Consider the following 144179-nt stretch of genomic DNA (forward strand, 5'->3'; position numbering starts at 1 on the left):
CAGTGTTGACAGAACCGGGCTAATATGATCATACTTCCTGGTTCTAGTAAGAACTCTAGCTGCTGCATTTGGACTAGCTGGAGTTTGTTTATTAAGTGTGCAGAAAAACCACCTAGTAAAGCATTACAATAATCTAACCTTGAGTTCATAAACGCATGGATTAACGTTTCTACATTTGACATTGTCGTAATTTAAATATATATTTTTGAGATGGAAAAATGCAGTTTTACAAATGCTATAGAAACGTGGCTTTCTAAGGAAAGATTGCTATCAAATAGCAATGTCAAAAAGGAAGTAAGGATGTTTTTTTTTGACATTGCCGGAACACATCGAAATGAAATGTATATGATCTTAGAAACATGCTGCGAGTACAATAAAAGTTTAAATCTTTTTAATAATTGCCGTAAACTGCTGTGATGTTTGTGATTGTCCTGAGACAACCTCTACAGCCCTGAATGTCAGCTGAGACCATGTCAACTAATTTATATATTGTGAATGTTACATTGATATGATGTTGTAATTTTGATGATCATTTGCAGTAGACCACGGGAACCAGCCTGGAATTCAACCATGCCATGCTGATTTTATCTGGCCAGAGGAGAACTGGAGAACTTTTTTGTGTGTTTGTTTTGTCTCCATTAGTATATGGAGTACAGTTTTTGTGAGATTCAAATATTGTGCTTGTCGAATCCATCTAGCACACATTTAACACGTTATGACACCACAACACCTATGACAAATCAACGATTAATATGTCACAGTATCGATAAAACATGCCAAGCAGTGACAGAATTGTCATTATCACATACAGATCACCTATCATAGATTTCAACATTAACATCACTGTGATTGTGTAAAGTATAACAGTTGAAAATGTACACGTCATTTAGTTTTGTACTGACACCACTGGACCACAACTATGACAAACTCATGATTAATGCAATATAAAATGTCAATACAGGATTTGACAGTTCTGGCATAAATTAATTTGGTATTTAAGATATATTTAAGACATTGTCAAATACTTTTTTTTTTTTTTTTTTTTTTTTTTTTGACAGACAGTTAATTTTTTCACAATTTGTCACATACATAGGTTTCAGGTCACCAGCAGGTTTTTTCTGATAATGAGTTGAGTTTCACCCACTGTATGAGTTCAGAGGATGACAACAGACTAGACACTTTTCTCAACACACAGCATTACACAATGCTTTTTTTAAAAATAGCTATTGGCAACATTGCTATACGATTACAAGCCATTGTTGCTTGCTTGAGGCCATAAAGGTTCATATTTTAAATTGTTCATACACTCCAGTTCAGTGAGTTTCAAACTGACAATCATGGATTCGAGATTTTATTTAAACCTTGAAATAAAAAGGATTTTGAAAAATAGTTACATCATTTATTATTTTTTTTTTTTTTTATACTCAAATTGTATTAAATAAGAAAAAACTAAATAGAAGCACCTCTATATTTAAGGATGGGGTCATTTGAGAGTTAAGAGTTTAAGAACATCAAAATATGATTTAATTAAACTATTTATTAGAGTAGCTGTTTTGGTGTTGATTTCATAAAAAAAAAAAAAAAGTTGTAATATGAGCCTTGGAAGTGACCTATGACATCTGAATTAACAAAACAGGAACAGGAAACAGGAAATTTACAGTAGTATCACCACCACAAGAAACACTGTTTATAAGGCAAATATACAGAGTTACGCAAAACAAAATGAAGTTGTTTAAAGACCTCTACACCTGTGTAAACTTCTTATATCTGTTTATATACATCCTCTTAATAAACTGAAATCAGTCACAATGTCTTACGTAATACAGTCACCAGAATTAGATGGTGAACATCTCTTTTTCTGCATTTCAGATACTTTTCAGTTGCATTTCAGTCTCTATTCTCAGTTCAATATGGGCATTTCTGGTTTGATTCATAAAAAAATGTATCTAACTAAACGTTTTAAATATCCGAGATCATCTGAAGTAAAGCAGACACAGTTGATGAGTGAGTGGGAGTGTCTTGACTGGATATGTTTGACTTTTAAGAGTAAAAGTTAACTAGATTATCAGTTCTCTTCAGCTCAGAACCGGAATATTTTTGAATTGCTTACGCAAGGCCTGTTGCTAAGGACACAGTTCTGTTTATTTGTTTTGAGCCGGGTGTAAACCTCAAGATTTCTTCCTTCAATGATATCAACTCATACTGCCACTGCTCAGCTCAAAGTGATATCACTGATCACTTTCACACAAACATTTAAGTGGAATATTGTTTCTCTACAGTTTTGAAAAGTATGAATGGGGTGTTTGGGAAAGCTACAAATCTGTTTTGTTACACCGACTGTTGTTTCCACTTCCCTGTAAAGAAAACAAAAAGAATCATCCTTAAACACATTTCTCCCACTGACTCACAGTTTGTTGTAAACCAGATTGTAGCTGCTTTGATAACTACTTGTTTTTGTAATGACAGTAAACCCATATTCCAAAAAACGCTGCAGAAGACAGAATGATTCATTAAACCTGATGGTCTGTGCGTGTGGAGCAGGAATTTCTGAATTGGGGTTTGGTCTCTGTCTACGCATTTTGGGGTTGGCACTTTGGCTGGATGTAGAGCAGGCATCTGGCACAAGACTGGGAATGGAAACATCTGTTGCTGGAAGAGATACCAAGTGAGAGTTCAGACCACCTGTATAGAGAGGATGATTATGCACAACCATCATATGACAAAGAAGTCTAACTTATCAAAACAGAAAAAAAAAAAAAAAGTTTAGCCAAAAAAAAAACAGCCTCACTGATCCATACAGTTTGTGTGTTTGTGTGCGTGTGTGTGTGTGTGTGTGTGTGTGTGTGTGTGTGTGTGTGTGTGTGTGTGCGGTTTGTGTGTGTGTGTGTGTGTGTGTGTTTGTGTGTTGACATGGGTATGACACAGGCATTAGGAGAGGGTGACTCATGAGGATATAACCCATGTCCCCATTTTTCAAAACGCTTATAAACAATACAGAATGAGTTTTATTTGAGAAAGTAAAAATGCACAAAGTTTCCTGTAAGGGGTGGGGTTGGTGTAGGGCAATAATATATTTGTGTGACTGACTTTAGCCCACTAATTCCATTAGAGTATTGCTCTATACAGTGGATCCCCCTGTCCCCCCCGTCCGTTCCATTTGGGAGACCCTGAGGTGAACTGTCCCCCGCGCCGCACACTGCTCCCCTTTCCCCTTCTCACACAGCTTCTGTGCACGGGACCTTCTCAGCAAGCAGGGGTGCCAATTTGCAAATTCACCCCTCAGTGAAATGATAGATAATATATATATACACCCTCATTCTAATGCTGAAGGAAAAGTTGACCCAAAAATGCAAGTTTTGAGATAAAAATTTTACCCTCAGGCCATCCAAGTTGAGTTTGCTTCTTCATCTCTACAGTTTTGAAAAGTATGAAAGGGGTGTCTGGGAATGCCGCATATCTGACTGTTGTTTCTACTTCCCTGCAAAGAAAACAAAAAGAATCTTCCTTAAACACATTTCTTCCACTGACTCACGGTTTACTGTAAACCGGATTGTAGCTGCTTTGATAAATCGAGTGCAGTGTTAGTTCAGTAAGGCCACATAGGCATAGTGCTGCGACGAGCTGATGCGGAATCGCTCCAATCACTATTCTCCTATTAGACAAGGGACATATGGCATTACTGCTCGGTAAGTATGCTTAAACTGCTCATAACCCTCCCTCCCTCCCCATTATAAGCATGAGCATATTATGTGCACCTTCTGATTGTTGTCTTCTTTTGTTTCAGATCACTAAGGCTTTCAAGTCCCGGCTGACATGGACCTCACTTCTGAGAGTCACTCAACCTCATAACTAAGCTACAGGATAGACGTCCCACTGCCACATCTACACGATTACCACTGTTCGCTTTTAAAGACATTATTAAGGGTCTTAATTGTCTATGTATTTCCAAGCTGATGGTTCCGGGGGGTTGGAGCAAGAACCCCCATAAGGAACCATACCGCCAAAAATAAATTGTGTTTCAATAAACTCAAGTAACTTGCCAAAGTGGTCCTGTCTGAACTGTACTTGTTGTTTTTGTAATGACAGTAAAACCATATTCAAAAAAAAAAAAAAGATAAAAAAAAGTCGTTCAGGAAGCAGCCATTAGCAAAGGATAAGTGTACTGGCCATCTCCAATATGTAATTTTGGCATTATGTGAACTGTGGTCATTTATATGAAGAGTTGCCTTGAACCATTCTCATTCTCAAAACACAATAAACAACTTTTATTTAGGCCTAGTCTACATTTCAAGCCTCATTTGCTAGCTGTGCAAACACCTATGCTATATTTTGTCATGTCATTTTTATTTTGTTTACTGTCACTAAAATGTTACAAATATGGCATCACTATATGAGCTCATATTCATTGAGGAGGTAATCAGATACACTAATGAGGAAGTAGTGGGCAAGGCTCTTCAGCCATCACTAGCTGAATGAATTATATAAGAAAGTTGCTCATGTAGTGGTTCCTACGACATTTCTGGGAAAGTGCTGTTCCTCATCCAACAAGTGTAAAAGAAATTAGAGTAATAACTGAGGAACCGAGTCCAGAGCCGCCGCCGTTTTGTTTTCTCTGCTGTGAGTTTCCATGCTGGTCTAGGCTGGTTTCTTTTGGTCAGTAATGCTGCCAGAACAAAAGCAACCTTAAGAGATTAAAAACAGAGCCGGCACTCTTCAGTTCAGAATGGCAGCAAAGATATTAAAGGGGTCATGAACTGAGAAATCAGTTTTCCCTAGTTTCAGAACTCAAAACTTTCTTGTTAGTTTAAAAACAGCTTTTTTCATCTTCTTTTTTTTTCTTTTGGTGTTCGACTGGATTTATTATTATTATTATTATTATTGCTAAGAACATGCCAGGTGTAAATACAATTGAGAATTCAATATTCAATTATAAGTTGCAAAATCAGGAAAATATCATAAGAATGACACAGTGCCACAGTGCCAGTGGGTTTAAGGGCTTTAGAGTTGCTGGTTGTATAAGGAGAGTGTCCAGATAGGATTTAAGTTCTTTCCAAAAAAAAAAAAAAGTATGCCTTAGCACCTTGAAATTTACATTTGTGTAAAAAATATTTAGCAAAAAACTAAACAAATTTATCAAAAAAACATTAGTCCTTTTCATCAGAGTTGATGCTCAGAAAACAACTGGTTTTGCCACTTGTAAGAGTGTGGCTAAGCACCGCCTCTGCAGGAGAAGATTAACACCTGCTTCTACATCACTGCCTCTTTTGCCCCGCCCACTGATAAAGACTTGTAGTAGTAGGAGGAGAGGAAATACTAGAGAGACGCAAACACAGGATTGCTCCATCAACAGAACCATACAGATGACATTACAAGATTAGAAGACACTGTGTAGTGTAAATTGTGAAAAAAGTCTTTGAATTGCCTTCCTTGTGCCTTCGGACTCAAGCACTGTTGCATCATGTCCCAAATCAATTTCTCTTTCAGGTCAGAAAGCGGCACGAATGCTTGGAGTACGTCAGGAATAGAACAGAACATCAGTTTACTGTCAGGGATTTGTTGTCAATCCGTGCCACATCAAGTGTAGACAGAATCATTATAATAGGTTCTGTTGTCTATAGTCGCGTAGCTTGCGTCTGTGTAAACACGGTAAATTAAGCAAAGAGCTCCAGATTACGTCAGTGAAACTCTGTTTACTTGCTTTACTTTGCTACAGATTCATTTTTAAACAAGCCAGTATGATGCAGCCTTTCTGAGAGACTGAAAGTAAACGATGATGCAGTGCTGAGTCTGAGTAGAGTGGATCCAACAGTAATTGTCGCAACACATAAGTATGAGTAAATGTGCTTCTACCACTATTGCATTCTCTGTTCCAGACTGTTTGATATATACTGAGTATTTATAGGTTTTTAATCCAAATGACCCATGTTGTTTTCAGAGGACGTCACAGCAGTCCATCTGTTATTTTAATAAACAAATCTTTTAGCCAATCATAGCAGTGGGCGTTTCCTTGCGAGTCTTGAATGTGCCCCGCCTATAAAAACAGTTCTGCAGACAGGTTCAAAAACAGGATAGAAAATAGCCTTTTACTTCTAAATTATGATGTAAAATCATACTAACTTTATAAGTGAACCTCAGAGAACATTATAAAATAATAAATAATAATAAGGTATGAACTGGTTATGTAATCACAATCATTTGTGCAAAGACACACAACACCTTGTTCACATATCTTTTTTCACACTGGCTCAGCAATATTTTGCAAACTTTAACTGTTAAAGTTAACTGTTTCTATGGCAAGCCAATGTCCAACAGAAGATAATAACAGACAACTAGGCATGTTTATACCTGATTCTTGGATTTTGCTTGACAGCATCCAAACAGAGACTTTAAATCAATGTCTGATGGCAATTTATACTGTTATAAAACATTATAAACCTGTTATAAAAACGATTTGAGCATGTGTTAATGTAATTTTTACTTTACACAATCTGTGAACAGTAATAGCAGTGTATTGAGTGAGCTTCAGGTGGAATTTATCTAAACTAGAATGTGTGAATGTGAACATCTGGGATGTTGCAATGGATCAAAATCATGCTAGTGGTTGTATCACCTGCTTATTTTGATATAAGCTACAAATTTAATATGTAATCCTTTTTTTATTACAGATTTCATATATATATATATATATATATATATATATATCACTTTTAATTGACTAAGAAATTAAATACACTACTTGACGGATGCACTACTGAGTGGAGTGCGGAGCAAGGAACAGAGGGAGACGAGGATTATATCACTTCCAGAGAAGTTTAATTATAACAAGGAAAACTCACATGTAAACATGAACAATACCAGATGCTGAGTTAAGTACAGGGAACACTATTTATGCACATGACAAGATGAGGGGATGACGAAACACACCTGGGATCAATAGAAGTAAACGGGGAACACCTGGAATAAAATTAACACAATGGGGACAGGAACAGGAAGGACCAAATATGGGCATGGAAGGCACATGGGGAGCAAAACACACACATGGCAGATACAGTTTCTGACATCAACACCCAATAATTTGTATTTTATATATATATATATATTTTTTTTCCTAACAGCAATTGATTGGGTAATATTGTACAAACACTATTTTTCATTTTTATGACAGAATAAGGCAGAAAATACATTTTATAACTTCTAAACTATGTCAGTTAGCACTACATTATACATATATGTTATTTATTAGAGATTACTTAAAAAACACATATAAACCATATATTGTCGCAATCGTGAGTTTTTCACACAGCAGCAACAGCTGGATGCCTTTGTCCATATTAGGAATTTCCTGGCCCTACTTTCTGCACAAAACACCCTCTGCTTCCAGTATGAATGAGACATGAGAAAGTTTAGCAATCCATAATGTTCACATAGCCTTGTTTTGGATATGAATAAAACATCAGGTCATGTATAGACTATCTTGTTGCCTTTGAAAACCTCTACGTGAACACACTTGCCCTAAAAAATGCGGTTGATGGATCCAAGTCCCCTACGTCCCCCGTGTATTCTACGCCCATGGCCATACTATAGAAGTCAAGCTTCTTTTATGTTCCATAGAAGAAAGAAACTCATAAGTTTGAAACAGGTTGAGGATGAGTAAATGTCAGAATTTTCATTTATGGGGCGAACGATCCCTTTAATGACTTGCTTATTTAAACAAATAAACACACTGTAGACTAGTTGCTAAGCCAAATCCTGAGTCAAGTTCTTTCTTGGAGAGTTAGGTCTGACCAATTTTTGTTTTCTTGCCCAGCCACTTTCAAGTTCTTTCTTATACAACACACGTGCAGTGAGCATGTGGGTTTCGCAACTTAAATTGCATCATAGATTTGTAACCCTTTTTGAACTTTGTGTGTGGTATAAATCCAAGCCTTTGTGATTTCTGCTGTTCTTTTCACCTAGACTAAATATCCGTTTCACTTTCCACTGTCAAATAGGTCATTATAGGCTCACCACACCAGTGAATAAGACATTTTTCAACAGGTTTTGTTTGGCATGTTGGTGCTTGTAGAGCCTTTTTCCTGCAAGTTCCCAGTAACACCCAAAGAATTGTCTCAGCACAATAACCATGTTTCTCCAATTAATTTCTTTTATTTAGAGCATTGCATTCTTTTAGTTTATGGTTGTCAGACACATCTCTATTGCAGTGATTGCAGTGAATTGGCTCATATGTTTCTGTCTTTGCTTCTTTTTTAAGCACAATAATGTCATTTCATTTTACCAGACAGCCTAAATGAGATGCCATAAAGAGATTTTTTTCTATATTTAGATAGCCTTATCTAAATATTGTATTTTTGCACACTTCCCTTGATTAAATCTATTTGTTTAAAGGGATTCTTTCCTCCTCATAGACAACCTACAGTATTCTGCATTTTAACTTCGCCTGTTGTCATGGGAAAGGTAAACTCTAAACCACTAAACCACTTTCCTAAATCAGTTGCCATGGCTAAATTTTCCTGCCCCACTAAAAAAAGAGACACATTCCCACACATCACCACACAGAGTTTGCCGTGTGTTTTTCCAGCTTGATTATTATGGCCCTTGACAGTTTTTGTTGACTCAGGTCAGTAGACCACCGTGTTATTTTGTCTGGGTTCATTTCGGTCAGTATGCATCATGTCATTTAAAATCATGATGAAGTTGGATCTACTGAATCACTATTGGCTTTTTATGCAGCCTCATTTTTGGCAGACCGACTGCTTTGAAAGTTCAGCAAGTTCAGCAGTTTCATTTGAAAGTCTTTTAGTTAAAGTCATGTAAGAAAAGTTTAGCAGTTACAGCAATTACAGAGCCAAGCACATAGTGGATGATACTTCAGAACTTAAGCACAAAGAATTAGAGAACTATTTTAGGATAATCTGTTTTCTGCAGAATGCACTTAAGACTCATAAATACATACAGTATATTATCATACACATAATATATTTTGTTGTCCAGTTTTTGAGATTGGACAAAATTTGTAGGACATTTTTAAATACATTGCTGTTCAGATTGGAGTCCGAAAGATTTTTAAGTCTGTAATGCTCACCAAAGCTGTGTTTATTTGATCAAAATATTGTAAAAAAGACTAATACTGTAGTATATTATTATTATTAATTAAAACAACTGTTTGCTATTTTAATATATTTTTAAATATATTTTAGTTCTTTGATGGCAAAGCTGAATTTTTTAGCAGCCAGCTGAAAATTCACATTTATTTGACATGTTTTTGAAATAGAAATCCTTTGTAAAAAGTAATAAATGTCACTTTTGATAAATATAATGCATTCTTGCTAAATAAAATTATTCATTTTTTTTTTGTTTTTGTCATTTAGTTTTTCTTTGATTTTTTTTTTTCAGCTAAATGCTTGAGGATTAAGTTGTGAGTAATTGTAATTGTTTGAATATGAATAACTGACAATGGAATGACACAAAATATATATTAACAAAAGCTCAAAATGTTTTATTCAAGAAATGTGCATTATTAGCAACAGCTGGATGTCCAATGTATGTTGCAAGTCAATAACAAACAATACAAAACCTCATCAATAAATACATATCGACATAAATCATTTAAATAAATAAATAAATAAATAAATAATCTGACATCAAGTATCATAGTGAAAGCAATGAGGCTTTCAAAATGTTTTAGAGCTCTGAACTTCGCTCGTTCAATAAAACCGTTGGATTAATATTATTTTGTGTAGAGTGCACTGAGCTTGAATTCCCGTTTTCTGAACTCTGATGTTTCACATCAGGCACCTGAAAGGACACCATTGGACAGGGCCCGTTGATATTCAAGCACACCAGCTTCTTCAGTGACGCTGAGTTAACAATGTCAAATCCCACTTTCCCACCAAATGTGCTCGGCATCCAGTATTCAGGAGAACAAATAGCATTTCCCATGAGGCCTTTGAGAGAGTAGGGGGCTCCCATCTCTACCATAGTCTCCCCAAACACAGCGTTGGGTCTGGGTTTCTCCACAAGAAGGCCAGGATACAGCTCAACCGCGTCTATGTGACCGTACAGCTGCTTCATTTCGGCTGCCAGCTCCTTGTCTCCTGTTTTACCACACAGAAAAAGTTACAATTAAATAAGAGGTCACATAGTAGGGTTTTTTCTTCAATTTTGAATTGCCTAGGTGATATTCACTGTTTATCTTACCTGTCATCTCCTCAAAAGAGGAGTAGGGCTTCATGTTGAAGCGTTTCCTGTAGGCATTGAAAGACTGGTACCGCATCTGTCTGGAATGCTCCAGAACATTAATAGCCACTCCTTGAACTGTAGCAGGCAGGTTACGTCCACCAGCAACCTGTTCACACAAAAATTATAGACATTAGCAGAGTTCACCTAAAAATTAACATTCGTCATCATTTACTCACTCTCATGTTGTTCTAAAAGACTGTTGAACACAAAGGATATTGTGTTTGTCCAAAGAATAAAAGTCAATAGGGTCTAAAACAACACTGGACCCCAGTAACTTTCATTTTATGGCATTTTACAAAATATCTTCTTTTATGTTCCACAGAAGAAAGAAAGTCATTTGGAACGACACGAGGCTTCTCTGAGAAGCTGTCTATCTGTTAGTGAAACTCACCCTTCCAGACTTCTGTTTGGTGAAGGACTCCACCATGTTGCGGATGCCGTGTTTGGTTAAAATCGAGTTGTTAAACACAAACTGGTGGTGGCCGTAGACCTGGTCCTGGATCTGAAAGTTGTCAGGCATCAGAGGGTGCCAGTGATACAGAGTGTTGAATTCGGACGCGATGCGGTTCTGGTACTGAAAGCGCTCACTGAAGAGAAGCTCTGGGTCAAACTTGAGCTTGAAGTGGTAGCCGCTCAAGTGCTGAACGTAGTCCTCGATCACGATTTTGATGGTCTCACCTAAGAGAAAAAAGCTGGGATATTTAATCCCTCCACAAAGTTTTGAAGATTAGGAATGTTTTCGATGATGCGACCAAGACTCACCAATCAGGATGAGACGCGTGGTTTGGAAGATCCTCTCGTCGTCCCAGTCGGGATGCTCCTGCTTCATGATATCACAGACACGGTTGTGCTCACGAAGCCAAATGCTAGCATACATCATCAATCCTGGAACCAGACCGAAGGCCTCATGGCCCACAGCGAATCTCTGTTCTTCTGGGATATGAGGAGGATAGTGCATGTCCACCTGGACATCCTTCACCAGCGGAGGATACACCTCACCATCCACAACCTAAGAGTCAAATACATTTTTCATTTACTAGCTTTTCACATTAAAACGACAAGCAATACTTGTGTCCGTTTTAAAATAATAGTTCACCCAAAACCAAAAATGTTTGAATGTCCTCTTTTGTGTTTTGCAAAAGAATGAAATTCATACACAGTATGAAACAACATGAGAGTGAGTGAATTGTCATTTTGGGATGCTGTTTTGATGTCTTTTTTAATGTCCACAAACCTGATACTTCAGCTTTCCATCTTTAAATAGACGAAGTTTGTGTTGTCTCTCCAGCGTCTCTCCATAAATATGCCCCAAATTCACCTAAAACGTTAGAGAACCTTTAGAAATTGCATTGCAGTTCCTTATACACTTTGGATGGGATGTCAAATTTTTCCAAATACAGTGGTTAATGAATGCCACTTACTCCATGGCCCAGTGCTTTGGTGAAGGCTGGTCCTTTTTTAAAGTCTGACTTGAAGAACTGGTGAGAGAAATGCTGGGCGAAGAAAGCAAACATGAGACTGCTCCTCTGTGGATCAGGGATGAACTGTTTCCTCACCAGCACCTTCTCCACCACCTCCTTTGCATTTGGGAGATCAGGCGTAGGGCAGTTCTGGGGCAATGGGGCGAGGGTGCGGGTGTAATAGGACAAGTTAGAATACGCTTCCCAGCTTTTGTAGTTATAATCTGCATTGTACGTCGGTGGACTGTTGACCAAATGAGACCTTGCTGTAAAACAAGAAAGAGGAATAATTTTATTTAACATATTTATTAAGTCTTTTTTTATATGTTCAGTTTTTCGATGAATCCACTCCAAAACGACTTAATTTAACTTACATGTCAGGATATATCTCATTATAGCATCTCTCAGGAAAGAGATGCTGTTGATGATGTCCCAGATCCATTCATAATGCGTTAAAATATGATGCACTATGCTTGGCCTTGGTTTCAGAGTTGATTTGACAAGTGTGAGAAATTCAGCTGTGAGGCAAGAAAAAAACAGTGTTGAGTGAACATATTTTCCCTTATGTAAAATTTTCATCTATGTAAAAAAATCCATGGCCAGACTTACGGGTAGTGCAGTTTTCCCCATAATATCCTGTCCTGGTACAGTCACATTCATAAGCATCAGCTCCCTTAGATAAACACACACCCTGGTTTTGGCAGGGCTGTGCACAGCATGGGTCGTCTGCAGGAAACACAAAGAACAGAAACGTTATTTCCATGCATGATTAGACTGCATTTGTGTAGAACAATCAAAACTCTGAAAGAAGCACGCAAGTCTAACATTGCTTAAGCTGAGTCAACTTACATCCTTCACCGGGAAAGATCCAGAAGCTAGAAAGTAAGACCAGGCAGATCAGTCTATTCATTCCAGAAGTTGTGTCTAGAATGTCTTACTCTGAAGCAGAAGCGCGTGATCTGGTAGAGAGCGGGATGTGAGCGCCTGGATGCGCTCCTGTGCCTTTTAAATGCTTGAGAAGGAGATATGCTTGCGCAATTTCCAGGATGAAGGGTGGAAAAACCCCGGAAGGTTTGTAACGTAATGAACCAAATTTATTATTTTTTAAGGATTTATATTCAGGAAGAAGTAGCTAGTAATTTGTTCTTACATGAATAGTAAAGAATTTATTTATTTGAAATAGGCTATTTATTTATCTATCAAATTATTATTGGTAAAAACAATGACAAATATATAATAAATAATAAACTAATAAAAAGAATAAAAATCTTAATGTTCATATTTACAACTTGCCGAATTACCTATATATATTCAGGATTAATAACATAGCCTACTCAAATGTCCCTCCAAAATATGTTATTATAAGAAATTATTAGCCTATACTTTGTTATTATAATTATTATACATTTGATCAACTATACATGGCTTTAAATTGAGGAAAGCTACTGTAACCTCCGTCATTTTCAAAACCAGACACCGGCAAAGATGTGGACAACACGGGGATTCCAGTGATTATTATCGCATTACTGTAACTCATGAGCGCCACCTGTCAGAGAATGTGTCACTATTACATTCATTCGCAATCTTATCTTAATTCGTCATCATTTAATTAGTCTACCATAATCTTAAATGAAAAATCTTAAATGAAAATCTGAACACTTATATGCAACGACATTTCTTATATATATATATATATATATATATATATATATATATATATATATATATATATATATTTTGTGCACAGCAATGCTTGACCCCAGCTCAATTTGTTTTTGTGTGTGTGTGTGTGTGTGTGTGTGTGTGTGTGTGTGTGTTTAATAATATTAACATAGCGCTAAAACAATACCCATCGGAATCCTAGTGAAATATGAGGAGCAGGGGCGGGGGAAGAGTTTGCGTCCGCCCTGAAATCGACTGATTTTAGAGAATCGATTCGTTTGAATGATTCGTTTCAATGAACTGGTTCAGGAAACTCGTTCAACATTTATTTAAGTCATCGATTTAACGCTCTCTTGTTTGTGGTTCATTAGATATTGTATTCAATACTGATATTATCTCTTTTCGATTACGTTTATGTATTAGTTGTTTTTAGCGTACATTTTGGTGGTCCAGTTTGGTGCAGTTAGTCAAATTATAACTCTGCCGGATTTGCTGTTTTGGCAGATAAGCTTTCTCAGTAGTTAAAAAAAATATCGTGAAAAGCTGCGATGTATATAGATCCAACCTTTTATCCACCTCTATATGCTATAAGATTTACAAACCTTGTGCGAGTCGGTCAGATCGAATCATTCCAATGAACCGTCTCAAATGAACGATTTGAATCTTTAGTCTTTAAAGATTCTTTAGTCTTTAATCTTTAGTCCACCCATTAATGCGCATTCCTCTTGGCTTCCTGAAGTAACTTTCTTGTCGGAGAGGGTCCAACATCATTGTACCACCAGCTATGGTAAGTTCTTGCATGTTTCATTTCTCTGTAAATTTTTAGTATCCACGCGTGTATGACTTACGAAACAAAATCCTTCTTAAGCAGATTCTATCATACTTCAGCGAACTTTTGTGTCTCGGAGCGTTAAACTCAGCTTGTCATTCGGAAAGGCGGTATCATGTTTCAACCGCTTGTGCGCAGACAGTATGTTTTTTTTTTCTTCTTCCTTTTTTATTGTCAAATTTTACAGATGTTTCCCGGACTGTCTTGAAATAAAGTGATCTCCACATTGCTACCGGAATGTCCTCCATAGATCCCTATCAGTACATCATAGTAAGTTATTAAGTTTCACTAAGTCAGAGAGAAATTTCTTGATGTAGATCCTATTTCATCAATCGCTAATGTTGACATGGCAATTAGAGGTTTTGAAATATCTATTTTAATTTGTAAGATCAATGAATTTATTCGTTGATGTTGTCATTTCGCATTAACATTTAGTCTCTAAGCTAGAAATATAAAACTGTAAAGCTGCTGCTCTTTTGCAGTGTTAAGATTCATTTGCATACAGACAGCTGCTGAATTTATGAAATTAGAGACACATTTACTGTAGACACATTTATGTCTATTTCCTGCTTCAGTAGTTAAATGAGCTTCCTTTATACATACACATTTTACTGCTCTTAAAATCCTTGTCATTGTGGATCACTGTATGTGCAGGTTGAGCATCAGTATTCTCATAGATTGAAAGTAAATGCGGTGGGAGCTGAAAATGTGACAAAAGGAGCATTTGGGGATTTATGTGAGTATATATATTTATACTGCGTTCCTGCTATTTAAATAAATCCTCGAATGAGCGTTTATACTTAAGTGATTGTGTGTTCGTTCACAGTGGACACCCCAGACCCGTATGTGGAACTGTCCATTCCAACCACACCAGAGTCAAGAAAACGAACACGCCACATAAATAATGACATTAACCCGAAATGGAATGAGACCTTTGAGTTCATATTGGATCCCAATCAACCCAATGTTTTGGAGGTGAAAGATTTCTACTTGAATTACTTATTTTTGACACTTTCCTTTAAAACTTTATTTTCTTATTTTAAATACTTTACTGTATTTATTACCATCTCCTGATTCAACACAGTGGTCCCAAAAAGTATGACTTAAGTCACACTTTAAAATCTATACATTCCTTTGAATTCGATAACAGCATCAAATCAAGTAGAATCTGCTTGACAAAGTTATACTACTTTTACTAGACTAACTTCACATTTCCCAGCTGCTTTTGCAATGACTTTAAACCAGCAGGTGTCATGGTGATATTAGCGGATGTTTAGGAAGTCAGTTTCCCTCAAGTTTACACAAGGGGCCCTTAGAGCTATAAAAATCCCAAACACTTTTTGTCTTAATATCTAACTAGACCTAAACTACTGTTCAAAAATTCGGGGTCAGTAAGTTTCTCGAGACCAAATCAGCATATTAGATTGATTTATTTTCATGTGACACTGAAAATTCAGCTTTGTCATCACTGGAGTACATATTTATAAACATAAAATTATTTTAAAATATATTAAAATACAAAACAGTTACTGTATGTTAACTGTTTTAATAATATTACAGTTTTTACTGTATTGTTGGGGCAAAGAAATGCAGTCTCGGTGAGAGATTTCTTTCAAAAATATTTAAACATCTTACCAACCCCATCCTTTTGAATGCTAGTATTTTTTTTATTATTTGGAACTGAAGTTTTTGTGAAATGTTTTACTTGAAAAGTGTGCCTATGCTGTTGTTGGTTTATATGGCATGGTTTATGCAATATTAATAAAAGTGCTGTACTGAATTATAAAAGTCTTAGAAAATACATCAGCACTGTGTTATAATGCTGTTTGAATGCTCTTTATTTAGATGACACTGATGGACGCTAATTATGTCATGGACGAAACTCTGGGCACAGCTAAATATTCCCTTTCAAAGCTCAAAGTGGGGCAGACAGAGCATGTGACCCTATCTATTGGCAAGGTAAAGGTTTTTTGTGTTTTTTTTTATTTACATTGTCAACCTGCCATGAAATAAATTCATAGCTATTCAGTATCTTGTTGTTTACTATTATTCTCTGATTTTTGCTAGACGACAAAAGTGTTCCTCGACTTGTTCTTAGAAGTGTGGTATGTATAAAGAAATTTTTATTTCTATACATTGTGCAAATTTTATCCATACTAGAGTGAATGAGGGACTGAAAGTGAGTCATTTCTGTGCAGTGCGTCCACAGACTTGCGCTTCAGCATGGCTCTGTGCGATCAGGAGAAACTCTTCATGCAGACGCGCAGGGACAGAGTTATGCTCAGCATCAAGAAACTTCTTAAAATGGAAAACCCTCGCTTCCTTCCAGCCTCACCTAGAGAGGTAAAGTTAAAAACCACAGAAACTGCCTTATAAACTGTGCTATACTAAAAAAAGAATCGTATCTCTAGCGAGAGCGATCCTTTCTGATAGCAGCTCTATTTTTGCTCAGGTTCCCACCATCGGCATTTTGGGTTCTGGAGGTGGTTTCCGTGCTATGGTTGGCTTCTCTGGTGTGATGAAGGCTCTGTATGAATCTGGGGTGCTTGACTGTGCAACATACGTGGCAGGACTTTCTGGATCAACATGGTCAGTAAAAGTCGTTCAAATTTTTTTCATTAAAACAAACAGAGAAATCCCATAGACTTCTACAATCGTAAAAATACCAGTGGTTCCAAAAGGAGATTTTCACAGCAGCTTCCTTAAGAACCTTTCAGTGAACAGTTCTGAAAAGAATAGCTCATTTTCTTAAAGTGAAGAACATTTGAAAAATCTGAAGATTCTTTTTTTGTGCAGTGGAAAGGCTATATGGATGTTCATGGAACCACAAATGCCATTAAAGAACCTTTATTTTTAAGAGTGTAGGGACAAGAAAACCATGTGGGCCACTTATTAACCATCTGAAACAGCCTAGCAACCACTTAGCAATGCCCTAGCAACCATCTTGAATACCAAAGCAGCTACATAACAATATGCTAAACACTATTCTGAACACCTCAACAACCAAATCAAAAATTATTGGCTATATTCCCACAGGTATATGTCCATGCTGTACTCGCACCCCGAATTTCCCACTAAAGGCCCAGGGGATATTAATAAGGAGCTGATGAACAGAGTCAGCAATAACCCACTCAAACTGCTCCTGCCCCAAAACATCAATCGCTACATCAAAGCACTGTGGAAGAAGAAATCGGCCGGACAGCCTGTCACTTTCACTGACATCTTCGGGATGTTGATCGGAGAGACTCTAATTCCAGGGGTGAGATATGTGGCAGTACAAACTGGGTTATTGAGTGTTCTTACTGCAATAGGGCATCAAGAGCGACATGAACTGCACTGGGCTGCACTGTACTCTATTTATACACTGTAGTTTGCTCAAGTACAAAGACTCTTTTGTATGTTGTCTCTCTATTATGCATCCCAATGCAAATAGACCCTTCTATTGGGGTGGATCGTCCTTGTAAAACAGGAAGATACTTCTCAATACAGGAAGGCAGTAGCATCTGTATTTATGAATGTACACTACAGTTAATATTTCTTTTTTTTAAGAAAGAAAGAAATGAACACTTTTATTCAGCAAGGACGCATTACATTGTAATTAAAGACATTTATAATGTTACAAAAGATTTCTATTTCAAATAAATGGTGTATTTTTATGACTTTCTAGTCATCAAAGAATCCTGAAAAAAAAAATGTATTGTGGTTTTCACACACACACACACAAAAAAAAAATAATAATAATAATTTCCCAAATCACACATACCATTTTAATGTGACATTTTATCATTTGAATGGCTTTACTTGCAGAAACATTTGTAGAGATATAGATGCAGCTTAGCGATAATGGAAAATTGAAAGTGTGTCTGATATGCATGATGGCCAAGTGATTTTAGGAAAAGATCTATATTGCTTGAATGGGACCAAAAATGTCATCATTTACTCACTTTCACGCTCTCTTTTCTCTACGGAGAACAAAAGGAGGAATTTTTGAGACTCTACTAGTTGTTTTTGTCCATGCAGTTACAATTAATGCAGACTGGAGCTTTTAAAAGTATCAGATATATACATGCAAAATCTATATGATAGTTTAGTGTGTGGAACTATCCTGTCTGACCAGCAAGTGTGTGTTTTGCACAGAGAATGGACACTAAACTGAGCTCCATGCAGACGAAGATTAATGAAGGTCAGAGCCCCCTTCCTCTCTTCACCTGTCTGCACGTCAAACCTGATGTCTCTGAGCTCATGTTCGCAGGTAAGATGACAGTTCACATAAACATTAAGAATGCTACATTATATTGTATTGTCTGGTATTGATTGCTGTGAGAATTTAATAATTATTCTGAAAAAGAAATGAGAAAGACACAGCAACTGTCCGTATTTGTAATGACTAACAAAATAGTAAAGATTTGTATAACACCGCTTCGTAGCCTGCGTGGTAGCTGAACACTATGGATTTGTTTACATTTGCTTAATACTGTGGAAAACATGCAAATATTTGTTATGGGGCCTAATGATTGACCCACTGTGAAGTCATTATGAACTTTCACAGCTCCTCCCACAGTTGTCTAGTCATTGTGTGGATAGGTTCTTTTCTGTTGAATGGGATCAGAGATTGTAACTAAACAGATGATGATGGTTAAGTGGAAGTATTTGTCAGTTTAATGTGAGTCACTTACTGTACATTATGCTTTGTCTCTGTGTGAGTCACTGAGTCGAGTAGAATTTGGTAGTGCAATGTAATATATAAATATGCCTTTTTCATTTTGACTTAATAATATTGAGTTTGTTTCCTCTTCAGACTGGGTGGAGTTCAGCCCGTATGAGATTGGCATGGCCAAATATGGCACCTTCATGTCTCCAGGGCTGTTTGGGAGCAAGTTCTTTATGGGCAGCGTTGTGAAACAATATGAGGAAAACCCCTTACATTTTCTCATGGGTAAGACTGGGACTGCTCTGAATTTCAACATAACCGCTTGCTAAGAGACCCTTCAGTATGCATGTACACTGACAGCAGTACAGTTACTCATGAACTGTGTGATTACTCATACTTCCCATCAATATATAAAATATCCCCAATAGGTTTGCAAATATATACAGTTGGATTAATTTCAAAATCTATTCAAACTATTAGTTCAATGAACTGATTTACTGAATCCCTCATTTAATCATTTCAACAATTTGTTTCTGCCACCAAAAACATCTCTGCATAGTATTTTATATATATATATATATATATATATATATATATATATATATATATATATATATATATATATATATATATATATATATATATAAATATATATGTTTTGTAAAAAAAATATTTATATGTACATGGCTGTTTTAAAGTTTGGGGTCAGTAAGATTTTTTATGTATTTATTGTTTTAACTAATTTAATACATTTATTCAGCAAGAATAAATTTAACAGTAAACACATTTATAATATTACAGATTTCTATTTCAAATAAACTTTGTTCTTTGGAAATTTCTATTCAACATTGATAACAATACGAAATGTTTCTTGAGCATTAAATCAGCATATTTGAATGATTTCTGAAGGATCATGTGACACTGAAGACTGGAGTAATGATGCTGGAAATTCACCTTATTTATCCCAGGAATAAATTTAAATTTTAAATACATTATAAAATAAAATATTTATTTTAAATAGTTATAATTGAGCTGTTTTACTGTATTGTTCAGCATAAGAGACTCTGAGAACCATTTTTATCGTAATCTTACAAACCCCAAACACTAACAATTGTGTAAGTAAATAAATAAAGTTTGTTATAATGGTTTATATAAATAAAAATCATGAAATGTCATTCATTCATTTAGTGAAAAACTTGATTTGATTGTACTTCTCATATTAAGACTTAACAACAGTAGCAGCTGCAGACAGCTGTTCAAAGCAAACACATGAATACTGAGATATAAATCATCAGAAGGCTGAAAAATGCTGAGATAATATCCCGCTCTTCATGCTTAGTTCTTACGAGAAACATATTATAAATTCTTCGTATGTTATCTTGCACAAACATCTTTCACCCTTTCAAGAAAGTTTTCTCAGTTGAAGAGGGTCAGAGTCAGAATTTATAATCCTTCCTTATTCTGTTTACTAGAATATTAGTTCCAAGTATTGTTTGCCGTAGCATGCTTAATGTAAGTGTACGTGCTGCAGGTGTATGGGGCAGTGCTTTCTCCATCCTCTTTAACCGGGTTCTGGGGGTGAAGGAGACGGCCAGTAGCAGCACAATGGAGGAGGAGCTGGGTGAGTAAGATTGTATCTCTTAGCTATCAGAGACAAAGAACTTTACGAAAGAAACGACTTGGTCCATATTTCAAAAGAACCCAATGTAGGCCAAGTTAGATTGTTATCATATTGTCAGTTTGTATCCTTGTAACATGCTGAAATGTGCCATTACTTGTTCTTCTAGCACAAACATGTACAGTTAACACACATTTACTGCATGAGTGCACAGTTTTAACATGGAAATGATAAGATTAACGCACTGCCACACTGGTCTACACGCTACTGATGTGTGATCTCAGTCAAAGCCACTGCTGACATTCAAAGTTGAAGTAAGGCGTCATATAACATTAACAGATGGGTGTGTTTGGTGTGTTCATGTTCCACTGTGCATAAATAAAACAAAGCTTTAATTGAATAATATTTTGAGACTTTTTTGTATTATTAAAAATTTTCTGCACAGGGACTTTATTTTCAGCAACATTCTTGTTACTGTAATAAAGAATGAGGCGATCACAATGAAAAATACTTATGTTCTTTTATGCAAAATTGAAATAAATTTTTGTGAGGTTCACCCATCAGTTGAAACTCAGAACAGGGAAAAGAAAGGGGTCGTCTCTTATCAATCTAAAACTGTTTGCATCTTCTGTTTTTCAGAGCAAATTAAACCCGAGCATATTGTGGGTGATGATTCAGCAGATAATGAGGAGGAAACTCAAAGGGGTGAGAAAGTACTCTCTGGTTGTTTATCTCTCTTTCACTTTTTCTCGTTTAAACACACACTTACAGTAGTTCAGTTGAGGGCTCAACTGTAAGACTGACCTACTGGTTTGGGGTCAGTGTGTAAAAGTTTCATAACAGTTGACGGGACTTTCACACATCCTGTTAGGCTTTGCGTTGCATCATTACATCCCATGTTTCATCATGTACATGTTTTTATGCCTTATATACCATAGACTGTAAAAAAAGAAGGACGACGCCTCTCCTATTCCTTTCACTATAGAAAAGTGAAGCCAAACCATCTCAGTATGGCTGCTGCCATCTTGAGAAAGTGACGTCATTTGGAGCCAGAGTCTGCGCAGTAGAGATTCGTTTGGAGCCAGAGTCTGCACAGTAGTGTCATGAGGTGGAGCCGTGGTATCAAACCCCCGCAGACCCAATCAAACATAATGACACGCCCCGTTTTTATAGCATCAAATTACTAGCTAAAATTAAACTTATCACAAAAACGAGCAATTGAACATATATCAGCATGATAACAACTACCTTAAATGACTAAAACCATATTTCGGAAAATTGTATTGGAAGTGTAAATTATTTTGACTCAAGTCCCATTCGTTTACATTTTGTTTATGTGATGTAAATTTTACATATGGATGATAGCTGGATTTTGAGAAATAGGGAAAACTGCATACTGACGTACTTTTTGAGGTAATAATTTCTCATAGTCACACAGCCTGTTAGGAGCTATAAATACTTTTAAAGTGTAAGAATTAACTTGCGCTAGTCTGCGGATGCGCTGCACATACTAGGCGCTTCAGATTAAAGCCTCAGCGCTCGTCAATGTCAAAATGACAAGTTGGCCAATCAAATCAAAGTAGGCGGGGTTTACTGTTCATAGAAGAAGAGCGCGAAGCGTCAGTTTAACGTTAAAGAGAGCGAGGTAAAATGAAGTCGTTTAATGTTAGTCAACTTTTAACGATACGTTTTACGATAGAAATGTTAAATGACCGACAGCTATATCCAGTGATGCAAAACTACTCGATTTTTTTTTTTCTCGAATATGGCCATTTTGAGAGAGAGAGAGAGAGAGAGAGATGTGTAAATTGTCTTTCTCTACAAACAATGAAGCTGAGTTTAGTTAGGCTAACTTACTTAAAAACAATTTTACCCCCCTCGTTGCTGAGAAATATAATGTAGCGATTCAGTGTCGATTAATAAAAGTAGCGTGGCAGCGCTGACAAGTTAATGAGCTTCTGAATGTTACTTTTTGCACAGCGCAATCTCAGATCTCTGTGTGCGCGTGGTGTAAGTGTGTGCACGCGCATCAATTAAAGCAGCGCATTAATATAGAACGGTGATTAAACTGAACGGTTTCAATGCATTGTCCTTGTCACATACACACATACAGTGGTGTTCAGTACTGTCACACTGTTTATCTATAATTCAAGAAACTTTTGAATAATTTAAAAAATAATTTATGGAATCAAATTGAAAATCAAATAGGCCTATTGTTTTTTACTGTATCTTCTAAAAATGTGTATGTACTGTACTGTACAGAATGCATAAAAAAGAGGGGGGGTGTTGGCACAGTGGTTAACCAGAAAAATAAAAAATGACACGTCATGCCGAAAAGGTTGCCGACCCCTGGTTTACGTGGAGAGGGAGGGGTTTATGACCTGTACTGCAGCCAGCCACCGGGGGGCGATCAAAGAGCCCGCAGCTACACTTTTCAGGACATGTGAGGCACACCCGTTACATACTTAAACATTTGGTTTTGTGTGGTGTGCTGAAGATTGTTGTCTCTTTATTTATTTAATATCACCAGGGTAACGTTATGTAACTGTCTAATGTTTTGTTTTGTTCATTCATTCATTCATTCATTCATTCAGGGTTTCCGCAGGGCATTGAAAAGCTTTAAAAGTCATTAAATGGATGTTGTGAATACTAAGGCCTTAAAAAGCATTAAAAGTCAATAAAGTTTATTACAATTTTTATCATAAAGATGGTTTTGAAGAAAAATATTACCAGGTTATTTTGAATATACTGCAGTGCCTTCATAATTAATAACTAAGAATAAATCTAAAGAGCAGACAATGTAAATTCAGAAAGAAATTGTGTTGAGCAATTTTGGCGAGAAACTCAGATTTTATTACATTTGCTGAAATACGATTGATAATGAATAATGACAGTAACAAGGTCGCACCGGTTGAGGCTCGCACAGCCTCAGCGTGTGTGTGAGGGAGAAATAAAAATATAGCCTCGTTAAGCAACATGAGACGACCAAGAGAGTGCTGTTTCCCAGATATCAGCAGATTTGGCATTGATTTTATTCATTCAATAAATGAGTAATAATCATTCAAGAATCCCTGAGCAACAGACAGTTGTGTTTCGTTACTGAGCATTTTTGATTTAATCATTTGAGTCATTGATTCAATGATCCATTCTTCTGCAGTTTGCAAGATGAATTTTGTTGGTACTGATTTTATTTGATTGGTAACACCCCTATAGTGTTTTATTATAATAATGAAATTATTATATAATTAATTAAATTTAAGAATTTGATATGAAAGATAACATTTTATAAGATTAGGAAAAAACTTTCTATTCATCAAAGAATCTTGAAAAGCAATATGTATCATGATTTCCACAAAAATATAAAGCAGAAAAAGTGTTTAATATGGATAATAATAAGAAACATTATTAATGACTGACCACAAATAAAAGCTGATCATAACTGAAATGCTGAAAAGCTGAAAAGCTGATGTGACACTGAAATGATGCTGAAATAAATTACAAATAAATTACATTTTAACATACAGTATTGTGCAAGACAGACCAAACCAGAACTGTGGCAACCTCTCCAAGACTTTGTCTTTTTATTAATTAATTTATTTGTTTGTTTAATTCTTACCAAGGTTATGTAGTTGCCTCATGTTTTATTTATTTATATAAATTGTTACCAAGGTCACATGTCTAACTCTCTAATGTTTTACACCATATCCTATAATTTTCCATTAAAATTGTATGTATTCATAAGTTTCATTAAGTTACATCATAGTTGCACAATTTCCAGCTATTATTGCAGATTAAAAACCTAATAAATGTATAGTGGTAAAAAACAAATGTATATACATATACATAAATATATGTATGTATATCTTTCGGATACATTACTGAAAATATATTTCGTAATTATTTTTTGTGGTTGGTGCAGTAAAAATATTAGCAGAGTAGGTAAATATCTGGAGAAAAGGAAGCCAGGGAATCACTGATTGTCTCTCTCTCTTTCATCCAGGAGGCACAGAGAGCGCAGAGGCAGAAGATGAGCGGCAGCGTCATGCCCAGGCTAGCTGGGTTCAGCGCATGCTGACCTCCATAATGGGGGACACCACCCTGTTCACCACACGTGAGGGCCGTGCTGGCAAGGTGCACAATTTCATGCTGGGTCTCAACCTAAACTCTACCCTGCCCTTATCTCCCTTCACTGGCCCCATGCACCAGACCTTAGTGGATGAGGAGGTTGATGCTGTTACAGGTACTAATTAGCCATCTAGCTGCTACTTTTGTGCAAATTTCGATACATTCTGATGTCAAGGACCGCCTCCTTAAAAAGAAAGGCTATTATAATTAGAAAAGTTGCATATATGTATATAGACTTTATTATTATTTACCTGTATGAGAAAAACTGATATTATAAAAAACTGTTTTATTGTTGTTAATTTAGCTTTCCATTTTTAATCTAGATTATTAATGTTATTATTATATAAATATAATAATAATAATATTTTTTATATTATTGTATTTATAAAAACTCCCGATCTTGATTTTTTTTTAAAGCCATTTTCTTTCTTTTTTTAAGTTAAAATATTTTTCACTGATATTTTTCACAGACCCCCTAACACCTACTTGGGGTCTTCACACCCCATTTTAAAAACCCCTGACTCACAGTACAACCAAAAGTAAGGTGATCAAGGGCACAGTAGTGAGAATTCAAGGATCACCCTTCACAGGATTCAAACCTACAACCAGAACTGTACTCTGTAGATTTCTTAGTGCCTGAAACCTCTACTTAACCTGGTCTTGTGAAGTATGCAGTTAAAAGAAATGGGTGTGACGGACTGTAGGTGGAACAATAGGTTGAAATTTGGTCAGGTGCCACTTGACTTGATAATGGGCTTTCAAACATTATTGGTGTCTGAGTGGGAGGAAGTTAGTTAGTCAACTCTCAAAACTACATACATCTAAGAAATACCAACACACCCACTGCAGATTAACTTTTCTCCCAGAGGTTAAATATACAGAAACATCACACAGGAAGCATCTTTGATATGTGCATGTCGCAGCAAGATTGTGATAAACAAGTCAAGTTTTGAGCGCTTTCTTAAGTTTATGTGTCATTCTATTAATCTCACTGATAATGAAGGCAGACTCTCATTTATAATTATTAAAAATAATAGCACTGCATGTTTGTTTGACTCAGCAGCAGTCTACTTCCTGTTGACACTTAGGTGAGGGAGAAAAGATAAGCGATAAGTGATGTTGAATAAATGATGACATTGTTGCATGGAATTTTCTTTACTCAAACAACCAGGTGAATTTTGGTGATGGCATTCATCCTGTAGTACCTTTATAGGTCATTGGCAAACCACAGTGATAACAGAATAATCTTTCCTCCAGATCCTGATGAGTTTGAGCGAATCTATGAGCCCTTAGATGTGAAGAGTAAGAAAATCCACGTGGTGGACAGCGGTCTGACCTTTAACCTGCCCTATCCTCTCATTCTGCGGCCACAGAGAGGAGTTGACCTCATCATTTCCTTCGACTTCTCAGCCAGACCCAGTGACTCCAGCCCGCCATTCAAAGTTAGTGTCTGAAATGAAGCTTATGCATGACATGTACATATTAAGAATGATATGATAAATGTTGATTAAGTGCTCATTAAACATTTTATCAGTGTTGAAACCAGTTGTGCTGCTTAATATTTGTAATATTTGGAAACTGCGATACATTTTTATTCATGAATCTTTAACGAATAGAAAGTTCAGCATTTATTTGAAATAGAAACCTTTTGTAACTTTATACATGTCTTTACTGTCATCTACTTGTTTGTCTGTGTTAGGAGCTACTGTTAGCTGAAAAATGGGCCCGTATGAATAAGCTGCCGTTCCCTAAGATCGATTCGAAAGTATTTGACCGAGAGGGTCTGAAAGAGTGCTATGTGTTCAAACCCAACAAGGGAGAAAAGAGCTGCCCCACTGTCATTCATTTTGTCTTGGCCAACATCAACTTTCGGAACTTTAAAGCCCCAGGTGAGAGCATGTCATTAAAAGGCTACACGTGCATATGAACAATCAGTCACGAAATAAGCTGTTTTGCTTACCTACCTTGAATGTAGGTTAAAATAACATTAAAGTTAAAGTAACATTTCTCAGCTCATTTTAAATCAGACATGACCTGCACTAAACTGTGGCTCAATTAGTGAGTGACTCATTCCAGCCTATTCTTTAAAGTAGTGACTGATTCAGTCTGTGATTCAGACTCTATGGCTCCTACTGTATGTTTAGTTCAATCTGATTCACCAGTTGGCTCCACAGATTCATAAAAAAAGAATTTGACTGTATTTTTGATCAAATAAGTGCAGCCTTGGTAAGCCATCCCCAAACTATCTTTTGAATTGTACTGTATACAGAGACTCCACATGTCTGAGACCACATTAAAATTCAGACTCATTTAAACCTGGAAATAAATGTTTTAGGCTGCTGGCATTTTTTCAAATTAAGAAATGTTATGATGTCAAGTGAATCAGATTCTGTACTATTTTTAGGTTGCTTATCAAAAATGTGTGTTATTGACAAGTAAACTTCTTTGAAAAATGGTCAGATTTAATCATTCTCATTTCTGTTTTCTTAAAGGAGTTCCTAGAAGCACAGACAAGGAGATAGAGTTTGGTGACTTTGACATATTTGATGATCCAGCCTCTCCCTTCTCCACTTTCAACTTCCAATACTCCAACCAGGCCTTCAGGAGGCTTCATGACCTCATGGAGTTCAACACGCTGAACAACATTGAGGTCAGTTCTCCTCCTTCAAACTCTGATTCAAACAGTTTTTGCAATTAGTTTTTGGGTCTTCATTCCACACGACTCTTTTGTTTCGTAGGTTATAAAAGAAGCAATTAAAGACAGCATTCTGCAGAGACGAGAGAACCCCTCACGCTGCTCGGTTTCCCTATTACTCAATGAAATTGAAAACAAGAAGTTCCTGAAACGAGATACCAGCAATGCAAAACGACACACCTAACAGATAGCTGCAAAAAGCTATGCAAAAGCCTTGATGTGTGAGACTGCGTTGGTCCACTGGTGCCGATTCTCATTCATCCATTTCCTGAGAATCACTGAACAGATTAATCAGACAAGACTGGACTGACCTTACTTATGCTGCATTCCAGACAACTTTGAATTCTCCCACCTCCTACTTAAAGATAACCACTAGAAATGCGCTCGAGGTCAGACTTCCAATTCGTACCAACCAGGGTTATTAATGTAAACTAAAATTAAAACCATAAAAAACATGCATATCAATGATTCTAAAAGAGCATGGGTACAAACCCCAACTCCAATAAGAAGCACCATTTGACGTCATTACCAAGATAGTGGCAAATAAAATGGAATTCTGCTGGCTATTTTGAAGTAGAGGTGGACAATTCCAACATCCAGGTTGTCTGGAACACATCACGACTGGATTGCTCTAATGGTGGGAAATGGAAAGTTTTAGTTCAAGTATTCCCAACTCCGACTTCATCTGGAATGCAGCATCAGGAACACAGAATCTACAGGCATATTTTGTATTTTCTGCACTGATTTAATGGGGAACTTCTTTTGAATAGATTTGAAAATGGTCAAATGTTTTGTGTATGGCGAGACGAGAGTCCTACACTCTCATTGATCACTGAAAACATTATCAAATTAGCCAGAATATTTAATAAACAGACACACAATGGGCAGGGGACGTAAAGAACTTTACAACATTCAGGACCTTTTCCCAACTTAATTTAAAATGATTCTTGAATTACCATGTGGGCAAATTCTCCATGTTAAAGTGCTTGCAAATCTGTGTACTTCTCTACGGGTTGCAAGGAGCCAAGTACTGGCAGCTTTGTTTTCACTTGACATTTTAGCAGTAAATACTGTTCTGGGAGTAATTTATGGTCTCAGCCTTAAGCCTTAGGACTCGCTGTTCCTCATGCATTCCTGTCGATGTGATAAGAAAACAATTAATACTCTCCATTCAGTTCTACTGTGACGCATCCATGACCAGTAGGTTTGATGGTTAGCCTAGCCTTCGGGACAGGATTCATCTCATATTTTAGTGAAAGATTCATTGCTTAGGAACTGGATTCAGCTGCTTTTATTTATTTCGCTTACAAATGGCGTCTCCTGCCCAAGGGGTGAAAGGAAGAAGGTAAAATGCCATCTTACTCCTCCCACGCAGGACTCCGCCTCCTTGTGAGGTGTCAGGTATAATGACATGATGGGACATGTTGTGAAAATATATTTGTGGCAGACTGGCACATACAGATCTGACTTCACACATAATCATTCCTCTGGTTTACATACTTTATGATGAAAGTGTATGCAAGATTATTTATTTGTATGCTTATTGTGTTTTATAATTCATTTTAAGATTTGGACATCTCAAAATCAAACATTTGAAATGAATGTCAATGGGGGAAAAAGTGCTTAAAGCAGAGCAGGTAAGGTTATTCCTAAAACTGAACTGAGGTCAGTAGGATAAAGGTGGCAGGTAGATACCAGAAAGACTGGTTGTGGGGTAAAAATAGACCTAAGCATTAGAGTGCACTTTAAGTCCAAAAGAAATGTCTACTTTTACACATTCTTTGCTGTTTGTGTTGTGAACACCACAACTGTAAGATCCTTTAAAAGTGGGCATGTACTGTATGATTGTATGATTCATGTATACACAGTTATCTGTGTCATGTACATTTAAGTGATGTTACTAGCCTGTGTAGTGTAGTGTCGTGCATAAACGTAATAAAAGGATATTTATGCCAATGAATGGTCTGAGGACTTTTAACTGGAATTCTACACAAAGTGTTTACTTTAAGAAGCTGACTCAGGTTCAGGAAACTGACACATTTGTCAGTACTACAAACAAAGCACACTTTACTGTGGATTTTTTTGTTTTTTTTTTCACAATTTTTTGTGTTCCTCATTTGAGGAAATGTGCAGTTACTGAGAAAACAGTAGCTGGTAATTTCCTGCAAGTATACAGTAAACTGAAAATATGAAATTCCTTAACTGAAAAGCAAAGTATAGCTATTAATACTACTACTACTACTACTACTACTACAGAAATGGTTAAATAGTTTGTAAAATCACATTTATTGTGACTTAGCATCTTGTGTCTTACCCCGGGCTGACATTTCTCACAGTCCAAAGAAATTATTTATGTAGAAATTTCTTTCTTATACCCTTTATATTTCATAAATGGGCTATTATCAATCATAATAACATAGATCTCATCAGAGACAACTGTTCTTCCTTGTCTTTCTTCCTCATTTCTCCTCTTCCAACTCCTCATGCGCTTCCTCTGTTTCAAGCACTGTTTGGTCCAGCATATCTTGTGATTGGTGTGTAAACTAAATGATGATTGTCATATATAAAGTTTAGGGAGACTGGTTCTTCTTTTAGAAAATCATGTCATATTTTGAGTATTTCACTCATTTGTTAGAGGCTGAAACCCAAACTCAGTGCTATCAGGGGATTTCACATATTTTGATGTCAATATGATGAAAAAACTTTTTTACTACCATTATCTATGTCACCTCATTCGAATAAAACAATGGGATACTGTTTTAATGCTTGTTAATTCGGAGATGTTTTGTCTTACATGCACCTGTATGGCTTATTATCCCCACTAATACACTGGTAGAACAATTTGGCATTGCTTGCTAAAGCCAACTTTGATGGCATGGCCTCTTTTCGCCTTTGGAAATGTTTTAATTTAGCCTACACAGCCATCTGCTGGGCTGCTGGAGGAATGTCAGTATGAGTAGAGGACAATCAGGTTTTATAAGACTGACTCGGTTGCTCAGTATCAGCTCATGCATCAATAATTAAGCTCATGCAAAGAATAATATATCAGTAACACATCTTCATAATGTAGTGCTAGAAAACAGGATGAGAATAAAAAGAGATACCTTCTTTAATTTCACAGATCAAAACAAGTCAAATAACAAAAGGTTACATTTGGAATAGATTCGTTTTACATAGAGGTAAATATACCCCTCAAAAGCTTTTCAAACAACGTCCCACCCAAATCATAAAGGATTACTAAATTGAAATTACTTTCATTTATATACATTTGCCTACATATTAAAATGTTTGTGTTGCCATTACAGCTTAATTAAATAAATTTGGTACATACAACCTAACCTGTAAAATAATAATAATAATAATAATAAATAAATAAAATCCATCTACTCCATTTTAAAAACCTAAATCAAGTTGCTGCCTTAATTTTTCAAGTGGCCATACAAGTAATTTCGACTTAAATTATATTAAACTGATTTAAAAATCGAGTTGAATATCATTTAGCTTAAAAAAAATAATAAAATAAAATAGAAATTAGTTACAATGTTTTGACGAGTTATAGTAATCGAAAACCTTTTTGATTTCCATTTAAAAATTCAGTGTAGATTTGCATTAACGGCAACATATAATATAATATAATATAATATAATATAATATAATATAATATAATATAATATAATATAATATAATATAATATAATATAATATAATTGTTGAAACAATGTCCAATTTATTGCAATAATTATTTAAAAAGAAAAAGAAAACTTAAAATGGATTGATTGGGTGCCACCTAGAGTTAGTCTTGAGATGACACGTGGAGGTTTTAATGTATGCCGCTGACACTAGAGGGCTTTCTATGCGGAAGTCAACAAGCACCGAGCTGCTTCCCGAAAGTGCTGGGACTATTTTGTATGAACTGACATCTTCTGATTGATTAATCGAACCAGCTATGTCGAAGAACACAGTATCCGATCGATTCAGAAAGGTTGATGTAGATGAGTACGACGAAAACAAGTTTGTCGACGAAGAGGACGGAGGAGAAAACCAACTAGGTCCGGATGAGGCTGAGGTGGATTCTCTCATCAGATCATATCCTTTCAGTCCGGTCCCATGGCTTTTATTATTTTTCAGACTTCCTGCTTTCTCGGAATATATCATTTGATTTGTCGTTTTATGAAAGCACTTGATATGCTGTTGTTGTGTTGCTATAATAGATTATTTCTGTTTTCCCGTCCAGACATGGGTGTGGTAGTCAGTCGCTTCATTCATTCAGGACGTGCACATTTCACAGGCTCGTCAGAAGTTTGCACTGCCTATCCAGCTCTTTTAAAACTGCAGAATTACAGCTGTAATTTTTAAAGTGCAACACGTTAAGCTGTATCTTATGGATGTGGTAATTACTTAGAATGATGTTGCTGTAGAAACACCTCCGGATGCCACCGACTTCCGGTTGCAAGATTGCAATGTGAGGGCGCTTTATAATTCCTCATACCTTCTAATATGTAGTTTCCGCCAACTTTTAATAGTTTGTGTAAACTGGTATTTAAAGAGTGGATTTTATTCGTGGCTAGACGTGATTTCAGGCGTCCTGCGGTGCTTTCCTTAGCGCATGATACAGGGAACCTGATGGGAGCTTTGCAGGCGGTACTGAAGAATCCACCAATCAACGCCAAGAACCAGAACGTGAAGGTGAGTTCAAGCTAAGCATCTCAAAGTATCAATTATGTAAAACCATATTCTACCAATCGTTCTCACCCTTTTTGCCTCCAAGGTCCTTTCTGAGGTCCCCTAGTGGTTAAAGGTCCACCAGAAATTCACATTATATCAGAATTCCAATTTACAGGGTTTACCTTTACATTTTAGGGAATTTGAGGCATTATGTATGTTAAATATTATCTTTACCTTTATTTATGTAGTGCTTTATACAATTATAAATAATTCCAAGTATAATATTTGTGTAAAATGCACTTTTGAAGACACTTCTGTGTTTAAAATTCACTTATATGACCATTTAGGATCGGACGTTAATAAACATCTCAAATGAATGGATTTATGATTCATATCTTTTTAAGTTATAGTTCATTGTGTGTGTGTGTGTGTGTGTGTGTGTGTGTGTGTGTGTGTGTGTGCGCGCGCGTGCAGGACCGTGCTGAAGGCCTCGTGTTGAAAGTGCTCAGCTCTTTCAAGGCTAGCGATATAGAAAAGGCTGTCCAGTCTCTGGATAAGACTGGAGTTGATCTCTTGATGAAATACATCTACAAAGGCTTTGAAAAACCCTCAGACAACAGTAGTGCCATCCTACTGCAGTGGCATGAAAAGGTACCTTTTTTTACAATAAATAAAAATTTTTTTTTTAAATGAATAGTTAATTCTGAAAATATAGCGCTCTTAAAAATAAAGGTTCCAAAAGGGTTTGTTTTTTTCACAGCTATGCCATAAAGAACTTTTTTTTATGTACCTTTCAGTGAAAAATACTTAAAAGAACCATGTTTTCTTAGTCTGATGAACATTTTAAAAATCTAACGAACCCTTTTCAACTATAAAGAGCCATCTATAAAGGTTCCGTGATGCTGAAGGTAATTTGTGGAAGGATAGATTATTTTTAAAGGGTTAGTTCACCTAAAAATGAAAATTAACTGAAATTTAATGTGTTATTTAACAAAAACCTGGTCGTTGGTTTTTGTGCACGACTACACATTCATGATACACTAATATTATAGTAGTTCACACCAACTCCCCCAGGAAAAGCACACGAGTTGCAAGAAATCAAGGTTAATAAAATCGTGAAATACAATGTCTGTTACTCCCAAAAAAGTGTCTGTGTACACACTTGAGTTAAATATATCCAGATTGGAACTTCAGTTGTCAGATGATGTGAATGTGATAACTTCTTGTTGCAATTAACTGAACAAATATATTCAGTGGTTCAGTGATGATTTGTTTTTCGTTTTTGGGTGAACTGCCCCCTTTAAGTGTCAGTCTCTGTCTGTATAGGCTCTCTCAGCAGGTGGTGTGGGCTCCATCGTCAGAGTGCTCACGGCCAGGAAGACTGTGTAATCTGTAGCACCGTGGCAGGGTTGGGGGAGGGACTGGCTGGCACAACCCCTCGTGGTCTGGTTTCTGCCCACACTGCCAAACTGTGGAGGATATCCAGTCACTCACCTTTTTTGAAAACGATCAAACATTACAGTCCCATTTGGATTTCTTGCGGTGAAGATAAGCACCTTGGATTTATGTTAACAGAATGGTGATGAGAAAATGTTATTTTTGACCTCAGTAGTTATTAAGCACAGACATTTTAGCTATCATCAAAGGAAACATCTCTTTGCTCGTCTGCTTCACATACTTCACATTCTCATACCTGTCCTGATGTAAAGTCTCAAGCGAACAGAACAAACAGTACATGTAATCACATGACTAAATCTTTAGTCTTGTTATTACAGTGGCATGTAATGGTACTCTGGAGTGTGTTGTTTTTTGTTTTACTTAAAGGGATAGTCCACTTAAAATGATGTCATCATTTACCCACCCACATGTTGTTCCAAACCTGTTTGACTGTGGAACATAGAAGACATTTTAAAGAACTTTGGGGTCCAAACAACATTCCATGTTTTCTTTTGTGTTAAACAGAAGAAAGTAAGTCGAACAGATTTTGATGAAGGTGAATAAATGATGACATTATTTTCATTTTTTGTGTGAACTATCACTTTAAGAAGGTGATCAAGCTTTCGTTCACAGGATTTTTGCTTTACACTCTTTTCTTCATCTGCTTCTTTTCAGTTGGTCTGTGGAACATGCAACATCAGTATTTGCTTTTTCCTACTTGCATGCATTGCATTATATATAAGTTCGGAGCTGGATGTTGAATCTAACCTCATATGAACACCTGTGCTTTCAAGAAGGAGATTTCCAGCTCAGTTTCTTGTGATCGGAGTGTTTATTTTCCTCCACTGTCCGTTCAATAACTCATGCAGTTTCTAGAAACTCTTTTGTTTCATATCACACCGGGATCACGTTTTAAGAAACAAAAAAAGGGAAAAACTTAAGTTGCCAAAAACATTTTTATTGTCATGATTGTTGATTAAAACTAGTGTGTTTTTGTACTCTTTACAAAAACGATGAGTTTAATTTTTTATAACGCTGAGTATTATTAGATTGTCCAACAAATCTTATGTATATTTTGATCATATCGTTTTTGAACTGTATTAGATGTTACCAATTGTGGAACATGATTAACATCAACATGTACTTTAAACATAGACTTTATGTCAGGTGCTGATGATATAGCTAACCTCTGAGATGCACGAGTGTTTGTGTACACTCACGATTCCCACCAGACGCGCAGCTAGCACTCAAGCTGCACAGGAGAATTTTGCTTCCACTGTGGTCTACTTGTTTTTGCCATACTTGAAGCCATAAATAAACAACCCAAGGAACTTGTTCTTTTACGATTCCAAGTGAATGTTCACCAGTCAATCATATAAGTGCAAAAATTCTGAAATAGTTTACCAACTGCCTTATAAAATATTCCTTTTATATTGTATTGTCATTTTGAAAAATAAATTAAATGAATACAAACTTTGTCACTTCTTTTCCATCTTTGTAGATTGTGCAAACTTAAAGGCCTGTTTGAGGTCTGTAAGTGATGTTTGTCTGCAGTGGGACAGTTATTATTGTTCATTGAAACTAAAACCATAAAAAATAAAAACATTTCCATTACGTGAAATTCAAAAAAGGATAAAAATTGTTTTATTTTAGCTAGTTGCCATAGCAACATTTCTCATTTTATTTTAATTTGATATGCTAAAACTTCATAAAATTTATGAAATTTATTTACAAAAAAAAAAAAAATCCATAAACTATCCAACAAAAAAAAAATCTATTTCTCCAGTGGAAAAGTCCATCCCCTGTTGTCGTCTCACATAAAAAATAAAAATCAACCTACATGTTAGTTTTGGACTGGTTTCGCTTGTGCCCTGAAGATGAGGATTTTTTTTTTTTTTGCCAAAATATGCTCTGTGGCGTTATTACGCTCAGGGCTTTTCATATCAGTCACATGGGGGCGCTGTTTCCTTTGCTATCATATGCACTGTTGTAGATGTAAAATTAATCTCATCTAAATGTGCAAATGTGTGTCAAAAGAAGTGGCATCATGTGACAAGTTCAAAGATCAATAATAACTTATGTGGAGTGAATATCATTTTAATATTGATAAAGAGGTTATTTAGATTTATTAGGTTTGTGATTTCATAGGAACGAAGCACTCTGTCCATATTCCAGGTCATTGATCCAGAGCAATAAAGGCCTAACAGAAATCAACAGCACAGTGTACACTGTTTATTTTGATTTCTTAGAAACCAATACATCCGAAGTATTATAGAGAGAAGAGGTCATAAATATGGCATTCCTGATGTCTTGTATAATACTGAGAACTATTAATTATATATATATATATATATATATATACATATATACATATATATATATATATATATACATATATATATATATACGTATATTTGATCAGTAAGAATAAGAATCACCTGGAAATCTGCCAGTTTCACTTCTTCTGGTTTTGTTTTCTTCACAAAAAGCCGATTTAAATGTCAACATACCTCAGTGACAGTGGTCTGACAAGTACATTGAATCGAAACAAAAACTAAAAAAGACACAAAACTACTATAAATTTAACTAAAATATAAAAACACAAACAATTAAAAAATATTAAAAACTACAATAGTAGCATCTTTTAAAAAAAAATCTGTTTATGTTAATGTTTATTATATAAGTAAGAACTTAGTTGCTTCCAAAAATAAATAAATAACACATGAAAATTGCTAGTGTGTTTTTATAAATAAATATTTGACTATCATATCACTCTATACTGTATAGCTCAATTTAATTAGACCAATGAAACACTTGAATAAAACTTAGATGAGACTCATTCCGGAGTCTAGAGAAGTCTTGATTATATAAGTGTGGCTTATATAAGTGTATAGTGTGTGTGGCAGTCAACATCTCCACACAAATTAAACGGCTTGCATAACCAAAGCACTTCTTACTGGTTCCATGCTTACAAAATAAAGGACACTGTACAGGTGACTTACCGCTGTTGCAAAATAAACCTAAAAAGGGTTAGTGGCACCTTCTTAAAATATAAAAACAGTGCAGTAAAAAAATAGAGAACAGTAAAATTTGAGAACAGTTTCATGTACTGTATACACACCCATTTACGCTGTGTGTGTGGGAAATAGCAAACAGGTTATTATAAAGACTTGTTTAACATTCTACTAAAGTTATAATACATTATTGTTGTTGTTGATGATGATGATGGTATAACCTTAATTAGAATTAGGGCAATATTAGGAAGAAAATGAGGATTTTAAATTTAAATTATCACTTGCAAACCAGCTTCAGAGACAACTGACACACACAGTCAAGTTCAAGTGAACAAGTTTAGAAAGATAGACACCAATATAAACTATAAGTAATATTGTTTTGATACAGACCTAACAATAACAAAAACCACAAATAAATTAATTAGATTAATGGCATATCTGCAGGCTGAATCATCAGCAATGTTAGCTTTCAGAGGCCTGAATTTGACTTATGAAAATGACTTAGGTATGTAGTCAAACCGTGTGTGTGCCTTATGTAAGCCATGCTCAACTCAACAACAGTTTGCATAGAGGGATCCATTGAGAGAGGGCAGGAGGAGACATGTCTGTCTACGTATTCATGTTTCTTTTTCTAAGTGGCTGGAAACCATGGAGACAGCAGGCTAAGGTGGAGGTAGTTATGTAATATAGATTTCCACAGAGGAAACAGGACAAATTGCAAAATGACATCACAGGAAATATGACATCTATATATATATATATATATATATATATATATATATATATATATATAATAGGCCTATTATATTATATTATATTATACATATATATATATATATATATATATATAATATATATATATATATATATATATATATATATATTGCAGCGATACACATTACAGTCTTGGCCTTTATTTTCTGTGTTTATCAAATTGCAGAATGTTTGCCTCTGGTCTGAACTGGAATTATGATTTAATATTTTAACAGACTTTTTTTTTATGATCATGATTTACAAAGGAGAATGATGTCTTAGGTGACCACAGTGTCAGAATAACTTATAACTAATAACTCTTTTTTTCCTTTTTTTTTAATGCCTTCAATAACTTTGCATCTTTGTATCTAGGCCTATTTATTTATTACATTTGAGATTCAAGAGATAGAAATCACACAACACTATCACAGAACTCCATAGCATTCACTCCAGCTCCAAAGTATAACACCTAAAATATTGATATAGTCAGTGTCAGCTCACATCAGTTCTGCGTGAATGAATTGCACTGTGTTCTGGTTGCTGGGAGCAAGAACTGCGCTACCGTGATTAAACGTAATAATGGCTGGTGACATACAGCCAATCACACTCACTGAATATTCACACAAGCAACGCGTTTCTTTTTATATAGCTCCAGATACAATATAATAAATATTTGTAGAAACATTTATTGAACTTGTAAAGTGTCATATTATAAGCACGTGAGGACGAGCTCAATATTTGTCCCTCCCATCGTGCTGTCGTCATCAGTGACACAGCACAGTTAAGCGCGCGGACTTTGTGTCATTTGTACATTTGGTTCACGGCGGTTCTTTGGATTCATAACTAGCGTTACTTTTTTTGTAAACAGAAATTATGTTCTTCATCCTAAACAGACAAAGGAAATCGGTAAGAAATTTTAACTTAAGTTGTGTTTGAAAATGAAAGTGGTGTTAAAGTTAGCCGAGCTCGTGAAGTGTTTTCCTGTTTGTGTTGTTTGAGGAGAAGCCATGCTTTAGTGTCTGTTCGCAGTTTTACCTAAACGTTCGTCCTACAGCTTGAATCTCGGGTGTGGTAGAGCAATACAATATTCAGTTTTATATCCAGACGACATATGGTTGTTTTGGTGAATGGCTCAAATTAAGAATCAGCTTCTAGCTGCATCTCTGAGACGGACCGCTTCCGCAGATTAATAGCATTTTAACCGTCCAGACCATTTAAAACCATGAAATGTCCGATTATCGTTGAAGATGTAACTTAGTTAAAGATTAAAGATGAAAATGAAAGGAGAAGGCAGATGTTACTGACTTTAATTTTTTCTGTGGAACTGAAGGAAAAGGGTATTTTTTTTTTTGTTTTGTTTTTTGTTTTGTTTTTTCAGCCACAGTCACCATTTATCTCGAATATTTAACGTGGCTTAGGCTGTCGTTCTGCCTAAAATCTCATTTTCTTTCAGTTCCACATTCGGATTCTGGAAATTTTGGAACAAATGACGCAGTGTTCGTTTCGTTTGAACTAACGTTAACCGTTTAACAATACAGCTGGCTCTTTTCCGGTAACTCCTAATTCATTAATCATATAAATATGTGGTAACGTTACCACAGTAATTATACAATATGGTGTCTTTGTCACATGACCCGCAGACCCACTACAGACCCAGTAACGCGATGTTTATGTTTGTTTTCAGTTTATGGTTATGATAATGATAGGTCACGTGTGTGTGTTTCAGCGGTAACGTACTGGTCTGATCTGGAAAGAGCAGTTCCTGCTCGCGCTCCGGGTAGCGTGCGCTATCTCGCGCCTTCAACAAACAATAAACCCGGAAATATAAAAACCACTGAGTGCATTAGGAGTTTTTATTTGTTGTTGTTGTTAAAATTAAATGTACTGTAAGGTTTAGAACATCAGTTTGTGTTTTCTAAATAATGTTGCAATTGTTTTTCCTTACAGTTAAACAAAGTTGTTAGAAGCAATAATATTGACTGGACCAAAACATAATATTGATATGGACCAAAAAATACAAGTTTGTGGTCACAGCTTTGGTACAAAGAAACCTATTCAGGCTTCCCACAGCCTTGGGAAATCTAGAAAGATCAGTGTTGGGATTTTCCAGGGAAAGACAGGGGATTTTCTATAATAAATGTGAAATATTTATAGAATATATATAGAAATCTAAACCTACTGGAAAACCTAAAATAATTCATTGGTGAAAATTTGTGTGAACGATGACTATGGCAAAATTGAACAATGAATTTTTTGCATCTATATTTGTGCTGGGGTTATGTTTATGTTTTTGAAGAAGCCCTTTATGCTTACCATGGCTGCATTTATTTGATCAAAAATACAGTAAAAATAGTAATATTGTGAAATTATTACAATTTAAAACTCTTTTCTATTTTTTGAGTATTTTAAAATGGAGTTTATCCCTGTGAATTTTCAGCGGTCATTAATTGAGTCTACAGTGTCACATGATCCTTCAGAAATCATTCTAATATTTGGATTTGAAGCTCAAGAAACGTTTCTTATTAGCTGTAGTTGAATTGTCATGTTTGAATTAAGTATGTTTTATCTTTCTTTCACTTCTTCAGGTCATCATGTGTAATCAAGCTGGTAGAACTTATATTCTTTAACCCGCTGAGTGACATTAGACACAATCTGTGACGTGAAGTTTGAGTTGCTGCGGCCACTGCTTCTTATCCAGAAACATCTGCGTGTTGTACCTTCTGTTGAAAGTGCCTTAGAGCAAGATTGTTCTTCTGTTATACCTGTTTGGTAAGTGTGTCTCCTCACCAGACCTGCATGGAATCTGTGACCACAGAATTTTACAGAAATTTGTGGGAATTTCTGCAGAATTTCAGAGAGCTTTTCACATCCTCCACTCCTCACATGTTCATATTAAGCATTTAGCTAATTTAGCTTTAATGTGTAGCATTCTCCACTCAGTTTAACACATTTTATGTCATATTTAAATACATTTCACAGATATCCCCACACAGTCATTGCATGATGTGGTGTAAAACGCCACTGATTCCATGTGGGTCTTCTCATCATGTGCTGTGTTTGTGAATCAGGGCTGCACGATATTGGAAAAAACTCACATTGCAAAATTTTGTTTTTCTGTGACTTATATATATATATTGCGATATGGAAATAAAATCACCAGATGACTTGAATAGCTCTATTTGGAAAAAAAATAATCAATGATTGGGGTGAATTTGTAGATGAGTAAATCAGCATAGAAAATAACAAACAAATTACAAGCATAGATAAATATAATTGAACAAAGATATATATATGAAAGTGCTTTATATTTTTCAGATAAGGTTTATCTCAGTTTAGTTGTTTGATTAGCATTCATGACACAGAGCGTAACAGGAACATTAAATTGCTGTGAACCAATATACTTTTACACATCCGTTTTCTTTCTCAATTTTTTACCTTCACCTAAGCCATAAGCACCTGTGTTTATAAGGATATTTGCAGAGACATGAAATTTGACAATTTTGCACGTAAGTGTCATGTCAGGCACAAATAGACAAAGTGAACGGAATTCGTTGTTATGGGCGTGTGTGTGCACAGAAAACAGCGCGTTTATAATTGAGCTCTATTTTGCGCCGCCTTGCGCTCGAATGATTTAAAATAGCTTGAATGTTTAAACTGACAGGATCTAAAACACATACAATTACAAATGGTGAACCTTCATCGTATGATGGTTAAACTTTGCACTTAATCCAATAATTGTCTGCGTTTCGATCCCTGGGACCTGGTCAATATGGATTAATGATCGCTATACTAAACTTAACACATCCTGTGATGTGACTATTGCGGATGCGCACATCTCGATATCGATGCTGAAATGATATATCGTGCAGTTCTATTGTGAATAAAAAGCAGTCGTTTTAATTTTTTTTGGGTTTTACTTTTTTTGTCTTTTTGTTTTTTATATATATATAAATGTGTCTCAAAGGGTATATTTAATATTTGAAGACGAGAGCTTCCTTGATTCTACTGTGGTCAAGATGAATGCTTTGCGTAAAAGTGGCCAGTTTTGTGATGTCAGACTGCAGGTAAGACTCCCCTCTCCACACACACACACACACACACCCGTACACATGTACTTTTTGATTTTTGATTAATGAAAATTAAAATTTTTTTTCTTTTTTGATGTGTGCTGTAGATCAAAAGTTGTTGTTGTTGTTGTTTTGTCTCTTATGCTCACTTAGTTTGTATTTTTTGATCAAAAATACAGTGAAAACAGTAATATTTTGAAATTGTTTAATTACCATTTTCTATTTTAGTACATTTTAAAATGTAATTTATTTCTTTGATGGCCAAGCTGAATTTCCAGCAGCCATTACTCCAGTTTTAAGAAACATGTCCTATTATCCTCATTGTGGAAAACAGTTGTGCTGCTTAAAGGATTAGTTCACTTTCAAAGTAAAATTTCCTGATAATTTACTCACCCCCATGTCATCCAAAATGTTTGTCTTTCTTTCTTCAGTCGAAAAAAAAAAATTAAGGTTTTTAATGGACTTTAATATTTTATTAAAAAGAAATTAAATAGAAAGTTAAAAAGAACAGCATTTATTTGAGAGAGAAATTATTTGTAACATTATAAATATTTTACTGGCACTTTTGATCAATTTAATGCATCCTTGCTAAATAAAGTATTACTTTCTTATACTTTTGAACTGTAGATAAAGGCTACAGATCTGTACTTACAAAATACTTTTTAATGGTTCTTTTGCAGGTCTGTGGACATGAGCTGATGGCCCATAAGGCTGTGCTGGCCTGCTGTAGTCCTTATCTATTTGAGATTTTCAACACTGACTCTGAGCCACATGGTGGGGTTTCACTGGTAAAATTCGATGACCTCAACCCTGATGCTGTGGAGATCTTGCTTAACTATGCCTACACAGCCCAGTACATATATTTATCTTTACTCCTAACTTTTTTTTTCTTTTTTTTATGTATACTTAACTTTACACATTGATTATTTCAACGACATACTGGTTTCATATATTCTCATAATCTCCTGTTAACAGACTGAAGGCAGATAATGATCTGGTTAGAGATGTGTATTCTGCAGCAAAGAAGCTCAGATTTGAGAGGGTCAAACAGGTATGTACAGGCATTTACATGGTAGTTCTCTCATGTATACACAACTGCCCTGATCTCCTGAATCCTGTTTGCAGATCTGTGGAGACTACCTACTATCAAAAATTGACTCTCAGAGTGCCATTTCATACCGTAACTTTGCTAGTAGCATGGCTGATGGGCGGCTTCTGGGCAAGATTGATGCTTTTATACAGGACCATCTTCAGGAGATCTCAGAACAGGATGACTTCCTTAAACTTCCTCGACTGAAAGTATATAAATACATATATTAAAATACATAAAACGTATATGTTGTGTGAGTTTAAATTTTATATGTTATTTGCAGTTAATTTGTTATAATACCATATGTAATTGTGTCTGTATAGCTGGAGGTTATGCTAGAGGAGAACCTGAACTTGCCAGGCAATGGCAAACTGTACTCAAAAGTGATAAGCTGGGTGCAGCACAGCCTGTGGAAGAATGGAGATCCCCTGGAGAAACTGATGGAAGAGGTCAGTATTATAGCTTTTTCTGTAACCATTCCTTTCACTTTGCTCATGTCTCCTACACTGTTCAGTGGTTGACTCAGAGTTCCCCCCTTCCCCTGCTCCCAGAATTTTCCCCTTAACCTTGTAAATTTTGCAGTACGTGCTCCTCAAAATACTGAAAAACTGGTATTCCAGGTGAGCCAAAGGTTAGGTCTGTTTTTCCCCCTTTTCTTTCTATCCTCGTACTGTATTGACCTGAATTGTCTTTGTAACTCAACATTTTTTCTCCCTAGCAGGGCATTTTGGGCTTTTGTTAATTTGATTCTAATGACTGCTCCTCCCTATTGATCTCCCCATCTCTCCTGTAGGTTTATTAATTCACATCAACAGCAGATTTGTCCAGCCCTGAAGAAGAATGCAAAATCCCAACCATCAATGGTACTTAGTCAGCCTACCAAAAGCCATGTGCTCCCATCTGTGCTCACTGTTCCTGAGAGCCTTGCAACTTTTTTCCAATCCCACTGTGCTGCGATCGTTTGTTTAGATAACTCTTTGACCCAAAGCGAAGTTACTTATAATAGGAATGACCTCTTCTTCCAGCAATTTCCACAATCAGAGTGACCGTAGACATGTGAAAGGTCATGGCTCCCTCAAGGTCCAGGCAGCACACAGTTGTCAAGGACCTCCCTCATAGCAGCTGACTCCATTACTTCAAGGAACAAGGCAGAACATTGCTTTGTTCTTGTTATGGAAACACCCACATGGGTCTTGTTGGTGTTTTGTTGTTGCAGGTGCAAACGCTGTACTACTCAGCAGATCACAAATTGCATGATGGGAGCCTGCTTGAGGGGCAGGCAGAGGTCTGCAGCTCTGAGGATGACCACATCCATTTTGTGCAGGTACATGACTGGTTTTCAGTCCTCCCCTTACAGTACACTGCATTCTCCGCTGTAGAATAGCATGGCTCCCATTTTAATAAGTTTCAAGTGGTTTGCTCTTAAAGGGAGTTCTGTGAACCACCACTTGTCTTAGCTGTCTGTGCACTGTGAAAGCCCCCTTAAATGGTGGCATTGGCACGGGAGGGAATGGGTGTAGCCTTTGGCCCTAAGTCTGTATGCATGCAGTAGAGGTAGGGGATGAAGTTTGGGCAGGTTTAGAGGTGCCTGGTTTGGTTTTGCAGAAGAAGCCTCCTCGAGAGAGAGACGAGATGAACTCAGGTGCCTCTGGCAGCCTCTCTCCCTCCAACAGCCAGTTCAACAAGCACGAATGGAAGTATATTGCCTCAGAGAAGACCACCAGTAAGTCTATAGTGCTTCATTTGACCAGCTTTTATGTCTTTCTGAAACTTTTTTTTAAAGAGGTCTGTTGTTTTATCTGAATATATTTTAATGTTATTTATTACAATCAGTAATAATTCTTCTTATTAGTGTTTAAAGGGGTCATGAGCTGCAAATTTTTATTATTTTATGTTTTCTTGAGTTTCACTTATAATGTTAGTGTGATTTTTACATCAAAAAGCATAATTTAGAAGTAATAGGCTATTTTTTTTATCCTGTTTGAGTCTCTCTGCAGAACGGTCTGTTTTTATAGGCGGGGCGCATTCAAGACTAAATGAGTAAACGCCCACTGCTATGATTGGCTAAAAGATTTGTTTATTAAAATAACAGATGGACTGCTGTGACGTACTCTGAAAACAACATGGGTCATTTGGATTAAAAACCTATAAATGCCTATAAAAACCTGTATATATCAAACAGTCTGGAACAGAGAATGCAATAGTGGTAGAAGCACATTTACTCATACTTGTGTGTTGCGACAATTACTGTTGGATCCACACTACTCAGACTCAGCACTGCATCATCGTTTACTTTCAGTCTCTCAGAAAGGCTGCATCATACTGGCTTGTTTAAAAATGAATCTATAGCAAAGTAAAGCAAGCAAATAGTTTCACTGATGTGATCTGGAGCTCTTTACTTAATTTACAGTGTTTACACAGACGCAAGCTATGTGACTATAGACAACAGAACCTATTATAATGATTCTGTCTACACTGGATGTGGCACGGATTGACAACAAATCCCTGACAGTAAACTGATGTTCTGCTTTATTTCTGACACACTCCAAGCATTCGTGCTGCTTTCTGACCTGAAAGAGAAATTGATTTGCGACATGATGCAGCAGTGCTTGAGTCCGATCTTGATATGTTAGGATCACAAGGAAGGGAAGTCAAATAATGGTTTTTATTTGATTACTTTAAATAGTGTGTTTTTTTTTTTTTTTTTAATTTGTATGGTTCTGTTGGAGTAATCCTGTGTTTGCGTCTCTCTAGCATTTCCTCTCCTACTACTATAAGTGCGTATCAGTGGGCGGGGCAAAAGAGGCAGTGATGTAGAACCAGGCATTGATCATCTCCTGCGGAGGCGGGGCTTAGCCACACTATTACGTCATAAAGTGACACAATCCAAAACAAGTTGTTTTCCCAGCTTGGTTTCAATAAAAGCAGTTTTTAAACTAATGAGAAAGTTTTGAGTTTTGAAACTTACACAATGTTTTTATAGTACATTGACCTGTTATATGTCAAAAGATCAAGGGAAATTTGATTTCTGAGTTCATGACCCCTTTAAAACAATTGCGCTGCTTTATATTTCTGTGGAAACGGTGGTATTTTTTTTCTGGGTTCTTTGAATAAAATGGCATCTATTTTGAATAAAATGGAATATATTTTTTTAAAAAAAAAAAAAAAAATTTCTTGTAAGATTATATATGTCTCAGCAGTTTACCATATCAGCATATTATGAATGATTTCTGAATGACACTGAAGACTGGAGTAATGATGCTGAAAGTTCTGTTTTGCCATTACAGAAATAAAGTGTTTTATGTATTTTTTATGAATGGCAGTGATTTTTGAAATAAATGCAGCATTGGTATGCTTAAGATACTTTTTTTTTTTTCTTCCAAAAACATCATTAAAAATGTTACATTTCCAAACGTTTTACTAATAGTGTAATCTGTTGTAAAACTTAATTAGTCTTTATTTTATTTATATGTGTGTGTGTGTGTGTGTGTGAGTACATTTTATTTTTTTTTTTTTTCTTTCTTTTTCTTTTTTGAGTCACATAAAGTAAGATCCCTGTATTAGTGTATTTATTAAATTAATTGGATGTAAGGGTGCTAAGCCTTTCTGTCTGCTCATTTCTAGACCACACATACCTGTGTCTGGCTGTTCTGAGAGGTGTGCTGTGTGTGATCTCCCTGCATGGTCACACCAGTCCTCGTACTTCCCCATCTGCTACACCATGTGTGATGAAGAGCCCGAGCTATGAGGCCCAATCAGAAGATCTGCAGGAAAAGCTGCTGAAGCCAATGCATTACGCTCGCTCAGGCCTGGGAACCGCTGAACTGGACGGCAAGCTCATTGCTGCAGGTATGCATGCCCAGAGATTTTGATATATAATATAATATAATATTAATACAGATTTATTTTTTTTTTTTTTACCCATTACCAGAGCAGAACATGCACACATGCAATGTGGGCCTTCTAATATCGTTCATGTAAATTTTGCAAAACAAACATTCAGAGTGTTATGGTGGTGGAGCTGTAGAAAAAAAATAAAATGAAAGCACCACATGTATCATCACATAAGATGGGAAAGAAAATTGTCATAAAAGGAAATGGAGCTAGGTGTGCATATCTGATGAACACATTGTTATCTGTCCAGGTGGCTATAACAGAGAAGAGTGTTTGAGGACTGTGGAGTGTTATAACCCAAAGAAGGACTGCTGGACTTTCATTGCCCCCATGCGCACTCCACGAGCTCGCTTCCAGATGGCTGTGCTAATGGTAAAGAGAGTGCACGGTTTCCAATCCTGAAGCAGCTGTGGTACATCTGCCATTGGACCTAAATGAATGTTTTTCTCTCAGGGTGAACTGTATGTGATGGGTGGCTCCAACGGTCACTCAGATGAGCTGAGCTGTGGTGAGATGTATAACCCTAAGGTTGACGAGTGGATTCAAGTTCCTGAGCTCCGCACCAACCGTTGCAATGCAGGTAGGCATCACTTCCTGTGAAGCAATTTATTGAATATTTGTGATGGTTTTGAATGTGCTTTTTCTATTCGGTCCTGAAGGCTGAAAATTAAAAAAGGGCATTAAAGGGGTGAATAATCTCTCTCTGTTTCCTCTCAGGTGTGTGTTCTTTGCAAAACAAGCTTTTTGTGGTGGGTGGATCTGATCCTTGTGGCCAAAAGGGCTTGAAGAATTGTGAATCCTTTGACCCAGTGACAAAAATGTGGACCAGCTGCGCACCCCTCAACATAAGTATGAATATTCAGTTTTGTGTTCTGAAATTACTTTGATTTTTGCAAAACCCTAATGTGTGATTCACCTTATACATTGTCTCTCTTCTGTGTTTAGGGAGGCACCAGGCAGCAGTGTGCGAGCTAAATGGATTTGTGTACGTGATAGGTGGCGCTGAGTCCTGGAACTGCTTAAACTCAGTAGAGCGCTACAACCCAGCAAACAACACATGGACCCTGGTGGCCCACATGAATGTGGCCCGTCGTGGAGCTGGTGTGGCTGTGTATGAAGGTAAAAGGAGACTTGTGTTTAAATGAATAGTTCACCCAAACAAAAATAAAAAAAAAAATGCTGAAAATGTACTCAATCTCAGGCATTGGAACAGATTTTGAGACCTTTAATGTTACATTACTTGATCGCCAATGAATCCTCTACAGTGAATGGGTACCGTCAGACTGAGTCCAAACTGCTGATGAAAAATCGCAATAATCCACAAATAATACACACGACTCCAGTCCATCAATTAACATCCTGTAAAAAGCTTTGTTTGTAAGAAACAAATCCTTCAATAAGGCATTGTAACTTCATACCATGATTTCTGGCCAAAATATGAGTCCATAATAATGCTTCCTCCAGTGCCGTGTTAATTTTGACAGGCATTTTTGATCTAGTCTTAGTCTTTATCTTGAGACAAAAATGCTTAAAGGGGTACTCCATCCCAAAATGAAAATTTTGTCATTAATTACTTACCCCCATGTCGTTCCAAACCCGTAAAAGCTTCGTTCGTCTTCGGAGCACAATTTAAGATATTTTGGATGAAAACAGGGAGGCTTGAGACTGTCCCATAGACTGCCAAATAAATAACAGTGTCAAGATCCAGGAAAGTATGAAAAGCATCGTCAGAATACTCCATCTGCCATCAGTGATTCAACCGTAACGTTATGAAGTGACGAGAATACTTTTTGTACATGAAGAAAACAAAAATAACGACATTGTTTATTCAACAATTCCTCTCCTCTGTGTCTCTCCAAATCAGTGTAGCTCCATTTTGGAAATTCTGAGCAGTACGCAGGCAGCTGAGGCTTTGATCTGAAGCGCCAGTATGTGCAGCGGACGTGCGCATCCGTATACTAGCGCAAGTTAATTCTCACACTTTAACAGTATTTCTAGCTCCTAACAGGCTGTGTGACTATGAGAAGTTATTACCTCAAAATGTACGTCAGTATGCAGTTTTCCCTATTGCTCGCGTGCCAGCGATTATCCCTCTGCGTGCCACTGTTGGCACACGTGCCATAGGTTGCCGACCCCTGCAGTAGAGGATCCATTGGTGAGCAAGTTATGTATTACAAAATTTTTCCAAATCTGTTCCCATGAAGAAAATCATCTAGATCTTGGATGGCCTGAGGGTAAGTACATTTTCAGCTAATTTTATTCCGGCTGTTTATTCTGGCAGGGTTATGAAGTCTCACTGGTAGGTAAATGACTAAAGCATGTCAGATTCGGGGCTTGGCTTCAATTAAGTAATTTCCAATTGCTTCCAGGGAAGCTGTTTGTGGTCGGAGGATTTGACGGCTCTCATGCTCTGCGTTGTGTGGAGGTTTATGACCCAGCCAAGAACGAGTGGAGGATGTTGGGAAGCATGACATCAGCACGGAGCAACGCAGGGCTGGCTGTGCTGAATGGTGTGCTCTGTGCCATCGGGGGCTTTGATGGCAATGAGTTTCTCAACACCATGGAGGTGTATGACCCAGAGATCAATGAGTGGAGCCCGTTTATAGAGGCACTAACTAAGATCTGAAGGGTGTCAGGATCTCTCCTGTCCTCAAACTGACACGCATTGTAATGTGGCTGTTTTACTGATGTTCATCAGTTTAGGCACTGAGGAGAGAGACTGATATATGCTTATATCGGGTTGCCCAAAGCAACATAAAGCTTTTGCATATTGCATAATTACTATGTAAATAGGTTTTTATTTCTTTTGGCTTTTTTTTTTTTTTTTTTTTTTTTGCTATCAAAGCCAGTACCTGGAGTGATATTTGAAGAACAGATTTATTAGTTTGTTATAATGTGAACTGTGTCGACGGTGCATGACATAGATGAATGATTTGACATTGATTTAATGCCTTGCTTATTGAAGATGAGATCGGTTTATGTATAGCTGGAAAGTCTTTGACCACAGAATACTTAAAGCTCATCTTAAATAGAGCCATAATGCTTCAGTGGGATTGTATCTTACCTTTTTATAGCATTTTTATAAAACTTATGTAAGTGTCTAACATGAACACCTGACAAGCGTACATTACAGTTATGAATGAATTTGTGCCGCAGGCTTGTTTTTACAAAGATTCTTATCTTATATGCTAAAAAGGCCAATGATGATAATGCCACTTTTAACACCAATTAATGTCATTCATTTTTGTATTTAAAACTGTTAGACCTGATTTCATAATGATTATTTTTGTTTTTTGGTACAAAAAAGGTGCAAAAATTAATAAACCTTTTCAACTTCAAGTGAACTGAGTGTCAACTTTCATCCGAACATCCAGATATTCCACTGGCTAGATTTAGCATTTGTTTTAATTATTAACTTTAATATTCATCTATACCTCACACTGACCTATAGAACAGCTTCAGAACACTTTGACTTTATGGTGCTTTATAATGTGTTTGTGCTTTCGTGAGGCTTAACAATACCACAAAATAGTATAAGCACAATATCGGATATCAGAAAATGCCAGTATCAGAGCCAATACCGATCCTGAGGATTGGATCGATGCATCCCTAGAAAGGTCATGGAAATGTGTGGCTTAGATGTGTGGGAACAGTGTAGTGTGGAGATCGGGTGCCATCGTGTCAAAATCATCTCCATACAGATTACATGCTGCATTAAGAGGATTCTGCACAGTGCCAGTGAAATTATTGTAAAACGGTTACTCAGCAGTTGGCCTACAGGTCACAAAAATCTGTGCCCTTCCATGTCCCATTCATTAAAGAACAGAGCAGTCTTAGTCCCTGAAACCTGTGGCAGGCCACTCTAGGTAAATGGGCCAGTCACTGTGAAATGATTTTTATTTTTTGAAAATGTCTTTATAGTTTTTATTAGTTATTTAAAAGTGCTATCAATTTTAGTTATTTTAGTTAATCAAAAAAAGAAAAAAAATGTCTAAAACACCTTCATTTTAATGTCCAACAGCTCCAATTCCAGTATTCATTTTGACCCAGTGTATTATCTGACTGGATACACGGCAGCCAGCTATCTATTTCACTAATGGTTTAATTTGCACATATCCTCTGCAGTGAATGGGTGCCATCAGCATGAGATCAACCAGCTAATAAAATCATTGTAAGCTCCCATTCACTGTGGAGGATCCATTGGAGAGCAAGTGATGTAATGCTACAAAACTTCTCTACATCTTGGATGGCCTGAGGTTGAGTACACTTTTAGCAAATTTTCACTTTTGGGTAAACTCTTTGTTTAAAAGAGTAAATATAAGAGGTGTATAGATGGGTGTTTAGTCCGACAGGGTTATAAAGTCTCACTGGAATTGACACCTCTAGGCATAAATCTGTTAAACATGGTCAAAAAGACCTAAACAACATATACCCCACTGCTTTGGTCCTTTACAAGGACTTTTACATTGGAATAACTCAGTACAACTCTGATTCTGTAAATATGTGTAGAGAGCCACAGGATGTAGTGACTCATGGAAACCAAACAGTATTACCAGTGCAAGAACTGGCTTCTAGTCTATTCAAAGTTAAAATGCAGGCTTTTTTCTATACTCTGAAAAATTCTGAATTTTCAGTAACAGAATAAGGTTTACAGTTGCATGCAATGTAATGCAAATATAACAGCATACTAAACCCTTTTTAACGGGATTATGTAAGAGCCATGCCATTTTTTTATAGTTGTGGTCTCTTACGTAAGGCAGCCAGACATGAGCACAGGTTTTAAGGACTCATGCATAATGGCTTCAAATGCCAAAGGCTTTTACCTTTTAAAACGAATTAGAACATTCTTAGAATGTTATTATTTGGTTTCCCAAAACATTTATAAAATATATCAATATTTTAATATTAATATGGTTATGGTAAAAAAAAAAAAATTAAAATAACCAAATGGGAACCAAATACTAACGTTAGGGGAATGTTCCCAGAAATTCCTTGGATTCTTATGGCTGATTTAATCAGATTCACACAGGCAGTGTGATTAATGCTTTCATTTTTGACATAGCCACTCATAATCGAGTGTCAGTGACCTCCAGCTAGATTACTTGTTTACATATTTGACACAGATGAGCACCATGTTTTTAGGTTAAAACTTAAACTGTTTAGAACTCAGGCACTATAGAACTTCTTTTAGCTTGACATGTCGTCTTAAAGGGATAGTTCACCTCAAAAATAAAAATTACTTCATGAGAGAGTGGCGTTCCAACGGAGGACGTAGGATGTTGGCATAGCATAAGCTCCGGTGAGAATATGCTAGTCTCGTGAGAACCAAGTCTTGTTTACAGCAAAGCAAAACCTCTTGGCTTGTATCAAAATCCTCTAACATTATTCTTTACAAATCCTCGTTTTGTACTTCTAATTCGTGACCAGTGTTTTCTTTTTCTTTCTTTTGCGCATCCGCGTCTGTCACTTCTCACCAGAGCTTGCCTATGTCCTACGTCATCCACTGGAATGCCACTGTTAATGGAAGCTAGAGATTATGGTTTATAAAGTTTTAAATATAGATATTTTTGTCACACAAATGCATCACTTTGCTTCAGAAGGCCTTTATTAACCCCCTTTTTATGACGGATGGATGCACTTTATTTTGCTTCAAAATCTCGACCACCATTCACTGCTAGTATAAAGCTTGGAAGAGCCAGAACATTTGTAAATATAACTCAGATTGTATTTGTATAAAAGAAGAAAGTCATATACACCTAAGATGGCTTGAGGGTGAGTAAATCATGGGGTAATTTAAAATTTTGGGGTGAACTATCCCTTTAAAAGAGATAACTGTAATGATAACTATCATTTTGAATAATCATTCTTATTCTGTGAGAATAGAAAAGTGGTTATCATTACAGTTATCATTCTTGATGTGAAAGCACCTGAACTCTAAGAGAATGGCAAAGTCCATACCACAACTAGAACGATAACCACAGAGCAATATGATGTTCAGAATTACCTTTTTTAATCTAAAAAATTGAGGGTCAGAAACTCTTTTATTTACAAGTACTCGAGTTGGTTATGTAGCATGACTCACACTCCCAGTCCCAGATGACCACTCATTATGCGTGGTTTCAGTTCAGATGAATCCTCTTTGCTAAAACTGTTAAGCATTTGTATCCCATGGGTGAAAATGTCCTTCTGGGACTCATTAGTAACTATGCAGACTGTCAAGAGAATGGAAATGAAGAACATTTGTGCTAATGGATGTCCATATCGATATTCCGACCTACAGGCAGAAAGTGAAATCAGCTAAACCTGTAATAAGGACTATAAAAAGACAGACTAATGAAGCAGAACATCGACTGCACTGATTGGAGTGTTTTTGAAGCTGCTGCCACCGATCTGGACGAGCTTGCAAAGACTGTAACATCATACATAATGTACATCCCTACCAGGACTCATTTAACTTACAACAATTACAAACCATGGTTCACTGCAAAATGCAGACAACTCTATCAGGCCAAAGAAGATGCCTACATGAATGGGGACAGAGGCTTGTATAAACAGGCCAAAAACACACTGATAAAGGTGATCAGAGTGGCTAAGAGGAACTACCCTGAAAAGCTGAGAAACCAGTTTTCTGCCAGTGACCCTGCATCAGTGTTGAAAGGACTGAAAAAATAACCAACTACAAGACAGCATCCCCCAGTACTATGGAGAATCAACTACTGGCCAACAATTTTAATGAGTTTTATTGCAGGTTTGAAAAACCCTGTCTCACACCCCACACCCATCCTGACCTTTTCTCCCCGGATCTTTTAACACCTCCAACAGCCCCCCTTTCCCCCCTCCTGCACTTCAGGTCTGTAAAAATGATGTGTGGCAGGTCTTCCGGAAACAGAAGCGAAAGAAAGCACCAGGCCCAGACGGTGTTAGACCAGCCTATCTAAAAACCTGTGCTGACCAGCTGGCCCCTATCTTCACACAGATCTTCAACAGATCACAGGTGCTCTGCAAAGTCCCTTCCTGTTTCAAACTCTTCACCATCATTCCCATCCCAAAGAAACCAGAAATAACAGGACTAAATGATTATAGACCTGTGACTTTAATATTTGTGTTCATGAAGTCATTTCAAAGACTGGTGCTGGCCCACCTGAAGGACATCACTGAACCCTTGCTGGACCCCCTGCAGTTTGCTTATCAAGCAAACAGGTCTGTGGATGATGCAGTCAACATGGGACTGCATTATATCCTACAACATCTGGACAGACCAGGGACTTATATGAGGACCTGTTTGTGGACTTCAGCTCAGCCTTCAACACTACCATCCCCAACCTCCTCCTGTCCAAATTAACTGAGCTCTCTGAACCCCCTGCACTCTGCCCACTCACCATCATGGACAGTCATTCGAGTTCCTGGGCACCAACATCTTTCAGGACCTGAAGTGGGAGTTCCACATAGACTCCATTATCAAGAAGTCCCAGCAAAGGCTGTACTTGAAGGTCTTTGAGAAACTTGTAAAGAACTACATTTGCTCCTCCATCCCTGATACTTTGGACCCTCTTCAGTTTGCCTATCGCCCAAATAGATCCACTGAAGATGCCATCTCTCACATCCTGCACTCTTCTTTCACGCACATTGACAGCAGCAACGGGAACTATGTAAGGCTGCTATTTATCGACTATAGCTCAGCTTTCAATACTATAGTCCCCAGCAAGCTAGCTTCTAAACTCATAGACCTCAGTCTAAACTCTTCACTCTGTGACTGGATTGAAGACTTCCTCACTAGTAGACCTCAAGTGGTGAAAGTAGGCCAGTTCATCTACAGCTCCATCACTCTGAACGTAGGAGCCCCACAGGGCTGTGTCCTGAGTCCCCTGCTCTACTCTCTCTACACACATGACTGCGTGTCTTCCAACAGCTCCACTTCTATTATCAAATTGTGTTGTGTGGTATCAAAGTGTATTGACTCAGTGTATCTCAGTGTGGTATGGGAACAGCTCCATTCAAGACTGCAAAGCCCTCCAGAGAGTTGTGCGCTTAGCTGAGCGCATCTTAGGGTCTGCTCTTCCCTCGCTGCATGACATCTGCCTCAAACGCTGCAAAAGCAGAGCTGTTAAAATCATCGAGGACTCAAACCACCCTAGTAACTGTCTTTTCACTTTGCTGCCATCTGGTAAGCGTTTCCGTAGTCTGGTGGCAAAAACTGAGAGACTTAGGAGGAGTTTCTTCCCCTAGGCCATCATGGCTCTCAAACTCAGCCTCTTAACATCAACATGACTCCACTTAATAATCACTTATAATCAGTAAGATATATTTATTATTCTCTACCTCATATTGACAGTGTCACTTGCACACAGCACTTTCCAGGGTTTTTTTTTTTTTCCTCCTGTTTGTACTGCTGCTACATGGCAACCCGTTTGCACATTTGTCTCTTGTACATTCCTGTGTATCTTAATATTTAAGTCTACAGTATACTTTCATGCACATTTTATTTTATATTTTATTCTTATATTTTTATTGTTTACTTTTATTTCATTATTTCATACCTATATTTATACCTATATTTATGTATATTTTCCTCTGTGTTGTATTCTTTAATAACTGCACTGTCCATGGAGTGGACCTGACTCACATTTCACTGCTGGTTATATATTCTCTATATAATTGTGTACGTGACGATTAAAAATCTTGAATCTTGAAATTCACCAACTGAGGAAGTTCAACCTACCACAGGAGCTGCTGATACAGTTCTACTCTGCAGTCATTGAATCTGTCCTCTACACTTCTATATCTGGTTCATGGATCTTGTATAGTGTTATTTCCTATTTACGTTTCCTGTTTTTTGTTATTTTTATTTTCCGTGTGTTGTCTTGTCACTGTCATTCTATTTGTGCTGCGGAAGCTTCTGTCACCAAAACAAATTCCTTGTATGTGTAAAAATACTTGGCAATAAAGCTCTTTCTGATTCTGATTCTGATTCTGACATTCACAGCTGACATAATTATTGCTTTCCTTCATGGACATACAATAGGCCCACATACATTAATTTTCCAAAGAACTTCTATTCCAGTTATATGTATGTATAAAAATTATTTACTAATTAGGAAATATATTCTTTGTTTAATGATTAAACTTCCAATATATTTTAAATATGCCTTTTTAAATAGAACACACAGAGTGATAGAACTCAGTTGAGCTGTTAGTCATTTACTTTTTCAGTTTTCTTTTTAATGATACGTGACTCAAACAATAAATACTTTACTTAAAATGTGAAAGTAACAGGTTAAAAAAAACATACAAAGGTCACATTAGGACAAAATTCATCACGCCATGCTAGAAATATGCACATTTTCTACTCAGTGGCACAGACGTAAAGATAAGCTCTCAGATTGCTGTAAATGGACTTTGTGTACGTGTGGTGCATGATCTGTTTGAGAATTGGCTTCTGGCTGTCACGTGATCTGCAGTGAACACAGCGTTCCTCTGATTTAGGAAGTCACACAATACCTTGTAGCAACAACACACCAACAATTGTCCCAAATGCCCAAATGGTGGCATGGTGCCCATGCGCTCAGAATTGGTTAAAGAGTTTCTGTCACCCCCTAAACAAAGCAAGAAAGTGTTGGAGAGCATTCACATACAGAGCACCAATCACCACACAGCACATTTTGTACTTTTATCTAATTGTCTGAGGAGGCTTAATTCAGAACAGACTGACACTTCTTGGAACAACAAGAAAGTTTTGTGGCTTGATCATGAAGAACATGCTTACATGTCTTTAACAACATTGACATGTTATAAAGTCAGTCCTGGAACATGATACATTTCTTGAAGATAGATGGCAGCAGATGCATGCAGAGGATCAGATAGTTGAGAGAATCTTGTTTACGACAGAGAATAGTTCATCAGTAGTGTTGTGTAGATGGACTGTGAAGAAGCATTTCCTGAAGTTTCCTTTTCTAGAAGCTAAGAGAAAAACAAGAACTCAAACTGCTAAAATGAGATCAGCAGGATGACTTCAGAGGTCATAGATGCTATATTAGTATGTTTTATAAATTGTGCTCTCCATCTGTGTGTATTCATGCACACATACTCGTAATGTGGTTTGGGCATAATGATTTTTATATGAAACTAATATTTTTTATCCCTTCACCCCACCCCTAAACATAACTATCACAGAACACCTCAGGCATTTTTGGAATTTCAAATCACAGTTTAGTAAGTTTTTAAAGCCATGTGGGTTACAAGGACACAAGAAATGTCCTCATAAACCATGTTTACATTGTAATACCATGTCATTATACACATTTGTGTCCTCAAAAACCATGTAGCACACACACACACAATAAATAATCTTTCCATTGATGTATGGGAGGCTGCAGCTCTTGGTCCTTTCAGGTTCAAGATTCAAACTGTACATGATAAAGCATAATAAAAATATACACAGCACCACATGATTTCTTATGCGAATGAACACAGTTTGCAAAAGTGAGAGTGATAGTTTTTAACTGTATATAATATATGAAATGAAAAACCTGTAAGAAAGAGATGTTTGTTGTTCCACTGCTCTCAAGGCCCAATGGCTGCAAAATGCACAGCATTTGAAAATGAAAAGCCACATGCATCATGTGTTAGAAGAACTTGCGGAGAATGTGGAAGAATAAACCACAACAAGGCCCATACTGTGTCACCAGTCCAGTTCACAGAGGTGAATGACAAGAGGAAACCAAAGGTACAGAGGAAAGGAGATAATGAACAGGAGGAAAAATGCAGTTTAATCATTCATTGAACACACTCATCATTTCATTAGTGGAGCCGTACATGACCTGAACTATGAAAAATGCAGCATTGACTCTAATGAGAAACACTGATGTATGAGCATAAACAGCCATTTCACTAACTTTTTAATAAAGTAGTGCAACAGAGCATCACATGGCGAGACTAGCACATCACTGGACGTGGGATTACATCAAAACTGTAAAAGCTCTCACTAATCTTCACAGATTACACAACCTACCTACTACAACTTCAGCTTCAGATCTGCTGAACTCATACATTAGAGGTGAAGCAATCACTCTCAGAAAAAGGGAACAAAGCTGTCAGCTGGGTGGTCTCCTAAGGTACAAAAACTAAAAGGTACTAATATGTACCTTTAAGGGCTGAGTGACAGTTTATCTTTTTGTCTGAGAGTACAGGTGGGTATAAATGTGAGACCTTACCTGATATATGTAACATTGTATAAATAATAAAAGAAACATTCTGTATTTCACAGGTAACTTTATAAGTCATTACTAACAGTAGAAACCACAATATTGTGGTAGGTCTTTATTTTATTTTTAGACAAAACAGTATTAGATTTTATTATTGGCCATTTATTGATTATTGGCCAGACCATGAAATAATTATTGGTTTATTGTATCGACCAGAATTTTAAAAACTGTATCGGTCTTACTTACTGTACAAACTATTAGCAAAAAAAATTGTTTTTGAGTTAATCACTTATTTATATTGTGGCACGTCTTTACACCATGACAACCATTATTATTCCATAACTTTTCTGTTGTATCACTGACCATAGCCTTAACTGATTTGAAGCACTTGCGCCATCTGCTGGATTTGTGTTGTTGCTGCTCCACTATACATTTTTTTTAAAAAGCAGTGGCATAACACTAAAAAGTGTGACATCAGCATTTGCATACATTTTTTATTTATTTTCCAAACAAAGAACGCTGTATACATTTTTTTCCAAACAACAACATGAACTCAAATGTATGCCAAGGAAGTCAAACTAAAATTACTTCATGCTCTAAAAAAATGAAGCGTCTATGAAACTATTAAAAACTGGGTCCAAATGTACAACTGCCAACGTTTTTATGAAACGGTACTGTAATAACTGTAACAATGTTATCAATATACATTTTTCCAGGTAGTTATTCTATAAAGTGATGTAGGTGTGTAAAATCTCCGAAACATCTGACGACCAACATAGTAGTACAGACTAGTGACATGACGAGTCATCACATTGTACTGGTACAGAGTGACAAGAGGCAGTCATGTTAGTGAACAAATGTTGCTGCTACAGGAGTGGTGTGTCTGAAAATGCACTTAAAATTTCTTACAGCTCTGCGAACGTCATTGGTCAAGTTTAATATTAAAGGACAGTGCCATTGGCTACGAAAGCCACGTTCTGACAGAGTCTCTCATGAAGCACTCAGTGTGATTTCCTCATGCTGTTACGGATGCAATATCCATTTTGTAGACTAACATTTTGGCTTGTTGAAGGCAACATCAGAGTCCTCTTGACTCAAAAAGGACTCAACATGTAACAATGAAATGATTGCGTCAACTGAAGGGGGGGGGCAAATCCACGCTGGTTTGACTTCCATGGCCCTCTCACCCCACTCCCACTGATCAACCCTGGTCTCGTTCCCATACAAAAAGACAATTTAAAAAAAATCCAAATCAAAGCAGCCACAGTTATTGAGGAGCTGGGGCTCCAGAGACTAGTATACTCCAAATGAGGAGGAACAGTGAGAGAAAGACAAAGAAACAGGGAGAGAGAGGAGAGGATGAACCATCAGTCTGTCCTGGGTCAGCTCAGACCCTCGCGTCTCACTGGATTTATTTGTGCTCCTTCGTTGGAGCAAAGTATAACTCCATGGGCTTGTTGACTTTCCAGTACTTCTCACTCACCAGCTCCAGAGAGAAAGAGCCATTCAGAACCTGTGAGGGAAAAACAGCCACTGTCATACTGAAGAAATATATGCATGACAATCACCACAGTTTACAGGAATAGGAGTCTTAGTTCATGTGATGTCACTTTTTCCTCTATAAAGAACCATTTGTGAAATGGGAACAATTCCATGGATGTTAAACATTCTTCAAATCTTTGTTTTTCCTTCTTTTGATAGGTGATCGAAATATTTTCTGCTTTAAAGCAATGCAAAATTGCCAAGCTTGGTGAAGCTTGGTTGAAAATGGCGTGACATCTAAATAGTAGTGCGAGATGTTAAATGTTTATCACATCACAATCTTTGTCCAAATGATCAGAATATAATTGTTTGAATGTATTGTGCAGCACCAAACTTACTGTGAACTGGTTGTTTGCGGTAGGGATGTAGATGGTGTACTGTTTTTCGCTGGCTGCCTCTACGTTGATGGGGCTTCCCTCTCCGTTTTTGCGCATTTCCTCCAAAGCCAATCTGACAGCCAAGTATTTGGAGAGGTGGTCCACTGTGGCGTTCCCCGACGTCTTAATGTACCTGGTAACAAAATCCACAATTAAATTAAGACTAAATAACAAAATGAACCAAAGAATCTTGTTTAAAACACAGAGCTAAAATGATGCTAAATTGGTTAAGCAAACCTAATTGAAAGAACTGGCTCACCTTGTCTGCGCGGAGTCTTCTTTCTCCATCAGCGTCGGGTGAGGGCGGAACACCAGCTCAATCTCGCTGCCCCCCTCCATCGCCATGTCTCCTCCTCCGTTCTCCGTGGCATTGTCCATGTCCAGTCCAGAATCGTCTGAGGTTTTGGTTCGTTTGATGCTGGGTCCGGCCTCTTGGTTACTGTGCACTGATGCATTGCTGCAGTGTGAACTGTCCCCATTGTCCTCTGCCCCGCTGCCATTTTCAATCTGGTGCTTCTTCCCCCGCTGAAGTCTACAGAGCACCCCGCCGGTGGAACGGTGGGAACACAGTAACAAAAGCAGATGATGAAGAAAATAAAACCCAGTAAAATTAACATTCCGTCCACAAAAAGTGACAGAAATGACAAGAGTAAAAACCTAGTAATCAAAATCATACACTATCAGCACATGACAGCCATAGATAAGAGATATAATAACACTAAACATGTGGACTAAATTCACAAACGTAAATTTGAGAAAGTATATTTTTTAACATGGATTTATATCAGACATCTGACCTGTTCATGGCCTGGATTTTTAGGCCCTCTTCAATACTGTGGCTGAGCGCCTGCTGGTTGTTGTGCTTGCTGATGCGGGCCAACACTCTCTCCTGATGGGCTTCATACTCATCTCTGCTGGGGTAGATCTTACTGATCAGGGCGTCAAAGTTAGGGTCTGGACGGAGGGAGCGCTTAGACACCAGCTTCTTCCTGCATGTTGGACACTCCTTATTCCTGTGAAGATACAGTCAGAAAAGGCATGAAACAGAAATTGTGAGCATCTTTTCTTCTCTATTGTGACATATATATGTGTCTCATTTTCTCGAATGAGAAAAAAAAAAAAAAAAGATTAAAGGACACTTAAAAAAAAACAATGATGTGAACAAATTAATCACATATGCAATATTCCATAAAATATAAGAATTTCCAATTTTGATTAGGTCTGTATTTCATTACTATAATACAATCATATTACACCTGGGGAAAAACATGTGTATTTGTGTATCTTTCACATCCCAAAGAAAATGTACAATATCACATATATAACCCAAACCCACCCTGATCTGAGCGCAGTGATGATGCAGTCGGCACAGAAGCGGTGCAGGCACTCCTTGGTGGTCATGGTGTTCTTCAGCATGTCCAGGCAGATGGGACACATGAGCTCACTGTGCAAGCTGCGCGGGGACACGGCGATCTCTAGACCATCCGTGATGGCCTCCTATGGGACCACAACACCACAGAAACTGCATTGAGGGGCTGACACTAAACTACATATCCAGGAACCATCTCTCGACAGGGTTTCGCTAAGATACAGTCAGAAAGGCACTTGAAAAATCAGAACATTCCAACTGAGGATAATAACATGTGAATGAGTTTTCTTACCTGTGGAGTTCTCTGTAATTCATAGAGACTAAGCTCCCAAGTCTTACTGAGGGGTTGAACCCCATTCGTCTGGATCGTTTGTGTCATCTTTATACACTGCGTGTCCTTCACCTCTATGAAAAACAGCCAAAGTGAACAGTATTTACAAGCTGTGCAGAAACGAATATCAAAATCTACTATATTAGAGTTTTGGTGAGATACTGACTCAAAAGAAATCAACTATTGTGTGTTAAATGTTAAAAATTCATACATCATTAAATATGTTCTATTTTGAATTCACACAAAACATAATTTTCAAATAGCATTGTTTAGGACAAGGAGGGCATCAAGTGACAACAGCTGACATCTGAGGGATGTTATGATCTGTTGACGTTGATTTAAACTAAAAGATGCGACTTTATTAAGTCCATTTAGCCTCTATCTATGATTTACTTTAATCATCAGCTCTGCAGTTTTTTTGTTTATTGTTTTTTAAGTTCATTATATTACAATAACCGATGAATCTGTCTAACCCTACAGAGCTAGCAGGCTAAAATTAGCTCGTGAAGGCACTTCTAACTCTTTGTGTCAATGAATACACAAAGCACCTGTCTACACGAACAAAGCGTCTACTGCATGACAGTGCCTTCTCTCTAGCAACGGGCAGTCATTAAAAACCCCAAAACAAAATAAACGAGAGAGAAAAAATAATGCGGAAAGGTTTTATCTCCTGCGCTGTCATGAAAACGTAGAGCTAACGGCTAACTGTTCTCTGCTAATCCAGATACAGTATTTACAGGGTCCTTTAAATCAATTATGAAGACATTGTCGGCGAGCTTGTAACATATAATACCCTTTGCGCTAATATAAACGTCAACTTCGACAACAACAAAGCATCTATTGCTACAAAAACGCAGCTGTTTACATACTTACATCTCAATGTTATGAACACTCTCTCCCCTGGCAGCGCGTTCTGTCGAGCTCAATATGGCGGATTCAGTGGGCCTAAAGGAACTCTGGGAAATGTAGTATTATCTTTTCAGTTGTTAACGGTTGACACTTTAACACTTCAGTGTGCAAAATGGCATGTGGACAAGTTTCTTTTTCTTTCAGTTCAGTTGCATAAACTACACGTCATGTTCTACTTTGTTACAAGTTAATATTTAAATATGATCATGTTTAAAGAAAATTAAAAAAAAAAAAAAAAAACATGGACTAGCCACCTGTCCAAAGTGTTTCTCGAAGATATATAGACCACAGATGGTCTTATTATAGTAGCTTGGACGGACCCGATAGCATTGTGTTGATGTTTAACCTGATCATCCTAAGAAAAAAAAGTTGTATTTATTGACTAGCGTTTAAGGTAGAACAAAATGGAAATCCATCTCTGCCACATAAAATAAAGCAAGCAAACAAACAAACATATTTTGGTAAAAAAAAAAAAATAATAAAAAAAACTTTTTGACATGAAAAGTCAAACATATGAGATGCTTAGTCAAAATATGAGATATGTCATAGGCTAATTAAAGCAGTTAAAAGTCAGAATTATGACAAAAATTTAAATCTAAATATCCTTCAAAATTATAACATAAAATTTAAATAAAGTTATGAAATAGTGTAAATAATTTATACTATATACGCACTGCAAACGGAGTACGTGTGAACCTGTATAATGTATAACAAATCTATTTCAACACCTGAGGCACCGCTACAATGAGCTCTATGACCAATGCATGGCAAAAAATACAAAATAAAAACAATCCCTGGACACGGGATTTATTTAATTATTTATTTATTTTTTGGCATATGTCTAGACCAGTGGTTCTCAACCTTTTTTTTCACCGGGCCGCACTATGGTCCAAGTGCAAGTCTCGCGCACCGCACGCATATCATTTACATATTACTTCACCAATACAAACCAACCTGATTTAGAATATTATAGCCTAAATATTATGATATCTAATCGATTACATTCATTGAAATAAATAGATAATTCTGCTCTCCATAAATAAAACACCTGATGCTGTCGGGAGTTTCGGGCTCGAAAGGAGTAATAGCACAATGAAGTTGCGACTGTAAGCTGCAGTCTGAAGACGCGCACAGGAGCATGACTTGACGCGCGACATAGCAGAAAATGTGCGTTCACAAATGTAGCCTATGTTGAAAAATTCAATTATGACTAAGTCAAAAGAGGTAAGCCATAATTATGAGATAAAAAGTCGAAATGTTATGACATTATCATGATTTAATTAACAAAACATTTTTTTTTTATGTGGAGGAAATGGATTTCCAAACTCAAAACACCATGGAGATGACATTTTTTTTTAGCATTGAGAGTACATTTACTTCAAAGTTTGCCTTTAGGGGGAATAGAGTAATAACATAAGCGTCACATCCCTTATAACTTTTAACTTTTTATTTATTTATTTGTTTATTTATTTTGTTATTATTAAATAGGATTAATTCTGAATAGCAACACAAAATACATGTGTAAACCTTTGCATCGACTCTTTGTGCGCATCTTTTTTTAATTATTATGAGTAATTCGCACCCCACGTTTATTTTCTTCGTTTTGTACTTTGTAGACGATCCCTAGAATACATCGGCTGATTAAAACAAATATAAACTAAGTTCTGTTCTACATTCTAATACTTTTCAAATGAAACATTTTTCTGCCATATGCTGGCAAACGGTAAATAGGCCTTTACTGCCTTTTTTATATAAAGTTTTTCAAACCTTGTTTTCGCGATAATATACAAAAAGGTGTTTGATGTGTTTATTGCAAATATTCGTAAATACATTAATAAAGAAACCAAGCAGTTTAGCGTCAAAACAGTGCTTTATAGAAATGTCCAAAGCTGCTGTTGACAGATGTTGACAGAGCTGAGAGGATAAGCGGGCGGCGCTGCAGTTTGAGGAAGTTTGAGATGCTTGAGTCTCAGTTTATTCGTGCTCGTCGTTATCTGACAGCCAAAATAGCCGCTGCGCTTCAAAACCGAGTCGGACAAACGTTAAAAAGCCTTCGCCTAGAGACCGCCGCGACAAACCACGCTGCACAATGGGAGCATCCTCATCCAGTCTGTTGGACGAGAGTAAAATAAGCTACATACGAGGTAAACGGGCTTTCACTTAGTACTGTAAAGTCTTTGGACCTAACGATTGCATCTTATGTCTAATGCTGAGAGTAAGTTGAGTAGCTTGAATGGGACTTTCTCTCGTGTACTCTTCTTTTTTCCTTTTCCCCAAATTTCTTGCATTATTTTTGTCAAATTTAGCGTCTAACCACTTAATTATTATGTCATTATATAAGTTATTGCAAGCAATTGAATTCAAAGAATAACCTTATCTAATAATAACTTTGCTAAACACATCAAACATGCTTTTGAGTACTATGTAGTGCAGGAAATGTCATCAGTTTAAGTTATACAGTTGATGCAGAGTGCACACCCACACAAACCTACCACATGGCCCACCACACCTTTAACCCACTTATGATCAGTCAACCCGCAGCTGATCCTCACGCAATAGCTGTTTAATATTTCCATGTTGTTTACATAGTCACTCTGCTTTGCATTTACATAAATAAATGGGTAGAGAGTAGGACTTGTAACTCAAAGGTCGGGGGTTCGAGTCTCCATATTGGCAGGGATTGTAGGTGGGGGGAGTGAATGTACAGTGCTCTCTTCAACCTTCAATAGCACGACTGAGGTGAGACCCTTGAGCAAGACACCGAACCCCAAACTGCTCCCTGGGTGCTGCATCCAAGATGTAGATGAGTTTGTTTTTTCATCTGAAAGAACTGGAGAAATTTAGCATTACATCACTTGTTTACCAATAGGTCCTCTGCAGTGAATGGGTGCCGTCAGAATGAGAGTCCAAACAGCTGATAAAACCATGTCTACAAATGGTTAACGTCTTGTGAGGACAATCCATCATTAAAGTCATTAATGTTTTTAACATCAAACTGGCTAAAATACGAGTCCTCTAACCATAATATCGCATTCTCAAGTGAAAAAGTTGCCTTGTCTGAAATAAACACATATCAAGCATTGTATACAAGTGAAAACAGTCCAAAACAGTAATAAACATATATGTTGGTGGATGGACTTTTTCACTGGAAGAATTATGGACTCAGGACCAGTTAAAACGCCCTAATTAATGATTGATTTATTTCTTATAAAAAAGAAAAACTTTTCACTTTACAAGACGTTATTTGATGGACTGGAGTCATGTGCATTACTTGTGGATTATTGTATCAACGGTTTGAACTCTCATTCTGACGGCACCCATTCACTGCAAACGTATGTGTATTATTGGTGAGGAAGTGATGTAATACAAAATTTCTTCATATCTTTTCCGATGAAGAAAATAAAGAATCCACATCTTGGTTAGCTTGAAGGTACGTTAATTTGAGCAAATTTTCATTTTTGGCTAAACTGTTCCTTCAATATTTAAGAAATATCACATAAGCAACAGTTGTATTGTTCTAAATATCAGCATATTCTTTTTATATATCTCTAGGAGGTGCAAATTTAGTAACTTAGGGCCCCCTTTATATATAAGTAACTACTTTGGCATGACCTACAATGCACTTATTGTGTACATATCTATAAATGTTTTTATATTGTACTTACATTTAAAAATACCTGCATGTAATTACATCTCTGTAATCACATCTATAATTACACTGTTGGCCCTACTTTAACTCACTATTAAACCTAACCATACCATGAATCCTGTCCCTAACCTGACCTAAATCCCACCCAAAAGTGTTTTGCAATATACTGTAGCATTAACACAATAAACACATTGTACCTAACAATTAATTTCCATTTCATATTCATATTCAGGTATGCATTCCACTGCTCTTTTGGCACATTCTCACGATCACTGATATACTACCTTTGTGAATGCACTGAAGTGTGAATGTGATTTCACTGGAATGTCACACATTCTGAGCGCATATACTGCAGAGAATGGGTTTCCTTCCCCTGATGGGGAGCACAGCTGTTCCTGCATAATGGGGATTGTTTTGCTCTTATTTCATCTGGCCAGCAGTGAACAGGAAGTATTGGACCAGAGTGGAAACTCATTCCAACATTGACTTCTCTTTATTGTTCAGTCTTTTCAGCTGAATATTTACTCCGATTTTTTTTTTTTTTTTGCTGATTATGAATGCTGGATAAAAAGGTTGCATTGCCTAAATTCTGCATAAGTTAAAGTACTTTGCATGGGAGCTTTGGTTTATAAGTTTCAAAGTGCATTTCAAGGATGAGTAATTTAATAAATCACACATAGTAGTTCTAGGAATTATAATGTCCCCAGTTGCAGTGATATTAAGGATGCCTAATACAGGTGGACAGATAAAATGTATTATATTATGATCAAAGGAGAATGACACACTAATTATAATAGCTGACATTGTGACATCATGGTCATGTGGTTCAGTTACTAAATTATTAGCAGAGTCTGGGTTATAAACTGAAACAGAAAGGGCTTCAGTCTTGGAGTGAATACCTCCCTTGTGCTCCAAAAACTCAAGTTATTTGCCACGTCTTCTTGGCTTTTTTTTTGGGCCCTGGCATGTATTTGCTCAGTGCTGTCCAATGTATACACACACGCAGGTTAAATGAGGACTCCAGGATCACTCCAGGGTTTGTGCTGTGTTAGAATGCTGTATGTTTGATTACGTTTGTTTTTTGTCTCATAACAGTTAATTACATGCCATTAAACAGTCATCATGTAGACGAAAACATAAAGACATAAAGCAGTATAGAGGTGTGGGATGACGTAACAGATGGTAAAAATCTAAACAGCTCCAGTGTATAAAAGCTGCACAGAATGTGTCCTTAATTATGATGCGCTATTCACCACTCCCTCCTCAGCTAAACTCCTAAATGATGTCATGGGTTTTTGGCACTAACTAGGATAGATTTAGCTGAGAGGGGCCTGATGTGCTCTGGTCTCTCCTTCATATGCTATAGTACCACTTTGTTAAAACTTGAATGTTTGTGAACTGTGACTTGTTTTCACCAGATTAATAGATGAAGTAATGCTGATAAAATGCAGTTGGAATCCAGTTTGTGTTGCTGTTTAGTCATCACATGAACTGATATACAGATTATTTTCATAGAAAATTCTTTTTTTTTGAAGCTGACTAGGTCATAAGAAGATTATCGTTCCACATTCAGTGGCAGCACTACTTCAAGCATGATGGTCTCAGCACAGTTTTAAGCCGCCGTCTGTGCCCACTGAGGTATATGGCACCTTGCTGAGGTGTCTTATTCAACTTGGCCAAATTCTTCTGAAAGGAATAAGATGACTCACTCATTCTCTGTTTCTTTTCCCCTTGCTATTTTAATGGCAGCAGTTCTGGTATTAGAAGATAATTGTGCAAATATGCAATCTGGATCCACTTTCCTGATGCAGTTGTTTGAGCGCTTGAATGAAACACGCCGTTCTGCCTTCAAACTGAGCTTCACATCATATGTTCTTTGCCACTTACCCTTTATTTAAAGCTCGCAGTGGGGCTCTAGGGGGAATGGTCATGGTTGTTCACGGTGTGCTTTACTCACAATGTGGGAGGAAGATGTGTAGGGCAGAGGCAGACATGTTCATTTTTCACCCTTTTTATATGATGAAGGTTAACATTTTTCCCAGCATTTCTCCTTTGATTACAAATGTGTCCAAACACCTTGAAGATATGCAGATTGTCTTATCGCTGTCTCTATTAGAACACATTCCTATCACACAATGCAGAATGTTCCTCACAAATGAGCTACAGAACCTGCCAAGATTTGTTTAATAAAAATAAATTAAAAAATTATATAAATAATAATAATTAATAAGATTCCACCAGTAAACACCAGATTTGCTTCACTTTTTGTGAGAGAAAAGTCAAAAAATGTGCTGTCAAGTTGCTATATGGTTACTAATTGGTTTCAAGTGGTTAGGGTGGTTTTGAGTAATTTCTAGGCTGTTTCTAGGTGATTTCTAGGGTGTTTAAGAGTTGTTGTTTTTTTTTATATTCTATGCATTTGCTATGGTGTTGCTTGGTGGTTGCTAGGTTGCTTAGAGTGATTTTTTTAATGCATTGCTTTGCTGTTTCTTGGGGGTTTCAGGTGATTGAGAAGTGGCTTTTAGGGTGTTTGCTAGGGCATTTCTAGGTGATTACTAGGGTGTTCTGTTGTTGTACTGTTACTAGTTTTCATTGTGTCATTGACTAAGGCTTTGCAAGGTGGTTACTAGGGTGTTTGAGTTGTTTTTTAAGGGAGTTTACTTGGGTGTTGCTAGGCGGTTGGTAAGGTGTTCTAGGTGGTTGCTAGGGTGTTTTAGGTGGTCTCTATGATGTTTGCTTGGGTGGTATTTTAGGTGGTTGCTCTGGTTGTTTTGGGTGTTTGCAGATGGTTGCTAGGGTGTTTTATATGGATTTTAGGGTGTTTGCCAGGGTGTTGCTATGTGGTTGGTAAGGTCTTCTAGGTGGTTGCTAGGGTGTTTTAGGTAGTCTGTATAATGTTTGTTTGGGTGGTGTTATAAGTGGTTGCTCTGGTTGTTCGCTACATGGTTGCTAGGTGTTTCATGCAGTTTTAAGGGTGTTTGCTAGGCTGTTGGTAAGGTGTTTTAAGTGCTTGCTAGGGCATTCTAGGTGTTTGCAAGGGTGTTACTAGAGCATTGCTTGGGTGAGTTAGGCGTTTGTTCGGGTTTTCTGGGTGTTTGCTAGGATGATTCTTGGCTGGTCAGTAAGGCGTTCTAGGTTCTATATGTTTTTTTGGCTGTGGCTTAGTGGTTATATATTGGTCCTTTTTAATGATAAATACTTATAAGTCAAAAGAGCCCACCTATGTCTTTATGGCATTTTGGCTCAGATCCTTCCTTATATATATATCTCATAGAGTGTTATCATCCACCAGGTGAAAATCATAAATTGTGCATACAGTGTGGAACAAGAGGTTTAAGAGGTTTTGAAAAATGTGTTTTTGGGTGTGTTTATGCTGTTGGGAAGAGTATCAGTCAGTGAATCAGTTTAATTTTAAAATTGGGAGAAACAAGAACTTCATTCTTGGACCTCATCCCAAACCTCCAGAGGAGAGCAGCTCAACACTGAGAGGCAGTTTAAAGGGTTAGTTCACCCAAAAATGAAAATTCTATCATAAATTACTCACCCTCATATCGTTCCAAACCCATAAGACCTTCGTTCATCTTTGAAAGATATTTCTTTCTGACCCCACATTTGTGTGTGTGTGTCTGTGTGTGTGTGTGTGTGTGTTTACTGTCTGTTTTCTTTTTTTAATTTTATGAAGCTACGAGAATACTTTTTTACACAAAAATAACGACTTTATTCAACAATTTCTTCTCTTCCTTGTCAGTCTTCAGTGCGTTGAACATGCATTGAATACTCACACGGAAGAGAAGAAATTGATGAATAAAGTCATTATTGTTGTTTTCCGTGTGCACAGAAAGTATTCTCGGTCTTACGGGTTTGGAACGACATGAGGGTGAATAATTAATGACAGAAATTTCATTTCTGGGTGAACTATCCCTTTAAGTCTCTGACCCACACCCTCACAGATTCATTTCATGATTCTAGTGACACACTGACATACAGTATGTGTCACTCTATCACTCCTCGTCCTGAACTGACAGTAATAGTGAAGGTCTGTATGTCAGCCTTTCAGTATTTCATCTTTGGCTTGTGGGAGATAGGTGACAGAATCCATGGTGTCAGATATTGGAGGACAACCTCTGGTGTTCTTACTGAGCCCAAAATTAAAAAGATATTTTTTTTTTTATCAGACCTCAGACTTGTATATATTACTTGAGTGATCAGCTTGCCACATTACAGTTTGGATTCAAAACTATTAATGGTTGAAACATCCTCCCTCACAAGCCCACACTGACAGAATAATGTAGCTCCAACAAGAACTTCTCACATTTGCTGAACCACATGCTATTTTTCAGTTTGAACTGGAGGGACAACTGAGAGAGAGAAAGAGAACATTCCTATCTGATATGTTAGTTATGGAGCTGCCTGTCTCCCTCGTTGGGCATACAGATCTCTTCTGCAAGCCAAGAGGTGATGGGAAAAGCAGGCCATTTTTCTTCTCTGCTGGCTATTCAAACCACTGGACTTAAAAGTCAACATCAACAAGTTAGACAAGAGTTAGTCACCTTTTTTTTTTTTTTTCACAAGTGGTGTCGCCTGTAAAACATTGTAAAGTGCAGTAAAACAAGACAATAAAGCGTAATTGGTTGGCTGTCTAAAACTGTATTGCAAGCTACAGTATTTGAGCTACACTTTTAAAACTAAAAGCTCCAAAAGGGGGTTTTCACAGCAGTGCCAAACCATTTTGGGTTCCACAAAGAACCTTTTAGTGATCAGTTCTTAAAATAACCATTTTACATCATAATGTAAAGAAAATTATAATAAACTAAAGAACCTTTCCAACTAAAAACCTTTTGTGAAATGGAAAGTTTCCATTAATGTTAAAGATTTTTCATGGAACCATCAATGCCAACAAAGAACTTTTATTTTTGAAGAGTAATGAGCTTGAAATATATCCTACATATTTTAAATAGGATTATATTTTCAACTTTCAGAGATACTGGTACAGAAAAATGTTGTAGTTACATGGCACAGAGAAAGCTGCAGGTTAATGCAAACATTCAGTTTACTTATAAATTCTGCATCGTACTCTCATTTTTATCTGTTGGTTGTTCCACTTCATAAATGTCATGTTTTGGCAGCATCTCAGGCTGTCAGTTATGAAATGTAGGACATTTTGAAATATGTTCATAGAGAAAACCCTTTTTCCAGTCCCATTGTGAAGACTGTACAGGGAATGCAAAGCACTATTCTTTCCATTTTCAGTTTCAGATGGTAGATTATATCTTTGGCCTCAGCTGAGGTGTTACATTTGTATTGAACCTTTCTCTTGATTTCACAGCTGCCTCGGAAGTTAGCAGCACAGTTATCAGGAAATGACCTCACTTCACATATAACAAATACAATATAGATGCTTTGTTCTTTTTCTCACTAAGCTTTGGGTGGCATGATTGTGTGTTTGATATGTTTTTTTCAGAATCACAGTTTTTGTTGACCTTAACGGATTTCACATCTTTCTTTCGCCCACCTCTTTCCTGCATCAAGGGAACACACATATGTAGGGCAAAGGATAAGGGACATATAAAACAACAAAACTAAATTCCCAGACACCATCCTCTGTCAGGATACCAGTGATCAGGGGAGAAACTGGAGACAGGGGCTATTTAAAAACTAGTTTGTGTGTGGGGAGATGAAGGAAGTTTAAGACCAAAGTTAAAGTACAGATGTGCAATAGTCTGCAAAACAGTTGAGAAAACACTCTGTATTTATGAATAGCCCAGGGAGACCCACAGATCTGCTTAACTCATCATTGGACACATACATTTCACATGCTGTTTATCAGTGACCGTCTGCCCCATTATCTGTTGTTTGTCTAGGTTGACATTGATATACATATAATTTGGTGTCAGTAAGATTGTTTTTTTTTTCTTGCAAGAAATTAATACTTTTATTCAGCAACCATTAAATTGATCAAAAGTGACATTAAAGGGATAGTTCACCCAAAAATGAAAATTCTATCATTAATTACTCACCCTTATGTCATTCCAAACCTGTAAGACCTTCGTTCATCTTCAGAACACAAATGAAGATATTTTTAATGAAATCCAAGAGCTTTCTGACACTGCATAGACAGCAACACAACTGAAATGTTTTATGGACCCAGAAAGGTTAAAATGACATATATAAAAAAGTCCATATGACATCAGAGGTTCTACCACAATGTTATGAAGCTGACCTAAGGTCTTACAGGTTTGTAATAAGATGAGGGTGAGTAATTAATGACAGAATTTTCATTTTTGGGTGAACTATCCCTTTAAGACATTTAGAACATTTCAAAAGGTTTCAATTTCAATTAAAGTATTTGCTTTTGAACTTTCTATTCTTTAAAATAAATAAATAAGTAAAATGAAAAGAAATCCTAAAAAGAAGAAATGTTTATTAAGCATCAAATCAACACATTAGAATGATATCTGAAGGATCATGTGATACGACTGAAGTAATGATGCTGAAAATTCAGCTTTGCCATAAATAACATTTAAAAATGTATTAAAATTTGTAATAATATTAAACAATATTAAACCGTTTTCATTTTCTTTTTGATCAAATATAAATGAAACCTTGGTGAGCAAGAGACTTTTTAAAAACATAAAGAAGCATACTGACCCCTAACTTTTTGAACAGTAATGTTACTTTCCATTTTGAGTTTCAGATGGTAATTTAAATCATTGTGTCACTTCATGTTTAGTGGTCAAATGATGCGATTTCATATTTTCCTTTGTCTTTGGAGTGTTAAAAGCTGTTCGTGCATAGAGAAGATATATATAGATATACACTATATAAGTGAACGCTCAGCCAAGCCCTTCTAAAACGCCTTGTTTAAACATGCCCCCACATATCTACGTCACTGTGGGGGAAGATTTGCATAACATCGCCCAAATGTATACGCAAAGAAAGAAGGTGTAACCTTTTATTTTTTTTGCTGTAGTATTGTTGGCACCGCCGCCATGTCGTAGAGACGCTGTGTGTTTCGTTGCAAAAGTCAAACTACTTTGTTTGGTCTTCCAAAAGAGGACACAACTAGAAATCCGTGATTAAGCTTTATTTACAACACTGTTCCAGAACAGTACAAACCAAATATTTCAGTGTGTGCAGCACATTTTGTGGAGGAAAGTTTCCTGAACCTGGTAAGGGGTGTAACATTTCTGTCACAGTTTAAGGTATTCAGCCAATCACAACGCACTAGATAGCTGGCTAATCAGAGTACACCTCGCTTTTCAGAACGATAAGCTTTGTAAAAATCAACGAGTTTCAGAAGGCGGGGCATAGAGGAGCAACATTAATGTACAGTATGTGGAAAATAATGTGTTTTTTTAACCTTAAACTGCGTAAATACATTGCATTACACCAAATACACCAAATAATGTTTTTTTTTAGCAATGTCATATAACCCCTTTTAAACCTTCCGCTTGATTTCACAGCTGCCTTGAAAGTAAGCAGCCCTTGGGTTTGCAGGAAATGACCTCACTTCGCAAATAACACATACCATTTAATAATATTACACAATATTACTGTTTTATCATATTTTGATCAAATTATTAATATAGCCTTGGTGAGCATAAGTGATTTTGTTAAAAACATTTACATTACATATGGTATATATTGTATATAACAGTATATATACTACTGTTCAAAAGTACTATATAAAGTGTGTGTGTGTGTATATGTGTGTGTATATATATATATATATATATATGTGTATATATATATATATATATATACTACTGTTCAAAAGTACTTATATATATATATATATATATATACATATATATATACAAATGATATATATATATATCTGCATCAATACACACCATAGGCAATATATATTTCATATATATATATATATATATGTCCATATGTACATGTGTATATATATGTATGTGTGTATATATATATATATAACTATATAAAGTGTGTGTGTGTGTATATGTGTGTGTATATATATATATATATATATATGTGTATATATATATATATATAAATGATTCAGCTTTTTCTCTCTGGTTTCTTGAATTACGTTGGACCTGTAATAGGCACCAATTATATTTCACTATACCAATTATCAAGAAAGGGCCTTCTAGACTAGAAGCTGTTTTAAATCTCAGTCCAGGTGAAAGGATGCTGAGGACAAACATAAACACTGTGTGTATTCAGAAATCTGCAGAGGTTAATTTTTCCATAAAAATCTTCTGGGATGTGTAGTAGATATGTCCTCATTTGGATGCACTTTTGCCCTCTTGTACCTCTTCATGGTTTAAGCCTGTAGAAGATACAACTGACATAGTGATCATTCTTAAAACCTTCAGTGGATTTGGACAGTGTGGTATAATATCAAAATGCTGAGTGCAATGTTGCATTACTATTATAGTACTAACTGACAGTGCCAGCGTTGTGAACATGGTAAGAGTTGTGCTCTTATCACAAGTGTGAGTTTGTGTGGTGTGTGTGTCCTCACAGGAAACCACTCTTTCATGTTTCTGCCCTCCTCAGAGCAGCTGTCTGTTCTCTAACTCACTTAATACAATTCAGCTCAAGTCAATCCAATTTTATTCGTACAGCATCTTTAAAAACAACTTTACCCCTGAAAGTCCCTGAAATCTAATACTCTAACAACAAGGAAAAGAGGAGAGGGTGGGGTTACAAGGAGGAAAGAAATCTGCCTCAAATAAGCAATTTTTAAGAATAATATTTTTTATTTTAAATTGGTTTGGTTTTATTTTTGTTTTGTTTGTTTTGTTTATTTAAGTTCCGTTTTCTGAAGATGGCGATTTCTCAGCATTTGAAGTGTGACACACTGTGATCCAATAAGGAATAAGCAACAGTAGTAGTGTTAGTAGAGTAGGTAATTTTACAGTATTAAATGTAAGCTTGATTTGTCTCTGTTACATTGATGTTTTTGTTTTGATGTAGCTTGCCTATTGTTTATTTTGAGATGTAATCAATATTGTTCCTTGGTTTTTATTTTTTCCTATTGTTTATTTTGAGATGTAGGTTTTTTCATTTCGCATCAAATTTTTTGCTTGTCCTGCAAGTGAACGACGCCTCCTTGTTGTATTTGTATTTCTACTTTATAGGATAGTGCATGATGAGAATCGATTATTGTGTTTGTATAATTTCATATTCAACTTCGCTCCCTTTTAACCCAGGAATTTATTTTATTTTATTTTATTTTATTTTATTTTATTTTATTTTATTTTATTTTATTTTATTTTATTTTATGTGAGGAACAGAGAGACTTTAATCAGGTCAGACCACTGAGTCAGTCAGCTGAACTGAAGAAGTGGGATTTATGACTATTTATTTATGAATAAATCATTCAGTCCAGTTTTTGGACTAAAGATTTCTGTTACTTTCTCACACAACTCCACATGATGATGACAAGATGCCAACAAGTTTTAGCAGATGAGATCAGTGATAGTTTCTTGTTTACATTGGCAAAATATCATTCAGGTAAATTTTCAACATTAAAACAGCATTTTCCTGCGGTCTAACATAAGTTGATATATCAGGCTCACACTGAATCTAGACTCCACAACATCCCTTTTTGTAATCCCAAATCAATTGTATGATCAAAATCATTATGGTGACCATAGCTGGACCACAAGTCAGTAGTATTCTGTCATTTTTATAAATTGTCTCAGACACTGTTTTGCAGAGCAGTGGTAATGGTAAATATAGCATGTCTAATGTGCACTATAAATTACATATTATGTAGCCGCTGCCAGTGGATTCATCCAGACAATCAGAATTCAGTACTATTCAGTCTTTGGCAGAAAAATGTTTTTCCAAACGAAGTCAAAGAATATTTTCCTTTAAAAACTTGGAAATTGGGATACAAGCCCAAGAGCTGTTTCATATAAAGTTTTGAATTTAGGTTGCTCAGTGGAATAATGCTGAAATGTACTTAGGCCTGCGCTCGGTGCCATGTCGTTTTGTCAACATGGCTCAGTCTTTAAGAATGAGTCACAGACTTTCTCCTCCCTCAAGAGTCAGGAACGATAAAATGCATGATCTGCACTCTCAATTTGACACCCTTCAAGATATTGTGATATGTATTATTGTACAGTAAAATTTCTTATATTGTACTTTGGTCATATCACCCATTCCTAGTTATGCATGCTTCGACAAGCTGTAGCTGAATTTGGCATAATATATACTACATTTAATTTTCATAAAAATATGGCAGAAATTGTCAGAATAGTATGCTATTATGATGTTCACAATAAATTGAATTAAAGGTGAATAAATTAAAGGTGTTAAAACAACTGTTAAACACTATAAATAAATTCTGCAATAAATTCGGTTTATTAAAATTTAGTTTTGTACTGGATCTGGGTCTTGAAGAGGTTAATCACGGTCTGGATCTGGATCTCTAGGGGTCTAATCAAGGTCTGGATTTGGATCTTGAAGGGTCTAGTCTTGGTCTGGATCTCGAGGAGTCAAGTCTTGTCTGGATCTGGGTCTTGAAGGGTCTAGTCTTGGTCTGGATCTCGATGGGTCTAGTCTTGGTCAGCAGAGAATCAGTAAAGTTTGGGATAGATTTTTGCATTGTCCATCATTGTGACTGACAGGGTCATAAAAAAGTTCCTTCATATTCTATTATTACCTGTCATTTTAATTTACATATCTTAATAAGACATTTAATAGCTTTTGTTTTTGTTCACCTTTTCATTTTTAATGATGAACTTACACATTATGCATTTAATTATAAAGAGAACAGACAGTCTGTGCGTCACCTCTTGTGTTTAACACCACACAAAGCAGATGAATCAATCTTCTGGTTTATGCTCTTTTCAGTTAATGAATGAACAGAACATTGTAGCACTCCTCCCATCCAATAAAACAAGCGCTTTGTTGTTTTTAATATGAAAAAAAAGTCTTGGATTGAAAATGATTCAAACAATAAATACCATTTTGGTGCTCTTTAATGTGGCATGACAGATCACTGTGAATTGGCAGAGGTTGAACTAGTCATCTCTTCCAATTTACTACTACTTACAGCACCAAATAAACATGAATGAACATCTGAAGGATATAGCACAACTTACCAAAATCCATATCATGTGTCATGTTTCAACTGCGGATATACGTCAGTAAAACAGCATGTGAACAGTGTCACATAATGCATCAAGGGAGACTGATGCAGAGGCAATTGTCAGATTTTGCGTCTTTGCCTTGGACACATAACTTGGCAGTGTTCATTTTGTTCTGGAGGCTGATGATCCCATGCTCTGCTGCCACACTGCAGTGTGCACTCGCCACCAACTAGACGGGGTGGGCATTGCTCCCACATAGATCACCCTCTGTGTAATTTGTCAAAATGATGGACGGCCTTCAGATTTTTCCATCACTGCTAAAAAAATTCAGTCAATGCTGGAAAATTTTTGGTCAACCTGACCTCTGCTTTAAGTACTTAAGTTGCCTTTTATTTCATTAATGTGTTATTTTCAAGTACAGTTTTTTTGTAAAAAAAAATTTGTACATCACAAGTGCACATTCAATGCAATTAAGCATACTACTTTTTCACATTCTGATCTTTCATGTGTGTGCAGGCCAGACAGAGGCTGAGCTGAAGAACTTTAGTCCTCATTACAGAAGGCAAAGCTGTGTCGCCTTCTTTTGCCATCTAAAGGATGAGGTGGAGCAGCACAGAGCAGGACAGGCCCAGCTCCTCAAACAGAAGGTGAAAGCATAACTATCTTACACTGACAACATTAACTTATGTGATGATTTTATTGCACTCTCACTGATACTAGTACTGTATGTTTCATTTCTAGGAGCCTCTGCAGGCCTCAGAGGTCCTGTACAAGGACAGCGTGCTTTTCTTTGATGACAACAGAAAGTGGAGAGAGAGATTTGTTGTGGTCCGTGCCGACTATAGCTTGGAGCTACATGATAGCCAGGAGGTTATGAGTTATCTTTGATCATTTACACATAAAAGGCACTTTTTCTGACAGAACATTCTCATGATGCTGTATATTCCATGCATCTAGTCATATACAAAGGGAACCGCTGCCCGCCACAAACTCCTGCCAACAGGGGGCACTGTGTTGACCTCAGAGGAGAAATACACTGCCGTCGTAGACAAGGCCTTTCCTGATCCTAATGGTGAGTGTTTGTCTGGTTCTCCATCCTGATCTCTCTCTTCTTGTTGGAATGAGTGTTTGTGTGTTGTTTAGGTTCTAAGGAAGAGCCCTCCGTTCCTGTGATGGCAGTTCCTGGTCCACTTCCTGTGTACCTGAGTCTGCCTTACAGACGAGACTCATACTTCTGTTTCCAGCAGGAGGAGAAGCGGGCCCGCTTTGTCTCAATCCTGAATGACTGCATTCGCCATCAGAACCAAGGTACCAGATCAGCACTGCCTCAACCTCAGAGTGCACTTTTGACTTTGCATTTGTAGTCTCTGATCAAATTTGTGAATTATACACCAAGGGGAAAGATTCCTACACTCAATTCAAAAGTACTTCTTGAATCTGTTCTGACTAATTCTTTGTACACCCACCCAAAATCAACACACTATATAACAGTAGTGAGACTGATGAGAGGAGACCTCAAGCTGCATGTGGCAGCCTCTGCTCTTGCATCAGTTCACTACTGTTTTTCTGTGGTGGTCATGGTGATACACTAATAATATTCAGAATTGCAATGCTCTCTTCCTGCGTACTTGCTGCTTAGCGGTTACTCTGCCTGTGCACAGCATTATGTGTGCAATAATCTTCTACTTCGTCACACAACTTCAAAAGAATCCACTTTCACACCTTCATGGTTCATGTACTGGGCGAGAGGAGAGATTACCACCTACACAGAGCAAAATCAAACTGTTGTAAAGACAATTTTTACATTAAACATAACTGTAATGTGCTGTCGTCTGCTATTGTAAGTTGAAAGTCAGATTATAAATGACTTCGAAATAAGTCTCACAATTTAGAGTAGGCCTATCATTCATGTTTGGGATGAGATACACACCAAAGTTTACTTGGTAATACTTTATTTTAAGGACCAATTCTCACTATTAACTAACTGCTATTGGGAGTTTATTGAAGGAAAACACTTGATTAATAGTGAATATGTGTTCCTTATTCTAAAGTGTTACCGTTTACTTGGGGTTAAGGCGGGTCAAATCACAAACCCTTATTGTGAGAAATAACCAATAAAAAATTGATATCAATAATATCAATAATAGTGATGATGCCTAGTTAGCTAATAACATTAATGACTGCAGACATTAACGGTGTCGGGGAAGCTACTCATAACGTCAAGAAGTTGACGTTGTATTTTCCAAGTATAATTTATGTAGTAAATATACTAATATCAATGTACTAATAGTATATTTGTCAGTGTACTATTTTAATAATTCTTTGGACTAAATTGGCCCACTTTTTAGTTTCTAAAAGTATACTTTTAAGTGTACTTTAAGTGTAACAGGAGTGAACTCTGAATATACAACTAGTTTACAGACAACACATTTTTTCACAAGTATATTGTGAAGTATACCATAAGTGAACTTACACTGTTAGTTTACTAGCTATATATTTCTAGCCCACTTTTTAGTTTATGAAAGTAAACTTTGAAGTATACTCTTATTTTTCTTAAGTACAGTATATCTTGGTCAAATGAATTAGCATATATAGGCCAGTCTGTATATTTGTATGTCTGTAGTTTTCTGTATACTTGTCTTTATTTTAAAAGTAGAATGTAAGTATAATCTCTTATTATTTTTAGTTTAAAATAAGTATACTAATAGCACACTTGAATAAATGTCTTTTTTTGAAAGGGTATTCTTTTGAAGTTAGTTTAGATGCTACAAACAAGCTACAAAAGTAGCTATTTAGGAGGACAATATCTTAAAATATGTTACTAACAATAATAATATATCATTTATATAATAATCTAAAACTATTTATTTATTAAGAAAAAAGTTTTGCTTGAAACTTAATTATGGTTATGATTATGGAATGGATAGATGTACACTAAAACAGCTTAACATCGAAAAAAGTAAGAAAGAGAAGCCTTCAAATATTTACTTTTAATATTAATTTTATTATTTAATAATTATTTTTTTTTTATAGGTAAGATACTGACACACTACTGAAAATGTATTACATTAGTTGCAACATTTAGTTAATTAATCCTCAACACTGAATGTTATTTGTTGTTTATTTCTTCCTTATATAACAGTACAACTCATTTAGGGTAATGGGTTACTCAGTTTTCACTCATTTAAAGGGGTCATATGATGCAATTTCAATTTTTCCTTTCTCTCTGGAGTGTTACAAGCTCTTGGTGCATAAAGAAGATCTGTAAAGTTGCAAAGACTAAAGTCTCAAACCCAAAGAGATATTCTTTATAAAAGTTAAGAGTCAACCACGCCCCCCTAAAATGGCTTGTTCTAACACGCCCCCACATATCTACGTCACGATGTGGGAGAATTTGCATAATGCTGCACAAATGTTCAAGCAAAGAAAGAAGGCGTAACTTTTATTCTCGCTGTTGCCGCCGTGTTGTGGAGATGCTGTGTGTTTCCTTGTGAAAGCGAAACTTTTGGCCTTCCAAAAAAGGACACAACTAGAAATCAGTGGTTAAGTTGTATTTACAACACTGTTGTATTCAACCCAAATATGCAGATGTGTGCAGCACATTTTATGACAAGTTTTTCCTGTGAGAGTAGCCTACAATGCCTACTTCTGACCCACAGCCTGTAAGTACGTTTACATATTTAAAGAATTTGCCACTGATGTTTCAAACGTGAGTTTTGAGCAGTGTAGAGTAGCGCTTGTTGTTTGTCGTTTCTCTGATCACAAATGCAGACATGGTATGCTCTGCATATTTCAGATGTATCTCTTATCACATATGACGTTTGTTCTATTCGACTGTAAGTGCCTTGTGAAGTGGACATTACAGGATATTCCACCATGATTCCAGTTCGAATCGAGTGTATACGTTCCATTCAAAGCCATTAAAGTGTGCGAGACGTGAATTTAAATTGTATTTATTTACAGAGGTATACAATGTCACACTCGTCTGTGTGTGAAGACGCTGCAGGCAGCAGTGCAGCGCAAATCCATGAATGAATGTTCGGAAGTGAAGTAAACTTCAACAGATTTCCCCTGCTCAGGGAGTAGGGAGCAATGAACACGGTGCAGGGATCATATCAATCGCGGTTCATGCTTGTAGCTTTCTTCTAATGAGCTGGTAATATGAATCAGTTGTGTTAACTAAGAGAGACATGCAAAATCTGCAGAGCAGGGGGCGCAAGGACTATAATTGGGAACCACTGTGGTAAGGGGCGTAACATTTCCGTCACACGCTTGAGCCATTCAGCCAATCACAACGCACTGGATAGCTGGCCAATCAGCGTACACCTCGCTTTTCAGAACGATGAAAAGTGGATTTGTAAAAATCGATGCATTTCAGAAAGGCGGGACATAGAGGAGAAACAATAATGTACACATTATGTGTAAAATAATGTGTTTTTGAACCTTAAACTGCATAAACACATTGCATTACACCAAATACACAAAATAATGTTCTTTTTAGTAACGTCATATGACCCCTTTAAGTATTACACAAAAGCCTTTCATTTTATTTGGCATTTCCAAATAATTACTGTCTTGGTCTTTTTCCTTTTTTCTGGAACCAGAAAAGAGAAGTTGCTCACATGATTCTATATTACACAATCGATTGATCTGACAGAACTATTCTCTTCTCTCTGTTATGTCTCTGCAGATTATCTGAAGAGTATGGAATGTGAGGTGCAGGCTTTCCTAAAGGCCGTTCACTTTTACAGGCAGGAGAAGGGTCACTATGAATCATGGGATATGCTGGTGGGCTCTGACTGTCAGGTGGGCCTCCTGGTCTCCATATTACTCACAAGCATGTTTTGAATGAGTTTCCAGAAAAGCTGTATCCACTTCTTTTGAATGAATCAGATGAGTCATGATGTAGTGGCCACAGAGAGCCTGAGTAATGCACTGTGATTAAAGCAGGCAGCAGACTGTGGTCAGCAGGCTGGTGGAGTATGGACAGAGCTGCCGGTCAGGGATTTAGGAGTGTCATGCTGATAACATCCCATATGTGGCTCAATGGACCTTCATTTCATGCTTGACTGAAAGTTTTAAATGCGTGCTTTTGTAACCAACATTTAAATGTGATAGATAAATGACTAATAGGCAGAATAATTTAAATGATAATTTAATATTTGAAAAATGCCATTTAATAACTTTAATGACATTTAATAAAGACAGGAGGAAAAATGTTATTTCAATATTTTTGTGTTCCCCTAAAAAACGTACTACTTGCTCACAAAACATTTGTTTGCTCATTACCTTTCTCATTGTCGTTGTTTTGAAGCAAAAGCAAGGGAACTCAAAAGTTTCGTGAGCACAAAAGCATTGAAATATAATTTTTTTTCTCCTATCTCAGAACACCATGTCCCTTTAACCAGTGTTTGGGAGTAACTAATTACATGTAATGGCGTTATGTAGTTTAATTCCAAAATAAATGTAACAGTAATCAGTTACAGTCACTGAGAAAAAAATGTGTAATTGAATTACAGTTACTTAAGAAAATGTTAATGATTACAAAGGGGGTTACATCTGAATATTTTCTGTAAAAAGCTGGGATATGTTGAATTAATTTGTTGCTTTGCCTGTTTTTTATGTGCACGAATCATCCTGCCATTAAAGGGTTAGTTCACCCAAAAATGAAAATTTGCCCATAAATTACTGAACCTCAAGTCATCCTAGGTGTATATGACTTTCTTCTTTCAGACGAATCCAGTCGGAGTTATATAAAAAATTGTCTTTGATCTTTCAAGCTGTTTAATGGCACTCAGCTGGTGTTGCAGTGCATCAGTCCAAAGGTGAAATAAAAAGCACCCATCCATAAAAAAAAATGAACAAAGGCCTCCTGTAGTGAATCGATGCGTTTTTGTAAGACAAATATCCAAAACGTAATAATCACTTTAATGTAGCTTGCGCCAACAGTTGTACATGGAAGCAGTTCCAGGCTGATGACGTATGAGGTCAGCATTGCACATGCACTGGTGAGTCTCATGAAAACCAATGTTTGTTAATAGGAGCAAAGGAAGAATAGTTTCCTTACATTAGAAAAGGAAAACCAGTCTCCTCTGGGCTTATATCATTTCCTCCGACATTCTTCTTTACAAATCCTCGTTTTGTACTTCTAATTAGTGACCGTTGTTTTGTTTTGATCTCTCCGCTGCATTTCTGCGTACCTCACTTCCGTGTACAACAGTAAGTGCAAGCTAGATTAAATTGATTATAATATGGTTCGATTCGCTACAGGAGGACTTTGTTCACCCCCGCGGAGCTGTGTGAGACACTTTTTATTAAGGATGGATGCTTTTTATTTCACTTCTTTTGAACTGATGCCCTGCAACACCCGCTGAGTGCCATTAAACAGCTTGAAAGATCAAAGACCATTTTTAATATAACTCCAACTGGATTTGTCTGAAAGGAGAAAGTCATATACACCTAGGATAACTTGAGGGTGAGTAATATATGGGCTAATTTTCATTTTTGAGTGAACTAACCCTTTAAGGGTCGTTTGTTAAAGCAATGCTATTCTGATGCTTTAGATTGATTCTCTTGTTCAAATTTGCAGCGCACCACGTCTGCCAGTTACATCACTCCACATTGCTGCTGAAAGATTTAGGCTACAACTTGACCGAGAGTTGATTAACAGATTAACATTTGAAAACATTCATTAGAAAAGTGATCAAAAAGTAATCAAATGTAATGTATCATTATTTTAATATAGCAAATGAAACACTTACACTACTTATAAAATTTTAAATAGGGTAACTTGTAATATATAACCTAATACTTTTCCAAAGTAACCTTCCTAACACTGCCTTTAACTTAGCACGCACTTGCAAAACGTTTGCGTTCCCTCAAGGAACTTTGCATTGACTCGCAAAACTCTTGCACAACTGCCTTAGCAAGTACAACAAAATACTGATATGTTGTTCCTTACAAAAATTTAAAAAAATCTTGAGATCACATCAGGGTCTTTCACAGGATGTCCTGTAGCTACTTAAGGAAACACCTCTGCCTTCCTCCAACTATTGTTAGGTCTAATTTTGAACACTAATTTGGCGGACAAGGTGTTGTTGTGTAAGGAAACTGAAAACAGATATTATAAAAAAAAACTATTTTTCAATTAGTCACTATCACAAAACAAACCCTGACAAGGTGATGAGGTGACGTACTTATTGTTCTTCTTCTTAACATTAAATAAATAACATATCGTTACATAAATTATGATATTATATCACCCCACCATTCACCATTCATCTTGAGAATTATTAATAACTTTTTCTTGAGCACAAAAAAATCAGCATATTACAAATTATTTTTTTACTGTATTTTTGATTACATAAATGTAGCCTTGAGCATAAGAGACTTCTTTCAGAGACATTAAAAAATCTTACTGACCTCAAACTTTTAAATAGTATAGTATACTATAAAACAGTATATAAACAGCATATTATTATGTCATAGAAAACAGTTTGGTCAGTTAAACAATTAGCAGTCATTTTACAAATATGGCATAATAACTGACTCAACTGCCACATCTGTGTGTGTGGTGGTTCTGTCTGTTGCAGACTGCTTCGTTGCTATGACAATACAACAACTCAGTGATACAACACTTTTGCTGTTCCTCCATGAGTCGGTGCCATGTGGGTGTTTTGTGTCTTGACTCAGTCTGGTATCATTACAGCTGCATGGGCTTTAGTAGTGACTCCCTCTGCCTATCTGCAGGTGCTGGCCAACCTAGTGATGGAGGAGCTGCTGCCATCACTGCAGACAGAGCTGTTGCCCAAGCTGAAGGGAAAGAAGCCGGAGAGGAAGAGGGTGTGGTTTGCGGTCAGTGAGATCAGCCTCTGCTCCTCGCTTTTATTCTTAGAACTTTGACATGCTATGTGTTAAATGTCACACTCAGGCAACATTTTTGCTGATCCATTCTGTATAACCAGAATAATCTGCATTTAGTAATTAAATCCATACCTCCACACTATCCAAAACAATAAAAGTTTTGGTTTTATACCACGAAAAATAATTTTCTTTCATGGCCTGTGCCAGTTGGAAGAGGCCACTGCTTTATAAAGGGACTGTCAGCTATTAGGCAACATGTAGACAAAGGCAGCTCTATGTTGATGAAGTGGGCCATATTTACGATGTGAATGTGTCATCAATTTTTTCCTTGCGTGGTTAGACTGTGGAAGCGACCTACGAGCTTGTACATGAGCAACTGCGAGAAGGTTTGGAGAGTTTGAAAAATGAGTGCAGAGAAGCCACCAAACAGCAGGAGGCTCTCATTCGCTCAGACATGGACCAGATCATCAACTCACAAACATTCCTGGAAACTAAACTGCAAGGTATATGAGCAGACAGTCACAGAGCAGATGTGACTCCAAACTTTTGACTCATAATTATAACCCCCCAAAAAACATATTAACACAATGTATTTCAAGTGAAAGCACACTTTAGGGGAAATAATATCATTGCTTTATTATTTATCAATTTGATTGAATAATATTCTCCTTTATATGCTTCTTATTTTTTTTGATGCCATGAATAATATGTTTAAAACAAATCTAGTGAGTGGTAACTACATTACAATCTTGTGATATGAGTAAAGTCTTTGCTAAATTACTCATCTAATGAACTCAGCCTTCATTACCATGATAAAAACTTGTTTAATAGCCACCAGTGTAAGCATATGGCCAGGTTACATGACTTTTTTCTAAATTAAATATAACTAAAATTTGATTAATATATTGAAATATTCTTATGCATGTAAATGTAGTAAGTGAGACATACAAAATATATTTTCTGTGCTGTACTGCACCATTTTGACTCACTTTCTGTCTGTGTTGCTCTTGTATCAGAGCCAGCCGTGAAATACTGTTCAGAGAACGTGGCTCCATATCTGACCTCAATCCTGGAAGAGCTGATGGGTCCGATCAGCGCAGGCTTCCAGGCCATGAGGCTGCTGTTGGAGGACGAACTGACCCGAATCTGCAAGGATTTCCCTCAGGGGGGAGTCACAGAAGAACTTCAGAGCGTAAGAGAGTACAGAACAATTACAAATAATGTAAATTGAATATTTATCATGTAGCCAAGGCTTCATTGCACAACACTTGAAGCAAATCAGGTCATTTTTTTTTTCCTTTGAGAGCAAAGTGAAGTGTTGGACAACAGAGCTGACGTGATTAGATCCTGTTGGAATAACGATCATCTGAACTCAGACTCCCTTGAGTTCTCATGAGTCATGCCTGTCCGTTTGTAGGCTTTGCAGCAGCTGGGTCGTGACCGGATGGAGGACTGTTACCAGCATGTGAATGTCCTGAAGGAACAGCTCCAGGAACTCCGCAACCGCTTCAAGTTCTCCAACTCGACACGAGTAGTTCACTGCACCCAGAGTCAAATGCAGCAGGTGGGTGTCATCTGCAGCTTTTAGAGTGACTGGGCGTTGGTAGACTTGGAGGGACTTTTAGATGCTTTATGTAATGAAATAGTTCATCTGGCCTTCTGACTCAAGTGTAATTGCATAAATCTTTTCAAATCTTTTTCAGACCTTAGTAGTGGATATAAATTATTACTGGAATCATATATGTCATATAGACTGCTCCACCAAAAATGAAGTCAATGGAGAGCATTGCCTCATCTTGCCATGAACTTTGGTTCCCTCTACAGGTCAAGGGAATATAAATGAACTGTGGCATGCCTGTTGTTTCTTCCACTCTTTTTAGTTGATGGAGAATGCCGTGCACACATTTGAGCTCCTGCTTCAGTCTGCGTTAAAGGATAAACCTGACAAACAGGACTCAGTCATGGAGAAAGCCAAGCTACGTGTTCTCAAGGTTGGCTTTGCCCACATTTACAAAGTGTATACATTAAGCAGTACACCGTCTTAACAACAGAATAATTCTAATAAATGTGACATAATCATTATGGAAACTTTTGCTTTCCACTTTAGCAATTTGACTATGACAGCAGCACAATAAGGAAGAAGATTTTCCAGGAGGCCCTGGTTGACATCACTCTTCCAGCCATCAAGAGAAACCTGGCGCCCGCCTGCAAAACTGTAAGCATTATTCAGTTTTTTTGGAAATGTATTCTTGAACATTTAATAGAATACAGTTATTCTAGCAAACTCTGTTTCTCTGATTAAATTAATGAGTGGGAATGGAAATTGTCAAGAATTTAATAATTCTGGTTCCGGGTTAGGCTGATTCATTAACTAAAAAGAACCAACTAATTAAAGTCAATTAGTAAACTTTTACTGCACTGTAAACACTATCAGGAAACTCTTTCAGGCTACTTTAATATGGTATTCTGTCCGCGTTTGGGTTTCTGTCCTTGCTGACAGTAATATGATGTGTTTGCCCTTACCAAAAAGTAGTATACTTCAAGTTTATTTTATTAAGTATACTTAAGTAAAGTTCAAGTATATTTTGACTTTTTGTAAGTATAAGTCAAGTATACTTAATTGTCATTATAAGTACATAAAGCCCATTTCTGAGAAGTACATAAAAAGTAAACTAAAAGTATACTTTCCTATTTTTAGTTTAAAAAGAAGTATACTAATAGCACACTTGAATAAACTTCTTTTTCGTAAGGGTGTGGCAATTAATGCATTTGGTAATGTTCAGCCTGTCTTGATTTAGTTTGATCTTATTGCACAAATGCAGTGGTGATTAGTACCTCCAGTTAGGAGTAGTTTTGTGTGAAACTTTGACAGATTTTTTTTTTCTCTTTTTGCAGGAGCTTCAGAATTTTGAACAGTTTGTCTTTGCTGATTACACAAACTTCGTTCAAGTGGAGAATGTCTATGATAACATACTGCTCAACCTTTTGAATAACGAAGTTAACAAAGGTACAGTAAACCTTTTTAGCTGTTTGTTTTGAGTGTTTGAGACATATAAATAACTTCAAAACGCCAACATATTTGTCTTTATTTTTGCTGTACAGTGGTGAAGGAGGCAGCCAGTCTGAAGAAAAACAACCTGTTTGCTGACAGTACTGACCTGCAGTGTGTTAGTCAAAGCAGCCTGGCTGACAGCCGCACGCCGCCCCTCTCTGCCCCCTCCAGCCCACCACAAAGACCGGCCTCTGTGGCTCTCTCTCTACAAGCTGAGCAGAAGATCACCTCTCCATCAGGAGGATCCGTCAGTGAAGACACCCATCAGACAGATGATGCTTCAGTCATTCCCACAGTGACGATCACAGTGCCTTCTCCAGAATCTGTGGAACCTACATCACCATTACATGATTCTGAAACACCTCAACCAGATGTTCCACCAACATCACCTAATCATTCATCCCCCATTCCAGAGGTCTCAGAGCCTGACGTTTCCTCAACCAAACCAGAAACCATCTCATCTGCAGAAGATTCATCTGCTTCACAACCAGAGACACCTTCTTCTAAAGCGAAGGATGAAGTTACAGAGGGATCTTCGGTTAGTACAGACCAATCAGTCTGTCTCAACTCAACAGCTGAAGAAACTCCCGTTCCTCTTGTTATTGCCTCTGAAACTCTAAATGTGGAAGAAGATGAAGAAAGTGAAGGTGCAAGTCCTCCTAAGCCTGAAGTCAAAGAGGAATGTGTCCATGTTGTCCAACCAGACGTTAACCTGACAGTCAACACTGAAGTTCTCCCAGAGGTATGTGTTGAAGACACTGCTGTGGATAACAAGGTGTGTGAGGCAGCGCCTTCTAGTGATGAGAATAGGAAAGAAACACAAGATAGTCCTGCCCTGGATGCTTCTCCTCCTCTTGACTCAGTTCCCGAGGGTCCGGTAGGGGGCGCTGTTGCTTTAACATCAGAGCTGGGGACCCACAGCAGCGCTGAGAGCACGGATTCACTGGAGGACACCGCTGACAGTGTGCAGGCTATCAGAGATCTTATCATGGAGGTCATCGAGGTAGAGGATGTAGTGAGACCTTGTGCTGAAAACCAGCCTTAAAAGGTTTGAGTGATGTTTTGATGTTTTTATCAACTATCTAGCTCTGCTAGCAAAACCAATTCAGTGTTTCCGTGTAATATTTTCTATTTTTTAGTTGCATCATTTCATACACATTTACTGTTTTTAATAATAATCAAATTGTTGATATTGTTTTTAATTTTTTTTTAAATACTAAAACTATATACATATATATAAATATTGAGATGGCTGTTTGAACTTGCAGTTTTTGTTCTTTTTCAGTACTTAAATTTAATGGTGAAACGTTTGAAAAAAAAAAATAGAAACTCTACATTTCTAGATGGTACACAAATTTTGCTGGACTGACTAATTTATTAATGTATTGTACTTGTCTGTACAGACAACTTATTCTTTATGGTAAATAACAGAAGATTGTGCTGATCATTAAAACAATTATTTTGTACCATGCTGTAGATTTTCTGAACATGAGACACAGTACCTTTGTACATATGATTATAACAGTGAGAGATTCTGTTAAATAAATGTACACAAAAAAAGAGACGGTTCATCAGTGCATCGTTTTTTTTTCTTCTGTTTGCAGTTAAGGTCAATTCACATTAATCTATGGAAGCCCGTTTCTGCCACTGAATCAAAAATAAAAAAGGTAATTGCGACTTTTTAATCTCACAATTCTGACTTTTTTTCTCATAATTGCGTAAAACAAATTCATAATTTTGACTTTTTTTCTCATAACTGCGTGATACAAATTCACAATTCTGACTTTTTTTCTGACTCGCAATTGCAAGTTAAAAAGTCATAACTGTGAGATATAAATTCGCAATACTGAGAAGTCAGAACTGCGAGATATAAACTCACAATTCTGACTTTTTTTCTCACAATTGTGAGTTATAAAGTCAGAATTGTGAGATATAAACTCGCAATTCTGAGAAAATATCAGCCCCCCCCCCCTCAAAATTGGACTTTTACTCGCAATTGCGAGTTTATATCACGCAATTCTGACTTTATAACTCGAAACTGCGAGTTTATATCTCACAATTCTGTGAAAAAAAGTCTTGCGAGATAAAAAGTCGCAATAACCTTTTTTTATTCAGTGGCGGAAACAGGCTTCCATATTAATCTGTCAAACTCACAGGATCATTATAGCAGCAAAGGTCAAGATGTTAGGAGGCACATTTTGTGTCTGGAAATACAGAGTGGTCCTGAATTAATTAAGATAAATTAAAATTAAATTATAGTGCTCTAAAATAAATGAACAAATGTGGGCTACATCTTAATAAGAAACATATAATCTCCAAGTTCAAACAATATCATAAAATTGTACCAGAGGCAGCATTTAGCACCTTACTTAAAGTGTTATAAGAACCATTTTCACAGCAATTAACCCTGGACATTATTAGGTAGTTAATTCATAAAACTACGCTGTGTGTCTTAGATAGCCTATGTAAGTAGACATTGTTCCTCTGAGATATATTTGTTATTCATGACAATTTAGTGGAAGAAATTTTGAATAAAGTGAGTGATGCTACATCATCATGAAGCTGTTAATGCAGTTTATGCATTTATGCCGTCAACTCTGGTTAATGACAACAGGAGAAATCGGTCAATCAGTGACATTTTAGCTGATTATTATATAGTGAATATGAAAATGTTCAGTGAATATACTTTATACTATTAAAATGCACTCCCTAAAAACCTAAAAAAGGGTGTACAAAATAAATAAAGACTATTCTGAAAACTAAAACCTAACTCTAGTCATTAGTAACTCAGTTTTATTGGTAGAAGCATGAGGCAAATTAAATTGTACTCTGTATGTGTCTCTCTAAGATCGTAAGAAGTCTTGAAACCAAATTAAGTCAACTGAACAGCACTTCATAATATCCTTCATAAATTATAATACATTATATAAGACAATGTAATGTACACAAATAATCTGTTAAGCATGATAACATTATGTAATGCTTAATGGATTATTTGTGCACATTCAAACAGTAAGAAAACTCAGTTTATAAATATTTGAATATAAAATAGCATTTTGCATTCATTTTTGAATGTACATGAACTACTAATCTTTTTGTTAATGAAAAATTAAAAATTATTATAAAGCATCACCAAGCATTTTACTGGGGTGTGCTATTAATCCTGGCTATAAATCCAAGGGTGGGCTCACATTTTCTGGAAGAGATCGGTTGGTTTGAAGCATTTGAGTTTTGTAGGAGGAAAAGTTGTCTAGTAGTGAACGGTAAGATGCAGCAGCTCTATCTTGTGGAGCCGGAGCCGTGGAAGAAAAACTCATCAGGACGAAAGCCATAGGCAGTGGCAGGACGTCCGTCAGCTCCATTGCTGAGGAAAGAGATTTGAATCAAGTGAGCATAAACTCTGTTACTGTTAACATGTTTCCTCTAAGAGGCACTAGATGGCCTTCTTCCATACATATTATCAGGAGAGATGGCAGAAACATTATTCAGCTTTTGTATTGTCATGTGCTGCTGACTAGACATTAATTCATCAAGGCCTGCTTTCACAGACAGGGCTTAGGTTAAGCCAGAATTAGGCCATAGTGCAATTAGGACATTTAATTGAACAAGAACAAGTTGAATCAACAAACAAAACCAAGACGTTCTCAACAATAAAAACAGCCAGAGACATAAAAAAATATCAAAATAAAGTATAAAATAAAAACGGCAAGCTTCCTTAAAAACATTTACCTGCTGTCAAAGATGCTGCAGTAAAGTATGTGCCACATATTGTCCCATGTAATGCCAAGATTTAAACAGTGAAAGCTTTTAACATACTGCATGGTATTGGCCACCGGCAGGGAAAAATTCGACTGTGACATACAAAATATTCATGTGAATCTGATGAGTCAGTGTTTTTATAAAAACAAACTAAGATTTAACAAAATCAACAGTGATGTTTTATTTTTTAGTGTTCTCAGTGTGCAGAAGTGAGAGTTAAAACAGCAGAGGTGTGACTCATTCCTGTCCTGCTTTGCACCTAGACAAGCATTTTACACTCATTCAGGATGCACAGAGCCAAAAAAGTTCTGCAGTTTTTAGAAACAAACTGGCCGTCAGCTCTGTCTGCCTCTCTCTAAACCAACAGGTTCAAGCCTACATCCTTTAAATTATGAGCTGTTTGCTTTGCCCCTATGTGCCCACATTACATTGTGTTGTTTTTAGCCTCATATGACCTCCAGTAGTCAAACACAGCTCCTCTTAGCACCCCGACTCACACACTCTGCTGTCTAAAATATGTAGTTTTCCTATTGGCCTGCCACATCTGTCAGGCTGAATTTGAATAGTGGGTAAAAGGGATTCATATGCAGGTCGGCGCCACCTGTAGGTGCTCTAAGCCTCTGTTTTTGACTAAATTTTGACTAAATTCCTTGAAAGCAAGTTCTTTAGAAAGAAATACAGGTTTCCAGAGTTCAGGATAATCATCTACAGAGGGAGAGCTTTTATTGTGCTGGGAATTTATAGCTGTGAGTTATCGGAGTTCAACTTGGTATCATCAAGTCATTAATTACAGGATGATATTAACGCCCAAAAATGAACTCGCAGTCTGATAAGAAAATTAGTATTAATGTGAATATATTATACGATTTATGGCCTGTGATTCAAAGTGAGCACATTCCTGTACACTTATGAGGCAGCCTGTCACCTCTTCCTGCACGGGGCTTCAAAATAGGGCAATAAAAACTGAGTGGGGATGGGATTGACAGCTCATAGGGAGCCAGGTCAGCCCTGACGTTCTAGGAGGGGAAATGGCCAAAGGTGCACATAAAAAACAAGACCCTTTTAACCAGGCATTGTTTCATAGCTCAAGAGTGTGTTTGTACAGGAAACGAGTCTCGGCTCTTTTATAAAAAGACGTTTCTCCTCCTTTTTTCCCCAAGTTGTTCCCTATCCTGTGCTTTGATCTCCAGTTCCTGTCACTTCTCCGGTTACATGCCCTACCTTGGCTGTGTCAAATCAACAGCACCCTTTTTTTTTTTTTGTTTTTTTTTTTTTTTTTTTTTTTTTTTTTTTTTTTTTTTTTTTTTGTTTTTTTTTTTGTTTTTTTTTGTTTTTTTTTTTTTTTAAATCAACAGCACCCCCTTTTTCCCCTTTCCCTTGCCTGATTGCATCTCCACATCCCTTTTTTCTATTTTCCTACTGCGTTCTTGTTCAAGCTCAAAAAGTGTTTAGCGGCTTGAATAAAGGTGGATTTGTCAGTCTGATGCGTGCACACAACAGACACGCACAGAGAACTGGTATTCCTCGGGGACATCAGAAGCCCATCTGCAGACAGTGTGTCCCGCTCGCGCTCAGAGTGACCCGTTTTAGCTTAATCCACCACCTCATCTGTCTTCATTCTCAGTCTCTAGGGGTGGGAATCAACAGGGCTCAGGTGATTATTATATGGATTTCTAGGATACAGTATGATAAAATATAATATATGTCATATTTGTGATCTTTTACTCGTTTCTCTTTCATCTGATTCTGAACTGGATTTTGACATTTTGAACAATCAGCAAATGTACAAAAAAAAAAAACATTATACACATGGTGTCACTTTTGCCTTAAAGATTTGGAGTCTGTATAATTTTTTTTATGTAATATTAAATTTTAAAACACGTTTTTAATCTATTTTAACATGTAATTTATTCCTTTGATGGTAAAGCTGAATTTTCAGCATCATTACTCCAGTCTTTAGTGTCACATGATCCTTCAGAAATCATTCTAATATGCTGATTTGATGCTCAAGATACATTTCTTATTATCATCAATGCTGAAAACAGTTTTGCTGCTAAATATATTAGTGGAAACCATTTATATATATATATATATAAATATATATATATATATATATTATATATATATATATATATATATATATATATATAATATATATATATATATATATCTATATATATATATATATATATAATATATATATATAGGATTCTTTGAATAATACAAAGTTTAAAAGAAGCAATTATTTGAAATAGAAATCTTTTTTAACATTATAAATGTTTTTACAGACACTTTTCCTCATTTAATTAAAAATCAAAATCTTACTGAAATACAATTACACATTAATTCTGCCATTCAACGAATGCAAATGACTTTAGTTAAGCAATCTAAGTTTTATTTATATATACATTCAAGAATGTAACTCAAATGCATTAAATGTCACAAAACAATTTCGTGTATTAATCTAATCATGTATTATTCTATACATTTCTGATTCTGTTGTGCTATTTTTTTTTACTTAAGCAGCCCTACATGGGAATCCTGATGGACCACTTGAATTCATCAAATACCTGTCTCTCAGGTTGGCACGTGAAGTAAACCACTCCAAAAGGCTTGCGTTCACACACATCACTTCACAAGCGTCTTATGTAAAGGCTGAAACTCTATTTGATTATTATTGTAACCTCTGTCACTCAGAGCTGCCCACTCAAATTAAACCATTCATCCCAGGACCCTAATGTTGCCCCCCAAGCCTCAGTGTATATTTGAAATGTATCGCTTTACAAAGAGCCGCTGGAGAGCTCGCCCCTCCATCTGGATCCCTGCTTCTCTCCTCACCCACATGACAGCCCGGCGGCACTCAGCGCCCCAGCCGTCAGTCTGCAAAGTGCCCAAATTCCCACCCAGCCAAAACAAACAGGCCAACGAGCATCACATTCTCCATATAAAGCTCACATCCAGTGAAATAGATGTCGTCAGGGCAAGTTTAGACTACAAGAGTACGTATGTACTATCAGAGCTTCATATCGAAGACAAATGGGGGATCCATTTCCTCACAGATCAGCTCTTTGGCAGGCTGAGAGAGTCAACGTGAGCACTGGATTGGATGGAGAGGTGAAATGTTATTTCATCTGTACTCATGTGTGTGTTTGTAGAGGAATGTGGACAATATATTTGACTGCATGGGACTTAAAAGGCATGTTTATTATTGGGCCAAAAGAGTGTCGTTGACAGAGAGCAAGAAAACGTCAGAGTAGAGAGCCTGGTGCTTTGTTGAACAGCTGTGATCATACTGTCCAAATGATTAAAAGAAAAGTACAAGAGCTAAAATTGTTTAATGTAGAATATTTGCTGTTTTAAGAAGACCTAAAACCAGACTTATTATATAAAATATTATGAACACATAAGCAGTGTTTCATATGCCAGTGTTTTCTAGCAAAAGTGCTATTATCAAGGTTTCTTTAAAACAAAACAAAAAAACTTTGACAAAAAATATATTTTTTCTGAAACATACTGTATGGTATCATAGGGTATGTAAAAATATGAACTACAGGTCAGTATTCACAGCCTAAAACAGCTACTGTACGAATGCAAAGAGCCTGACAAGTTTGAGAAAGACTTCCTAAAAGATTACCCAAATCTGTATGACTTTCTTTTTTCTGTACAACATAAAAGAAGATATTTTGAGAAATGTAAACGAACGTTCTTCAAAATATCTTCTGTTCTGCAGAAGAAAGAAGTCACACAGGTTTGGAAAGACATTAGGATGAGGGATAAATGATGACAGAATTTAATTTTCAGGTGAAGTACCCCTTTAAGACTTCCTTATGTAAATGAGGCTTACCTTCATCATTAGGCATTAATATGTAAGCAATATGTTAATGAGCATCAATGTTGTGACATCATTCATGTGATATCAGTAATTATTTCAAGGGAGTGTGATGTGTTTCCATGTTATGAAACTTGCAACAAATTTGGTAGTTTTTTTTTTTTGTTAGTTTTTGGTGAAAAGCTGCCATCATTCATTATTAGCACAGTCAATTCAATATGTTAATTGACTGAGATTAATTATAGATGGTTCACTCAGACACACTAAACAGAAAAGGGATTTTCTTAGTAAAATCATGTTTATATATATATATATATATATATATATATATATATATATATATATATATATATATATATATATATATATATATATATATATATATATATAAAATTATTTTAGTTTATCTGCTGCATAACATGTAAATAGATGTGATTTAAATTGAAATTGCCAGCACTATTAATTAACAAAATACAGTCAAAACAAAAATCCTTTCACACATGTATATAATGCAAGGAAAGCTGACGAGGGTAACAGCTGCTCACTCACCAGGTGTTGAAGTCTCCATTCTGAAAGTGGAACTGGCTGTAGATGTCTGGACTGAGGCCTGGCTCAGGGGGCATCATACCGTCTGCACACACACACACACACACACACACACACACACAGAGTACATAGAGCAAACAAACGTATGAGACAGCAACCCAGCAGAGCCACTTCCTCCCAGCGGCTCTCCTCATCTATCTTCCTGACAACCTCTCACTACGAAAAGCCTTTGATGACAACAACTCAAGCCAAAATCCAGCATCACAATCCCCATGCAAAAGTCTGGAAATCTAAATGTAAGGCTTTAACTTTCTGTGTCTGTCAAGTTGTGGCACAGCATGTCAATCAAGTCGTGTTAGGAGACAAGTAGTGTCAGCCATGTTCCTCTGCGGGGTGTTTGGGGTATATGTGTGGTTTCTAACCAGTGCTGTAGAAGAGATCGGGCTGCTCCAGGGGTCCGGGTCTTCTCCGTACAGGTAGGGCTCAGCTTCCTCCATCTGTCTGCTTTCCACCATCTCCAGCCACTGTGAGTTATGCCAGCAAACTTCTCACTTTGGATCTTCTTCCCCCACTCTTCATCATACTCCTTTGCAGAACACACACAAACATGTATATTTATTCGCGTGAGATGTGTTACTACCCTCTAACCTAAATTATTACATGCAGCTGTGCAAATTCGTACATTTCAAGTTGTCAAAACAGCGCTGCCACTCTGTATCTCAGTGCCAGCTCAACTTGAACTCTCCACAAGAGATTTCCAGTGAATATCTGAGAGAGAGGGTCCCAAACAGTGTCAGGCCTGGCAATCTACCATTTACCGTTGCACAGACTTCTAACATCATCTGAAGAAGATTTATTTCATCCCACAAAGAGGGCTTCTGTCTGAGCAGGGTTTTCCCTATAGGCTGTGGCCGCTGATGGTGCCACAGAGAAACAGAGCTCTGGCTGAATCCAGTGAAGTCAGTGATTAAAGGTGCAGAGCCCACAGACACACATTACACTTTCTGCCCAGCCTGCACTTTTTGGTGAGATTTTGTGTTATTGGATTTATTATTGGATTTGCCAACCCACTTTGTCTGTGTCAGCCTCCATCTTCATAAACCTCTTCTAATGAAACTAATGGGAGAAGTGTGACTAGTTATTTAGGTGTATAACAAATACTAATCAATCAATTCACATATACGCTACCGTTCAAAAGTTTGGGGTCGGTCTGATATTTTATGTGTTTGAAGGAAGTTTCTTATGCTTACCAGGGCTCTATTTATATCAAAAATACAGTAAGAGCAATAATATTGTAAAATGCAATCATTTTAATATATTTTGAAATGCAATTTATTCCTGTGATGGCAAATCTAAATTTTTTAGCATCATTATTCCAGTCTTTAGTGTCACATGATCCTTAGAAATCATTCTAATATGCTGATTTGGTGCTCAAGAAACATTTCTTATTATTATCAATGTTGAAAAAGTTCTGCTAGTGCTGCTAAATATATTTGTCAAAACCATGATATATTCTTTTAGGATTCTTTGATGAACACAAAGTTTAAAAGAAGCAATTATTTCAAATATAAATCTGAAAAAAATCTGAACGGGGATATGAATGATCTGAAAAAAAAAGAAAAAAAAAAAAGAATTATTTTCTTAACAATCTAAATCTTACTGAGCCTAAACACGTCCTTTGCATAAAACTCACTCCGTAAATGATGATTAAAAAGTTAAACCATCTCTGCTGAGACAAAGCATTTAACGTACCCATACTGAGGAAGAATTTTTTTTCATTAGCGTAGCATTAGCTCTGTAGGCTGAGGCAACAGAGGGGTGCAGGGTGCAGGAGGGGGTCTGCTGGAGCTTGGAGCTCAGAGCTCAGCCAGCTCTCTGTCCCAGGGTCTAAAGGCCCACAGAGGCGTCCTGCCGCCGCCTGCTCCGCTGAATGAAAATATGGATTAATCAGCCGAGGCCCCCTGTGGTAGAACCTGAGTAAATAAGCCCTGTTTCTCTTTTCTCTGCTCTGTCCATTCATCATGTGGACAGCAGTGCAGAGCTGCGCGGGAGCCCGGGGCTAGAAGCCGATGCAAAGCCCAGAGGGCCAGTGAGAGTACACACTCACACAAACCGGCACCCACGATTTTAAAGGAATAGTTCAGCTTAAAAAGAACATTCTGTCATCATTTAAACACCTGTATGAATTATTTTCTTCCATGGATCATGAAAGATAATTTGAGAAAAGTGTTTTTTCTTTGTCAAAGGCCAAAACTGTTCGGTTACGAACATTCTTCAAAATATCTTCTTTTTTGTTCTGCAGAAGAAAGAAAGTCATACAGGTTTGGAACAACTTGATGACAGAAGTTTCACCTTTGGGTGAACTATGCCTTCACTACTCCATCACTAGAACCTTCCAAGCAGATGTAGATGCATTGAGAATCGTTTTGAAATTTGATCATTACTCCCAGTAACCATGTAATGTAAACAATGTAAACAATCTAATCAAATGCTTATTATTATAATTTTTTTATTTAAATAATGTATAAATAAAAGGATTTGAAGTTTGCACCCCAGGTTGTATCAACTTTTTAAATTTATATATATATATATATATATATATATATATATATATATATTACAATTTTACAGTAGTCTCCTCTAATTCATCACTTTTTCTTGTGATTTGTTGCTGTGTTTATCAACAGTGACAAATGATTATAGAAGTATCTTAAAGACTTTAAGCAAGGCCTCGACACTTCTGATTTCGACAATTTCAATAGTCCGCTTTAGACATTCTACTAACTATAAGGAAATTTGCAACTACATGTCAATGTAAAAGTGACTTATATACAGCAGAATGTCTAAAGTGGACTATCAAAACAAAGAGTACAAATTAATCCCCAAAACTTCCAACAGTGGTACCTTTCTGAAGGTATAATTATTTACCAAGATAATCTGAATTAATCAATTAATTAAGCTTGAGATGGCACAATGCAATATATTAACTTTTAAAAATGTATACTTATTTATAAAACTTACTTTAAAATTACCTTAAGTGGAAAAAGTATTTTTCATAGAATGGCTGATGAAAATATAAATCTGTATACTTGATATCAATGTCAAACATGTCAGTCTGCTGAGCCAGAGCTATACATCTGCACTTTCTCTGTCACCACGGATACAAACCAGATGCCACATGCACGCTTTCATGTGGCCGAGGCTTAACGAGCAAGCTAATAAAGTGAATGAAACACTTCCCCAAACAAACCTGCCTCTTAAGGGTTCACCACCAATTACTGCTATCTAATGTCAGTGAGTGGGCATTAACTGCAGAGATCTTATCGCCACTGTAAACACACATGGTCAGCATTGAGCAAAAACACACACACACACACACACACACACTCACAAAACACACACACAAACACACACACACACACACACACACACTGAAGTCTCTGATTTGGATTTGAGTGCACATATGTAGTGGGGTATTTTGTGGATATTTACAGCAATAATGTCCAGAGTGTTGTCACAAACCTGCCGGATCTCCATATTTTTGTCGTGCATAAGGTTGATGAGGTAGGCTGGGGCCTCTCTGAGATACGGTTAAGGAGTTCACAATTCACTGACAGTTAAAGCCTAGTAATCGTGACGTCTCAATTACCATTATTACAAGTTACAATAAGTGAAAAATATTTGCGTCTACATCAAAGAGAAAGGTCTTGATATTTTATCATGCAATGTAAAAACCTGCAAATGTTTACATTTTATTTTAGCCAGTAATTCCTAATGTACAGTCTTCATTCTTAAATATTTAGACTGAGCACTTAAGTGTATTAATGCTGTGATAGAATTATTCATATTATTAATAATTATTATTTATTAGACAGTATTTAGTATTATTAATGTAAAGAAGTAATTTGCCATTATTAACAAAGCCACACATAGACCAATTTTGGCCATCCTTGTCATAGAAATACAAAATTATTAATTATTAACAAGAAATAACAACTGAGTATGAGGGTGTGAACAGCTCAACAGCTCAGTGTAAAACTGCCATATGATTACAACAATTTTGACCAAAATCTGACAAATATCTTGTACTGGAGATGAAGTCTTCAATTTTGTGGTCTCAGTCTTTAGACTTCTTAAAACCACATAAAAATGTCTGCATTTGAGTCCCACTGGTCTGGTCTTAGCCAGTCTGATATTGATCTTGTATTGCTATTGTACTGTAAAATGTCTTGTCATGAAACCTTGAAAAAAGTGCTTTGTGGTGGAACATCAAAAATAGAAATTAACATGTCTGAATCAATCTAACTACATCAAGTCTGACTACATTAGTCCATTTTTTTTGGATCAGATCAAGTATAAATAGATCCGTAGAGTAACAATTATATCCTGCCACTTTTTACATTGCAGTCAAACTTTTGTCTTTTTTTCTCCTTCTGTCTAGATGTGAAAATAATCAATACTGCAGTTAAATGTAAGAGGAAATTAAGACTGAAGAACCCAACAGTATCAACGCAACAGTGAACACAGAACAATTTACAAAACATCTGCACAGATAAACATGCCTACACACAGAAAATCAATGTATTATAACAAGGATACGAGTGTCCTTAATGATGACATCTCTGGTGGCCTGGTGGAAGACCATCTGGTAGAAAAAGTAGATGATCTGACACACAGATTCATTGTCTTCCTGTTGAGCTGATAACAGCAACACAACCAGATGAAGAACATTACTTTGACCTCACGAAATAAAGCATTTTGCTTCATATGAAGGATTCAATCAATTATGTTTCCTCACACAGACATATTATTATATGAAGGCAGTGTCCTTATCATGAGAATATCTGCACATCAGCATTAAGCTGTAATGTGATACGGCAAACCAACAAACATACACACTCCAGTGCAGCTGCGCAGGCATTTCCCATCCAATGGAGCCTGTTCATGTGAGCTGACGTTCAAAACCTCCTCCGGTGGATCATGTTTATGTATGAAGGCTCTCGTGAGAAGCCACCATTTGGGGAGAGTATCAACTTTTCCTCTGAATTGATATAGAAAGCTCCTATGGAGAACTGTGCGGTTGTAGCTGCCCCCTCCTAACTTTAATGAAAGCCTTTATTTCAATTTTGATCTGGCTCAGAATGCTATCGTCCCCTGGGATCGAAATTCCTCCAGAAGAATGATAGCAAAGAGGCTAGCTGCTCCATGGGACCAGAAACTGAATACCGCTAAAGCAAGGAGCTGTACAAGCTTTGCACAAGCTACAAATAACATCACAGAGAACATGTCAGCACCTCTTCAGATGAGAAAGAGCCAGTGAACGAGTATACGAACACAAGTGCTGAAACGTTGTGTATAAATAAAACAATACCCAAGCATCCGTCAATGCAGCGTTGCCACATAATGCTTATCACGAGAAAAACAAATGTCAGATTTGTTATTGCATTGTTGTGATCAAAGTTATAAAGTATTATATGGCAAGTAGTGCAAAAACATTTCAGATGTTGAATTTCATGTAATTGTGTCTAGAGTGGGAAAAAAGTGGCCCTCCACCTCTTTGGCCCCTTAAACATTTATTCTTTTCATGATGGCCCCGCCATCAGGCATTTATTGAAATGAGGGCTCACATTGAGCAGAACCAGCAAATCTGATGCATGCCATGAACCTGGTGCTTTCCTGTTCCTGAAAACACTGTCACTTCCCAGCACATAATGCATAAAGCCAGAACCAGCCCTCTTTGTCTCACGCAGCCATGGGCTGTTTATTTATTCTGATTTATTCTAATTTAATATTAGTTTAGTCTAAATAAACTCATCAAAACTCATTTCATCCTATCACATTAGGGAAGACAAAGCATGCCAAATTGAAATCTGGTACTTGAGTGGCTACAGACACGCAAAGCAGGAGGGCAGCTGTTGCGATTCGGCCAAACAAAAGTAGAAATCAAAACAGCACTGATCTTTTCTTCTGGAATTTATTTTTATGGCTAGCGATAATGAAAAAGATTTTACATTGAGAGGGTTTGGAGATCCGTTTGTTTCTTTAAGCACTCATGCTCTGGCTCAATGCTAATGAATGTCTGTAAATGTTGGCAGTGCGCTTAACATTTAGCAGCTCAATAAGAGCAGGAATGATGCCAGACTTAGCCAGCATGACGGCACAGGAGTCGTCCACTGACACCGTACCCATCATGATCACCACCTCCAGGATCAGGTCGTCCTCTGCTGAGCCTGAAACACAGAGGTCAAAGGTCACATCTGGTTTAGCATAATGAAAAATGATATTTCATACTACTCCAATAAGGAATGCCAATGGATGACTTACAACCTTTGGGAAAATGTGTTTGTTGACTTGTTTCATTTAATTAATGAGGTTGATGACAAAAGTTGGGGCGTCTTGGATTACAAGAGAAAAATTACTAAAAACTTGTAAAGTTTGTGATCTAATATCCTGATGTCAATAAAAAAGGCCCATTATGTGTCAACTACTCACACAGTGTACTACTGTATTGTTTGAGCAGGCTGTATATTAGCTTTCCATTACAAATATAACCTGAAACACCTACACAATGCTTTACCGGGTTTGAGGTGGTCTTTGAGGTAGGGCACCAGGTTGCACTCTTTCAGCAGGAGCTCCCAGTCCAAGACAGGTATGGTGAGGTTTGCCATTGTAACCAAGCACTCAATAACAAACTCTTCATCGCCCTCCCGCTTGATCTGAGCTGCCAGATCACACACATAGTCCTGAAGGGTAAATTACAAAATATCTTTAGGTGTTCATTTAGCACAATTTCAATTTTGCTTAATGAAATTACGAATGTAAAAATATTTGGGCTATCGAATATATAAAAGAATAATAAGATGACAATAATAATATTTTTTTAATTGAATCTGTAATAAGTTTTAATTATTATAAGTACTGCCCACACTATGTATTGTTTTGAGCTTAAAAGTGAATGATTAAAAGTTAAAGTCAATTCAACAATGCTAAATGACGCTTTGATGTTTTAAAAGTTTATAATGTGTAACTTGTGACTCTTAATTGAATGGCAGAATATTGTATTTACAATGAAGAGCTGTTGCAGAGGTCCATCGTGCTGTGAGAGGTTCCTGATCATTTTCATCAGCAGCGGGTCCTTCAGTTTGAGTGCTCTTTTCATCAGCATCTTCAATCCATTACCTGCAGAGCAAATACACAAATAACCATGTTCAGCCAGAGACTGATCATAAGTTTGAGCAGATTTCCTGTATTATTTATTACAGAAGAGCAACAGTTGTTGCTAATGTGTGACAGTATGCTTTATGACATGTAAACACAGATATTTTGACAGTGTTGCTCAGCGTTGCATTTTATTTCAGGAGAAATGAGATTCAGGCTCTTACCCTCACAGATAATCTGAGCGTTAGTCTTATAAGCAGCCAGGTTGATGCAGAAGGAAATGAGCTCAGTGTCGATTCTCTCTTTGCCATGTTCAAAGAGCATTTGCATGAGCTGCTCACACACCCAAACTTTCTTTACTGCTGCAAACAGTGCACCAAAAATGTGCATTGACAGAGTTTTTACTTTTTACAGAGGCAACAGCAAATGCATTTAAACTAAAATATCACAACTGCAGAAAACTGTGTACTACATGCTTGAAGGCTCACAATGATTAACATGATGTCATATTTAGCACAACTTAGACCCTTTTAGACCGGTTTAGTCCTTTCAGTTCACTTATACCGCATGCCATGCTTCAGGTTCACCTATAAACTAATGTGTTTCCAAATGTAAAGTAGTAAAGAATCAGGACATCAATATTTTATTAAATAAAATTATCTAAGTATAAATCTTATTATTGATTACTGATTATTATTTATTATAATTTATGTTAAGAGTTGTAGTGCTATAATTTTTTTGTTACAATTAAATGTTAATTGTAATTGAAAAATAAATTCACTAATAATAAACAGTACTATTTAATAACAATAATCAAAAAACAACAACAACAACAACAACAACTGTAATCTGGGTTGACAGACAAGTACCTTGAAAAGATTAATCTAATGTGAAGCCTGGAATAGTTTGTCAGATCAGGGCGCAGTTGTGGTTTCCAAATGTCACAATGGCCCTATTAAAGCACATTTCAAAACTGAGGAGCATTGCATGTGGAGTATCGTGCAACAGTCAGAGGGAAAACAAAAGAAAAGAAACAAATGATGAAAGAGGCGGTCCCTGACAGGGAGAAGTATTAGTGCTGTCAGTGTTGGCGAAAGGATTGCTATTTGTAATTTTGTTCAAAAGCCAGAGAGAGTTGAGAAAATATCCCACAGTCCCCTTCAATCAGGTCAATGCTGCAGCTGATAACGGCCCAATAAGAGAGACTTGGCAGGTCTATCTTAAGGAGATAACTGGCCACTGGCCAATGGATTCAGCATGTGTGGATAAAAAGAGGGATAAGTACATGAACAGATGAAGAGAGAGGAGCTCCATAGGCCGCAATGGGTACAGGCCGTGGTGCGGGCCAGTTGGATGCTGAACAAGAAGGAACAAACAGACCAACGCAGGCCTGTGAAGAGGCAGCAGTGAGCAATCAGGCCGTTCCCATATTGAGTATCACACAACCTGGTCCCAGGCCTCCAAATCACGCAGTCTAGACTCACTGGCACCTGCTTGCTCCTATTTACCAGCAATGGGAGGCCCTGCCTCGTTCCCCTGAGTCATCCCCTCCCTCCCACCTCCTTCTCTTAGCTCTCCATGGTTTCATAGCTCCATAAGCCCTGCAAGCATTTCCTCACACACACACAAAAACCTCACAGCTTTGAGTAATTATAGAGAGACCCCATTGTGGCAGAGGAATGGGTCCAGTGCCGGGCCTCTTCTCGCCAGTTCAGAACCCAGAGCAGCGAGGCCGTTTGATCTAAATCCTAAATCCTCCCTTACAGAAGAGGGTCCAGTCTAACTGCCAGCACAGACCTGAGGGACCCCAGATCCACAGACACAAAAGGACACACGGAATGAAGCTATTGATGAAGAGTCAAATAAGAAAGAAAAATAAAACTTAAGAACGAATGAAAGAATGAACAAATGAATAAACAACTCTAAGAAATAACAAATAAACAAATGAGAGAATCAAAAGAACAAATGTAAGAAATAAAAACATGGACAAGTGAAAGAAAGAAAGAAAGAAAGAAAGAAAGAAAGAAAGAAAGAAAGAAAGAAAGAAAGAAAGAAAGAAAAGAAAGAAAGGAAGAAAGGAAGAAAGAAAGAAAGAAAGAAAGAAAGAAAGAAAGAAAGAAAGAAAGAAAGAAAAGCTTTGCATACCTCCCTAAGGAGTACCACAGCTATTCTGACATCATGCCCTGACCGTCTCCAGGCGGATTGGCAGAAAAATTAGGTTGAGGAATTTAACCTTTTTTTTTTTTTTACAAGCATCTGGTAGACATTTTCACCCAATTAGAGAAGACAAGCATTTTAAAGATGACAACGCTCGGGCAGAAGTTGTTTCAGAGAAATTGTACCCAGGCAATTGCTGGTGACCCCACAGAGGCCCCCCTCCCATTAAATTAGCTCTGTTATCTCATTAACGCCATGTGAGAGAAAGACAGTGCTGCAATTAGCCCACTTTAGTGGCATACATGACACACCACATCAGCAAAAACATGTTCGAAACAGCATAGTACAAAATACCTTTTAGTACTTCTGCAGTACTTACTATATATATATATATATATATATATATATATATATATATAGATATATATATATATATATATATATATATATATATATGTGCACACCAATAAAGTTCTGAAAGCATTTTTATAAAAGTTATTTAAATATCCTAATTTAACCAAGGCCTAGTCCTGGCTTAAGCTAAGCCCTGTCTGTGAAACTGTTTCTCTATGTTCAAACATAATACAAGAACGGAAAAATTTCCTAGTTCACATCAGGCATGCACATACATTTAAATCACTTTATGCACAAAAATATACACTTATGCCATCTTCACAGCAGAACACCAGAGCAGCAGTATGTCATGTGGGTTAACTGAGACCTGTTCTGAGGAGGATCAGTTTATTGACAGACAGAATTAAATGTAAACCCTTAAGTCAGATGCCCTTATAAAGACTGTAACTTCAATGTTTGCTCTTCACATCTGGGGTCAGTCCATCTATCTCTGTTTTCCATGTTCGTGGAGTAAGTCTATGTAAACTGTGTTTACACGTCTTTTTAAAAATGGCGGGTGCTGGTGTTTCATATGGCATGGGTTTGGCCAATCGACGTACACTTACGTCACTGGCAGTTCCGTGTTTTGCTGGGTTAGACTCTACTCAGAAGTAGGAGCTAATTTAGTCCCCTCAAAAGGCATTCCTATGAATAAAACTGAATCCAGTCTCTGCAGTTTGAACATGCCAAAAAGCAGGTATGCAAACAGTTACAGGAACATGAAAATGTTCCACCAGTGCGAAAGCCTCATTACATTACTTCATTACTGAAAAACGTCATCTGATTACAGTGATGAGTCACTATGATAAGAGAAGGGAATGATGTGTGTTCTGGCAGAAAATTCTTCCTATTCCTGTTAACAATTAATTTTGGTTTGCTTTCTTTTAAAGCGATAGCCCAAAGTAAAAAAATACCCCAAAGTAAAAAAAAAAATATCTGTCATCATTTACTCATTTTGTTCCAAACTTATATGACTTTCTTTCTTCTGTGGAACATAAAAGAATATTTTTTGAAGAATATTGGTAATTTCAGTTTCTATTGACTTCCATTGAAATTTTTATCGATCCAATGGAAGTTGGTGGAAACCCAATGTATTTAATTACTAGACTTCTTCAAAATATCTTTGTTTACTGTGTTTATGTTTCAAAGAAAAATATGTTTTGTAATGACATGAGGGTGAGGGTAAGTTGACAGAATTTTCATTTTTGTATGAACTATCCCTTTAATATTATTTAATATCATTTATTTGATCATTTAAAATGTTTTCTTATGTTTCTTTATACATAACCTCTATATTTCGCAAATAACCAACAGAATAATCAATTATCAAAAGCCCCAATCTCAATCAAAAGTGAATAGAGTGAAGAAGATGCTGACCTGAGGAATGCAGTCTGTATACGTGAACATTTAGATTTGTCAGCCACGCTGATGTGGTAGAGGATACGCATCACTACGTGCTTGTGTGTGTCATCACCTCCAGAAAAGATGAGACAAAAACCTTCAGAGAGATTCACACCGCATGTAAACTTTTCAAGCGCTATCTAAATTGATCAGTCGCGGTCAGTTAGGTAATGTATTTATACTGGCTCGTGCTGAGAGCGAATCATTTATCATGGAGATTACAGATAAGAGCATGTGGGGTATGCATTTACAATCCAAACTCCGTCCACAAGGGAGAGAGAGAGAGACAGTAGATACACATGCACCACACACACTCACACTTCTCCCTACAAACACTCTCATTAATAACACTTTACGCCCTCCTCCTCTTCTTCCCAAATGCTGATACTCTCCTGTGAGATAGGAAACACTCAGATAGAGCAATGCCATAATCAGTCATTATGAGTCCGACCGTGGCAGTCGGAACCCGAGACACCCTAGAGAACACATTATCACATCGGCGATTAGAAGCAGATGTGACCGCTGGGGATATCAGGATAAAAAAGGAAGAGAGAGTGAGGGAAAGCTGAGTAGGTAAAAAGGAGGTTTGCTTAATTTGTTTAATTGGGGACACAGGAGGAGGTATAAAGTGGCATTAATAAGCGAGGGCCGTCCTGGGCGGGCCCTCGGTGGCCGGAACATGTGCTTCTAGTTAGTGGCCACAGACTGCATTGACCCACGTCGCTGCCTCACCTCAGTTAGAGTAAGCGGAGAGGGCACTTTACGATGGCAGCCAGGCAGCCTCTTAAACTCAGCCCTAACTGCTGAAGCGTAAATGGCTAACACATTGAAAAAAACGCACAATTAAGCCCTTAGATATAATCACGAGAAGGATTTACAAGGCAGCTTTCATTTGGATGTGGAGGTGTCATTCGAGCTGGTCAGGAACAGCGATGCATGTCATATGATGCATCAAATTACTAGAAATATTGTGGTGGATGCCTGACAGAGATGCATGAGAAGTGCTGTTGGATTGTTGTGAACAACTGAAAATGAAAACAGACACAAAGAGGAATTATTCTCCTATGACATGACTAGCTGAACTCATAAGCACTGGGTAAATGTGTTCGGCTTCACTTGAGTCAGGGTATCCGATATGGCCATAATTTAAGCCAAACCTCCATCATCTGCACCTGCACCAGCTTCTGCCAAAGCAGGTTTTCGGTTTCAGTGTAACTGTATATTTTTCAGCTTGTAAAGACAATTATTCTGATGTAGATCATATGGTGGTTTTCAAACATTTCAACATTACTGATTTTCCAACGCAAATCCTTGGATGCAACCTTAAATAGTCTCTTTCTAGATTGAAGATAAGAGTGTATAATACACATCTAAAGATATATTTATTTTGTTTAATTTGAAATTTTATTTTTTATTTTTTTCATTAATGTGAGTTTTCGCTCATTATGTGCTGAGCCAAAAAGATTTATTTCAAATGGAAAAGAGGAAAATGATATTATCTAGTTCATTTTGAATCTACTGCTTTAAGAGAGTAACTTGGATTAGATGTGCAAAGAGTTGGTCTACAAGCTTTTCTAAATTAGGGGTTTTCAAACAGGTCCAGGTTATTAAAAAGGTGGTGGAGTGCACAAAACATTAAAGAGGAAAAAAAAAAGGATTTTCCAAATTGTAATTTTTGGGGTTGTTAAAGTTGCCTTAAGAAATAAAATAAATGTATTTAACACTATTTATAATTTTTCAACAAATTTGCCATATTTGACACTATTACCATTTCTTTTTTCAACTTTTAAAAAGTTGTCAGAATTGTATGTGATTAACATTAGTTATGTGACATTTTATAGCCGTAGTTTTTAAACAGTAAGAAATAAAAACAAAAAATAATACTTATAATAATAATGATTATTTATATATTACTGTTTGGGGTTAGTAAGGTTTTGTTTTGTTCTGTTTTGTTTTAAAGAAAGGAATACTTTTTATTCATTAGACAGTAAATACATTTATAATGTGGGAAAAGATAATTCTATTTTTAAATACTGTGGGTTTAGTTTGGTTTTTTTTTGTTTTGTTTCATATATAAGAATTCTATATATCTATCTATATATATATATATATATATATATATATATATATATACATATACATATATACATATAGATATATATATATATATATAGATATACACTATATATATATATATATATATATATATATATATATATATATGTATATACATATATATATATATATATATATATATATATATATATATATATATATATATATATATTATGGTTTCCACAAAATATTAAACAGCACAGCTGTTAAAAATGTTTCTTGAGCACCAAATCAGCAAATTAGAATAATTTCTGAAGAATCATGTGACACTGAAATCTAAATGGCTGCTGTTTTGCCATCACAGGAAGATATTACAATTTTAAAATATTAAAATAGAAAATACCTTATTATAAATTGTAATAATATTTCACAATTTTACTGCATTTTTGAATATAATGCAGTCATGGTGAGAATAAAACATGAAATACGTGAAAAAAAAAATCTTACGCCTGAATGGTACGATATGTACATATATAATGATCACTATTTCTACAGAATTTCAAAAAGTTTGAAAACGTTTAATAAACCATGCTGTAAACCACAGTGCAATTCAATTACAGTGGAAGGATGGTCCAGTCTCATTAATATGAATGTTAAAAGAGAGTTACCCAGCAGATCAGTAAATTTAGGTAGCAAACCCACATGCACCATTTTTCCACGCAGGCCCATGTCAAAGGAGAGGTTGTGTAGGAGTCGCAGAGTGACGTTCATCAGGTTTTCATGTTCACAAGGAACCAGACAAGTCAGCTTCTCCACAGCGTCCATTTCAGCCTATTACAAACAAAGGCACAAGGGAAATACATATAACACTTTTTAAATTAGATGTTGAAAGAAACAACTCCATAAATTGACTTAATCTTTTAACGGCTTAGTCTGAAGAAACAAACAGAATCATCTTCTATTCTCAGCTGCTCCTACAATAGCCAGAGTTTTTTTTTTTTTGTCCAACATGTGTTTTTATGTACAACATGATGAAAGATTTTCAAAGCCAAAAGTCTTTTTCTTTTATTTACAACAAGGATTTGGTAAAGGGATACAGGGAAAAAAAAACTTCTATCATCTGTCTTGATAAATGCACATTCAGAGCCAGAGTAGATTGATTCCAGGTGCGCTGACAGCGGAGCAGTGTAGGACAACCAGGACGAATCACAGTTCAGCAATGACAGAGACTTCCTGATTTAAATGACCCCATCATTCTCCAGGACACCTTAAAGGTGCAGTGTGTATATTATAGTGGCATCTAGAGGTGAGGTTGCGAAATGCAACCAACGGCTCAGTCCCCCGCTCACCCCTCCCTTTAGCTGTTCATCTCTTTGTCAGTGTTTTATACGCAAGAACAACAAAGTGATGAAACACGCTCTGTAGAGCAGTTTGTCCATTTAGGGCTACTGTACAAACATGATGGCGACTTCCATATAAGGGGACCCGCGGTGTATGTAGATATAAATTGCTCAATCTAAGGTAATAAAAACATAATGGGTCATTAAGTAAGGTCTTTATACACCTCTGAAAACAAAGTTATGTATGTTATATTGCATTTCTATCAATAGATCCACCTAAAAATTACACACTGCACCTTTAAAGAAAACAATTACACTTAAAGGTGCTATATGTAAGATTTTGTATATAATATGTTTGCAGATATTTAAGAAACACGCTGTTAACATACTTGTTTATCTGAAAAACAATGCTACAGTCAGTTATTCTCCTTTGAAAATGTGCGTTCTGGGCCGGAATGTGATTCTTTGTTTTGGTTTGTGAAACCGCCCACTGCCAGTTTACCCAATTGTATTTTGGGTTGCCAGTTGGCGGAAAACACAGCTATTTCATTTCATTCATCATCAAGTGCACTCCTTCCTTTTTGTGTCGTCAATCTGGCAACCTGCCTCTGCTTCAAGTCTGAGGAGGAGGGATGGGTGAAAAAAACCCTCTCCAATATTTTGAATTTGGACTGCAATACCTAGTTCAATCACTCAGTTTCAATCCTACATACAGCACCTTTAAAGGTGCACCTTTATGCTTAAATAAAATGCATCATATTTATATTATATTTACATATACTGGTCAAAAGTTTGGAATAATTTAGATTTTTTAATGTTTTTTTTTTATATTTTATATAAAATGTTTTATTTTTTGTTTTTTTTTTTATATTCTGTTCTGCTAGGATGGGTTTATTTTATTTGATTATAAAGTAATGTTGTGTTGTGAAATATTATTACAATTTACTATTGAACTTTTGTCTATTTTAATATATTTTAAATATAATTTATTCCTCTGATGGCAAAGCTGAATTTTCAGCATCATTACTCCGATCTTCAGTGTCACATGATCCTTCAAAAATTATGATATGCTGATTTTCAAATATTACCAATTATTATTGGTGCTCAATTAATAATAATGGTTCTTATTATTGTTGTTGAAAACAGCTTTTGCTGCTTAACATTTTGTGGAAACAGTGAAACATTTTATGATGAATAGAAAGTTCGAAAGAACAGAATTTGAAATTGAAATCCTTTTGATAAATTTAATAATAATATATATATATATATATATAAAAAAAAATTTAATCATACTCGTGAATAGCAGTGAATCAGTTTCCACAAAAATACAAAGCAGCAAAAAGTTTAACGTAATGGTAACAATAATAAATGTTTTTGAGCACCAAATCAGCATATTAGAATGATTTCTGAAGGATTGTGTGACACTGAAGACTGGAGTAATGATGCTGGAAATTCACCTCACCATCACAAGAACAGGTTACATTTTAAAATAAATTAAAACAGAATACAGTTATAAAGTTCTTTTAGATTGTTATAATATTTCACAATATTATCAATACTGTTTTAATGTATTTTTCATCAAATAAATGCAGCTTTGGTGAGGATAAGCGACTTCCTTTAAAAACATTCAAAAAACTTAATTATTCCAAACTTTTGACCAGCAGTGTTTAATGATTTTATAACTCATGAAATTGTATTTCAAAGCTTCTGATGTGTTTGACACACCATGTCATTCTTGTTCTCCAAGAAGATGCTGAGCTTTTTGAGGAAGGAGACCACCAGCACCAGCAGCTCCTCATTGTCCCTCTCTAGAGACCTGACCAGCAGGTGCACAATGTTCTTGTCCTTCATCTTGAGCTTAGTGCGGGTGTCCTCAGACAGATTCAACAGCAGGTAGAATGCAACTAGAGCCATGGGGAGGAAGAGGAACACATAAACAAGGCCTCATGAATGACTAAACTGTGCCATATAAAACATTTCACTTCCTGTACCTCGCAGCAGCTGCTCCTGTTTGACCAGGAAGCTTTGGTATTTCTTAAGGGTTTTCTCATGCTCCTTCCGCAATCTCTGGTTTCCGGGGTCGTCGTCACATAGATATGTTAAGGAATAATCTAGTTCGTTTATCACATTTGTTTTGTGCTATTAATTTTTGGATTGAAAAGAGAGAGACAAAAAGGATATAAGCCTTGCTCTTCTTCTCTAACTCATCCTTTCACAGGTCATATTTCTTCAGCTCATGCTTGATGATGTTCATGCACAGCATGCCAGTCTTATAGTGTGTAATGAGTCCATGGAACTGCAAGAAACTGCAGGAAGAACACGAGTGGTGAGGGTCTGTCCTCTCCCAACCTCTCCTGCCACATTCTGCCAGACACTGATGTATGCGATACAATCTGAGAACTAGAGAATGGCTGGTATGCAGAGACACCGAGACGGACATGCCAGATGAATTTCATACTCTAGTCCTGATTAGTACATAAACAGAACTGAAAGATCGGGCCAAACAACTCATCATACATTTCAAATACATCCTTCAAATGTCTAAGTCATTCCAGCTTGTGAAAAAAAATTCCACATTAGCCCTCTGAAAATGAGAGCCAAGGAAAACCATCAAATGAGAGCACACACTTTCATAGCTCAAATAAATGCTGACAGCTATCTCAGTGAAAGCAGTAACCTGATCTGCAGCTACTAAAGACGTTTTGAGAGCGTATGCCGGTTTTCTTAAAGGGGTTATTGGGTTGCCATTTTCCAAAAGTTTATTTTGTTTTTTAGGGTCTTAATGAAAAGTCTGTAACATAGTTTTGTTAAAAATTCTCAATGGTTGTGTAAAAAACACCTTTTTTACACTGTTTAAAAACAGCTCTTTTCAGAGCAAGCCATTTTGTAGCATTTTCCTTTAAATGTTAATGAGCTCTGCTGACCCCGCCCCTCTCTTCCAGCCACTCTCAGAGAGACTGTTTACTTTAGCCCAAGGCAACCTCCCGCTCTCTCTCTCATGAAGCCAACAAGGAAGTGACTTAAACTGTAATTCGGCAAATGGCCGCTAGAGGCTGGCTGCAAAAGGGAGTCAATCCCATAGACTCCCCATGTTAAACTTTACAGCAGAAAAAAAAAGTTTACAGCCTGGTTCAAATTCAAATTCATTTTTTATAACTCATCCGTTTAAATTATATTAAGCCTTAAAGATCTGCATAATTAAATGCCGTCGAGCTAGGTGGGCGTGTTTTCAGCAACCAGCTCCCGCCTCTTTGCCCATTTTCAATTATCCGGAGTGACGCGCTGCCAACATAACGCGCTTTGGAGACACTACTTCTCAGAGAGAGTTCACTGTGCCGACAGCACATTAAAGATCCTCCTGGAACACTGTATACCTGATTCTATTTCAGGCCCTTTAAGGCACCACAACAAACATGAATATAGCTGTTGACAAAAAGACCAAATAAACTGCATCAAAATTGTGTACCTTGAGAAGCAGAAGAAGATAGATGATAGTAGTTGCTAGCTCCACACTGTGCTTCCAGTCCTCTCTCAGTACCCGCGCCAGAGCTCCAAGTGCAATCTCTGAAAAACAATCTCTGAAACTCATCACAAACTCACAAACAACCGGATAATCTGCCAACATCTATGACAAAATCAAGCATACACTGCAAGAGCAGTCAGAACCATGGAAGTCACTGCTATGCGGCAGTTCATGTCTTTTCATATGTTCATGACTTAAGTTTGTTGCAGAATAACACTACTGACAGTGAATTGAGAACAAAAATGAGCTATTTTAGTACCATTATGTAGGAGCTCCTCTAGGTTATGATTGTTATGGGTATGATGGAGGTTGGGGATTGGAGTGTATAATCTTATCTTGTATGGTTTGATTTAATAGATCAGTTTAATGTTATATTTTATTTTTGTTGATGTTGGCCTCCATCTGGAAACATAGTATCATGGTAATGCATCAACTTTTTATAAAACTAATGTCAGTCAAAGCTCCCAATCAACTAAAATATGTAAACTATTTTTATATCCCTTTTCACAATACACATTGTTTCAAAGCAGCTTTACAGAAAACCCTGATGCTAATAATATCTTAATATCTTCCTGCCTTATAGCTGCATTTAGCAGATTATAGCTGGTCGATAAAATATAGTTTACATTTTTCAATGATTCAAGCAATCAAGCAGTTGAGATATGCTATATAATATATACGGTTATATATAACATTGTATGCGAGTATACTTTATATATGTGGATAAAGCTGGACATTCTTACAGTAAATATCCACATTTATATAAAGAGGCGGGAGATAATATATTCACATTTTGCAATGAAATTTAAAAAAATGAGTAGTTGAGATTTGCAATAAAGTTGGTAAATCTGATATACTATATATAAACCGCTGGCTAATAATATAGTTTACATTTTTCAACAGTATAACAATCAAACAGTTGAGATTTGCTATAGTTTATCAGAGTTAACACATTCCAGAAAGTAAGTAGTAGGACTGTTATATAAACACACAGACCTCCATTGTTATTAACATTTCTATCAAGGAAGTAGTTTTACTCGTGGGTGAGATTTCATGTGTTGAGCTTCAATAATGATTAAATTACACCAAACAAAGACGACAAATGACTTTAAATGTACCATCTGGGTTTGGTTTATGTATAACTTGGAAAGAAAAAGACATTTGAACTGTGGATCAGTTTCAATCTGGTTTGAATTAGTTGGTTAAAATCAGACACAACAGAATGGATCTGTTATCATTTCAAATTTAATATAGGTGTTAAACATATTAAAAATTAGCATTATTCAACATGTTTCATTAATCACATGTGTTAACACAGTCGCTTTCTCAGCTCTTAGTACACATAAAATGTGAAACTTAAAAAATGCGTACTTCCATTTCTTCAAATGGCAGAAGTTCTCTGGGTTTTGATGGTTTCTTTTCCTTCTTCTCAACTAAGGACAGACAACATGAAGCAACATTAAATGTGATATGATACATAAAAATAAATAGATATATAAACATTATTAAATCAAAAAGATTGTGAGATGCTCATAAAAAGTCCACCAAAAAAATTCTACATTGGGAAATATGTTTTAAATAGGTTTTTACATTTACTGCTGGGCTTTTCTCGGTTCTGTAAATACAGCGGCAGATGTTCCACCTCCACCAGCTTTGATGGATGAATGACTTTACACTCTTCCACCACCTTCCTGGCCAGGGCAGAAATATCAGTGCTGGCATTCAGACTCCTCAGCTGGATGCTAAACAACAAACACAGACACAGAAATATCAGTGCTGGAATTAAGAATAAAAAAAAAAAAAAAAGGAACAATAGAGAATTATATGTGTGTGAACATGCTGTATACTGATTTACAACTTATCTCTGCTTACATTTTCTGGCACTATTTCTTCTCCTCATGCCTGGCATTGCATGTCTCTCTTAAAATAGATGCTTCCACTTCATAGTACACCACTAGAGCCTTTTCTGTTGGATGCACATCTATATCACCAGTCCTACATTTCCTAATAGACACAGAAGAGATCAAGATTGGATGTGATTGTGAGTTGCATTAAACACTGCCAGTGTCTTAAACTCTACAGTGAGCTGTCAAACCTAAACAGCATTTATGGGCAACACAAGAGCGTTCATCATAGGTGCATAACACTAGGAAACCGGCATAAAATGCGACACAAATGTCATGAGCTGAGACACTGGTATCATCAGGGGATGGTCACAGTAGGCCACGCCCACCTGCTAGTGAAGCGGATGATTTAAACTGACTCAGATTTAGAATAATTCGTCGAAAATAAAACCGGTGAGGGTAAAGTCACAGATTATAATCTACACATGACATATGCAGTGTCTTTCCTTTAATAGATGGAAATAATCGACTCAACATAACGCTGTCATATTGTAATGTACGTTTAAGATAAATGTTAAACTTACCTTTGCAAAATACTGCACGCTCGCCATCTGGAGGACGGGAGTACACCGACTACTGCAAGACCAAGATTTGCAACAGCAGTGTCTCGTTTAAAAATTTATTTTCAGAAATGATAATATAGTGGTATAGTGTTTCCAGATTACATGTTGGAATAACAAAAACTGTCTCTAAAGAAGTTAATAATATGTTTTTATTTTACAACTCCTTTTACAATCTGACTTACAACAGACATGCAAATAGGGAATTCATATTTATATTTATTTATATATATTTTGTTTTTTTTTGCATTTTTGATAAGGTAAATAAGTGGTAAATCTCTAACATTGTTTTACAGTAAATTGAACACATTTTTCCATAAGACAACAAATATGCATTTCTTCATTAGGAATACATATTTATTTATTTATTGCTGTTTTTTAATAAGATAATTAGATGGTAAATAAACAACTTTGTCTAACATAGTTTTACAGTTGAGCTAATGGTAATGTTTCCATAAGACAACAGACATATTTCTTCATTAGGAATTCATATAGATTGTGGCATTGATTATATTACTGCAGTAATTCATTTATTTAGAAATATTGTATAGCAGGGAGTATTGTATTATTTTATGGATGGATTTATATTCACTAAGATGTGATTCCTGTTTGTTGGAATTGCTGATTTTAGATCCGTCCAGCTGCAGAATTCTCGTATCCTGCTAATCTTTCCAGCTCTTCTCTGTTTTACAGTCCAAAACAGGAGGACATGATTAGATTTGTGTTACTGTATTACTATTGGACAATGTTTCAAAATCCAAGTCACCAGATGTTTATAATATATTTATGAGCAATATTAAATTATGCTGTACCATAAACATCAGCCATTCTCACTTTCATGCTGATCTTCATTTCAGCAGTGAACACCAATTGAATGTGTTACATTTTAAAAGACTGAGAGAAGCCGTAATGTTTGGGAATAGTGAAAACTATATGTCACAGCATTGGGTGGCCTATATATAGCAGTGTTACTAAACTCAGCAGACTATGGCACAGGACAGCGGATATACTCTCTGCATGAGTTCCCACGGATTCAGTCTAGTGATCTTTACCAGTTATACAATACTATAATGATCTATGCTGGCTCACACATGTGAGTCATAGCATTACCCGAAACCAGTTTACCATAATTAAATGTTTTCATTTCTCATGATGAATCATCCAGTTGGATCCATGTACAGGTCAGCCACTGAAGGCTGGCCAACATTTTTTGGGGGGATATTTTCAGGTTATTATTATTATTTTTTTAGATGAATCACATAGTCAGGGCTAAACATTTATAAAGTAAGTAAACAAATCCTAAAGTCTTCATGAAACAACAAACATTGAAAAAGCCAATGCTGGCCCTTGAAAGCAAGTCAGCTTTTTTTAGGAATAATTTCAGGTCAGTCAAACACTTCACTCATGGGATACTTTTCTCCCCCCCAGATGCCAGATGTCAGGGCAAAACATTCATTCATTCATGCATTCATTCATTTGATAAGGTAAATAAATGGTAAATATAAGTTGAGCAAATGTTAATATTTCCATAAGACAGCAGACCGACATTTAAAGCATATATAGAGGTTTAAAGTTGCACTCATGTGGTACTTTTTTTTTCTTCAGATGTTTATTTTAGAACATGTATTTCTTGTCTTTCCATAAGACAAGAGACATTGAAACAGACACTGATGTCCCTTGAAAGCTGGCCAGTGTTTTAGCGATATTTTCAGGTGTAACGTTGCACTCATTTTTCAGATGCATCAGAATCAGGCCTCAACTTTTAATGATTTCACTGGCTTCTCATGTTTTGAGGATTCACTCTATATCATGCCAATAACACATCGAGTGCCTGCTCTGCTTAATGTCGTTTGCACATTTTTGTCCCACCACGAAACACGATGCTTGTTTCCCCGGCCCACCCTGCAAACCACCCTCTGTGACATTTTAGATGTGTATAACGCGCTGTGGAGGTGTAAGAGAAGTGTAAAACAGTAATCCAACTAATTTGAAACATTTCAGCGTGATTTACGGGCAAAGCTGTGAAATATGACTTTAATAATGGTTACAAATGGCTCCACTGCTGTCTGTCTGAGAAACGCAGAAGAGCTCAAGGGCTTATGAAAAAGGCGGCCCATTTGGTATATTACTGGCAGTGCATTTGTTATCAATGAAATGTGAAAATGACTGTGGTGTGACTGTTATGGTTATTGCAGACTGAACTGTTGATGAAGTTGCTGTCCTGTGGTTCTGTTGTAACTGAGCTGAAGGTACTTTCATGTGTCAGACTGTGGGATGTGTGTGGTGCCAGTGGGCTGACTGGATTGGTGCTGCCCTACATTTACGAGCCGGCTTGTTTGTGTCAGTACTTCATAACAGTGTGATTTTACTGTTGACAATTTGCGTCAATAAGGTATTTAGCTATATTTAGAGATTTTACTGTCTTGACAGACTGAAAAAACATCAGGATACTGATCCCAAATGGAAAACATTTTTTATTAAAAAAAAAGAGCAACTTAATTATATCGGCTGAACTTGTTAAAATTGTGCCCAGAACATTGAGGGAACATTTTTCAAACTACTGTGTGACCTTCAGGGTCATTACACTCACTTCAGAAGTCATTACACCTCAAAAGCTACTTGACACTCGTTCGGTCCTCTGGCTTTCCTCTCATGTTTTATGCACATGCCTTGTATGACCTGTAGGTGAGCAGCACGCCATGCACGTCTGACACCAATAATATGCATAAGGTAACAGAACAAAATGGGATCAAACACAGGAGCCCTCATACTACATCACCACACAAACCATTCATACACAGTATACTAAAAATGATTAATTGAAATTGTAAATAAAACAAAAGGGCTTTTCATACTGCGCTTAGCCCTGGGTTATTGTTGCTTTAAACTCTGCTTTAAACCCCAGGTAAAAGTATGTTTCACTCTTAAGCAGGGTTAGTACCACTTTGTTTTTACCCTGGGGTATGAAACTCTGCTCCAGGACAGAGTTAGCACTGCTTTTGCAGTAACCAAACAGTTGATGGTGGCCATTGACTTCTATAGTATTTTATAATCTTTGGTTGCCCACATTCTTCAAAATATCTTCTTTTGTGCTCAACAGCTGAAAGAAAACCATAGGTTTGGTACAACTTGAGGGTGAGTACAGAAATTTCATTTTTAGGTGAACTATCCCTTGTAAAACACCCAGGATTATTGTTAACCCTGGGTAAATTATATGCAGTGAGAAATGTGAAGCAAGATAACCCAGGATTCAGTTTAACAAGGGTTTAGATTGACCCAAGGTTAACCATTTCCAATGATTTCCCATTTATTTATTTATTTTTCAGTTTACTGTCATTTTAGAAAGTCTCTTTGCTTTTTATATTATAATAACTGTTGAAATGTAAGTCTTCGTAGGACACATTTTACTGTAACCTCCTGAGGCGGTTCCTTCTGAAAACAATTAACTGAAGGGCTGCTTAGCATGGAGGCTCCCCTTGAGTCTTATAAGTGCCTTGGCCAAGTCCATCATTAATCAAAAGAAAAAACATGGCCACTGATTATAGTTCCGTGTGAAGATTTATGTCGGCGCTGATGTGGAATGAAGATGGGAAGAGTTTCACAACGTGCGTCTGCTCCAGAAAGAGTGAAGGAATGTTGTTCATTGTCACATGACCTGGGAGAAGACAGGCAATATTCAACACCCCCTCCCTGTCGGGTGCACATCTTGCCCGCAGATGTGGTGATACCACAAACACTTCAAAGTGCCTCCCCTCAGACCAACTGATATTCTGACGCCAACTGTAAATGTCCTGCACACGCAGAGTGGAAAATATGAACCCCTTTAAATGGCTCTGGAGGAGCTCAATGGAAGAAGCACTTCCATTGTGTCTTCGGAAAAGTTAGAACAAAGGAGTGTTCTCATTCTCTCTGAAAGTAAATAAGGCCTCCGTTACAGAAAAATAACGTTGGCTTTCTATATTTACAAGGATAAAAAGAGTCTTGGGCATGTAATGTTTTGGATTTGGGGTACTTTTAAATGTCAAATGCTTCTGTACCAACAATATACTGTTCAATACCGTGTCTTTGAAACATGTTTTTGAAAAAGTCTCTTATGTTCACCAAGACTGCATACAGTTATATTGTAAAATTACAATTTATTCTTTTGATGGCAAAGCTGAATTTTCAGCAGCCATTACTCCAAGTCTTCATTGTAACATGATCCTTCAAAATCATTCTAATATGCTGATGTTTTCATTTATTATTATTATGAATGTTGAAAACAGTTGTGCTGCTTAATATTTTTGCAGAAATTGTGAATACATTTTTATTTTTTAATTAATAGTTCAAATAAGATAAAAGTTCTTGTTTGATTAAAGATATGTCTTGATTGTCACTTTCGTTCAAATCCTTGATGAATTTTTTTTAACAGTTGTGTATGTCACATAGATGTACCAAATAAATGGTAAAAGGACATGAAGCAAATCTTTAAAAATTTATGTTGAGGTTGATTAAATAGTTTAATAATAATTTTAATAAAATTAAATATTTTAAAACAAATGTAATTATGTAAAATTACATTTTTATTTTAAATTAAACATTTTAAAATTAATTAAATTAAATGTACAACCAATTTTTTGCCAACCAATTATTTGTCACAACCAATTATTTGTCACCTCTGCTTCAAACAGTAAGCATGCATGCAAGTACAATATTACCTCTTAAAAGGTCCTCATGGTAGAGACAGCAATATTTGACCTCAGTCAGACAACAACAATTCAGAGGCCACAATAAGAGCAAGAGAAACCGCACCACAAACCAGCATAAGGAAGTTCTGCATATTCAGTTCATCTGAGTACCAAATGATGCATCAGTCTCTGTCATAGTCTAGACAGCCAGTCATCTTCAATGTATTCCAGTACTCAAGACTGTAAAGCTGAGTATTAGAGCTGTCATTATGCATCAGATAGGTGTGCTATGAGAAACATTAAACTAGCACAGCTAGACAGCTGTTTGATCTGAACTGCTTTACAAATTAGGTTTCTAAATAATGAACTAAACTGTGACTATCTACCAGATCAACAGAACACTGAAAACATGAAACATGTTCTTTTAATTTAACATGTTGAGAAACTCACACCTGATCTTGTTGTGAGATCTAGCCATGATAGATGTATAAGTTAATAGGGAGTGTGTTTAGAGTGAACGTTATGACACCCCTGAAGTGGCCTGCTGGTATTGTACTAGTTCACAGTTGACAGGCTCAGAGAGTTCAGCTCCATATGGAACATATATCACTCCATCTTCCTAACTGCTGCTGCTGCACTTATTAAACTCACTTTAACACATGACAAGTGGGCTTCACGCTGCAAGTCTCGCACACACTCTCACACTCTTACTCTTTGTGGTCAGCTCCATATATTTCACTGGCCCTGGCTACTGCAGGAGGATTTGATTAGTGAGAGATGCTGAGATCTGTCATCTTTTCAAGTTTAGCCATAAAGACATTTTTCATTTCTTAGTAGACTTTACTGGCTGCATGCTTGGTTGAAGGGACACAATGCATGCAAACTCTAAACAGCCAGAACTGTTTTCTTATTGTTTTATGATGTTGTATTATTAAAGGTTACATGTTTCAAATTGAGAATTTAAAAATAAATAAATGTATAAAATATTATGATTATAAGGAAAATGGGATGGTATTACACAGTAACTGATACACATTTGTACTCTCAACTGTTTGTGGTTAGTACGATTTTACTGATAAAATGTATAAGTAATAAATTTGCTTAGCAAGGATGCATTAAATTGATCAAAAGTGACAATAAAGACATTTATAATGTTACAAAGTATTTCTGTTTCAAATAAATGCTGTTTTTTAAAACTAATATTAATCAAAGAATCCTGAAAAATGTATCACAGTTTCCACAAAAATATTGAGCAGAACTGATGTTTTCAACATCAGGAAGGATCATGTGAGGCTGAAGACTTGAGAAATGACTTGCTGAAATTTTTTTAAAGTGTAGTTTTATTTTTTTTTTATTTTTCACATATTATATTATAATTTTGAATTTTTCCAAAAAAGAAGAATTAAAAATATTTCACAATTTTACCGTATTTTTGATAAAATGCAGCCTTGGTGAGCATAAGAGACTTTCTTCAAAAACATTTTTTGAAAATAGTACCTCCCCCAAACTGTTGAGTCTAAACTATGATGGTATGTATAGTATTCATGGTGCATAGGAAACACCAAATCAAATGGCAAAAATATAGTATACAAAGCATTAGATGGTTACACATTTATTCCAATAAATTAATTACTTTAAAAACACCAATCAATTGATTTGAACTGTATACACAAGTCTGAAAGGCATTTTACTCTCTTGCTGAGGATATGCTACATTTTTTTATGCAAATCAGTGTGCAAAACATTGATTTGCAATGTAATGATATGCATGCACTAACAAAACAAAAGACTTTTAATTGATCTTTGGTTACAGATTCATTCACTCATGAAAAAAACAAAACAAAAAAACATTGACTGTTTGAATTTTTTTTTTTGTGAATGTACTTGTCATAAAACAGAAGAATGGAACGTGGTAATCCAAACAACAGGTTTATTGCAGGTTTTGACAGATACACGTGGATAGCAGGTGAGTGATTGGTCAACAGAGCAATGCTGAGGTATTTCGGTGAATAACAGTCTTATTTTTGCAGGTTTGTAGGAAATGGAAGCGTAAGCGTAAGTTCTACTAGGAAGACTAAATGTCACGTCACATTACAATTAAGGTCTAGCCAATCGGCTTTCAACACGATGGATATAAAAGCGCACTACTCACATCCCTATTTTGTGTTTGCAGATACCGCCTGCTGTCATTTTGTTTTGCGCAAACTGTCCTTTAGGCTATTGCCTGATTTTCACTGGGTTACTTGCAGTTAAGTTCGTCTCCAGGCAAGCTATTGCGAGTTTGACATTCCTCTCAAGATGCACATTAGATAGTTTGGCTTTGCTCTGGTGTCGTGAATGTTTTTGGGCGTTAGTAGCGTTGGATGATACACAGGCTTCGGAGTTTCCCTCGGCAGAGGAAGTGAAACATTGGCGGAGTAATCCGAGTGCTTTCCAGTGTTGCCAGGTTTTTCAAAACCCGCCAAATTGCTACTCAAAAACTATCCCAATCGCGTTTCGAGAAGGGAAAACTGCGTTTCCCTGACGACAAAAAAAAAAAAAAAAAAAAATTCACATTCCAGGCGATCTAAATATCACATATTGGGGTCGCTTCAACTCGTGGACAATGTAAAGCAACCCGCAGCAACAGTGTTACAATATCCCAATTCCTCAGAAAAATCGAGGACATTGCAACGCCGGTGCTTTCCGAGCTGTCGTGTGTCGGCGCGGCGCTGCTTGTGTCTCTATCAACAAAATATTTCATCTGTACGCTCACGTGAACCTGCACGCATGAAATCTCTCTGGGCCTGCTGACCTGGGCCGCATTAATGCACGGGCTTACCTGGGCTTAAGCCCAGGGCCCCGGGCTGGGGGAGGGCGCCAATGATGCCGGAAAATATTGTAATCGGATTTTATAATTCGTTGGCTGTCCCTTTAAAAGTACGCTTTATCGCTTTGCTTTTAATGCACGTGCGGGCGTTGCAAGTCCTGCTCGAGAAGTGTCAGTCAATCATCAGTCACAGTGGGCATTATTTAATTGTCTGAAATCCAATATAATAAATCATTGTCTGAAAGCATTCAGTTATTGGCCTGTATCGAACTCACCGTGACATACTTACGTTGAATTCTTGATAAGATAATTGCCGCCTATTCTAATGATGACAATAAACTAATCTAATGGCTAATCTAATGTGACAGCAATGTCTCGTAAATATGACAGTGGTTCGCAAAAAAGAAAAACAGCACAAGATAAAGTAGAACGTCAGAACAGTTTGTTAAAAAAAAAAATTCGAAATTAACATCATATTTCAACGCAGGCCCAGGGAAAGATGAAGATGCAGATAATGGTGAAGGGGAAAGGGAAAGGAAATCACCGCCATTTACAGGTTGGTTGTGATATGGCAGCAGTAGCTAGAAAAACCCGCTGGGTTTATATCCGCACCCTCCCGTTCCCGATATATATGAACTCTTTGTTCACCACCCGCTGTCTGCTTAGAATAATTTTCTTCCCGACCCCGACACACCCCGGCTAAATTTAGATCTCGTTTCCAAAATTTCAAAATTTCCATTTCCACGGAGAAAATAAAAAATGTTGCCTGCACAAAAATTGTATTTATTATTTTATCGCCTTGTCAAGATACGAAAATTTAACATTTTACTGCCAACACAGTAGGGGGGAAAAATGTCGAAGAGAAAAAATACCAATAAAACGCAGACTCTGAGCCCCTCTTTTCAATATTTCTTGATACTGTTGTGGATGTGGAAGTATCTCACTGACATTAAACTTTCCGATTTTTGCTGCTGTGTCGACCAAATGTTGGGCCAGCTGATTAAAACCTTTTCCGGACACACTATCATACGGTCGAATGTCTTGGCAAAACAAATTCAACACATTTTTCTGTTGTCTCCTTTTTTAAACTGCTCTGGCACCGGCCTAGACTTTGTAAATGCCAGTTTAGTTTGACTTCCCTTTGTGATGATGCATGAGTCCCCGCCTCAAAACCCGAGGTTCCAGTCTTTGTGACTGCTGAACGGGAATACTTTTAGGCATTTATCACATTGCGCAAAGGGTATTTATTTATTTTTTTTTTCATCTGCGTCTATGATACACGAAAAAAGACTCCCATACATCAGACTTGCCTGAGTGGGTTCTTAGCAGTAAAAACTGACCATTTTTCCAGTCCAAGTTGAACGTCCTTCAAGGACAGCGCATCCACACTTTGCTCTGCCATTCTTTTTTAGGGCCGTATATTTACCACCGGTACAGTCTGCCCTGTGGACCGTTATGCACATGCCGCGCGCACAGACCCCGCAAATACAATGCATGACGCAGAAAAAATCTGGTCCATGCGTGCAGCGCGTGCATAACGGTCCTGAGTGCAGGGCAGGCTTTAGCCTATACCGGGTGGTCGATAAGATTAAGTAAATCGAAGATATGCTGTTCTGAAAGGACGTCGGGAACGTGATATTGAAGACCGAACGCTCCCGTTCAAATTACACCAGAGTTACCCCACCGCTACCGTGTTTTAGTTGGAAATTTAAACCCGCGGCGCAAAATTTGTGGTCGGGACAGCCGCGGGAATGCAGACCCTCTACCTCACAGACATCATGCAATACTGAATTAATTGAAAATGGGCCTATAAAATAAGCATAGATATTGTTTTCATTGTCTTTGTTACATTTAACCTCAATAATAGTTTAATGACAGCAAAAGCTACTAGATTAACTTATATTTTAAATATTGTTAGACAAATAAACAGTAAGTAATAAAATAGTTACAAATAATCAAATTACGAGTAATAGCACAAATAAATACAACAGAACAAACATATAAATGTAATAAATGGTGCTTTTCAAGTTTTTCATGTAGGTTTAAACAAGAGATTTTCAGGTAGAGAAGTTGTGATCTAATGTATAACTATATAGATTAAACTATTAAAAATTTATCAGTCAAGAGCAGTTACAGATGCATAAAAATGTTTTTAATGTTGAAAATATAAAACGTTAAATACTGTGGAATTATTAAAAAAATGAAGACATTTTAACCTGAAATTAAACCCGCCAGTAGGTGGCAGCGAATCACTGTTAATGAGCAAATCATTGAGATTCAACCGATTCATTCAAGCGGCTGATTCACTCAGAAAGTGTTGCTCAGAGATGCAAAACAATTCTGTGGACTTTGGAACCATTTTCGTTGGCGAAATACAGCGAAACAGACGATTTGGTGTCTAAAATGTAAGTCACTTGATATTAAGTTGTTTATTAAACTGTACGCTAAATAAAATCATCACATTTGTAATCATGCTAATATTTGGAGAAAAAACGGCACTCTTTGTGTAATATTAGTTAACATAGCCTAGATATTAAATTATATAAATATGAAATATTTACAGGGGCATATTTGAATTCTGAGGCATTAAGACTAAATCACGTGCACAAGTCTAACCTACTAGACTACGTCACATAGTGCGTGCGTGCACAGAATGGGTTTTTTTTGTTTGTTTTTTTTTTTTTTTTTGTAAAGTGAGATGCATACTCGATAATATCAGATCGTTAAATCAACAATTACGATATCATAGACTACATATAACGCACACCCTACAGCACTGGCCCGATCGGGCAAGTGACCGTTCCGTCTACGTCATACCCCGAGCGTCATTCACCCTAGCCTCGGGCAATCGGGCAGTCCTTATTGTCGAGCCCTGGAAGGGCCCCTCAAGAGATAAAGCCCAGGGGCCCCTTATAGTCTTAATGCGGCCCTGCTGCTGACGGTCTCTTTCGGCATCTCGCTTTCATCAGCCTACACCTTATAAGTATCATTTTTTGTTTTATGCGCTTGGGCATACATTTTATTCTCTGCAGGGTTATTTGCTCAAACGTTTAAGATAAAGCGTTTGGTGTTGCGTGATGGTTTATCTAGCAAACTTGCGCTGCATGATCAAGATGTTAATCAAACTAATACATTCAATGTTCGGAACAACTCTTTCTTAAGGCATTTTAAGGCTTGTTATTAAAGGCTTACAATCTTTTTAGCCTACTGATAAAGATCGTTGCTCGCATTATTCCTTCTGAAAAAGGGGGCTATGTTTTGCACACCTTTAAGTATTTTTTGTCTTAATCATATGCTTTTGTCTTTGTTTATTCAGTCATTGTTTCATCTGCATCTATCTACAATAATTCTGAATGCCTCGTAAAGGAATGGGGGTCACTCGTTGGGTTCCCATGGTTATATGGAGTCATCAAGCTTTGTGGGAATTCCATGGCTGCAGATGCAGAGAACTTTGGCTCTCACCTCATCTTTACACAGGTCATTCTCTGGACTGGCGCTATTATGAAGCAGGCTCTATCAAGCTGATGTATATGGTCATCTTTCAATTGAGTTCTAGGTAAGAGTCGGCTCATCTTTAAAGTCCACGTGAACTGGAGGTCGCTCGCTGCTGACTTTATTTCAGTGTGGTGACGTATTTCCAGCTGAAACGGATTATTGAATAGAGGGCATGGTTTTTGTTTGCACTTCTAGTCTCTGTCTTTCACTTATCGCAAACTAATGGCTGGGGGGTGTGCTTAAGGATATTCTGCCCATGCCGTCAAACTGACATCATTAGAAAAGGAATGCCATTCCACAGCGGAAGTAAATGTTCAGATTTTGATTAAGGATTACAAAGAAGATTATTTCTTTCTTTTTCAGCAGATTAACTTGCAGAGATCATTTACATCAATACTAGCCATGTGTGCTAGTAAAGTCAATTTTGATTTTCATGCAGACTTTAAGTTATAATCGAGGCTTGTTTGGTCTTACCCGCTGTTGTTGCTGCCTTCACCTTACACAGACTGCTGAGGCACTTTGCATAACTCTGCTATGATGGTCATCAGGGACAGTGTCCATTACAGTTATGAAGTTTGGCCTATTGTGGCCTTCACATGTCACAACGACTTTGCTTAAATTGGAGTATCTCTTTTATGGTCATGCTGATCTGGCTCATTTTCTATTTTTTTTGGGGGGGGAGGATAGGTTGCTCTGCAGTTTCTGGCAGTTAGATGGAGTTTTATCAAGAGTGCGCAGGAGTCTAGCCTAAAGAATTGTATCTGTGTATATGCTCTTATGTCTGCTAGAACCCTAATTCTACCTCTTATCAATTAACCTAATCACCTTCTCAGTGAGGTGGTGGTTTAGAATTCCTGTAATTTGCCTTCAGGCTGCTATGTTCATGATCCTCCTCATTGGATGTCCGTCAAGATCAGACTTTATTCACGTAATGCTCAAGGTACAGTATAATACTCTTAGCAAACTACTGGCGGTGACTACTTCTCACATGCTCCCCCATGTCCAGTTTATCATGGTTTTTCACACACAATGGTCTATCGTTGTCATCTACACAAGGCTTTCACATCACATAGCTTAAAGAAAAGTACATTGCCCATCAACGTAATGTAATGCGTGTGTTTAAGGTAAATTAAGCAAATACTGGTGGTGGTGGTGTTACACCTATTCATTACATTTACTCTTCCACAGCCCTCTCGCAGGCTTCCGTCATGGCCTTAGCAGCTATTACTCTCTACGGCCTCTTGTAGCGTTCTTTCACGGCCTATCGGGGGCCTTTGTCTCTGCGGCTGGTTCAGCTCAATGTAGTCACGTTTAGAAGCTGCGGTCCGTCACCGCTTCTATACACTGGTCACTAATGCTGTTGAACTCTGAGTACAAACATCAGATATGAAGCTACTGGGAAGATGGTCATCCTCCGCATTGGAATTCCGCATTAGACCTGAAATACTAAACATCTTAAGGTATATCAAGCTGTCCTCAAGGTAATCTATATGCAAATAATGGTGGTGGTACAATTCCTCTTCATATTACTCCCAACAACCTCTGATTACTGTGGCTTAACTTGTTCTTTCTTTTTGTTGGCCGTCTTTCGTAGCCTTCCCCTCTGTTACCCATCTCGTGGTGTTCCCACCGTGGTCTAATTACATGGCCTTCCTCTCTGTGCATATAGCATTTCACTTCATTCTACGGCCTCTTGGCTTTCTCACTATGGTCAATTTGGACATCCTCCTTTGCGGGCTAGCTAGGCCTTTTCTCTGCGGCCTTCGTGGCTTTCTTTTTGTGGCCCGCCGGGGCCGTTCCCACTGTGGCCCGCCGGGGCCGTTCCCACTGTGGCCCGCCGGGGCCGTGCCTCACTGTCCGGCCTATCGTGGCCTGCCTCTCTGCCTCACTGTCGGGCCTATCGTGGCCTGCCTCACCGTCCGGCCTATCGTGGCCTGCCTCACCGTCCGGCCTATCGTGGCCTGCCTCACCGTCCGGCCTATCGTGGCCTGCCTCACTGTCCGGCCTATCGTGGCCTACCACACTGTCCGGCCTATCGTGGCCTGCCTCACTGTCCGGCCTATCGTGGCCTGCCTCACTGTCCGGCCTATCGTGGCCTGCCTCACTGTCCGGCCTATCGTGGCCTCTCTCAAAGGCTCTGTGGTCTATCTTCATTGCCATATAAGCTAATACTTTAGCTATAATCTGATGTTGTATTCTTATGTCTGGCTAATTATCTCAATTTATCTCTTTCGTTCATGTTCTAGGATCCTCTAAGAAATACTTAATCTGGTGCGTATTACATTATTCTTCTTTCTTTTGGGGTAGGCTCCGCCCTGCCTTCGTCTTCGGCAGGATTAGCTGGTATCTACAAACTTCAGATCCACGCTACGGATGGGGCCTACGCCAAAATAATTATATTTTTTGTGTTGTTGTAAATAAATACTTCAGTCTTATTTTTACCTCCCTGAGTCTTTCTGGTAGAAATGGAAGCGTAAGCGTAAGTTCTACTAGGAAGACTAAAGCTGTGTCCCAAACTTAAGTGCATGGACTCCGAAGTGCGCATTTGAAGTGCGAATGCGTCACAGTGGCGCGACGAAGGGTGTCCCAAACTGAAGTTTGTTGGGTTTTAGGTTAGTATGTGAGGTGTTTTTTAGTCACAGCATCATGACGTAAGCTGTCCCAAAGTCAGAATGTGCACTCCGAAGACCGCATTTGAAGTGCGAATGCGTCACCGCGGCGCGACGAAGGCTGATGAGTTTCGAAAGCGACTTCAAATGCGCCCTTCATTTCCCATGAAAATGAAGTGTACATCTAATGGACACTTCGCACCCTTCCATATCCCAGAATCACTTGCGCGCATAGGAAGAAGGTGTTTATATTCAGAGGCAGATGAGAGTTCTGTGGAGGACTTCACATTGAAATGTAAGTATTGTGTTTTCATTCACTCAAATACCTAGCGGAAGTGTTTAAAGCCAGGTTTTTGTTACCATAAAGCCCACAAACAATAAGACAACCACTATATAAGACAATGGTCTTTCCCTTTGTAGTGTTTCTGTAGTGCAGTCATGCAAGAGATGTCTACAAATGTTTTAACCAAACTTTAGCACTTCTGTATTTTGTATGAATGTCCTGCTGTCATATTTTCTAATGTTAAGATTGCAAACCTGTATTTTTTTCTTGTCATATTTTCTAATGTTAAGATAATACTATTCTGGAGAAAGTGAGCATGTGTTTTTGTTGTTAACAGGCATGGTTTATTTGTGAAGTGTCCTGAGACAGGTGAGGGAGCGAGTGGACAGGAAGGGGTCATCATACTCAGACAAATACATTCTTCATTAGCCAAGAGAAAACCGTGGGGGAAAAATGAGTAGGCTACATTACAGTTTTTGCAATATAGTTTTTAAATGTCATATTGTCAATGAAACAACCTAATTTCTGTAGTTTATTTTTGTGATGCAAGTTAAAAATGAAATGCATAAATTGTATACATTATTCATTTTTTGTGATTTATTCGTAAATAAGCCGGAGTACTTTCTGTACATTTTGTATCTTTGTTTTGCATATTCACATGTGTAAATAAAAGAAAAGTGCTTATGTACATTGTTGTTGTTTTTTTTTTAATGTAGCTTATAATTTTTCTCAAATATTATTTTATATATTTATTTGTTTGTCCTGTAAATACTTTTTTACACATTAAAACAAAATGTTCTATACATAACAGAAAGTACTTTTTACAACCATTTACAACATAGCTTAGGTTTAACATCAGAAAACAACATCAGTTTGAGCCCGGCCCTGCCTCCACGTGTTCTGGGGTCTTCAGGAGGTCAGTCTCTTGGTGAATGGCCAGCACCTCCTCAGAGACTCGGAGGACAATGTGGTGACAGTGGAACGAGGCACATCTCAAACACTCTGGAGACCATCTGTATGATGTACCGCTGGCAGACAGAAGAGAAACACCAGGGTCTGGATTGTGGCTCCATCACTGTTGCCGTTCACTTCCCAGTAGATCCAGCAGCACAGTCAGGGTCTTCCTGCTCAGAAGAAACCATTAAACACCTGTCCAGCGCTGCCACATTCAGCTCTATCCTGCAGTACAGGGGTCTGGTCTGATTTAGGGAAAGAAGGAAAAGAGAAATTGTTAAGAGCTATGACTAAGTAATTAGTACAAGAAATATTGACATACTTTAGTAAACTACTTTTAGTAACTACCAATACCATATTGGGGAAAAACTACTACTCATATTTATAACTTTAGCTCAAGGGATAGTTCACTAAAAATATAAATTACAAACCTGGAGCAACTGAAGGGTGAGTAAATGATTACAGGATTTTTCATTTTTGGCTGAACTATCCTTTAAGTAAAAGTATTATCTTGCATACTCTAATATACTTAAGGTATTGAGAGTAAAAGTAAAGGTATGTGCAGTATTGATCTGAATAAAAGAATTTGTCAGGATGGTTTTACATTAATAATACTGCTGCACTTCTGTGTATGTTGCAGTTTACTTCTAAATATGTTCAAGATTATTAAATTTAAAGTTGCTGGACATTAAGCTGTACTATGCTCTATTTTTTTTTTTTAAAGCACTGGGAGCAGTTCTGGCTCCACCTGTCCTGGCAGGACTGTCCTCTCGTCAGCGCTCTTCTCGCACCGTTGCTATGCGACAGAGCGCTAATCGGAAACACCTGGTGACGGAATTAGGAAATCCTGTGAAGGCGGAGCATCTCACGCACTTCGGAGGACCCTTCGTGCACTTCGGAGGTCTGGTCTTCGAAGTCCGTGGCCTTCGAAGTGTGCACACTCAACTTTGGGACACAGCTTAAATGTCACGTCACATTACAATTAAGGTCTAGCCAATCGGCTTTCAACACGATGGATATAAAAGCGCACTACTCACATCCTATTTTGTGTTTGCAGATACCACCGCCGCTGTCATTTCCCTCCATCCTCCTCCTCCCCACCACCACCAGGTTGGCCCTGTCCATGCGGGGGGTAGGCTCCGCCCTGCCTTCGTCTTCGGCAGGATTAGCTGGTATCTACAAACTTCAGATCCATGCTATGGATGGGGCCTACGCCAAAATAATTATATTTTTTGTGTTGTTGTAAATAAATACTTCAGTCTTATTTTTACCTCCCTGAGTCTTTCTGGTAGAACTGGTGTTGGAGAGCTGGATCCAGAGGTCGGATTCAGAAGAAGGTAAGTCCATGCAGGTAATTGGTCAGATAGTGTTCAGGTGGGAACAACGAGACCAGACAACAGTGGAATGAGGTGTGCGGTTTATATAGTCTGTGCTGATTGGATGTGACAGTTGCAGGTGATCAGATCTCTGACTGTGAACGAGTGGGCAGAGTGTACTGCTGGGGTCTGGTGCTGTGGATGTTGTTGACTCTGTTACAGTACCCAAAAGGGCTACAGGGACATTTAATGAACAAGTATTAAGTAATTCATGAACCAGTTTGTGTCATCATTTAGTCACGGTCATCATAAATCAACAGAACATGAAGAGTACAAATTAATGTCAGTCTGGGACACCTGTGGCCAGAGAAGAAATGCAGTGGTGTTTTATTTGGACCTATTTTACTGCTCTCTGAAGCATAGTTTTTTTTTTTTTTTTTTTTTTTTTTTTTTTTTTTTAAACATGGCATATTATGAAATCTCGGTTTGGGTTAAATGACTCATTTATTAATAGCTGTGGCCACACATCAACAGCTTAAACCACATCCTGTTCTGTGAATAAGCTTATGGAAATGTGCAAAACAGGATGCAGGACTTTCTACATATCTTATAAACAACAACATATATTATGAACACTGTCTTACCAAATACCTAAAAGCAACACCTCTGCTGTAATGTATTTAGGCTACAGAAAATGTAACATTATTGACAAATTGCCTTAAGGTTTACCACATGAGGCCGATATTAGATCAGGGTTCACGGGGGACAATAGTCTGTACCAGCTGCTTATTTTCTCATTATCATAAATGATACTCAAAAGAGCACATAAACTATTTTAAGCCCAGAGTGAAGGGGAGAAATGGGAAATGTTCAGCTGCACATAGTGGGTTGCTGTGTTTGCCAGCGCTCTCTAGCTGATGGCAATATTGAAGTAATCTCAACCAGATGTTCATTAATGGCTTTTTAAGAGATCTCAGGGAGCGAGGTGGAGAAGCAGCCCAGATCCACTCTCTGATCTCGGGCTTGCTTGTGCTGTGCCAAGGGCCCGGAGCTCCACAATAATACACATCATCTGACAGCTCCGCTCCCTAGCAACCGGCCTGTTTACATGGACAACACTCACCACAGGGAGGCTACTTGCAGGCTTCCCTTGCAAAAACATATCTTTCCCTACAATTATGAAAAATGATATATGAAAAAAGCAGTTAAGTCTAGAGTTTACTGTAAAATGCCAAAAAGACTGGGATTTTCTTCACTGCATGTGTCTTTTTATACATGGAACCTCATAAATGAGGCTAATGAATTTGATTGACCACTTATTTGACTCAAAAAAAATTATTTTAAACACATTTTTATGGTTAAAGCCTTTAACCTTAGATACCTAATTAAATTCAATAGATTAATCAGCTAGACTTCATTAGTGTTGGGGATTTTTTTTTTTTATGTAGTGACTCTTTCTGCAGGTTATATCATTTACACCAGTAGGTGGCGTGTTTTGTTGAAAGTGAAACGTGAAAGAGATGTGACATGTGGCCAATTATGGTGACCCATACGCAGAATTAGTGCTCTGCATTTATCCCATCCAAAGTGCACACACAGAGCAGTGAACACACACACAACGTGAACACACACCTGGAGCAGTGGGCAGCCGTTTTTTTGCTGCGGCGCCCGGGCAGCAGTTGGGTATTTGATGCCTTGCTCAAGGGCACCTCAGTCATGGTATTAAAGGTGGGGGATAACGCTTTACTTTCACTCCCCCCACCTACAATACAAAGCCGCCTATGACTTAACAAAGCACTGTTTGCTGAAATCATGTGAATTGGCTAGTTTGATACATGCTATGCACATAAACTATTTTAAAAGTAGCTATCACTATGCTTCCTGCTTTTACTTTGAACTTTTTTCTTTGGTGAAGCAAAAATACACATTTATGGTCATTTTTCCTCTAAAATGTTTCTCAGTATAAATGCCTTTACTGAACTGCTGATTTGAACTGCTGATTTTTTTTTACTGTTCTGGATAACACTGACTATAATCATTCAACATACCTTCAGCGAACAGTAAGCAGCGCCTCCTACACTCCAAAGCTATCTGTAACTTTTTCCTTCAGGTTTCTTCAGAATCTCAGAGCTTTGCACAGTTCACTTTATTTGCTCCTCATGTGCACAGACTGCCAGCTCTAGTCTGGTGTTTTTGAGTCACTCTCAGTGGTTTTGATCAACAGAACACCATGTACTTCCTTTGTTCCCTAATACAAACCAAACATGAAAACAACTGTGCATTGTGTGGGGGATGAGGTTTACATGCATTCCTAGTTAAATCTAGGCTTTTAAAAATGACTTCAATCTAAATTTAGAACTTTCTTAGATCTGCTCAGAATAAAATCCACCACTTTCCATTTTTCAACAAAAAACACATCCAACCTCAGGCAAATAGCACATAATTGAACAACCAAATTGGACTATTAGCGTTGCATGATTCGGCTTGTTTGTGAATGACAGAGCTATATAAGAAACACGACAAGCGGTTGCAATCATTTCTGAAGTAATAAAGCTGCAGATCTTAAGACTGCCGGTATTTCTCCTCCATCATATTCTAAATATATTTGATGCTGCAGACATCCACTATGCTGCTTTGTTAGGCCCCACCAGGCCTGACAGGACGCATTTATGTCAGAGAGTTGTGTTTGACGCCAAACTTGAAATGATTTCCATCGTCTCTGCTGCCAGAGGTTGCTTCAGGCCTCCTTTTGTTCTCCTGGTTTGTAGTGGGCATTGCAACAATTACGCGACTGTAATGCTAATCGTTGGTTTATAATGGACATTGTGCTGTTCTCTCCAGACTTGGGTTCCCAATAGACTGAGATTACCTAGGCAAACCTCAGCACAGATGGGCAGTAGAGAAGTCCAATCGGTAACAGATGTGAGCCCCCTGAAATACTGGCTTGGATACCACAGATATATAGGCCCTCAAGGCCATCACAATATTATTGATCAACTACAAAAGTGGCGCATGTTGTCATAGGTCTAATAACACTTAATTATTAGAACTGCATAAAGAATCTTGTAAAAACAATGTTTTGGAAGTAAATGAATGGCAAGAGTGCATTTTAATATTCGGTGCACATCAGGTGACAAACTGGGTTGTGTATTTGTGAGGCCCAGGCGTGTCTAATAAACATATGGGAAAGCATAATAAACCAGGGAGTATGCCTATCAAAGTTAGTCCTAAAGCCCCTGAGGTGAGCCCCTACACTCAGTTACCTCTGTAAACACCCCACAGCACACGTTCTCTCTCTTTCTCTCTATATGTGGCTGAGAGACTCACTCAGTTGTAATCAGCCCATGTCTGGGCAAGAGTTTATGTACTGGCCCAAAGGAAAACAAAAGGACATTTTGAACTTAACTAAATAAATAACCCTGTCCTCCACTTAGACTAATGTATTTGGCCAGTATTTGCTTTTTCTGATACTTACACTAGGGGTGGCATGTTAATGATGTTAAAAAAGGTGAGACAAGCACAGGGATGTTGTTGTGGATGTTACACTGCTTTTTCAGACAATTTTACGATCAAAAAATGTCTGTTGTATATTTTCAATAATGTAGTGATGTACAGTATGAAGCACAACTCAGAATAAAATCACTTTCAAATTTAGCAGCCTAAAATTTGACTTAAATATAATGTGAATTTGTGCAAGTAAATCTTTTACCCTCAGGAAAAATTCCAAGTCACTTGGATGTCTATTGATATGACTGGATTTTGACAAACAGTGGTAAAATTCAACCGCACCTTAGAGGAAAAACAATGATACTAATGTTATTTAATTCTTCAAGTTAAACATCTAAAATGAAGCAAGGCTATATGAGTACACTGTAAATAGTTCAACTTCAATTTTGTTATACAAACCGATTAAAAAAAAATGACAAATTGGAAGAAATTTAGCATTGCATCACTTGCTCACCAATGATCCTCTGTAGAATGCCGAGTTCAAATAGCTGATAAAAGCATCACAATAATACACAAATAACCCACACAATTCCAGTCCATCAATTAACATCTTGTGAAGCGAAAAGATGCATATTATAATAAACAAATCCATCAAGACGTTTTTAAGTTCAAACCATTGCTTCCAGCTAAACTAGGAGTCCTCAATCAATAATCTTGCTTTCTGCAGTGAAATAGTTATCTCATCTGAATCAGGGGAGAAATGTGCACACATCAAGAACCATTTACAAGCGAAAACAGTCCAAAACAGTTCTAAACAGATACAGTCAAACCAAAATTTATTCAGACACCTTCAACATTTGACACATTATCACAGTTTATTCACTATAGTGTAGCACACAGACTTTATAATCATTGGGGAATTGACATGTTCTTTGCACCGGCAATGATAGTGTGAAGGCAGGGATTTCAGGACTCGGAAGGGAGAGACGAGCGAGTTAGTTAGGCTGGTGCGGCTGTAAACAGTTGTTCTGCGTTCTAATTAAACGTGAATACACAGAACACATTTTGTCTGTCATTCTTCAGACATTACACTGGTGTCAGAAGTGGGATGTTGGAGCGCGAATCACCAGCCGGTGAAAGCACACATGCAGGTTTTAAGCTGTTAAAGAAGTGCCATCCTTCCATAACTGAAAAGGAGGTAAATAGGGTTGAGTCTGGCAGGTGCAGGTGCATGTTAAGCTGCCCAGGTGATGGATCTGTGCCACCTGAGCCTTATTTTGCTCAAGTGCAGCTGGCAGCCTGGCAGGCTGGGTGGAGTAAAGAAGATTAGGCGACTCAGCTGGCACTAGCACTGGAACAGCCAGCATTACAAGTGCTGCTTGATCTCACTCTGGCACACACAGAGACTATGCGACTCTTACAGGGGCACTGAACAGTGGTTTAGGGCATGGCAGACAGCAGAGCAAAAACAGGACCAACTGGCCGGTAGACGGAGGAAAGAAGGGGAGAGTCTGGGTGCTTTGGCTACCGATGTGCAGTTCTATGTGCGGTGAGGATACCCACAGTGCGCCGCAGCTGCACAGAAAGAGCTGGCTCTCCAAGCCCTGCTTCCAGAGATGCTGAGACAGCATGTTTCGATTATCTGCCCACCGAACCCTGACACAAGCACTGGCAGAAGCAGAGCGAGCAGAAACTGTATTCCTGATGGCCGAGCAACAGGCCCCTTTTATCACCCTCCAGCCCGAGTATGCCAAGACGAGCATGCGGATGTCGATGATTCTGAAGGGATAAGTCGTATGGATGATTTTATGCAACTTTTTCACCAGCACTTGACCAAATAATACTAGCACTGATCTTTTGTATTCCATTCTATTCTATTCTTTAAAAAAAAAACATAGCTACGTGTACTGCGCTAGACTAACTGAGACTTGTCATGACACTTGTATACTGTTGTTGTTCTCTCATTGGTCTGATTGCTTCTATTGTTCTCATTTGTAAGTCACTTTGGATAAAAGCGTCTGCAAAATGATTAAATGTAAAATGTAAATATAACAAGACGAGGGCAGGGAACGACTCTGAACTGGCAAAGACACTCTATTTGATGGGACCCATGTTACCGTTGCAGGGAGATGGGCCATGTGGCCCGTGATTGTCCCTACACTGCACTCTTGCTCCGAAAGAGTGAGCGGTTGGGTGGAGGGACAGCCGCTCCAACCGCAATCTATATCCCTCCATGGGAAATGTTCACTAGTAGGTCACACACAGGGTTTGTACATGTACTGTGTTCTAAACGGGCATGCAAACAGAGCCCTCATCGATACAGGGTCCACTATTTCCATTGTCCATCCAGTAACCCTGCCTGGAACAGAAGGGTCAATGCCAACCAGGTGGTCAACTGCTACGATGCAGATGATAACGGTAACTGGGGAGCTGGTGGCCCTTAAAAGAGGAAGGCACCTGCAGGTGATGGTGGGCACAAGTTTTTTCGTCCATTAGTTTTCGTTGGCGGACATAGAAGATGCTTGTATTATGGGACTAGACTTTTTGAGCCTGTAAAAACGTGGCTGGGGCTTACCTTCAATTTGTTCGGGAAGTAATTTCCCTGAAGAAAGGGCAAAGGGTGGTTGCCCCTTACTTGGGCCCAGTAAGGGGGCAAGCAGCTGGGCAGAATAGTCCAACACTCACATTAAAAGCTAACAGTTTACCGCAACGGAATTCGGAAGTGCTAATTCCGAATATGGGTCACCATACTTGGCCACATGTCATGTCACTATCTTTGATACTGGCAAATTCTCCCATCCGCTTGAGACCACACCAGTTAGCACTGGCCAAACAGACCACAGCAGAGCAAAAGATCCAGGAGATGGAAAGGGCTGGAGTAATCGAGCCATCTAACAGCCCATGGGCAGCCCCAGCTGTGCTCATCAAAAATTGCTCCTGGCAATTTTGCGTGGCCTATCGTCGCTTAAATGCGGTCACAAGAAAAGACTCTTACCCATTACCACAAATCGATGACACCTTGGCTATTGCAGGGTCTAGTTGGTTTAGCTCCCTTGACCTCTGGAGTGGGTACTGGCAGGTGGAGTTGGCTCTGGAGGCCAAACCATAGACTGCCTTCACCATTGGCCAGGGGCTATTTCAGTTCTGTGTAATGCCATTTGGCCTGTGTAATGCTCCAGCCACCTTCTCCCGGTTGATGGATCAGGTCCTGGCAGGTGTCTCCCACCGTTGCTGAGTGGTGTATCTGGACGACCTGTTGGTGCATGCACCAGACTTTGAAGGGGCACTACAACATCTCCAGGTGGTTTTTGCTGCTATCCGCCAAGCTGGGTTATGACTCAATCCCAAAATGTGGCACTTATTATGGAGAGAGACTGTCTACCTGGGGCATGTGGTGAGTTTATTATCAATGCCAATTCCAGCAATGTTGGTGTAGGTGCAGTATTATCCCAAGAAGGGGACGTTGGAGAACATGCCATTGCATACTTCAGCCAGGCCCAGAAGAAAGCAGAGAGAAAATAATGTGTTTCCAGCCGGGAGCTGCTAGCAGTGGTGTTGGCACTTTATCACTTCTAGCCCTACGTGTATGGGAGGAGGTTCCAACTGCAGACAGACCATGCATCCATCACCTGGCTGTTAAATGTCTGAAACCCTGAGGGTCAGGTGGCTCAGTGGTTAGAGATTCTTCAAGACTATGATTTTGAAGTGCAGCACCGGCAGGTAGATGGAGGGGAGGGGGCCTGTGAACCCTGAAACCTCATGAGTTGCGTTGGCAGCAAGAAGCAGATCCTGCCCTAAAGAAACTACACGAGTGGCTGTTTACAGGTCGATGGCCAGAGCGGCAGGAGATAATGGCACTTGGACCAGAAGGGAAAGCCTTTTACTCCCAGTGGGCTACCCTTACCCTTTGTGATGGTCTGCTTTACCATCAGTGGCAGACGCCTGACAGCGAAACTACCTTTGTGCAACTGCTAGTGCCCCATTCCTTGTGGTGTCAGGTTTTACGTCTAGTGCATGGTTCAGTGGGGACCGGTCACTTTGGAGTAGCAAAGACCCTGCGGAGATTGAGAAGCTGGTTCTATTGGCCGGGATGCCGGCTGGACATCGAGCTCTATGTCCATTGCTGTGATGCATGCACAGCCAAGAAGGGACCTACGTAGTGACCCCATGCCCCACTTTAACAGTTCCTGGTTGGGACCCCCATGGAGTGTGTGGGAGTCGACATTCCTGGGCCCCTTCCCAGTCTCAGAGGCTAGGAACCATTATGTCCTAATTGCCATAGACTACTTCACTAAGTGGCTGGAGGCATACGCAATACCTGACCAAAGTGCGGCCACCACAGCAGAGAAACTGGTGCCATGAGAGAAACTGAAATTGGGGCCATGAATTTGAGATGTTCTGCAGATTTGGAGCCCCAGATGAGATCCACAGTGATCAGGAATGCAATTTTTTAAAGCTGAAATGTTCCAAGAAGTGTGTCGCCTCCTGGGGATACGCAAGACACGCACAACTCCCCTCCATCCACAGAGTGGTGGATTGGTGGAATGCTTCAACCACACCCTGACCACCCAGCTAGCCATCAAAACAAGTGAGCATCAGTGTGACTGGGACCGACACATACCCCTGATATTCTGGGCCTACCGAACGGCAGTTCAGTGGTCTACGAGGTGCACACCGGCTGCCCTTATGTTTGGCCGGGAACTACAAACACCGGTGCAATTGTTTTTTTGCCACCAACCCGAACCAGAGATTCCTGGGATACCTGGGTTGGAGTATTTGCTAAAGCTGCGGAACAGACTCCATGTAGTGCATGAGGGAGCCGACAGGAAGCTGCATCAGCCAAACAAAAATGAGTATACAATGTCCACAGTAACAACAGAGACTTTGCTGCTGGGGACAGAGTTTGGGTTTACTCCCCTAAAAAGAAAAAGGGTTATTCTCAGAAGCTCTACAGTCACTGGCATGGTCCATGTGAGGTGTTGCCAAGATTTTAGATGTTGTGTACTGGTTCAAGCTGGGACAACGATGACGACGAACAGTAGTGCTCCATCGTGATCGACTTGCCATGTACCATTCCATGGCCGTGGAACGCTCTTACGAGGACCCAGAGGAGGAGGTACCGCAGGCAAGCACGATACCACACAAAGCCTATTCCCCAGCTAGTCCACCTGTTACGACGGGGAAGGGATGACCTCAGTGACAGCGGAGACCACCAAGATCCTTACGAAACTACATCTGTGACGCTGCTCGTATATAAGTGTGGATGAAGGTCTAGAGCTTTTACAATCAGAGATTATTGTGCGCTACTGAGTTATTTTATGGACACTGGGACAGTTGTCTCTTAAGGGAGAGGTAGTGTAGTGCACAGACTTTATAATTAATGGGAAATTGCTGTTATATGTTTTATTGCACTGGCAATAATAGTGTTAAGGCGGGGAGTTCAGGACCCGGAAGGGAAGGGTTGTAAACACAGTAGTTCTGCATTCTAATTAAACAAAAATACATGGAACTTCTTTGTCATTCAATGTCATTCTTCAGACATTACAATAGTTTTGAAAATGGTAATAAAATATGACAAGAACTCAAGTTAATCTGTGTCAGAACAAATTCATCTTAATAATGTCAGATAACATTTGAGCAAAACATGGTCAGGTCAAAGTGTCTGAATAATTTTTGGTCCCACATTTTTATCAGTTTTACTGGTAGTCCACTGTATGAAGAATTTTTGGGTATAATATGTCACAGTTTACACAGTTTTGCTAGCCTCACTTCTGCACCCACTAGTTAAAAAATACCAAAAATTATATCTTGTGTTTGAATAATTTTTGGTTTGACTGTATGTCTGTGGATTTTGATGTGAGAGGACAACAATGCATGGACTCATTCACTAGAGGAGCATTATTACATGGATTAGGGATTGTATGGATCAGGAACTGGTATTTTGGCCAGAAGTGACGGTTAAAAGTTAAAATACCTTAATGATGGTTTTGTTTCTTACAAACGCTCAGCTTTTTGCTTCACAAAATATTAACAGATGGACTGGATTACTTGTGGATTATTGTGATGTTTTAATCAGATATTTGAACTCTCTTTATAATGGCACCCATTCACTGCAGAGGATCCATTGGTGAGCAAGTGTAATGCTAAATTTCTCCAAATCTGTTCCAATGAAGATACAAACTCATATACATCTTGAATAGCCTGAGAGCAAATTTTCATATTTGGGTGAATTATTCCTTTAAACAGGAAAAATGTAAAATGTCAGGTTTAGAGGTGAGGGTCCAACTAACAGACTGCTGAGCATGCTCAATTTGATCACTGATGATGCACCTGAAGAATTTGTTTTTGGTCAAAGCATGGGGACTTATGATGATAAAATAATAACTATATTTTGCTGCAAACGTTATATTTCAAGTCAAGTGACTAGTGTTCTCTTTGGTAAAGAGTCTTCCATTTCAATGAATGCATATATTGTAACTATTTTTGGTGTACAGATGTAACTCCATATGCTCAACAATCTGACAAATTAAGAAACAGCTTAATTTAAAATGGAAGATTAATGAACTTGAATTCACCAGTAAAAATATGTTTGAGTTGATGGAACTTATTACAATGTGTTTGTGCTGATACAACATTTATTTCCACAGGTCTTGAAGCTATTTGTCTCAAGCTTTTTGAGTTTTCCCAACTTTTTTACATTTTTTTGTACTGTGTACTGTTGAGGATGTGTTGACATGTTCGGCATCACCCAGAACTAAACCAACTGTTGTTGACAGTATCTGAGTTCAGACCCCGCCATAGGCCTGAGGAAGTTTTCCTCAACCCCAGATGTTTAGTTGGTGGTCAGACACATCAGCTGGAGTTACAACCACTGCTAAGCAGTTTCCACAGGACAGCGCACCCTGTGTAAAGCAAATGGGAGGTGGCTCCAGACAAATTGGTGGAAAAATTCTATTCTGTGGTCACAACAGTGCTTATATTGCAAGTTGCCAAGTTCAATGACTTGTTTGTAAATATGACTGATTTTTGAAAGAAAAATAGCAGAAAAGACTCTATAATGTTAATATTGTGTGACAATCTTTACTATTTGACTTTGTAAATATGGGCGCTGATATAGTACCCCAACATTTCACTGTTTATATCACTCCACTTGTCTATGTTTGAGTCGGTAACACTTGATTTTAAGGTGTCCTTTTTACACGTTACATGTACTTGCTATTGTAATAACAATTAATTATGCATAATTACATGCAAGTAACCAATCCTAACCATAACCATATAGTAAGTGCATGTAGTTAATTAATATTACTTAGTACTTATATGTTTAATTACATTGTAACAAGGACAGCTTAAAATGAAGTGTAACCTTTGAGTCTTTCAGAAAGATTATAGCCTATATTTGGTATTCATTCAATTGACATTCAATTGTATTACTAATTTATATGATATTATATTTACTATATTAAACACAGCATCTTAGTATAAAACATAACGTGTAAGGAATGAATTCCAGTTTTTACACCTTTTGCATAAAAGGTGGATCGTATCAGTATTGCTTTGTCCTTTGTGGCCACTGAGGCTAAATGCAGAAGCAATCATGTGTACAGCCATTAAAAACTAATATTGGTATACTGGCCTTGGTAGAACTTGTTAAATTTGCCATTAAACCAATATAAATGTAAAACATACTTCAACCTTTATTTGGGGATTTATATATTTATAAATACAAATTTTAATGTAAGCTGCGATTATTTACAAATAATGACAGAAACCTGTCCATTTAATAAGTTACTTTTTCAATCAATTCATGGCCCTTATAAAAATACAAAACTAATATAGTATTGGTTGCTTATTGATATTTCTACATGTTATGACAATTGGGTTCCATGTGCTTTAACCCAGGAACTGTGTAAACACAAATTTATATTGTACTAAAACATCCCAAAGCAAACTAAACATCATTGAACTAAACATTTATTTCACTATAAAAACTACAATAAAATAAATATGTGCAACGCTTTACATTAAATTTATGTCATAATGTGGCATACAGTAAAAACAGTGATGTAGTATTTTTATCATACTGCACAGCTGATTGGGGACAAAAATAACTACTATAGTTAATAGCATTGCCAACTGATAAAATCAACAATATTGGGTCATTTTGAAGATCTCAGCTGACAAGCTTTGAGTTATGGCAAGTCAGTGTATGTCTCAGTAATTTCATCACCTCCCTCAACCACCTGTCAAATCTGTCTTCACCCAGGTCACACTGGTATACATACAATACACATATGACTCAGATACACACTTTAGATTGGACAGGCTGAATACTTTGCATTCTGTTGAGATCGCTACTGTCTGAAATGCAATATGCAGGGATTCTGGCTGAACTGAGTGCTTTTG

The 144179-nt window shown here is 37.3% G+C and overlaps 7 protein-coding genes, 1 long non-coding RNA gene and 1 pseudogene across 9 annotated transcripts; 5 read left to right on the forward strand and 4 right to left on the reverse strand.

Annotated features, from left to right (window-relative positions):
* Positions 1–9471: 9471 nt before the first annotated feature.
* Positions 9472–12705, reverse strand: ptgs2a (prostaglandin-endoperoxide synthase 2a). The gene is made up of 9 exons (XM_019088066.2): positions 12549–12705; positions 12309–12425; positions 12074–12217; positions 11661–11965; positions 11474–11557; positions 11002–11248; positions 10631–10917; positions 10198–10345; positions 9472–10094 (listed from the first exon to the last, which is right to left on the reverse strand). Exons 1-9 carry the CDS (start codon positions 12607–12609, stop codon positions 9682–9684), a joined length of 1806 nt encoding a protein of 601 aa, XP_018943611.1. The 5' UTR covers positions 12610–12705; the 3' UTR covers positions 9472–9681.
* A 1099-nt stretch (positions 12706–13804) lies between these two features.
* On the forward strand, positions 13805–29235 carry LOC109071631 (cytosolic phospholipase A2). Its single transcript, XM_042772023.1, has 18 exons — positions 13805–14148; positions 14378–14460; positions 14845–14926; positions 15017–15165; positions 16036–16149; positions 16258–16295; positions 16389–16533; positions 16643–16779; positions 17227–17449; positions 18328–18442; positions 18989–19126; positions 20373–20462; positions 21099–21164; positions 24460–24699; positions 25842–26026; positions 26284–26473; positions 27077–27234; positions 27323–29235. Exons 2-18 carry the CDS (start codon positions 14428–14430, stop codon positions 27461–27463), a joined length of 2244 nt encoding a protein of 747 aa, XP_042627957.1. The 5' UTR covers positions 13805–14148; positions 14378–14427; the 3' UTR covers positions 27464–29235.
* Positions 29236–31110: 1875 nt separating this feature from the next.
* On the forward strand, positions 31111–33658 carry LOC109053042 (actin-related protein 2/3 complex subunit 5-A-like). Of its 2 annotated transcripts, none has more exons than XM_042772032.1 (4): positions 31111–31364; positions 31892–31964; positions 32418–32594; positions 33270–33658. In XM_042772032.1, exons 1-4 carry the CDS (start codon positions 31225–31227, stop codon positions 33330–33332), a joined length of 453 nt encoding a protein of 150 aa, XP_042627966.1. In that variant the 5' UTR covers positions 31111–31224; the 3' UTR covers positions 33333–33658. The 2 variants fall into 2 exon arrangements, with proteins under 2 accessions (XP_042627966.1, XP_042627972.1); XM_042772038.1 differs by lacking the exon at positions 31111–31364 and adding an exon at positions 31694–31740 and having other exon boundaries at positions 31847–31964.
* A 4133-nt stretch (positions 33659–37791) lies between these two features.
* On the forward strand, positions 37792–39860 carry LOC122147951. The gene is made up of 2 exons (XR_006161928.1): positions 37792–38053; positions 39733–39860. It is a non-coding gene; the product is annotated as an uncharacterized LOC122147951 (long non-coding RNA).
* Positions 39861–41094: 1234 nt separating this feature from the next.
* Positions 41095–49537, forward strand: LOC109053018 (influenza virus NS1A-binding protein homolog B-like; the record flags this gene model as incomplete). Its single annotated transcript, XM_019070450.2, has 13 exons — positions 41095–41211; positions 41895–42067; positions 42190–42265; positions 42340–42513; positions 42628–42753; positions 43521–43628; positions 43910–44027; positions 45929–46153; positions 46449–46570; positions 46652–46778; positions 46916–47047; positions 47144–47317; positions 48568–49537. Coding segments are annotated over 13 exons (1929 nt in total), but the record flags the coding sequence as incomplete, so codon positions are not given.
* An 8342-nt stretch (positions 49538–57879) lies between these two features.
* On the reverse strand, positions 57880–62022 carry LOC109053022 (E3 ubiquitin-protein ligase RING2-like). The gene is made up of 7 exons (XM_042772057.1): positions 61892–62022; positions 60980–61092; positions 60655–60815; positions 60116–60331; positions 59578–59850; positions 59280–59451; positions 57880–58912 (listed from the first exon to the last, which is right to left on the reverse strand). The coding sequence occupies exons 2-7, from the start codon at positions 61064–61066 to the stop codon at positions 58811–58813; spliced, it is 1011 nt and encodes a 336-aa protein (XP_042627991.1). The 5' UTR covers positions 61067–61092; positions 61892–62022; the 3' UTR covers positions 57880–58810.
* Positions 62023–63875: 1853 nt separating this feature from the next.
* Positions 63876–89133, forward strand: LOC109053023 (protein Niban 1-like). The gene is made up of 14 exons (XM_042772065.1): positions 63876–64071; positions 77171–77301; positions 77396–77524; positions 77612–77726; positions 77798–77962; positions 81345–81460; positions 84404–84508; positions 84858–85020; positions 85522–85709; positions 85935–86081; positions 86398–86508; positions 86625–86732; positions 87413–87524; positions 87620–89133. Exons 1-14 carry the CDS (start codon positions 64017–64019, stop codon positions 88612–88614), a joined length of 2640 nt encoding a protein of 879 aa, XP_042627999.1. The 5' UTR covers positions 63876–64016; the 3' UTR covers positions 88615–89133.
* A 6571-nt stretch (positions 89134–95704) lies between these two features.
* Positions 95705–101062, reverse strand: LOC122134275 (kinesin-associated protein 3-like). The gene is made up of 4 exons (XM_042772079.1): positions 100303–101062; positions 99226–99281; positions 96126–96289; positions 95705–95788 (listed from the first exon to the last, which is right to left on the reverse strand). Coding segments are annotated over exons 1-4 (267 nt in total). The 5' UTR covers positions 100349–101062; the 3' UTR covers positions 95705–95787.
* Positions 101063–101694: 632 nt separating this feature from the next.
* LOC109053043 lies at positions 101695–116185 on the reverse strand (annotated as a pseudogene).
* Positions 116186–144179: the final 27994 nt, after the last annotated feature.

Source organism: Cyprinus carpio, chromosome A2 (assembly GCF_018340385.1).
Source record: "Cyprinus carpio isolate SPL01 chromosome A2, ASM1834038v1, whole genome shotgun sequence".
Lineage (NCBI taxonomy): Eukaryota > Metazoa > Chordata > Actinopteri > Cypriniformes > Cyprinidae > Cyprinus > Cyprinus carpio.

Excerpts from the sequence above, each read along its gene's own strand:
- LOC109053023 (XM_042772065.1), top strand. The coding sequence starts at position 64,017 with ATGGGAGCATCCTCATCCAGTCTGTTGGACGAGAGTAAAATAAGCTAC. Across the intron at positions 85,710-85,934 it reads TCACAGAAGAACTTCAGAGC|GCTTTGCAGCAGCTGGGTCG; the intron begins GTAAGAGAGTAC and ends GTCCGTTTGTAG. Across the intron at positions 87,525-87,619 it reads GAATAACGAAGTTAACAAAG|TGGTGAAGGAGGCAGCCAGT; the intron begins GTACAGTAAACC and ends TTTGCTGTACAG.
- LOC109053022 (XM_042772057.1), bottom strand. The coding sequence starts at position 61,066 with ATGACACAAACGATCCAGACGAATGGGGTTCAACCCCTCAGTAAGACT. Across the intron at positions 60,332-60,654 it reads ATCACTGCGCTCAGATCAGG|GAATAAGGAGTGTCCAACAT; the intron begins GTGGGTTTGGGT and ends GTATCTTCACAG. Across the intron at positions 59,851-60,115 it reads AAAATCCAGGCCATGAACAG|ACTTCAGCGGGGGAAGAAGC; the intron begins GTCAGATGTCTG and ends GGTGCTCTGTAG.
- ptgs2a (XM_019088066.2), bottom strand. The coding sequence starts at position 12,609 with ATGAATAGACTGATCTGCCTGGTCTTACTTTCTAGCTTCTGGATCTTT. Across the intron at positions 10,346-10,630 it reads CCAAACAGAAGTCTGGAAGG|GTTGCTGGTGGACGTAACCT; the intron begins GTGAGTTTCACT and ends TTGTGTGAACAG. Across the intron at positions 10,095-10,197 it reads CTCTTTTGAGGAGATGACAG|GAGACAAGGAGCTGGCAGCC; the intron begins GTAAGATAAACA and ends GTGGTAAAACAG.
- LOC122134275 (XM_042772079.1), bottom strand. The coding sequence starts at position 100,348 with ATGGTCTTCCACCAGGCCACCAGAGATGTCATCATTAAGGACACTC. Across the intron at positions 99,282-100,302 it reads TGTCATCATTAAGGACACTC|AGGCCCCAGCCTACCTCATC; the intron begins GTATCCTTGTTA and ends CGTATCTCAGAG. Across the intron at positions 96,290-99,225 it reads AAAATATGGAGATCCGGCAG|GAGTATGATGAAGAGTGGGG; the intron begins GTTTGTGACAAC and ends TGTTCTGCAAAG.
- LOC109071631 (XM_042772023.1), top strand. The coding sequence starts at position 14,428 with ATGTCCTCCATAGATCCCTATCAGTACATCATA. Across the intron at positions 16,780-17,226 it reads GGACTTTCTGGATCAACATG|GTATATGTCCATGCTGTACT; the intron begins GTCAGTAAAAGT and ends ATATTCCCACAG. Across the intron at positions 17,450-18,327 it reads GAGAGACTCTAATTCCAGGG|AGAATGGACACTAAACTGAG; the intron begins GTGAGATATGTG and ends TGTTTTGCACAG.
- LOC109053042 (XM_042772032.1), top strand. The coding sequence starts at position 31,225 with ATGTCGAAGAACACAGTATCCGATCGATTCAGAAAGGTTGATGTAGAT. Across the intron at positions 31,965-32,417 it reads CCAAGAACCAGAACGTGAAG|GACCGTGCTGAAGGCCTCGT; the intron begins GTGAGTTCAAGC and ends GCGCGCGTGCAG. Across the intron at positions 32,595-33,269 it reads TACTGCAGTGGCATGAAAAG|GCTCTCTCAGCAGGTGGTGT; the intron begins GTACCTTTTTTT and ends CTGTCTGTATAG.